Source organism: Dermacentor variabilis, chromosome 3, assembly GCF_050947875.1.
Source record: "Dermacentor variabilis isolate Ectoservices chromosome 3, ASM5094787v1, whole genome shotgun sequence".
NCBI classification, from domain to species: domain Eukaryota; kingdom Metazoa; phylum Arthropoda; class Arachnida; order Ixodida; family Ixodidae; genus Dermacentor; species Dermacentor variabilis.
Window position 1 is genome coordinate 175,635,822 of NC_134570.1, and position 121,993 is coordinate 175,757,814.

The following is a 121,993-nucleotide window of genomic DNA, read 5'->3' on the forward strand; positions in this document are numbered from 1 at the left end:
CATTGATTCGGAAAGACCCAGAAAATGGGCTGTGTTCTGTGATTCAAAACCGGCATTACAGTGCACGCAGTCAGTTCTCCGACACGGATGTCATGACCAATTGACATACGAAGTCGTGAAACTTCACCACGATGTCCAACAAAAAGGCCACGAAGTCGTTTTTCAGTGGGTACCTGGCCACTGTGGAATCAGTGGCAATGAGTCCGCCGATAACGCTGCTCGCACAGCTCATCAAGAAGAGCACAGCATTCCGATTCCGCTTTCGAGGACTGACGCTGCAAGGCAGCTTCGACACCTGGCACGTAGCCTCACAGTGACCGACTGGAACTCGCAAAACTTCCGACTTACACGACTACATCGACTAAACCCCTCCCTGCAGCTCCGACCTCCACCCGGACTTCCTCGACGTGAAGCTACGCTTCTCTGTCGCCTTTGGTTAGGAGTGGCCTTCACAAAGGCATACTCTACATTAATTGGGGTGACTGACAGTGCAGCATGCGAGGTCTGTGGCACCGAAGAAAACATCAACCACCTGCTGTGCCACTGTCCAAGATATGCTCTAGAGCGACAAGAACTTGCCAAAGCTTTCCAAAAACTGGACAATCGGCCGCTTTCTGTGCAGGTGCTGCTGGAACACCGCCCCCATCGCCCATCGGCCCATAAAGCGGTGAAGGCACTTTTGTGTTTCTTAAGGACGACGGGTTTGTGCGACCACCTGTGACTATTAAGGCAATTTCTGTAAAACCGCACGTGTCAGCGAACTTGCCACAATTTCATTCTTTCCTTCCCTCCTCTCTCTCCCTGTGATCTTTGCTTTCCCATTTCCCATTCCCCCGGTGTAGGGTAGCCAACCGGACGTTATTCTGGTTAACCTCCCTGCCTTCTTCTTTTCTCTTTCCTCCTCCTCCTCCTCCTGCCATAGAGGTAAGGGCGGAATTTAGCCGTAGCCCAAATGATGGCGAGGCATTCCTTTTCAGTCGTAGAATAGTTGCTTTCCGCTTTTGACAGCGACCGGCTAGCATACGATATCACCCTTTCAAGTCCTTCTTTCCTCCGGACTAGGACGGCACCGAGGCATAGGCTGCTGGCGTCAGTGTGGATTTCGGTATCGGCGTCCTCGTCGAAGTGTGCAAGTACCGGCGGCGACTGCATGCGTCGTTTGAGTTCTTGAAATGCCTTGGCCTGAGGCGTTTCCCACTTGAACGCGACATCACATTTGGTTAGATGTGTTAGCGGCTCCGCGATGCGTGAAAAGTCCTTGACAAAGCGCCTATAGTAGGCACACATGCCAAGGAATCTGCGCACTGCCTTCTTGTCGGTTGGCTGCGGGAACTTTGCGATGGCAGCTGTCTTCTGTGGGTCGGGGCGTACTCCTGATTTGCTGATCACGTGGCCTAGGAACAAAAGCACATCGTAAGCGAAACGGCACTTTTCCGGCTTCAGAGTGAGCCCTGATGACTTGATGGCTTCTAACACTGTCGCAAGCCGCCTAAGGTGATCGTCGAAATTTCCGGCGAAGACAACGACGTCATCCAGGTAAACAAGGCACGTCTGCCACTTCAGTCCGGCTAACACCGTGTCCATGACGCGCTGAAACGGTGCAGGCGCCGTGCACAGTCCGAATGGCATGACCTTGAACTCGTAGAGGCCGTCTGGCGTGATGAAGGCAGTCTTTTCGCGATCTCTCTCGTCGACTTCTATTTGCCAGTAGCCAGACTTGAGGTCCATCGACGAGAAGTATTTAGCGTTGCAGAGCCGATCCAATGCGTCGTCTATCCGTGGAAGGGGGTACACATCCTTCTTCGTGATCTTGTTCAGTCGACGATAATCGACGCAGAAGCGTAGGGTTCCGTCCTTTTTCTTTACCAGGACTACAGGAGAGGCCCACGGGCTTTTCGACGGCTGGATGATGTCGTCGCGCAGCATTTCGTCGACTTGTTGCCTAATAGCTTCACGTTCTCGCGTCGAAACTCGGTAAGGGCTCTGGCGGAGTGGTCGAGCGCTCTCTTCGGTTGTTATGCGACGCTTTGCAACTGGTGTTTGTCGAATCCTCGATGACGTCGAAAAGCAGTCTTTGTATCGCCTGAGAAGACTTCTGATCTGTTGCTGCTTACTCATAGGAAGACTTGGATCCACGTCGAAGTCTGGTTCGGCGATAATGCTCATCGGGGTAGATGCGGCTGAATCCGAGAGGACAAAGGCATTGCTGGTTTCCACAATTTCCTCGATGTATGCGATTGTCGTGCCCTTGTTGATGTGCTTGAACTCTTGGCTGAAGATGGTTAGCATAACTTCCACTTGCCCTCCGTGGAGTCGAGCGATCCCTCTTGCGACGCAAATTTCACGGTCGAGCAGTAGATGTTGGTCGCCCTCGATGACGCCTTCTACGTCAGCGGGTGTTTCAGTGCCGACGGAAATAAGAATGCTGGAACGCGGCGGGATGCTCACTTGATCTTCAAGCACACTCAAGGCGTGGTGACTACGACAGCTCTCCAGTGGTATCGCTGGATCTTGTGACAGCGTTATCGATTTCGACTTCAGGTCGATGACTGCGCCATGTTGATTCAGGAAGTCGATGCCGAGAATGATGTCTCGTGAACACTGTTGGAGGATAACGAAGGTGGCAGGGTAAGTCCGGTCATGAATGGTAATTCTTGCCGTGCAGATTCCAGTCGGCGTAAGGAGGTGTCCTACAGCGGTCCGAATTTGGGGGCCCTCCCATGCAGTCTTAACCTTCTTCAACTGGGCGGCGATGTGTCCACTCATTACGGAGTAATCGGCCCCTGTGTCGACTAAAGCAGTGACTGCGTGGCCGTCGAGAAGCACGTCGAGGTCGGTGGTTCTTTGTCTGGCGTTGCGGTTAGGTCGTGGCGTCGGATCACGGCTGCGTCGTGTTGAACTGAAGTTGGAACGTCGCGTCGTCAAGTCATCGTTCGTCGGTGTAGTCTTGCCTTCCTGACTTCGCCGGGACGGCGGCGTGTCGTTGTTATGTCGTCGAGATCGTTTCTTCGTCGTCTTCGTCGGCGGCGGAGGATCCTCGTCAGTTCGACGAACAGCAACCGCACCTCCATCGGTTGCTGCTTTTAGTTTTCCGGATATGGGCTCGCTGACCGGCCCCGGGCTGGGCCAGTGTATGGTCGGCGCTGGGGCGACAGGTAGCGGCCTGGTGATGGCGAACGCGATGGTCGTCGAGTGCTCCACTGAGTAGCGGCGAGGTAGTCGGCGATGTCACGAGGTCGTTCACCTTCCCTCGGGCGCTGTGCGTTGACGGCGAAGCCTCGTAATCCCAGATCGCGGTATGGGCATCGGCGGTACACATGGCCGGCTTCGCCGCAGTGGTAGCAGAGCGGGCGGTGGTCGGGGGCGCGCCAAATGTCCGTCTTCCTCGCGTAGGTGCGCTGGGCGGCGGGTGGGTGTGCTGGTGGCGGCGGCGGACGACGGAACTGCGGCGTGACAGGGCCCTGGCGCGGTCGCGGAGGGGGACCTTGACGGCGTGCGACGGCGGCGTAGGTCATCGCTTGCGGCTCAGGCTGGGCCGATTCAGGGGCGATTCAGGGGCTACTCCAAGTTGTTGTTGGAACTCCTCACGCACGGCGTCGGCAATCGAAGCCAATTGAGGCTGTGATGGTGGGAACAGCTTTTGTAGCTCCTCCCGCACGACCGCTCGGATAGTCTCGCGCAGGTCGTCGGTGGCCAGTGATTGAACTCCGGCGTAGTTTGTCGAGTTCGTGCGGTGGTCGAATTGCCGGTTTCGCATCTCGAGTGTCTTCTCGATGCTGGTGGCTTCGCGAAGAAACTCGTCGACGGTCTTTGGTGGGCTTCGTACCATTCCTGCAAAAAGTTCTTCCTTCACACCACGCATCAGCAGGCGGACTTTCTTCTTCTCGGGCATTTCAGGGTCGGCGTGGCGGAAGAGACGGCTCATTTCTTCCGTGTAGATCGCGGTCGTCTCATTAGGTAGCTGCACCCGGGTTTCTAATAGCGCTTGGGCTCGTTCTCGGCGTACGACGCTTGCGAATGTCTGCAGGAAGCCGCTTCGGAAAAGTTCCCAGGTCGTTAAGGTGGCTTCTCGGTTCTCGAACCACGTCCTGGCTGCCTCATCCAAAGCGAAGAAGACATATCGCAGTTTGTCGTCGCTGTTCCAGTTGTCAAATGTAGCGACTCTCTCGTACGTCTCAAGCCAGGTTTCCGGGTCCTCGAATGTTGAACCGCGGAACGTGGGGGGCTCCCTGGGCTGCTGCAGCGCGACGGGGGATGCTGGGGCTGTCATTGGGGTGGACTTGGTGGCAATCTTCCTGCTCGTCTCAGGTAGAAGTCCGTGCTCTGGGGGCAGTCCTTGCAGTCGGCGGCTAGCACGCTGGTCTTGGACGACGTTGGTTTTGTTCTCGGGCTTCGGGCTTGGATCGCGGCTTTGCGGGGGCGTTCGGTACATGAACGTACCCCGAACCTCCACCAGATGTCACGTGGTAGTGACGGTGAAGAAAGAAGCAGTACGGTGGAATACAAAACTAGCTTTTATTGGGCGAACCTGTGCCCACAAAACAGGCTACACTTATAGCACAACGATAGCGGCGAACACGGTCGGCGATCGTCGGAAATCTGATCAGCGGGTCAAGTGCGTCGGCTTTTATAGAGCAGTCGTCGAATGTTCCAGACTAATCGTTCGGACCCGCGTGCCTTCCACAATGTTCTACACCATTCGCGTTACGCGAGGGAATCAGATAACACAAGGTTCGGCGACAACAGACAGCCGGGTAGAAGCATCGATAACTTTCCAGAAACGTCAGATATATGCAGGCGCGTCCCTCGCTGTGCGATTACATTTGTTAAGCGGCGAAACGTGGTCGCCCGATAAAGATAAGTACACGTGTCAATATATATATATATATATATATATATATATATATATATATATATGTGTGTGTGTGTGTGTGTGTGTGTGTGTGTGTGTGTGTGTGTGTCGCACAACAGAACAATGATAATCGTTATAAACTAGAATGTCTAGGATTCTTAACGCGCTTAAGCAAATATCGACCGTCCGACTCGCCAGTGCGTCATCGTCGTTGCCCTGGCGGTTGTCGTGGTGGCCGCTCCGCGAGGCAGTCGGGAGTCTAGCATCACCCGAGGTAGCTTTTGTACCACGCCGTGACGTAGCAGGAGCAGTGGACGTGTACAGCAGGCCGGCAGAATACCAGGTCGTTGCAGTACAAGTCGGTGGCTGGCCAGCCACTGTTGCAGCAGGCTGCGGGCACATCGGATCAGCTGGTCCACAGGCGCGGGTGCCTCCTTCGTCGCAGGCCACGCAACCAGGACCTCAGATCAAATACCGCACCAGGGCGCTATGACAGCAGGACGCCAGTAGCCACCAGGTGAGCAGCGAGCGCAGAGCGGATATGAGCTTCCCCAGGGCCGCGTGGCTGCAAGACGCCCGGTTGTAGAAACTCGCGAGCCAAACCACCGGTCAGCTAGCTGCTGCCCGAGTCGTTGCACGCTCCATTCGGTGGAGCTGCACGCCGCTGTCGATCTATGGCCGCGCGTTTTCTGTTCCTCGCTTCAGGGCCACATCATCTCAATATATATATATATATATATATATATATATATATATATATATATATATATATATATATATATATATATATATATATATATATATATATATATATATACATATATATATATATATATATATACATATATATCTTGCGAGACAACCGTTAGGCAGCAAGTGTCTTCTTTTTTCTCGCGAGTGGGAGCCCCACCACCAGGCCCCAAAACGGTGAGGATGAGTATATGCAGATGGGAATATGAAGCGTATGAATGATGCTTACACTAAATTCCCTGCGCGCAAATGGCCAGCCAGGCCGCGATTGAAGCAGGAGGGAAACGCTGAACTAAGCGTTTGAGGCGCGAAACGTGAACGATCTCTGAACCACGACAACGATGGTCCGAAGAAACGTCTGCGGGAGTAACGCGAGAGTTCACGGAGGACGTTTTTTTCATTAGTAATGTAGGGTCCAAGGAAGCGGGAATCAAACTTGTCACACAAAGCGGGTGTACGAATGGGCGCCGTCAAAAGGAGTACTTCCTCTCTAGGACGAAAGGAGATGACGCGGTCGCAGCGTTGCTTGCGATCTAGCTGACTGACTTCTGTGTTGAGCGAGCACGTTGACGGCATTCCTGAAGTCTCGAGACGAACTTTTAGGGTATATTGACTTAGGTATTAGTTGAGGGAATTTAAGAAAGCGGCGTCGATGGTGATTGTCGGTTAATGGCCGTAAATTAGGTAGAAAGGTGAGTACCTCGCAGTTCGTTGCATAGCGGTGTTGGGAGCAAACGTCACAAAAGGTAAAAGTTTTTTGCAGTTCTCGTGGTTTGGCCAGATATACATTAATATCATCTGTTGGTGTGCGATGATATCGCTCTGTCAAGCCATTTGCTTGAGGCTGATATGCGGATGTCGGAACTGTGCTATAAGCTCTGAGTACTCCTTCGATCATTGTTGACATGGAAGTCTTGCCGCGGTCACTTAACAGCACACGAGGTGCCCTATGACGTAGCAGAATGGCATCCAGAAAGAAGGAGGCAACGTCTGAGGATGAACTAGAGCGTAGAGGGGCGGTCTCTGCGTAACGTGTGAGCTGGTCGACAGCTGTCCCGATCCATCGATGACCTGCCGCCGTTATGAGCAAAGGGCCTACTAGGTCTATCCCAACGATGTCAAAGGGTGTCTCGGGACATGGGATGGGCTGTAAAAGGCCAGCAGGAGGCGAAGTCAGTTGTTTCCGCTGTTGACACTGGACGCAAGAAGCGGCGTACTTGGCCACAAATGTCGACATGCCTGGCCAAAGAAAAACGGCTCATGAGGTGTTGGTTTGTTTTGTAGAAACCCAAATGGCCAGCACATGGGTCGTCATGAAAGGCTTCAAGGACTTGTGTGTGCAGCAAACGTGCAAGAGCAGGTACCCAGCGGTGTCCGTTGGAGTTGTAAATGTAGCGGTGCAGCACATCATTGTCGAGCTTAAATAGTCGCAGTTGTCGACGTAAGCTGGCATTTGGTGCAGAAGTAGTTCCGCACAGGCGTTGGATAATGCTGTTGCAGTAAGGATCAGAACGTTGACACGATGCGAGCTGAGGGACGTGATTGCAAGATAGCGTGCCAGTAACCGCTAGAGGTAATAACGGGAGTGAAGACTTAGTCTCATGATCAAGTGGCGAGAAATGGAGAGATTTACTCGAAAATAGTGGCAGTGGGCAGCGAGAGGACGTATGTGTGCACATCAAGATGCATCGCCATCTTGATGCTTTTTCCGAGACTTGCAGAAAACGTCAAAATCATACTCTTATAAGCGAACCAGCCAAGCGACCAAGGCGTCCAGAAAGATTTTTCATTCACGACAACCAGCAAAGGCGTGGTGGTCTGTTACGACCGTGAAGTGGTGTCCATAAACAAATGGTATAAATTTTTGTATGGCTCAAAATACTGCAAGGAATTTCTGCTCTGTGATCGAGTAGTTCTTTTCAGCAGCCGTTAATGCGCGACGGGCATAGGCAGCAACTCTCTCTCGTGAGGTGGTGTCACGCTGTAGAAGGACAGAACCGATCCCATGGCCACCAGCGCCGGTGTGCAAACAAGTTGGTGCATTTTTATCAAAGTGACAGAGGACAAGGTCGGTAGTTAATGCTTGCTTGAGGGCTTGGAAAGAATGTTCGCAGTCGGCTGTCCAAGGGAAAGCAGTGCCCGACGTCACCAACTTCTGCAGCGCCGACGCCATGGCAGCAAAATGATTGATGAAGCGGCGGAAGTAGGATGCCAGGCCCTGGAACTTATTAATTGTTTTAGATTTTCAGGCGAAGGGAAGGGAAGCACGCCAGCAACCTTGTCGGGATCTGTTCGAACGCAATCTTTACTGATAAGGTTGCCCACCACTTTGATGTTCTTTATGGCACAATGTTATTTCTTTGTGTTGAGTTGGAGTCCAGCGTTGGAAATGCATGTGAAAACTTCGTGCAAATGCTCAAGGTGCTGACGAAAGGTTGTAGAAAAAAGAACTAGGTCATCTAAAAAACACAGGCAGGTCTTCCACTTAAGGCCGCGTAAAGCTCTGTCGATCAGGCGTTGAAATGATTACATAAACCGAAGGGCATCACATTGAATTTGTAAAGTCAGTCTGGTGTTGCAAAGGCTGTCTTGTCCTTGTCCGCTTCTTGCATGCGGATTTGCCAGTACCCGGATCGGTGGTCTAGAGTATAGAAATATTTTGCACCCTGGAGGGAGTCAATGGCATTGTCGATTCTTCGCATCGTGTCGTCGCATCGTCGTTGTGCGTGATCTTAATCAGAGCTCGATAGTCGACGCAAAATCGTACAGAGTTGTCTTTCTTGCGAACCAACACAACAGGAGACGAACAAGAACTGGGCGATGACCAAATGATGTCTCTTTTGAACGTGTCATTATCGTTATCCGCAATGATTTTCCATTCTGCTGAAGACACGCTATACGGGCGGCGGCGACAATCGAACTGCCTTTGGTTTCAATGCGACGTAGTGCGACGGAAGCACGCCCCAGAAGTCTGGAGTAAACTTCAAATAAGGCGCTGTATTTTCGCAGTAGTGCCAAAAGGATTTATTTCTGCGCAGAAGTCATATCGGGATTTATCGCGGCCTTAAAGCAGCGGCAGCAGTATGATCATCAGTTGTGGCAGGCAAAGGTGGTGATTCAGTGTAAAGCGGTACCAGCGAAAGAGAATTTCGGTGTCACTAAAGCAAGTCACAGTGGTGCCCTGGGAGAGCACAACTGGCGAAGACGTAGGGTTACGAACAGCAACGAACGCTCTTCCGTTCTGGAACCGCACGAGGCTAGGAGTAATGCTAAGCCCATATAAGTATGAAGCTGGTGTTCCCAGGAGTACTAAGAAATGATCGTGGCTGAAAAAAAGGGAAAGACAAGAAATACGCTAGAAAAATCAATCTAATAAAAGACGAACTGTAAATATAGTAATATTAATGCGCCGAAATAAGCAGCCGAAGGAAAACAAAAACAAGGTAATGTGGACGGGTCGGACTGCTCCCCCAAGGGAGTAGGAGTTATTCTTTCCGCATAACCCACGTAGTCGGTTTGCTCTCAGTTATGTTACACTAACTTATGGTCTAAGAAACGAGAGGTTTCCCATGCGTTCATTTATGCCGTGCGTGATGGCTCTAAAATAGTGGATAAAATATGACTCTTAGTTCCCATTCTCGACGAGAGCGGAAGCCTGACCGGAGAGTGGTAACATGTATTTGTGGCAAATGAATGCTCTGGCAGACTGAGATGTTTTGAAAATGAGAAATTTCATTACCTTTTTGTACTATGAATGCACAAAAAATGTTAAAATCACCACTCACATTTACCGTTGTAGCGGCTTCTTTCTCGGAGCGTAACCGTCAGTGCAGGTGCGCCTGACCGAGAAAGTATTACCGTCGCGGCGATCACTTTGACGAAGCTGTTGTTCTGTCGTGGCGGTACCCGAATGAAAGGTGCTGAGTGCCCTGACAGTTCTCAATCAACTATGGTCGAAATTTTGACCTCGAGTGTTATGAGCGGTTCTTGTCGGCCCTCTCAACAAAAGAAAGGAACATGATCACACATCATACAGCAACGCCAAGTGCACAAAATTCAAGCACTACACGAGCAAGATTTACTCGCCTCACTCTTGTATCTCACGGCCACCGGAAGAAGCGTCCGAAATACTTCGAAGCTTAAAGTACACCGCTGTGGGTCGGAATTAGTTGCGCTGCGTTACGTAGCAGCGTACACACGGGCATCAGCTGTTCGTGTTCAACAGAGGCCGCCATTTTGCCTGCGCTCAATGGCATGGATTGGATGCAGATTCATCAAGTATGTGGCTACGGCTTCAAAAATAGGAACACCTGCATTTGCTTTTTTTTCACCTGCGCCAGCGTTTGAATTGTAAGGATATAAAACAACTTTTCTCTATGTAGCAAGCAAGTCCGCTTTTAATAAGTGTGATTTTACAATATAAATTTTTATCACAACCCCGCAAATATACAACACGAAAGAAACATCTGGGCAACGAGCGGAGCTTTTGATTGGACTATCCAAAAAAACGTATGCGTACGCATCCACCATTTCCAAAAGCGTTGATATCAGTCGAAAAGGCATTGGCATGAACAAAAACATTTCTACCATATCGCACCCCTTGGCGCAAACAGAAGAAAATGTGCCTTCGCCACTGGCGACTCCTTTTGAATGACCCTCCCTGATGCCGAAATTGCGCGTGCAGAAGACCGGGTACTTTAGCCATGGGTAAAATTCTGCTGACATTTGTAAAATTTCCTTCATTCAAAGTACAAAGTACCATTTTCTTTCACAGAGAAAGATACTAAAGCACAGTAGCATTGCTTTGCAAGAAGACTTTCGCAAGGCAACGGGACTAGCACGAAGCAAACCAGTTGATTTCGACGAACAAATTGGACTGATGTTTGATGACAAGTTCAAAAAGGAGTACTGCAGAAAGACTGAAAAGCGACGGAGTTGGAAACTATGCATTCTTGGGCAGCGCACACAGAAATGAAACGCGAGACTTGTCCTTTCTTCTTTCTTGTGTTTCGTTTGTTTGTGCGCTGCCCAAGAACGAACATACTGTACGTGAACAAAAAGTGCTACGTATACTGCGCTGAATTTGATGAGATCCATGAAATAACGGCAACCATATCTCTCGCTCAGGCTAATGGTGCTGCCGTTTATAAAAAACACGCCCCTTATTAACCACCCTTGCCTTAACAATCCGCGGCCATTCCCATGTCATGCAAACACCATCGTTCTCGTTTTTGCGTGATAATCTGCGCCGCATTGTAAAGGAGCATGATGAATTGTCTTCAATGATTGACAGATACCATGCCAACATTATTGTCCTCACTGAAACTTGGCTTTCAGATAAAGTCAGTAAATCCGAGCTATTCAATGAAATGTTCGCACAGCCCGTATGGATTGCAGGGTAAGGATCGCGGTGTCTGATGATATAGCCTCTTACAACGTTACGGTTTTTTGACCTCTTGAGGTTCTGAGTATGTGTGTGATCTGTGTGTATTTCGTAGCGTGATGAACAGATCAAGCAGTAAAGATATTACCTGCAAATACGAAAGCGGGCTTTTAGTTCCTCTTGGGCAATGCTGTCACGTACTGGATTAAATGTTCTCGTTGCATTTGCCGATTGGTTATCGCCTACGCTTCCCAACATTCCTGCGTCAACCTTTGCTTGTATTGAAGCGGTTTTGTCAGACGAGGAGGGCATTATTAAATTCATAAGGATAGGATAGAATATTTTTCTTCGAGGGCGCGTACCCACTGCGGGAGATTGGCTAAGCAAAACTTATATCATTTTTTTTCTGGGGCATGTTTCTATATAAATTTTTGTGTGCTCTATTTTGATGCATGAACTGGACTAGAATGATTTGAAATATACGGTAAGCTTTGATAATGTGGGAACCTGTTTGGAGGTAAATATGGAATGAACTTGTGAGCTTTGATTTTTTTCGATAGTTTGAATAGACAGTAGTTCATTGCACAGCCGTATTATATAACTACTTGTCTGTCAAATGATATTGTTTTGCAGCCGCCTGATTTTAGTAATCAAGGCTGCTCTGATACTCAAATTTTGCATATCTCTATTTCGGAAATGTATGATTTTTACTTTTTCAGTAGTTAACCTGTTCTAGCCTGTTGTCGCGATTTCGCGAAAAAACGAATCTGAGTTCATAAATCTAAAGCAATACTTAAATGAGAAAAATCTATAATTTGACGTCGTGTGCAGATCATCGAGCATAAAGCACCTCAGTGCGTCCCCGTTTTTGACAAAATAAGAAACAGCCGCATTGACGGTGATTTACAAGCAGACACTAGAATTGCAACCTTCAAAACATAAATTCAAGACCACTTTCTTAAAGGTGATGCAATGACCTATGTCCGCTTGTTATATCGCGCCATCGTGTTCGGCGTGCTCTGTCAGTCACACGTATATTCTTAAGTCCCTCTTCCGACCCCAGGTTGGCGAGAGGTAACTTATCGCGGTTTCATATGGAGAGCATGAAGAGACCTTTCCACGATCCACGATTTATCACCCACCAGGAATAAACATGCCGTTATTTTCCCCTTCCATTGTGATATACACAAGTCTGACGGTTGTGCATCAGCGAAGCACTTTAGTCGCTGTATATGTTTGGAAGGCAAGACCCGCACGATATGCTTGTGACAACGCTATTTTTTCAATCTTTTCTCTGTTGCAATGCAGGTAGGTGCACCGACTGTAGCGCGATTTTCAAGTAACAAAAACTCATAAAATTTAAAAAAATACGCACATCTATGCTCTAGATACTTTCAAAGCAATGCTATTCAAGTTTGGCTCCCAAATTCGAACATTCCTTTGAACATTGTATCGTTTATGCCAGTGGTTTTGCATCTTTCTCTGTTCCAGGTAGAATCTCGCTATGGGAATATGGGGGATTAGTCAGAGCAGTATAATGAAGCCATCTAACGTGTTGTTGCCGCGCTTTTTCATATTACGCTCAGTTTCTTTTGTTGTACTGCATATGTGTTTTAGAGTGTCCTCGTAAAACCTTATAGTTATAATTCGTCTTCAGAATTACTTTAGATCAGAGTAGATCAGCTGGTATTGCCTCCTGTTATGTATAGGCAACTTCCTAAATTTTGTAATAATGTTGAACCAATTAGATTTCGTCAAAAGAAAACAAGCTCTCCTTGTTGTCTATAGAAATCGTTGTTTAATTTGTTCGGAGGATGTATCCCACTTTGCAGAAAGCACGGCGCTTGTAAAATCAAGGACTACTTTCATTTGTAACAGTGAGGCGTCACAGATAAAAGGAAGATTAACAACAGTGTTGACAGTGGTTGAAGAAACGCCAAAGCATGGTCCCTTCAGGCATAATATATTTCGCGTAAAAGTTCGTTCTCCGTGATTAGAGCAGCTATAAGGGCTTTGAGTTCTAACTCATGCAGCCTAAACTATGCCATGCACAATATATATTATACATCTCCGCATACTAGCCTTAAAATCTAGGAGTTATTGCACATGAAATGCTTGAAACACATTTTGCGAAGTCTTCTATTCAAAGAAGTATCATACAAGAGGCAGTAGAATGTATTTCCTTTCTGCTCGTTGTAAGATGCCGTTTTGTTATTCAATCAATCAATTAATCTTTATATTCGGCAAGAGCGTACTAAATATAGGGGGAAAATGTGGCGGTAGAAAAGGTTGCTCTGCCATTGAGTTCCTGCCATCCATACAGCAGCATTCAAACTGAAACTCACACATTGGCTTTTTCAGATACAATCTTCAAGGTAACCCCCGCGTCTGTACATTTTCGGGTAACTATATACCTGTTAGAAAATCATGTCACTAATACAGCATGGGCGGTATAATTACACTTAGAAAGATGTTACCACGGTGAGTAATTTACACATAAGCTGGGAAATTTTAATACAATCCTGCGTAAAACCTATTTAAGATATCATATTACATAGATGAAGCCAAAATGTTCCCCTGAAATTTATACAAACATAGAAATGAAAAAAAAAAGGCGAATAAGCGCATTCATTCTTGATGGTTAACTTGGCACTGTTAAAACACAAAGGTCAAAAAAATATGTGTTTGTGTAAGTATGCCTATGCCTTATTCATCATCATTATTAGGCGCACATAGCATTGTTTGTCGTGCCTTCTTCATTCCGTAATGGCTATGGGAGAAAACGATTTGGTGTGGCGGCTCCCATCTGAAAGGGCTAGACGCAATATTTGCTTTGAGATGCGCGAAATCTAACATTTCGGCATTGTTTAATATGACCTTCATATGCATTTTCAAGGTGTTTTGTAACGGAGTACGCACGGAGCGAGAGGTCCAACTCGGTGCGGCAGTCAAAACGCTCGAGGAGTCAGAACCTGTGCGTAAAACGCTGGTGATGCGCTTGACTGACCGGCACTTCTGCGTTGTATACAATGTGCTCGAGATGCACTTTCCTAAACGACGGTTCCTCTTCATAACATTTGTCCCCCGGAGAAAAGGACTCCATCCTGGAAGATCTAAACATATGGTAACATTGAGGGATCGTAGAAGAGCTTCAGCCGATCTACGTGAACAGTCTAGTGACCACGGCGGCGCTGATGCAAAGACGGTGACACAGGCTCTACCATAGTTCAAGGGAGAAGATTGTGCTCGCACACGGTAAGGGCCATGATATCTGGAGAGCAATTGAGAGGAAAGGCCGGGAGCTAAAGGTGGGACCCACAGCCAAACCAAAAGAATTGGAAGGGAAGCTTGCGCGGTCGGAGCCACTAGGACGATGCTTTTGGTGAGTCTGATCTGCGGTGGCAAGACAACGGCCGAGTTGTGTGATTTTCTTCAGGATGCTGTGTAACTTCAGATATGGGAACACATTTGGATGAATCAGGCTGGTAGGGCAGAATTATATTGATGGTGCGGAAGGTTCGCAGCCGCATAGTAAGAAAAACGAAGAAAAACCAGTGTTAGATTGAGTGGTAGTATTATAAGCGAACGTAACGAACGGAAGCACAGTGTCCCAGTTGGAATGGTCCGACGCGACGTACATGGCGAGGATGTCGCCAAGAGCACGGTTGAAACGCTCCGTCAACTCGTTCGTCTGTGGCTGGTATGCGCTCGTGGTCCGGTGGATGATGTGACATTCATTCAGAAGTGATGTCACGACCTCAAATAGAAAAGCGTGGCCCAGATCACTAAGAGCTTCCCGAGGGGCTCCCTGACGAAGAACAAAATGCCGCAGAATGAATGATGCCACGTCTGGGCAGTTTCAGATGCGAGTGCAGCCGTTTCTGCATAGCATGTGAAATGATCCACTGCACCAATAATCCAGCGGTTGCCAGCAGCGGTGCAAGGGAAGCGTACCGTAAAGTCCGATTGCAAGCCGATCAATAGGACGGGATGGACAACGAAGCGGCTGTAAAGGTGCGGCAGTGGTACTAGGGACCGACATTCGGCATTGGCAATCGAGGCAGCAGCGGACGTAATTGCGAGCAAATTTGTACATGACAGGTCAGTAAGAACGAAACCAAAAGCGGGTGTAGGTCTTTAGCACACCACTGTGTGCACATTTGGGATCAGTGTTAAACGATGCGCATAATTCAGCCCCGGGTGACGGGGCATTACTAGGAGCCGTTGCCGACCCTCAGGGACATAGTTGCGATGGTAGAGGAGTTGGTCTCGAATAACGAAGTGATGCGCCTGCCGCCGTAGAGTCCTAGATTTCGGAACAGTTGGAGGATAAGCGAAGATCTCCAAAAGCGAAAAAATGCACGGGTCATTGCGCTGCTCAGAGCGCATGTCATCGATGACAAGTTCGGACAGGACAAAGTTGAGTGGGCAAAGGTTGTGCACGTCAGATGAACTTATCTCCTTATCCCCCACCCTCTTTCACCTGGCCATGATCGGTCTATGGAGAAAACTCTCCGAAGTGGACGGAATTAATCACGCGATATATGCAGACGACGTCACCATATGGTGCACCAGTGGCAGCGACGAACGCTTAGAGGCTGCGCTTGAAGAAGCCGTCGAACTCACAGAAGACTACCTGAGACCGACCGGCCTCCGATGCTCGCCGTGAAAATGAGAGCTATTGCTATGCAGGCCCAAGTGCAGGGGCCCGAAACCGAAAGGTTAGAGACCTGTAGAGGACATCGGAAACACTCTAAAGACAAGTGAGGGCTGTCTCATCCCCAGAGTGGGCTCTCTCCATGTTCTGGGTATGACGATCTATTTGAAATTTGAACGAAACCAAGAAAACGGACAATGTCATCAGGTTGATAAGAAGGATTACTAACCGACAGTAAGGACGGAGCGAGGACAACCTCGTCCGGTTGGTTCATGCTTTCGTGATGTTCATGCTTTCGCTACGTCGCGCTCATGCACAACTGCCAGAGGTCGGAAAGGGACAAGCTGAACGCGTTGATCGGAAAGGCACTCAAGAGAGCCCTCGAGCTTCCCATGTACACGAGCTTCAAACGATTGCTCCACCTCGGCGTACACAACACGCTAGGAAAGATAGCGGAGTTACAGAAGAGGGCGCAGTTTACCACTCAGTCTACTGCCAGTGGCAGGAGAAGCATCCTGAGAGAGCTTTTAATTCCCCTAACGAAGATCGAGTCCAGTTTCTGCAGCATACCTCGAGAACAGAGAAAGTGCATTACCGTTGCCCCTATTCCTCGTAATGTCCACCCTGAGTACAACGTGGGTAGACGAAGGGGTTAGGGCTAAAGCTTTGCTGGAAGAGGCCGGCGCACACGCCCGGAGTTGCTGTTTCGTCGATCCAGCCTGGTAACCTGACGGAAAGGCATTCCCTACATTCAGCGTCGATCAAGAAGGGGAAATCACACTCTTCGCCGGTCCGGACGACGGCGGCCGAGGTTGCGGAACAGGCTGCAATAGCATTGGCCCTGCTGGACGACGGCGGAACGACGATATACAGCGACTCGAGATCGCCGGTCTGAGCATTTGCCAAGAGCACTGTCTTGAAACCGATCTTGCGGATCCTACGGACAAGGAAACCAAGGAACGCACGATCGTCTGGTTTTCCGCTTACATAGGACAGATCAAGGGCACCCCGTCCAACGTGAATGCGTCGGCCCATAGAGCTGCGCGAGGAGTCGTCGACCGCGTAGCTCTCGGGTGGTGCGACGCTGAGGTTCCGGACAGCCGGACTATAGGGATTCCGCTACCTCGTACAACGAACTCACAAAGTAATTTTATCTGGGGAGGCGGAAGTATGCGCCGCCGCACAGTAAATTGAACAGACCTCAGGCACTCACACTCAGGTCTTGCAAGTCGGAGCCCCGCCTTCTTCCACCGGATGTATCCCGAAATTCAACCGTAAAACACTTGCACGCGTTGCTCAGACTTTCTCAACTTAGATCACATATTCTGGCGGTGCCCCGCGTTACGGCACGACGAAGACGTTACGTCGTCCATGTGGGAGGCTGCCCTATGCAGTCCCTATGGACATTTCGATGGACGTGAATAATGTTTTTCCATCCATCACTACAGTATAGGCCGACAATAATTTAACATACCAGGCAGCTTAACTTCGTCACTAAGTCGTTACTATGGTAGTTTCACGACATACCGTCAGAAAAAAATGACCTCAAATAGTTGTATTGCTTTTTCATTATTCATTTGGCGAGGCACTGTTGCTATATGCTGTTGGCTGTTGCTTCCAATGTTACTGGCGTACGAAACTGAGTGTCTGGTTTATTCAGGATTAGCCTGAATTTTTTGGCACCCGCGCAGCAGGCTCTTACATAAGGCGTAGCTTTTATTTCATCCATCCTCCGTCTATCGATAACAACTGAAACAGTTCTCTGCATACATGGTATACCTGTATTTGTCGTAAGCTTTTATAATGCCATTTATGTAGAAAAAAAAAGAAGTATAGGCCCCAGGACACTTCATTTGGGAGCCCCGCATTCGCTGATATGGAGTCTAGATCTATATTTATTCTGGTAGACATATTAGAAACGAGAATTAGAAAGAACTGAACTGAAGCTGAGGAGTCGTTTCGTGAAAGCCGTAGTGTTCTACTATCTGTAAAAAAATAAACTCTTATTTTGGTTGAAAGCCTGGCTAATGTCTTGCAAATACTTAACGTCACGATTTTATATTCAACAATTTTTACTATTATCTCCTTTTGAATAAGAAGTGAGCTATCCCCGTTTCTTAAACCCAAACTGACAATCAGTTTCTTTTTGTTTTTCTGAACAGGCCTTGAATTTTTTGTACGTCCGAGGGTCTTACAAGAGCGGACAACGGCAACAAACGTGGCTCTTAGGCTTACTGACACGCTATTACTCAACCTTCAGAAGAGCTCTGTACTGGCTGAAGAATTGCTCTTCGTTACAAAGAGCGACTATGGGTACAAATTAGAGATGGTAAGTGTTGACCTACGACTTTTTTTAACCAATAACGAAGGGTCTCCAATGGTACGCGTCAGTGTGGTTATATATATAAATGTGTATGTGCGTGTGTGTTTTTCCCAGAGCCTCTGAACTGGACGTTACCGAAACCTCGCTAAGTTGATAGGACCTATTTCCACATTCTTAACTACCGTAAGCGCGCATCTTCGATGCGTTAGTAAATGAATAGCAATTCAGAAGTAGGGGAATAAAATAGGTCTCTGAAAAGTTGGGGGGGGGGGGTACACATGCATAAATGCAGCGGTATGAGATGGTACCTTATAGGGTGTACTTTTTGTTTACGCCAACCGCACGTTAACAGTTCGCAGCAATGAAAGGTTGGCGTGATGTAACAGCATATATATATTGGATCGCAGGCCGTTTTATGACGACACCTCGCTGACGTATTACATGGCGCTTCATGGTGGCATGGATCTTTGTAGTCCATTGAAACTGAAAGGTATACATCAACCTCACAGGTGTTCTCACAAATGTTGTTACCCACAAAGAGTATCCGTACGCTTTCTTTTATCACAATCGACTACAAGAGGACTCATGGGGCAATTATTCGCTGCTTTCTTGAAGTCTATATTATTTCACAGCATCACGCCTGTTCACGCAGCCCACGCGATTTTCGTATCAATAGTGCTACGCGGTCTTATTCGCCATTTATTTTTTTACATATGTCATTGAATTAAACTGCAATTCATATAATAGGCAAGATTACCGCCCGTCGTATGCATACGCTCGCACGGACCGTAGACTACAGGTTGAGCAAAACCGCAGGCACAGGCACTAATTAGCTTCCACTTAGGGCTAAATTGACACTATGAGCAATATAATAGAAGGCCGAGGGCAACAGCACGAAATACGGCAGCAAATTGCACAACAGCAAGAAGTTTTACAATTGGAAACGTGTCGTCGTTTATTTCGCTGTTTCATATTGCGTGGATAATTATTGCCTCAAGAGAGTCGGAAGAAAAATTATCTGCAGCCCTATGAGCGAGGAAACGCTCGAACCAGAAAAAAATCACAATAGAAGTGCTTAAAACACACCAATGACAAACTTGACTACTGTCAGCGACGGACAACGCACTTGTATTTGCTACCACCCTGAAGATTGCCATGGCGAGTATGAAAAGTCAGTCTATGGCGCGCATGCACAAACACAGCCTTTCAGACATTAAGCAGAAGTTCGCAGCGCAGCCTTAAAATTACTGCCTTCCACCTCAGCGCATGTCCAATACGATCATGCAATGAAAACGCTCAATGAACTTTAAGATGAACAACGACACTGCACCACAAATATATGCACGCGCCATCCTCGGTTATGAGTTGTCGCCTTTGGCCAATCGGCTGCAACAGCGCGTTCCATAGCTTACCCGCCTGAGATCGAGTGGTGCAGGTAGGCATAATTATGTTCTTAAGACTGCTGCCCTCATATCGCAGAAATTCTTTCTGACGTTGGCAGCTGCGACGGCTGTTTAGGCTGTGTTAATCGCCTTACGCTTACTATTAAAGGAAGTGCGTAAGTTCGCACCTGCGCTACCATTACATACATGCCGTTTCTTCGACTAAAGCACTCGCGTTTGCAGCAGTGGGCATCGCAAGTTGGCTGATATTACGAACAGTTTTAGTTTTGTGAATACGTTCTCTTTTCGTAAGATATTTCTTAAGTGAAAAATTGTTGGTAAGATCGCTTAGTGAATTCGCCATTAAATACTCAGCCGCTCTAGTTCCGAGCTCACAGCAGAACGTCCCAGCTGAACACGCTCCAGCGTTCACGAGTGATATCCCGACGCGACAGCGTCGGAAACAAAGGCATGGTCTACTTCCGCACATTGCGTCACTAGGTCTCACCTTTAGTACAAATTGACGTTTCAGAAAAAGATGAAGTTCAACGCATGACCAAAAGGTGCAACGCCATTCAGGCGTTTCCGCTTCGTGGGTTACGTTATCATGATGTCCGAATCGCAATATGCATGCGGCAAAATTAACGCGGTCGCCCACTCTCCCGTACTGCCATTGGGTGTTTAGCTGAAGCGCAGCACTAGATAAATTGTCAATTGAAAAACTTGGATTGCGAAATGTCCCGACCCAAATGCAAGACCAATTATAGATGCTGTGTCACTACCTGACACCTGGTAAGTCCAGACACTTTCGCGGCTTGGTAATATCTTAGCCCTAGTAGCATCTGCGCCGGTAATAAAGAAAGGCTCGCAGCTCACGGACCAATTGGCGCTGCGCTGGCTTATAATAATATGTGGCGAGTGCTAGCAAACTAGCAGGAAGGCAGAGCCAAGGGTGCCGCTTAAGAATATGGCTTAGACTAATAATAGGTGGTGATAGAAAAAAAAAGAAAACTGGGCCAGTGTGGGACGAAAGATAGAATAACGCAGCCAACACAGGTACGACATAAGGTAACATAAGTAAAGTAGGGTGGTTGCTTGGGCTAGTTGGTAATTCATGATCAAAATAACGTACACCACGAAGGACAAGGACTGCGAGGGACGACATGCACAGCGCTGTGTATGTCGTCTCTCGTAGTCCTTGTCCGTCGAGCTGGACGTTATTTTTAACATAAGTAATCTGTAGGCCCGAGTCCCACAGCCAAATCACTACACACATCAGCACCATGTGATGTGCTGCCTGAACGTGCGTTTATGGAAATTAATAACATGTGGTGCTAGTTCTATCCTCACTTCAATGATTGTGACCTCCGGGTGCCTCATTTGAGATGCGAAACCAGCATATATTGTGGGTATAGAAATTACCTGACATTTCATTTGCCACAATGTCAATGCAGGTTCTGACTGTTTCTCTTTCTTCTTTTTGTAGGTTGACACTTCTACGATACGTGGAAGGTTATACCAGGACACGCACCACCAATCTTCTGTAACGTTGCTCCAGGAAAATGGGACGGTGCAAGTCGTAAGCTGATCCTAAAACAAGGCTACCCATTTAGTGTTCAGCAATGATCGTCTAGAGAGCGATGGCGTGAAAACTTCATTGTGCTATGACGCCCGATATAGACTGCTCGCTTTATTGCCCAGTGGCCGAGCGTTCGCTGTCCTCCTTTAAGCCTATTGCACCCTACGAATACTGCTTTCGGCTTGATGTCCAGCCTATGCTCGGTAGTGCGAGTCGATTTCGGTTCGCGAACAAACATCCGTTTGGAAACTAAGGAATATAAAGTGTCGTTGTTAAGGGTTGTCAAACAGCCTTCGGGGATTTCTTTAGCGTTTTCTCAGTGGGAAGTCTCCCACTCGCGAGAAAAAAAGCGGATGTCTAGTAGCGATTTTCCAAGATAAGTACTAATGTCAACCACCTAACATCAGCGGGTCTTTGTTTTTGGAACACTAGAAATTCCAAGCACTTATTTACACAGTACGTGCATTTCCCTTGCAATGATTGCAGTTACACTTGAAGATAACAACTTTTCCACATCACGAAGGGCGTCTGACACACAAAGATTATATTGAAAAACTGATAACGTGTGAAATTTACAAGTGTTTCTGTTCCATATGTCGCGTTTTGATCGGTAGCGTAATTTCAACCATTATGCACGCTGGTGACCCCGCTGCCTCAGTGCAACGTATAACGCAGGCTATACGCAGGCTGCCGTCACGAAGCGGAAGTCGCGAGCGCGTGGCCGGCGCTCGGCTTGGCTTTTGATGGCACGCCGGCGGGTGTCTGGAGGCACATTCCGATGTTATCGGCACGCGGCTGAGTGTACATCTCTAAGAACAGTCTACACCCTTTCGAGTGCCCCTTCTGCCACACAACGATAGTCGTCATCTGCCTTGATGCGTTTCCTTTCTTTAACGCTGCGAGCCCGGTACATTGCAGTAACGAATGGCACGAGCGCTATCAGCATGATAGCATTGCCGACAGGAAATGCTATCATGCTGATAACGCGCATCGAGAAATGTGCGGAATTTAATCAACCCTTATACATATCTTTCATTGATTACGAGAAAGCGTTTCATTCAGTCGAAACCTCAGCAGTCATAGAGGCATTACGGAATCAGGGTGTAGACGAGACGTATGTAAAAATACTGAAAGATATATATATATATATATATCTTTCAGTATTTTTACATACGTCTCGTCTACACCCTGATTCCGTACACCTTGATTCCGTAGCGGCTCCACAGCCATGAAGAAGCAACAAAATCCCAATAAAGAAAGGCGTCAGACAGGGAGATACGATCTCTCCAATGCTATTCACCGCGTGTTTACAGGAGGTATTCAGAGACCTGGGTGGGGAAGAATTGGGGATCAGAGTTAATGGAGAATACCTTAGTAACTTGCGAATCGCTGATGACATGGCCTTGCCTATTAACTAAGGAGACAAACTGCAATGCATGCTCACTAACCTGGAGGGGCAAAGCAGAAGGGTGGGTCTAAACATTAATCTGCAGAAAACTAAAGTAATGTGTAACAGTCTCGGAAGAGAACAGCAGTTTACGATAGGTAGCGAGGCACTGGAAGTGGTAAGGGTATGCATCTACTTAGGACAGGTAGTGAGTGCGGATGCGGATCATGAAACTAAAATAATCAGAAGAATAAGAATGGACTGGGGTGCGTTTGGCAGGCATTCTCAGATCATGAACAGCAGGTTGCCATTATCCCTCAAGAGAAAAGTGTGTAACAGCTGTGTCTTACTAGGACTCACGCACGGGGCAGAAACCTGGAGGCTTACGAAAAGGGTTCTACTTAAACTGAGGACGACGCAACGAGCTATCGAAAGAATAATGATGGGTGTAACGTTAAGGGATATGAAAAGAACAGATTGGGTTAGGGAACAAACGCGAGTTAATGACTTCTTAGTTGAAATCAAGAAAAATAAATGGGGGGGGGGGGGCGTGGGCAGGACATGTAATGAGGAGGTAAGATAACCGATGGTCGTTAAGGGTTACGGACTGGATTTCAAGGGAAGGGAAGCTCAGCAAGGGGCCGCGGAAAGGTACGTGGACGGATGAGATTAAGAAGTTTGCAGGGACGACATGGCCACAATTAGTACATGACTGGGGTAGTTGGAGAAGTATGGGAGAGGACTTTGCCCTGCAATGGGCGTAACCAGGCTGATGATGATGATGAAAAGCAGTAAGGGTAAGAGAAGACAAATTCACGCTGGTACTTGCAAACAATATGCAGCCTTAGAACAGAGAGATGAAGACATTGAGCTAATGAATGAAACCGTTTCAGAAACGGCAATTTAAGTTGGAGGCAAGGCATCAGAGCAACCAGTAGGGAAGATCTCTTATGTAACAAAGGACCTAATAAAGAAAGGCAAAGAATGAAAGTGTCTAACTCAAGAGATAAGATAGAATTCGCGGAACTGTGAAAACTGATCAACATGGTTAAAATAAGTCATATTAGAAACTATAACGTGAGAAAGACTGAAGAAGCCGTAAAATGTGGACGCAGCCTGAAAGCAGTGAGAAAGAAACTTGGCATAGGAGCAAGATGTATGCACTGAGAGATAAGCAGGGTAATATCATCAGAAATCATGAAGATATGGTAAGATAAGCGGAAAAATTCTATACTCACCTGTACAATACCCAGAGGAGTCAGGATGCCTCCATTAGAAAGAGTAATGAACAGGATACACAAAGTGCTACTATAACTAGCGATGAGGTCAAAAGGGCCTTGCAAGACATGAAACGAGGAAGAAGTGGCACGTGAACATGGAATAACAATCGATTTAATCAAAGATGGAGGGGACATAATGCTTGCAAAGCTACCGGATCTTTATACGAAGACTCTGTGCATTGGAAGGGTCCCAGAAATCTGGAAGAATGCAAACCTTATGCTAATTCACAATAGGGGCGAAAATAAAAAATTCAACATATAGGCCCATTAGCTTACTCCCAATATTATATAAAATTACTAAAATAATCTCCAGCCAAGGGAACAGATACCAACAGTCACAGATGCATTACGTAATCAAGGAGAACAGAATGCTTACGTAAATATCTTGAAAAATACCTGCATAGGTTCCACAGCTACCTTAATTCTACACAAGAAAAGGAGAATGATACCTATATAGAAAGTTGTCACGCAGGGAGACACAATCTCTCCAATGTATGCTTGGAAGAAGTATTCAAGCTATCAAACTGGGAAGGCTTAGGAGTAAGGATCCACCGCGAATATCTCAGAAACCTTTGGTTTGTCGATGACATCGTTCTATTCAGCAGCAATGCAGACAAGTTATAACAAATGGTTGAGGACCCTAACAGAGAGACTGTAAGAGTGGGATTGAACATTGATATGCAGAAGACAAAGAAAATGATGAATAGCTGGGCACAGGAACAAGGGTTCAAGATTGCCAGTCAGCATCTAGAGTCTGTGAAGGAGTACGTGTACCTAGGTCAATTAATCACAGGGAACCCTGATCATGTGAAGGAAATTCATAGGAGAACGAAAATTGGTTAGATCGCATACGGTAGACATTGTCAGCTGCTGACTGGGAGCTTACCACGACCATTGAAAAGGAAGGTGTATAATCAGTGCATTTTACCGGTGCTGACATATGGGGCAGAGACTTGGAGACTGACAAAGAAGCTTCAGAACAATTTAAGGACCGCGCAAAGAGCAATAGAACGAACACTGCTAGGCATAACGTTAAGAGAGAGAATGAAAGCTGTTTGGGATCAGAGAGCAAACTGGTATAGACGATATTGTAACTGACATGAAGAGAAAAGAAATGGAGCTGAGCATGTCATGCATAGCGGCGCTTAGATAACCGTTGGACCCTTAGGGTTACAGAATGGTACCAAGAGAAGGGAAACGCCGTCGAGGACGGCAGAAGACTAGGTGGAGCAATCAAATTTGGAAACTCGTGGGCGCTAGTTGGGATCGGTTGGCGCAGGACAAGGGTAATTGGAGATCGCAGGGAGAGGCCTTCGTCCTGTCGTGGACATAAAACAGGCTGATGATGATGATGATGATGATGATGTTGACAATGATGATCATCATCATCATGATGCCGCGCCGTTGTACACGACAAATGACCAAACTAGATAAATTCTTTGAGCATCCTTCCTAAAGCAAAATGCATGCAACGTTCGCGTGGCCGTATCCCAGATTTTTTTTTGATCGCGGCTTCATTGTTTTCTTGTGTTAAATTAGGTTATAGTGTGAGGTTTTGCGTGCCGAAACCACGATCTGATTATGAAGCATGCCGCAGTGGGGGACTCTGGATTAATTTGCGCCACCTGCGGTTGTTTCAACGTGCATTAAATGCACGTTACACGGACGTTTTAGATTTCGGCCCCAACGAAATGCGGCCGCCGGGTTGGGATTTGATCCCGCGACCTCACGCTCAGCAACGCAACACCAAAACCCATAAGGAACCACGGCGGTTGTTTTCTCGTTCTCTAAGTTAACTCGTAACTGTGCACTCGGAGATCAATAAAACATTGTTCTTTCGTTTACTTCAAAATAACTGTTCCAGCAATTAAGATGCAATCTCACTCGTTCTGGTATTCCCCTTTTCTTCAATATCTGGCAAAAAAAGGGTGATATTGGCGCACTTATTTGAATTTACGCATTGACAGTGTAGAGATCTCACAAAGAGTAATACTTTGGTGTACGGTTCAATGAGAGCATGTAAATCATCACACAATAAAAAAACGAACCTATCCTTCGTAGTTAGCGCTCACACTTCATTTTTTTTTAAATAGGAAGGTATTATCAGCAGTAATCTAAGAATCAAGCCTATGCCAGAAAGAGAAAGGTCAATACATGGTCAAATACTACATAAGATATACGAAGTTGAACACACTCGGAAGCACTTCACTGACAATGGTAAGTTACTTTCCTCATCTCTCTCGTACGCACGACTTTGTAATACCACGATGTAATTTCCGCTTACTGATTGCGAAATCTGTAGATCCGACAGTTTGCTGTACTCCACTGTAAACTGCAAGTGCTGTCTGCTCTGATTAACATTACTAATATTGAAGCAAACTAAACATAGAATAGCCATAGGGCGATCCTTTACTTTGAGGGTGGGCGCGAGATTTGCCCTTTTCACTACTACCGCCCCTATTCATGTCTAAAACTTATACTGAAGACAGATGCATGTTATCGCATTTATTTACTTTCTCCATTTTATATCGTGAACTGACATGCACTGGATTTCATCCGCTATTAGTCCGTTGTCCCATTATGGGCATTCAGCTGGTCTGTCTCTAAGTGTTGGCATGCAATGTAACAGCAGAAAAGCAAGCAATTCACAGTGCATAAAGAACTACGTAAGAATGTCGTGGTTGTCAAGCCTTACGTTTATACTCAGTGTGCGACAAAACACACCACTAATATTTTTGACATGCAGCAGCACCTTCCTTTTCAACGGCAATGTATATTTACCGTTTCAACTGTGGCTTTAAGAACGTATTTATGGTCATGTTTACTTTCGCATCGCCATTGAAACACTTTCAAGCGTAAAAAGAGGAAGAAGGATGTCAGAGAAGGACTACATAATTTGCTGTCACTAAATTGTTCTTTTGCGTATGTGTCTGTTTTGTATTTCGACCTAAAAGTGCCACAATACGTGCTGGAAGAAATGGGTGCGGTTTATATTCTGTTCTTGTTTTTCTGCTTCAACTGTGCTTATCTTACAGAACCAAGGCTAAAGGAATCAAGGCTTGGAAGTGATTACAAACGACGTCGAAAAAACGTTCCAGTCCGTAAGCATGCACTGAATATATTTTCCTTGAAAGAGCAATTATTTATCAGAGCCAGTACTGCAGAGACGCAAGATGGCAAACCTATCTATCCTAATAGAACGGAAGGTTTGGAGCGAATAACTGCGGTAAACTATCTCAAATCACTTTAATACCGTCATACGTCTGCGCCGCGAAACGAGCCAAATTTTTTTCAACACCCCTGCATATTACGCATGCGGACATTACAGGGGGCAATGCATCATTCAATGTGAAACGTAGACTTCGTTGCAGAAAAAATAATAAGGTTAAATTAGGTACTTACGCAATAAGAGAATATAATTAACACAATGCGAACAAACAGCTTTCAAATGCAGAGCAGCAGCGCGCTCTGCGATAGCACAAATTACGCAGAATACATGCTTAATTCATTAATCATGTTTAACGTCCCAAAGCAACACGGGACCACCACATACGAAGAAGTTGGAAACTCCGAGATAATTTTGACCACCTGGGGTCCCTTAACCTGCACCTGAATCTACGTACGCTTGTGTTTTTTCATATCTGCTCCAGTTAAAGGCGCTTCCTGTGTCCGGGAATCGCAACCGCGACCTCGTGCTCACGTTGAAAACGCCATACGCACTGCGCTACCACGGCATGTTTGCACACGTGCAATAAACAAAAAAAACACATTACATGAAAATAAAAACAATAGTAAAATGTAATGTCACAGAGTGTGCGCTCTGCACTTTCAGAAGGGAGGTAATTAAAAATGAGAAAACGGGCCATTGTATCGCGTTATAAGTACAAACTTTCTAATAACCAGCCCGGTTACCACATCATATTCTGCCTGCAGGACATCAGTTGGAATGGTATTCCATCCTTCGGTAGATAATTATTGTGCGGGGGAGAAATGACGGCCCGCACTAGGTTGCAAGTGGAAATTGGTGATAGACTTGCTTTGAATCCGAAGTCGGTGGCTGAACCTTGTTATTCGCGTCGAGAAGCATGCGCATAAAAAACGCTCCTTAAAATATCTGATGAAAAAATGGCTTGGTGGAGTCTTGATCCACTTGAGATGGCGTTTTATTTCAGAAATACCACTTGGCAACAAGTATCACATGCGCACTGTGGCAAGGTTTCTAACAGCATCTACACAAGGCCCTGAAATCAGGTTGTGAAATAGTGAAAGCGCAATCCGGAATAAGGCGAACATTTTTCACGAACAGCGTGCTTTCACGGAGAGTGTGGTTATGCTTTCTTTTATAAAATTGTCCTGCAATGCGGGAAAAAAAAGAAATGGTTCATTTCCTATGACATCGTGGTTGGCGCGCAGCACTCTGCCAAGTGAAACGCAACCAAGCTTGGTTGGCTAGGAATGGACCTTTATTAAGAACTGGCGCTGCATACAAAGACGGAATAAAAACAGAGGGAAAGGGCTGCTGCCAATAAGATCACGACAGGGGAATGCACCCGCCAGCTTGACCTAGCCGCGCAAGGATAACAATAGTAACAGTTTTTAAGAGCTGGTTACAACAGTTCGCTTCGTCGTGATTACGGGCGACAACAGAATAACGCGGGAGAATATCGATCTCTAAGAGATGATCTGCGCATAGATGATGCTCTGCACTTTTTGCAAGATGTCATAAAGTGCCATTTGTTGTAAAGGGAATTGCAACTTCACTTTTGTTGCTCATCCAGTTCCAACATCCCGAGATGTTTGTGGGTCTCTGACGGTATTATAGAGCATCAAAGAAAACCTTCCTTCCGATCGCCGTTTTTTAGGGCCCATTTCATTGATGAAATATTTTAGCCTCACAACAGCTATACATATGCGCTCTCTCGCAATATTTAAGCGCCTCTATTTTCCATGGATGCCATTATTCACTTTGCGTTCATTTACCGTGACTATCTAAAATGCTGTGTGACTGTCAATGAGCGTCAAGTGCTTATGTTTGTATACTGCCGATAATAAAGCTCAGAGCAACGGTAAGTGTAGCTGTACATTGCAAACCTCTGCACACAATTTTCGATATACCCGTTTGTTCAATCTGTAGCGTGCGCCATCGATAAGTAAACTGCACCTTTTGTCCTTCCAGATACCTCTATGGAATACATTCATTCATTTTCCCTACGCACGGCCTTTTCCAATTTCTATATGTATTACACTTGGACTTGTATATGCATATATACTTCTGTATGAGCTCCTCCTCTATACATGCACCACTTGTATGTGCAGTATCCTTGGAAGTCCACCCTAGAAGGTTTATTTAGGATTTCTCCCCATCCAGCTTCTTTCAATTATTTCACTCAGCACCTGTTCCGACCTACTGAGTGTCAGCGTGCACAATTGGACCCACTGCCACTATTTCTTCACTCTGATTACTTTCGAAGCAATTACGTAAGCTTCAATGCGGGATACAAAATCATATGGCGGTATTTTACAAAAGTGGTTTGGGTAGAATAATGTCGTCAGATTTTGCGCAATTTTGTGCCAAATTCACCTAGATCACTCTGGTGTTACAAGCGGCGAAAAGCACCTGGGCAGTGCCTCGAGAATAGCCGAACGCGACATAAAAGCTCAAGATACAGCATCAATCTGTGAAGCTGTTATAACACTGTGTGACCAGTTCATCTCTTTCCATATACCATCAAGTAATGTTTTTGGGACAAGAAACATAAGGTGATAATCTGTACTTACATGAATACGCTTCTCCTACCATCCAGCCTTGGTATTTATACAAAAAACGGGATTTCTAAATTAGCACCACACTAGTCGGTATAATAAGCCACCTGAAAAGCAGTTATTAGCCTCAGGTATGCTTGGGTTTTAGGAGAATACGCGATTACGAGTGGGTAGTCGCATCATTAACAAGGTATAGACTGTAAGTGGAATTGATATGGCGTCCCAACCAAGAAAAGTTTCTAACATCTATTGAATTGCTTGGTTGATTTTACAAATACAATCATTTCTCTAAAAAATTTCAGCGGAAATGCGAACGGACTATGAAAAGTTCATCGTGGAGATTCACGTTATCTCTGACGTAGGGCATCAAGGAAGCTACAAAACAAATGAAGATTTAATCACATACGTGGCAGTGATGGCAAATGCGGCAAGTATAAGATTTTGCAGCTACGCGAATGTGCTGTTTTCCATTTTCTCTAAAATTCTACGAGAAGCGGAACATTAGAGGCAGACATTGTCGTCACATAGCTTTCGTATTTTGGTTTCATGGTAGACAGTGCCCATTTACAGTATGCCTCCGTCAAAATGAAGTTGGTTTAGCGTGTCTCCGCGGGCATGACGAATGTCATGACAAAAAGCAGCTTTGGGAAAGGGGAACTATAGGCCACGAGAAATGCGGACGGTAGCTGAGAGAAGCTTTTCTGTGACATTTCGGATGGTGCAATAACGGTTTTAAGTTTCACAAGGTTGGCCACTGTGGTGCCTAGTGCGCGTCGACATACGACCGCCGGGGAACTTTGGCTCATGCAGCCAGGAAGCTTCTGTTCTAATTGTGAAAGCCTATTGACAGCCACTGTAAGGCTTCGTATATGTAGTGACACAGTCGTCTTCTTCCTTAAGCTCCACCTGGGCGTGCCTCTACGCGATCGTCGGGCGCCTCAAGCCGCGCGCACTGGTTAATTAAAGCAGTGGCTTCTCTCTGCTAGCCTGATTGGTCGCCTACTCGACTGTCTAGCTCACGATTGGTCCTAAGCAAAATAATTAGTTTACTATTAAATATTTAAATAACTATTATTCATTTAATTGTTTAATTATTTACTCATACTTGTAATCCTTGGTTGAGGGTCGTTACAGGGAGGGCGCTGTGAATAAAAACGAATACACATACATCGCTTTTCTGCACAATTCATCTCGTAAACTATTCTATAAGGTTACAGTCTAAGAAAGAAAAGAAAACACGAAACGAGTTGGTACGGGCTGGCACTTTTTACGCTGTGACGGTGTGGGTTATTCGGAATCATAAATTTTAAAGCTGCATGCTGCTTTATATATGTGTCACTGTTTATTTTTGACCGTCCCTCCAACAATTCTAAATATCGGATGGACAGCACTACCTTGTTACTTCTAGGGCCTCTAAATCACGTGCCCTTAACATTTTTTTTTTTGCCGAGTCAGTGCGCCTCTATTTCTAGCATATGAAGCGTAGTGGGATTCGTTGAATACGTTCCCATTACGCCTTTAGAACCTTTTGATGCCGGCTCCACACTGCACCGGCATGCTCTACAATCGCACAAATATAATTACAATAAGCCATTCATTCTACTTCTCTCTTCGCGTCCGGTATTTTCTTCCTGCAAAAGCAATCTCTTACAAACACACCTTCTCTACACGGCGGCGTGAATTTTGTTTACTTTTTCTAGTGCTACACCTAAGCACTTGAAGCTAGTCAGATTAACCAGGATTTTGTCTCCAATGCTGTATTCGAACAAAAACGGAGTCTTCCTTTTGTTTAAGGTGAAACTCTATCTTTTATTAATAATTTACTTCCCCGCTTCCTACACTTCGAGCTTAATGAAGAAAAGCAATGCTTAATTTTAACCTCATCCTCGCTGTGTGTAAAAGAGCATTGTACTTATTTTTAATGCTGAATAAGTGCACGGATACTAAAATTATTGCAACCACAAGGCTGTTCACAGATAACTGTATTCTGCATCATGAAATTAAATCACAAGCCGACAATATCATAATAAACGCCGCCTCAGAAGCCATAGGCTAGTGGTATAATTAGTGGCAAACGAAGCTCAACGTTAGTAAAAGCCACTCTTACAAATAAACAGCCAAAAATGACGAGTCGAAGTATGAATACAGAGTAAGCGATTCAGCACTGCATTCAGTTGGACATCATAAGCATGTCGATATCACCGTAACACATCACCTTTGATGGCGCCTCCACAAAGAGCAGGACGCATCGAGTGCTTTCTAGAGGCTGACGTACTCTCATATACGGCACCGGCTGCGCCTTTCAAGACCTAATATTGGACTGCTAAGTTATACTGCTAAACTGAGATCCAAGTTAGGAATCACACAATGCTGTATGGCAACCATACGCTAAACGCGATACTAATGACTAGAGAATATGCAGAGGACGGCGGTTATGATAACTGATGATAAATACAGATAGTCCAGTTCTCTAACACCACCTCGAAATAACTGCCATAATTTCGCCAGTGGAGTGACGAACGAAAATTTCTCGTTATAACTGGCGTATCAAAAAGCCAACCACCATGTAAACATTGACACGTCAAAATATGTCCCCAAATCTAAAGCTTGACAAACTAGATGCAGACACAAACAAATAAAACACTGAATGTTTTATAACTTTTGCATTGCTACTGGAGAATGAAGCAGCTGGGAGCGTTTCATTAAGAACCTGACATCCTTGAACGAATTTTGCACAGAACCCCAGCATGACGTAGTTTGCGAATATGGTGTAGGCTGATTTGAAATGGTGCATTGCTTGCCTTATATAATAATAATAATAATAATAATAATAATAATAATAATAATAATAATAATAATAATAATAATAATAATAATAATAATAATAATAATAATAACAACAACCAGCCTATTGTTATGTCCACTGCAGGACGAAGGCCTCTCCCTGCGACCTCCAATCACCACTATCTTGCGTTGATATCACCCAACCTAGTTTTATGTCGTCCTCGTCTGCGCGTTCCTTCCCTTGGCACCCATTCTGTAACTCTAATGATTCAGCGTTTGTCTGCCCTAGGCATTACATCACCTGCCCAGCTCCACTATTTTCTCCTAATGACAACTAGAATATCTGCTATCCCCGTTTGCTCTCTTATCCACACCGCCCACTTCCTGTCTCATAATGTTACGCCCAACATTTTCGTCCCATGGCTTATTGCGCGCTCCTTAACTCGTTCTCGATCTTCTTTGTTAACTCTTCGTTTGTCTTTACAATTGTTGTCAATTATTGCAGTCAAGGTGCTAGCCTCTAGTTCATCGGGATTTTTCTCGGCGCCGACCCCACGGAAAAGAAATCGTTCAGCGATTAAAACAATGTTGTGGATGGTTAAGCTTCGGCTTTAAGAATGTAATGTGGTAGTATTCAAACATTGCTGACTGCTTTTCAAGATTCAAGGCAACTGCAGCTTATGTAACCATAATATTTACCCTGAGACGCTGGCGGCCATCGCTATGCACGAAGGCGAGCTTTCCAGCAGAGACCCGGCCTCTTGCGTGAGCCCATGCTGGATGTTGGGCATAGCCGCGTCAAAAAAAGAAATCATGATATTCAGGTTTTTGTCATTTTTTGCATTTGTAATATTTAAGTCTGAGATTTAACATAAAAGGCTTGTGCTGTGGGTGATTTTCATGACATTTCTTTGTAGGCTGTCATTCTAAAAATTCTGACCAATAACTTTCTGAAGAATGTAAGCCAAGGCGTGAGCAAGTTTAGCGATTGAATGGTGTAGCAATCTAACCTGCATACACCGCATGTCATATAGCAAGGCGTGGCATATACATATTGTTACAAGCACGGGGAAAAAGGGGTTTATTTAGGCGTGTGAGAGCAGGAACAGCAGGCTATGAACAGCAGGAATGGCCGCTGCACAGTCTTCGTTCTCCTCTTCGCTTCTCATCTTGACCCCCGCGTTCCGTTTACGCGCTTGGACGCAACATATCTCCTCGCACAGAAAGCCCACTGGGCCAGTCAACTAGCTTGTCGTGGCGTGCATGATTTCAACCTTGCGACATGCGTGACTTGTGTGCTAGCAGAACGTCTACCAGTGTTCGTAAGGCGCGCCAGAGTCTACTTCGCTGACTTTGTCGATGACAACATACGGTCCATCGTAGTTTGCCAGCAGCTTTTGGCAGAAACCGCGCTTTCTTGTGGGAGTCCAAAGCCAAACGACATCACCAGGGTGATATGTAACAGGCCGATGTCGTGCGTCGTAGGGGCTTTGGAGTTTTCTTGCGATGCAAAAGTCCGCAGACGCGCAAATCTCCCAGCCTCTTCAGCGAGGCATAGCGTATCGGCGACAGTAGGATTGTCGTGGTGGTAAAAAAGGAGGACTGTGTCGAGCGTATACCGAGGCGGCCGAGCATATAGAAGGAAGAAGGGGCTGTAGCCGGTCGTCTCGTGTTTGACGGTGTTGTAGGCGTAGGTAATAAACGGTAGGACTTCATGCAAATTCTTATGATCGGACGCAACATACATGGAAAGCATATTGGTGATTGTTCGGTTAGTGCGCTCAGTGAGGCCGTTCGTTTGCGGATGATACGGCATTGAGTGCCTGAGGTGCGAGTTACATAAACGCACAAGCTCTTCCACGATATCCGCCATGAATTCACGTCCCCGGTCGCTTATGATAACACCAGGCGGTCCACGTCTTAGAACAATAACGTGAAGTAAGAAGAGCGACACTTCGGTGGCGGTGGCCGATGGTATAGCCGCAGTCTCGGAATAGCGTATGAAATAGTCGGAGCAGAAAATTATCCAGCGGTTCCCCTTAGATGACTGAGGAAAAGGGCCTAACAGATCAATTCCAACTTGCCGAATGGATGAGCTGGAAGGCGGCACAGGTTGATGGAGACCAGATGGGGCAGTGGTTGGGCGTTCCCGACGTTGGCGCTACAACCGGATGTCGCATCCGGGGTCAGTAAAAGCGTTCTTGCATGCAATAAAGGATTGCTGGCCGGAGACGCTCCGGAACCACTCGAAGGAAGCGTGCACTCGTGCTAGAGTAGTTCCTTTTGTACAAGAGCCCGTCACGTACGTAGTAGCTGCATGTTCCACTTGAATGGTCAGAATTGAAGAGTGGCTGCAATTTGGTGTTTGTCCGTTGTTCTGCTTTGAACGCATCTATATTTGGAAAAAGCGGATGTCACAGAAGCGACGAGATGATCAAAATCGTCTGCGTCACAGTTTGTCGTAGTAAGCGGCATACGGGAAAGGCAGTCTGCGTCAGTATGTTTTCGGCCACTTTTGTACGAAACAATGAGGGTATATTCTCTAAGTCCAGCGCGCAAGGCGACCACAAGGGTCGCGAAGGTTCACGAGCCAGCACAGAGAATGCTGGTCTTTGACGACTAATAGTGGGTATCCGTATAAGTACGAGCGAAATCGCTGAACCGCAAAGATTACAGCGAGGCATTCTTGCTCTGGTACCGTGTAATTGCATTCTGGTTTGCTTAATGAGCGGCTTGCTTAAGTAATCACGTGCTGACGGTCGTCATAGCGTTGACCAAGACGGCACCCAGACCAACGCCGCTAGCATTTGTGTGGATTTCTGTCGGCGCAGTAGGATTGAAGTGGAGAAGGATAGGTCGGGAGGTTAGCAGGAACCTCAACTGATGAAATACAGACTCGCACTCGGGTGTTCAGTCAAACCGCGCGTCTTTATGTAGCAGATTTGTCAGAGGATAAGCGACGTCAGCAATACCAGGAATAAATCTGGGAAAGTAAGAGCAAAGGCCCAGAAAACTACGAAGTTGCTTCACTGACTACAGTGCACTGAATGCCTCAACAGCTGCCGTCTTGAGGGGATCAGGCCGGATACCGTCTTTGTGAACAAGATGATCCAGCACAAGGGTTTGACGGTCACCAAAGTTACATTTCTTGGAGTTGAGAACTAGGCCAGCGTTTTTGATGCAGTCGAGGACAATATCCAGGCGCGTATTGTGCTAATTGAATGTGGGCCCCAATATAACAACGTCGTCAAAATAGCGCATACAGATGCTCCACTTTAACCCACGCAGAATGGTGACCATGAATCTTTCAAAGGTTGCTGGAGCATTGCACAACCCAAATGGCATCACATTGAAGTCGAATAATCCATCCGGGTTTATGCAGGCTGTTTTCTCATTGTCTGCCGGGTGTATCGGGATTTGCCAATATCCTGAGCGTAGGTCCACTGAAGAAAAATAAGAGGCCAAATGAAGACAATCAATTGCATGATCAATCCGGGGCAGCGGATAGACATCCTTCTTAGTCACGGCGTTTAATCTTCGATAATCGACGCACAATCTCCAGTTACCGTCATTCTTTCTGACGAGTATGAGAGGAGCTGCCCAAGGACTCGAAGACACTTGTATTATCCCGTTTTTCATCATGTCGCTCACTTGTTCCCCGATTATCTTGCGCTCGTTAGGCAACACGCGATAAGGCTTTTGACTGATTGGGCGCGCAGATCCCGTATCGATAGTTCATGACTCGGGAATAGAGAACGCTTTGTCCGGCTGCGCAAAGTCAAACACTTGCTTTGAAACTGGTGGATATGCTTAGAAAGCGTATCCACCAAGGTATGGCGCTCCCTTGTGCTGAGAGACTTGTTTATCATAGACAGAAGCTTTTTGTCTGAGACGTGGCGAAGGTCAACAGGTTCACACGGCGGGTCTGTTAGTGCGGCTACGGGCGAAGACGTGTATTCTGTAAAGTAGGCGAGTTTCAAGCCGTCTGGAAGCACGACGAGTTTTGCCAAGCAGTTGACCGTCCACAAGCACGCACGCCCTTTGCCGATGGATACCACACAATGAGGGACAAAAACTTCCTTCACACAATTAAGATGCATTGGCTCTACGGAGGCATCGAAACTGTCTGGAACTTCACCGCGGCATACGACTGGCACGCACACAGAGGTGGACCCAGGCAAAACAGTATCTGCAGATACACGACGTTCACCTTGACTGCAAGTCTCCTCTAAGAGCCCGGGCGAAATATTTTCATCGACGCAAACTTCCCCCGTGCGACAATCGACGGTCGCACCACCCTGTCGCAAACAGCCGATGCCCAAAATCACTTCGTGTGTCGATCGGGGAATAATTACAAATTCCGTCGCGAAAACTCCCCCAGCCAAGGATACTTCAGCAGTGCACACACAAACAGGGCGCAACGACTCGCCGCTCACTCCACCAAACGCTGCAAACTGGTCCCACCGAAATACAACTTTGCGCCCCAACCAACCTTTAATACCGACGCTCATTACGGATGCAGTTGCTCCGGTATCCACTAAAGCCATTGTAGAACACCATCAACAAGTACATGCAATTTGTTCTTAATCGTAGCAATTGCAGGGGGCATTTCTGTCGATAGCACGTGTCGAGCGACCTCACCCCCATCGGCCGCGCTAGCTAGTTTTCCAGTTGTGAACGCGAGGCGGAGCGGCGCACTGGCGATGGAGATTAACGTAAACGCGGTGCACGAGAAGACGGCGGTGGCGTCAAACTCCTGTCAGATGCCGGCGAGCGACTCCGAAAGCTTCTCTGCCAGTAATCGTTGATGGGAGGGACGCGAGCTCACCAAAAAGTGGTGTACGGCTGTTGAGTTGTCCTCATAGGAGGAGTGGTCCTTGTTGAAGCCCCGGATCGACCATTCCACTTTGTTGGGCGACGATTGCAAAACCTCGCTATGTGGCCCGCGACACCGCATTGGAAACACACCGGCAGATGCCGCAAATTTCGATCTTCCTCCATGTAGTCACGCATGTTGCTGTCAACTGCATAGCCAGCAGGTGGATCAAATTAATCATGGCTAGGTATCGACCGCCGGGAGGCGTGCGTGCGGCGAGGGCGTTGGTTGTAGTCATGATCCTGATAGCTCATGGTCTCTTTCGCTTGTGGTGTAGACCTATACTCAACCGTCGCTGAGTGAACCGTCGGTTGCCATGTGGTCGAAACGGCCGTGCTTCTCATCTCGTGCGGCGAGTACGCACCAATGAAGCCAGGTGGGAAACGGTACATCTCTTCCCAATGGAGCAGCTCTTCGTGAACAATGTGCCGTATTGTTCATGGAAGGTCAACACACGAGCTCGGGTCTACACTTGCCACCGTTGTGACATTAACCAGACGACCAAACTTCGGCATTATCCGTTGCATCTTTAGCGTCTCAAAGGTCCTGCAGTGGCGGATGGCGTCAGACACGGAATCCAAGCTGTCTTTGCCGATCAAAAAGTTGTAGACGTCTTCGGCTACTACTTTCAACAGATGTCCAACTTGGTCATCTTCAGACATTTGAGAGTTGAATATTTTACACAATTTCAGCACTTCATATAAATCGTACAGGTATCGCCGGGAATCTGAGCTCTTTGCGAAAGCGCTTGTTCAGCGCGTTTCTTTTTTGCACTAGAGTCTCCAAAACACGCTCTGAACTCCTCAACGAAAAGCTCGCATGAAGTGAGCCTGTCTTCGTGATTCTCATCGCCGACGCAGACTGCCACACGGTGCTGAGTGACTCAACACAGGCGGTGCGAAACTTCGCCAAAGGGCAAATCTGCAGGGAGGCTGAGCGCGTACTGCGAGCGGTAAAACTAGAAGAACGAAAAGTATGACTAAAGTGGTTCCCGGCGCACGCGGGCGACGCGTCGGAACGCAATGAGAACCATAATGAGACGGCAGACGCGGCGGCGCGAGCGCTAACCAACCCCGCCCCGGCGACAGACCGTCCGACGTGGTTCGGAACCGAGGACCGCATGACGGATTACAATGGAATCACGAAGGCCTACCGCCTGGCTCGCAGGACTCTCCCACCCCCGCACCCGAGACTCAGCCGAGCGGAGGCGGTAGTACTGAGACAGCTCCAGACCGGATCGCTACCGAGCACGAAACTGATGAATCGCATGTACCCCGAGACATATCCGACAGATATGCGCAGAGTCTGCCGGAGGGAGACCACAGACTACACGCACATCTTGTGGGACTGCATTAAATATCGAGAAGACGCTAAATCAAGAACACTCCCACCACGGCTCAAGGCAGCCGCGAAGAGCTACTACCGAGACGATCAGCTCTGGGCCATCCAGCAGGTCTTCGAGGCGCTCGAAAGGCATGGACTAAGCGAGCCGGCAACGGCGGGCGGAGACCCGCGCCGAGTAACGGCAACATCGAGGATGACGTCGGCCTTCGTCGGGGCGCGCGATCGCCCAACTGCAGGCATAAATAAAGTTTCTCCAATCCAATCGTGATTCTCATACCAGACGAGCGCTTTGTCGGTAAGGGAAAACACAGCATTGCACAACTGTGCGGTCGAGTTCCAACCGTTAGACCGGCTTACCCTTCGGTAGTTCGTGAGCCACTCGTCGACATCTTCTCCAGCTTTTCCTGCGAAAGTGAGTGGCAGCCGGTAGTATTGCCACGGAACACCAGGTGGTGGCTTTGAAGCCGCGCGAGATCCTTCGGGAATCTGGCAGGCGTATTCAGGCATGTCAGGTGAGGTTGGCGGAAGTCCGGCAAGTCGACGGCTTCGGCGAAGTTGTAGCAGCGTAGGCTCCGTGGTTACGATGAGTACCCAGCACCTCCACCAATTTGTTACAAGCACAAGGAAAAGGGGTTTATTTAGGCGTGCGACAGCAGGAACAGCAGGCTACGAACAGAAGTAATGGCCACTGCACAGTCTTTGTTCTCCTCTTTTCTTCTCTTCTAGATCCTCGCGTCCCTTTTACGCGCTTATGCTTAAATATATGTTTATATATACTCAAATATATGCGAAAATTTTCGGTCGCGGACAATTCTGCCGACACCGACACCGACAAGGGATTTTTCTGCGACATGTGGCCCATAACGCTATCGCGTTAAAACCTTCAGCCATTGAACCAAAAAGGTAATACCTTCTTTAGTATCATGCATAAAACATACGGCACAGCATTCGTTTAAAAAACGAACAAGCACAAAACTAGCATCCCCACCCCATCATTGATGATGAGGCGCTCCTGATAACATACGTTTTCCAGTAAAGATTACTGTCGCCCAAGTTGCTGTGGTGACGTCAACTTGTGATGTGGGGAATGAAGGCACTAGCTTGTCATATATAAAGAAAGGCAGCTTGGCAACTGATTTCATTCTTGTCGCCGCACCATTGAGGGTAGGCAACTCATAGTTAGGACTCCCGAGGAGCAGCGTGAATACGAATAGCGTAGCAGCAAGTGGAATAGAAATGGCAATACGACCATCGGAGGCGCGCTAGTGCTGATCGTATTGGCGTGGAATTCCAGCAAAGGGCCCGCGTGCCTAAATTCTCATGTAGCTAAGTACTGCACCGGAGGAGCAATTGAGCAATAAATCATAGCATACTTCCCTCAGCAGTTGTAGCGGTGGTTTTGAACACCTTCACTGGACATCCACTTTCGCAGGAACGGGATGGCTAGTGCATCATTATTTTTAAGCTTCAGCATTTGTCTCTTTATTATGGCATAATGTCATTCTGCTGTTCTCGGACTAATGTACAAATTGTTGTTTACTATTTGAAAAGTGACTTTTGTGCATACCTCTACTAATGTTATCTTGTATAGGATTGACAGTATGTGAAATTTAAAAAAAAGTAGAAAAGCTGTAGAACCCATGTCGCGATGACTGTCGATGGTAATGCATTTAGCATTTAGCATTCGCTTCTGCGGGAATCGGCTTATATTGTGCTGCCTCCCAAGTCTTCCGGACAATTTTTCTGAAAGGTGACTCCGGCTTGTGCGTTTTAGCTGTGAAAAATACTTACAACCACTTGGCTCAATTTCGTAGCATTTCCAAGCACGCTGTCAATTCGCCGATAATCAATTCAAGAACTGTGATAGCAGCTCTCCTGAGTGATTACTGTCTACACAAGTCGTAAATTAGATGAACGAATATTGCCGTAACGCCCAGAATAACCTGAAATGGCTTGCCAAAATGTCTTTCGCTAAGTCCAGTTCTAATTCACTAAGAAGCTTCGGGAATAAAAAAAATTATAAATCGAGGGTGTGCCTGCTGCTCGTGTATCCATTCGCTTTATCCGAGTCCATTCCAGGCTACTGATACGCTTCGTTATTTCATCAATAACTTCTAGATGTCATATAAGTTTTTCGCTTTTGACAGTTGGGTGAGAAATATCCTGCCTCGGAGCATCTATCTTGAAATCTAATGCCACCTAACTTTATAAGGTCTGCTCTAATATATTCTCGAACAGTAGCGTAGTATTGGGCACGGGAGTTCCCTCAATATCAGCTGATGTCAAGCGCATCAATACACCAGAATAACGATCAATCACACACCCACTACAGGTAGTAAGACATGGCAATACTAGAAAATAAAATTCTGATTCCTCTTTCAGAGAAATTGCTTGTGAAACGAAAGGGCAGCATGCATTCTCAGAAACAGTGGCATCTTTGTTGCTCATTCACAAATAAAGCTAATAAATATGCAGTTTCTTTATTAATTTCAGTTTCGTTGGAAAGGTGAAGCACTAAATGCCATAGCAAGCACCTGAAGCTTGTACTGCTGCGCAAGCGTAAGTAGGTCCGCGGAGGTCACTAAGAGTGGCAGGTATATCCAACGATACAGTGGGTGCGTATCCGATGAAACCATGGTCGAACCAAATAGCTCGCGAAGCTAAGGGCGAAAAGCTTTTCAGGACCAATTGTCACCGACGTGAGCAAAGGTTACGGGAGCAGCGATTGCAGCGCGACTATGTGAGGAAGGAACGAACATTGGCAAGAAAAAAAAAACGTTTTTTTTTAAATTAGATCGAGTAACAAACAGTTCGATCCATTCAAAGAAAATAAAATTCCTAGTCAATTTTATGTACGTCTGGCGAGAAAAGAAAAAGGCAATTTTTAAAGCGAGAAATTTAAGGGCCCCGTTGCGCAGAAAATCCGGCGTTGACCGTGAGCGAAAATTTCGTACGAGTCACAGCACGACGAGCGCCGCTAGTTTCCTTGCAGCACCACCAGACGGAGCTCGCGTCCGCGCCTCCGCGGCAACGGAGGCGCATTCAGCGCGGGGGAAAGAAAAAGAAGGAAGCAGAAAGCTTGCCATCGTACGTGGTGTTCACCGTAAGCGTTTGCCGGCAAAGATTACGGTTGCATAAGCTGGCGTTGACGTGAAGCGTCAGAAACAGACAGGGACTCTCGAATGCTATTGTGTTCTTCTCTTGTAGGCGAAGCCTAAGCGTCTCACAAGTTTTTGCTTGATGATGAACAAAAAATACTTCTTTTTCAGCGTCCACTCTAAAAGAGGGAGTTGGAACCGTTATCACTTGTAATGAAGTGCAGCTATGTGTGCAGAAAGGCGCGCTCGTAAAGTTAACCTCCTAATATACACCCCCCCCCCCTCGCACGTTGTGTTGTTTTCCTTGTGGACGTTTGTCTGAATTTCGTGGCGTGGGTGGTTTCATCTTAAACTTTTGAGAAAAATTGGCCCCACGATTACGCTTCTTGGTAACGCTATCTTTGAGCACAGCTGCTGCCTTATTTCAATGACAGGCAACCGCTACAGAACACGCAGCGCCGAACGAAGGCGGTTCTGCGTTTCGGATTGGGCAGCACACAGCGCGATTCGCCGCTATCGAGCCGGCGCTCCGGCAACGCGCCATCGCGCCATATTATAGTGGGTGACCGCGCCGCGGACAGGGGGGCGGGGAGATTAGCAATTATAATTTGATGTTTCTTCTGAGGTGAGCTAGGATGAAGTAACGAGTGGAGAACAGGGCTATAGAATACAGTTCGTACCGCGCAGTTCCCATAGGTGTCTGCGCCTAGCGAGCAGTTCACGGTCGCAATTACATATTCTCAAAACTATGTAAGCCAACTGGGCAAAATAATGCGTGCCCACTGTCAAAGGGCGTTCAAGAAAACGCGACAGCTCTGCGAAGCAATGGAGCTGAGCTGTGCAGTAGTCAGAACTGTAAGCCATATGTGGAGGCGCGAGGGAGAGAGCAAGCGGACACCTTCGTGCAAGAAACACATTTTCTCATTGCCAGTACCCTTGCCACTTGCTGTAGTAGACCTATTGGCAGATGGGGTCAACGCTGTCGATGCTCACCTGTAGCTCTGATAGCTTGTTAAGTATTCTGGGGTTTCACTTGCCAAAACCACGATCAGATTATTAGGCACGCTGTAGTGGGGGAATGACGATAAATTTTGACCACCCGGCCTTCCTTAGACGGCACCCAATGCACAGTAGACGGTCGTTTTTGCATTTTGGCCCCCTAAAAAAGTGGTTGCAATGGCGGAGACTTGATCTCGCGACCTCGTGCTTAGCAGCGTAACGCCCAAGCCACTACGCGACCATGACGGGTGGTACAACTTGTCGCTGATGTAATAAAAAGGCGCTGTTTCGCCCGTACGGCGAACCATTTCAAGCGATAGGGAAATATTAGGCAAGTACACTAAGCAGGGTTCGCAGGTTTCCATCCGACGTATAAATCGCGGTAATCATCCGTTTACTAAAGAGGATAGATAGCCTGCATAGTGTTCTGCGTGCCATGGCAAGATATCAAGAACTCTCAATCGTCGACGGCGAACAGTCGCTGGCACAACGCTGCTGTTACGAAGAGCGACGGAAGCAACGAGCCAGTAGACTTCACCCGGCCTACGTCAGGACGAGTCGGTCACATGAACTTCAAGTGTACGCGGGGGCGTTTTGTGGGACAAGATGACGCGGCAGGTGCGTTGACCGTGCGGACATCTCCGTGTATCGCGGGTGTTTGTCTTTTTTTTTTTTATGCTGGGCGCGTCTGCCGAGCCGGTTCGTCATGCAGGCGAGTTGCTGCGCGGTTTAATGCGTAAATCGCACAAAAGGAAGCTGCGTGTGGGATCGACTTATTTGCGTTTCCCAAGAGGCGTAAGCGGTGGGAAACTTGGGTGTCGGCAATGCGCCTTGACAAATGTCATTCTTCAGTCGCCTATAGAATCTGTCGAGTTCACTTGCGCTTTTCTAGCAAACTCTAACTACGCTGCTTTCATGCTGGAGGATGCTAATTTATAGCACGAACACAGGAGGCTATTTTCGGGATAAACGCGGTTAGTTTAGCTCTTACGTGATGATAACAGCAGATGACCACTTGCAAGCTCTCTACTGGATATAATGTGTTATATCAGTGTCAATTTCTTGAACAGCGGTTTCCTACTGCAGCGAACAAGCGTTTAAACCTGCCGCATCGACTGATGCCAGACAGGCAGTTTTGGTCGCTGCCGAGCCAGATTCGGATAGAGTGCTGTTACACGGGTATTTAGGATGGCGATTTTGCTCGATCCAGATCCATTCAATTACGACGCTGTGTCTTGGTCGTGGCGGCAGATGTCAATCGTGTGCACTCTCTATGCTTACTGAGATCAACCAAATGCCCGCAAACGTGCCTCCATGTCAAGGCCGTACGCCCTAAGCGAGCGGTACAATTTCATTACGCCCGTATAGGATATTGTCTTGGCGTGTTTACGAGGTGAACAAATGTCACCGACAGGCATTCGGATCATTGATCCAGTCGTACATGAGGAAAGAATCAGAGTATTTCACGTCGCAGACGAAGAGATGCTCGTCATACACTAACGGGCAGCTTCGGGCAGCGAACCCGCATACTAGGACAAATACATCGCAGCAGATGCCATGACGCGAGGAAATTGTTTTGCCCACAAACTCCTTGCACACTTGTCGCGCTTCACATTGCACAGAAATCATGAAGTTATGCTGTCGAAAAGAAAGAGGGACATTGCTCTTCGCGCTGCCTCTCACTTCAACGCAAACTGGGCGCGTGTGAACACAGTGCAGACGCCGGCCCTCCGCTCGCATAAGTGAACACCGTAGATTGCCTCCAAGACCGGGCGCGCTCAGCCGTGCCAATCGTAGCCGCGGTCGGACTAGAAGAGACGCGCATTAACATGCTTCCTCCTCCTCCACTTCTCTCCTAGCGCGCGCTAACCTTCCTGCGGCTGAGTCAGCCAGAGAACACTACCTGCTACGATCTTGTCCTGGGGTATCCTCGCTGCGAAATATCGGACTTCGTAGGCTGCACTGCTTAGTAGTCTGTTAGGTGACTGCAGAGAGCGCCAAGGGGAGGCCTGCTGTCCGTAAAGCTAATTACAATAGCTTGCTGTTATATTTGCTTATAGGAGCGAAGCCATAGACGTAATTTAGGAACACAACAGAAAGTCAAACAGAGGATGCAATCTATCTATCTATCTATCTATCTATCTATCTATCTATCTATCTATCTATCTATCTATCTATCTATCTATCTATCTATCTATCTATCTATCTATCTATCTATCTATCTATCTATCTATCTATCTATCTATCTATTCACATTGCCGCTGCCAGCACGGGATGTGAACGGAGCCTCGGTGATCGTGCGAGTTCGCTCAAACTATCTCGACGCGATGCACAGGCTGCTGCAAGTAGATATTCAATCTCTCTTTCAGGTTAACTTAAGATTCCTTGAGATGAAGAGACCCAGTATCACATTCCGGCTCGTCGGAATAACACGGAAAAAGGTAAGCTTACCGGACAGATTGCGTCAGCGTTAGCGAAAGAGCCTGTATAAGCATGATTGCGCCAGCACAAGCTCGTATGACACAGCTAAAGTGAAATTTCTAAAAACACCTTTTATTCCATTCACGTTGAATGACCCGTGCCTTGCTGCGCACTCTACAACCCTAGGACGAACTCCATGAACCTCATAAAGCATGCTTGCTATGCAGATTAGTGCGGTGGAAACGCATTTGGGAACACATTCATATTCAGAGCGCCTCTCTCCACTTAGCAGTCAGCGTCTAGTCTGCAATTTCGATGTTGCAGGAGCTAGACGTAATAGTTCGGCGGTAACTCGCAAGGTGGACAGAAGTAATAAAGGTAGAATCAGACATCCACCCGTTCGCAGCAATTGCTACAAAGGAAACCCATATGAATTCCACGAAAGAAAAGCCCCGCAGTTGAAGAAAAATTCGTCCTGGTCCGGTACTCGAACCCGGGACCGCCACCTTGCTGGGGCAGCAGCTCTATCATTTGAGCTAATCAGGCGGCTAGCAGGTGGCAGGGCGAAGTGGAATTTGTCAAAAACTCGAAGCAAAGGGAAGAGTTTGACGTACTTGTTCCGCGGAAACTCGCAAGGTGGAGAGTAGTAACAAAGGGAAAATCAGAAATCCACCCATTCGTAGTAATTGCTACAAGCGGCTGCCCCGGAAAGGCGGTGATCCTGGGTTCGAGTACCGGACCAGGAAGAATTTTTCTTCAACTGCGAGGGTTTTCTTTTCTGGAATCCGTATGGGTTTCCTTTGTAGCGATTGCTACGAACGGGTGGATGTCTGATTTTACCTTTATTACTTGCAGGAGCTACTGCGTCGTTAATAACTTTGTGCCATGACTTTGTCAAGATAGACCGTGAGGCTACGAGAGCAAGGTCTCAAGTTTGCGTAAAAGTCGAGGGGTACCTTCGCGCCGAGTTGTTAGCATGCATTAGACTGGCTGCTCTCGGGCTCATGACCTCAGAATGATATCTCTTAGTAGAAGCATTGAGTCATAAACATCACTCACACGCACGAATACGTAACGGACAACTCAACACTTTACCATCGAGCGCTTTTTTGGGGTGTTTGTGTGAGTGGGTGCATGTATGTGAGTATATATCTTGCACTTTGAATATCTATGAAGCTGATTTATCAATTATTCTATAAACGAGAACCTTTAGGCTTTAGCTCAGTTTGTCTGGTATTTGGGACGCTGCGTTCAGGGAAGAAAAATACTCAAAGCAAGTCCTGCCGAGCGTCCGAAGTTTTTGCCGCCGTTATATGACGACTTGAATAATGTGTAATAAGTGTCACAAATACACACACATATATACACACACATATACGCGATGCGGATTCTAAATCTATTTGGAATAACTAATCAACGAAAGAAAAAAATTTCGTAACATTTGTAAAGGTGTTCGTTAGTCACAGACGTTTGGGACCAACCGTTAGAGCAGGGAAGGGACTCCCAGCACGTGCGGCGTTCCTCGAGCAAAAGCGCTAGAGAGATACACCCACTAGAAATCACTGTAGAGGATGGCCCACTATAGCGTCCCTCTTTTTCGCTCCAATTATTCCCAGCAACGAAAAGGCAGCTGTCCGGCGACCTCACAGCTCCTTACTATGTATGGATCATAGTATGGCTTGAGGCGCTCGACGGTGGCAATGTCTCGTCCACGACGGCGCGTATCCGGAGACGGTTAAACGGGTTCGATCACGTAGTTGACGTGGGATGTGCGGTCGACGACGCGGTAGTGCCCTTCATAGTTGGGTAGTAGTATTGAAGAGAGACCAGTTGCAGCGGAAGGAAACGAGAGCCACACAAGCGCTCCAAAAAGGAAGGTGTGCGCAGAAGTGGCGTCACCACCAGTGATCTCCTGGCGTTTTTGGTCATTGAATATAAAGGCCCCAGTGAGATCGCCGCATTCTTTAGCATGTCATGCCGTTGAGAAATGGCAGCATATTCAGATGTATCGGGCCAGTATGGAAGAATCGTATCGATGGTGTGCGACGGGTGCCGACAGTCAGTAAGAAAACAGGTGAAAAGCCGCTGGTGCTCTGAGTGGCGGTGTTGTATGCCTAGATCACGAACTGCAAAATGACGTCCCAATACGAGTGTTTGGAGGCGATGCACATGGTAAGCATGCCGCCCGGCGTACCGTTGAAGCGTTCCGTAAGGCCATGATGGTACACTGTAGTTGTACGTTGAACAACGCGGTACTCTTTAAGAATGGCCTCAACTACTTCGGAGAGGAAGACACGTCCGGGATCACTGAGCAATCACTGAGGTAGCCCACGACTCAACACGGCCCTGGCAGAGCAGCTCTGGGCTGGCCAGCGAGCCCACGATGCGGCCAGGGAGTTAAAACTCCCGGTCCCAAAGTGGAAGTAGGCCGATCTATGGGGCCGTACACCCCATAGCTCGCAGGACCTTTCAGTAACGCTATTTCATCCATTCATCCATACATCCATCCGTCCATCCATCCATCCATGACGCGGAATGAATCGACCAAGCAGGAAGGAGGCAACATCGTGCGCTGTAGCTGCCGGGAGGGCGGCAGTTTCGGTGTATCGCGTGAGGTGGCCAGCTGCCACAATGGCCCAGCGGTTTCCAGCCGATTTCAGGGAAGAGGCCTTCAGAAGCCAATACCAATGCGTCCAAACGGCCGGGCAGGGCAAGGTAAAGGTTGAAAAATTGCTAGCGAGAGGCGGAGCGAGGACTTCCGGCGCTGACAATCGGGGTATGAACAAAAGCGCTTCTGAACGTAGCTGTACATCCCTCTCAAGTTGTACTGCTCTAGAATGCGCTGGTACGTTTTGAAAACTCCCGAGTGTGCACACTGTGGATCGCCCTGGAAAGCTGCGTATATCTCGGAACGCAGACTGTGAGGTACTATTAATAAGCACTGGCATCCGTCGGGGTTATATTTGCGTCGATGAAGCAGCTTGTCGCGAATGGTGAAATGATGAGCTTGACGAGGCAACGTGCGAATGGTTGGTTGCGCTGATGATCCAGACAGCAAGTCTGTAAGAAGGCAATCCAATGGTCCTTGAGCTGCTCAGACGCGAGGGTGGTAAGGTGTAGCGAAGAAACCGTAAACTGGTATAGTGAGCAGCAGGCATTCTCGTCAGGTAAGGGAGAGCGTGAGAGGGCATCGGGCGTCAGAATGCTAGCGTCCGCTGCGGTACAGCACGCGGATATCGCAGTTATGCATGTGAAGTGCCCATCGGGCAAGATGGCCTGAGGGATCATTCAAGGTCGACAGCCAAAAATAGTGTATGGTGGTGCATGACTACATCAAATAGACGGCCATACAAATAAGGCCCGAACTTAGTAAGAGCCCAGATGATGGCCAGAAATTCTTTTTCTGTCACAGTGTAATTGTCCTCAGCTTTCGTACTTGCATAAGGCATGACATACTAAGAAACCCATTGTTTGCGCTGGGCAACCAGAGCGCCGAGGCTAACACCGCTGGCATCTGTGTGCGCCTCGGTAGGGACTGTGGGGTCGTAATGCAGCAAAATTTTTGGGGACGTTAAAAAGCGACGTAGCTTTGTGAAGCCTCGTCACACTCGGACTGCCACGAAGTGAGGGGTCCATTGCTCGCTGCTCCTAAGTAGTTTCGTCAAGGGCGATATGACGGCAGCGAAATTGCGAATGCAGCGCCTTAAGTAAGAGCAGTCACCTATGAAACGGCGCAATTCTTTGACGGACGTTGGCTTAGGAAATTTAGCGACGGCCCGAAGTTTGGCTGAATCAGGGAGTATGATCCTCTTGGATACGACGTAATCTAGAATTCTCAGCTACTGAGCTGCGAATCGGCATTTCTTGAGGTTTAGTTTTAGGCCAGCGTTTGTTAAACGCGTTATAACACACCGGAGCCGTTGAAGGTGCGTGATGAAGTCAGGAGCAAAAACTGCAACGTCGTCAAGATAGCACAAACACTGTGCCACTTCAAGCCGCGTAGAACTGTGTCCATCATGAGCTCGAAAGTTGCAGGCTTATTACACAGTAGAAAAAGTGATAAGTCTATTTCGTATAAGCCGTCCGGTGCGACCAAAGCGGTCTTCGGCCGATCGGCGTCTGCCAAGGGTACTTGCCAATACGCTGAGCGCAAATCTAGAGATGAGAAGGATTCTGCGCCTTCAAGACTGTCAGTCGCGTCATCTATGCGCGGGAGATGGTAGACATCCTTGCGGTTGATCTTGCTGAGGTGCCGGTAGTGCACGCACATTGGCACAGAACAAAATTCGTAACACATTCATTACGTTCTTAGCATTCTTGATTGCTGGTGTTTGCGCAATTACGCAGGAACACGCTTCATCTAAAGGCAAACAAGCTACAATTGAAGGGGAAAAGGCATTGGATGGAGTAAAAGCTTCGTTCAGAGAAGGAGCTGTACCAGGAAATCCTGACTTGGTGTTCATGCTGACAACGTAAGAAAATTTCTGTGCTTATTTTTGATTATAACCGATTACGCATAAAAGGTGCGCTGTTCCGCATGAAAGACTACTCAAGCTCTGCTGTATTTTCGTACCAACTAAGCTTCTTATATCACAATAATTCAAAACGTCTAAAAGGAAAACTATATTTTCAGCATCGATTTGTTCGAAATAGAAGCTGGTGGAAAAATCAACAAGGACCAAAACGGTGAGCCGGACATCCTAGTACAAGCATTATTGATAAGTTTCATGTTCTCTGAAACGATATTCTTTTGCAGAATCTTAAACGACCCTTAAAGTGACTCCTAAACGGTTTTCACGATTTTGTACAAGCATACAGAGTCGTTAGGGTAGTTTCTTCTGATCATTAGGCGGCGCATTCTAACGATTCGCGTAAAGCGTTTATTACAAAGTTCTCGAAATGTGCATTGCTAGCAATTACAGCGGCGCTGCTCCCCTCGGTTTTCAACCGCCCCCTCACATTTACCGTAGTTATCCCAATTGACGTCATTTGTGCGAACAATCCGATTTGTTACCCCGGTCCCGTCATAGATCATTTTTCCAACTTTATAGCGAACAAATGTTATTCACAATAGTTCAGGTGTTGGTTAACTGAATTATACAAAAAAAGTAACAGAAAGAGAATCCACATCGGCAATTTATTACTACACTCAAGCGCTTCCGGCACACAGTAAGTGCTTGTGTGACAATGTGTTCTCCGTATTGAGACTATCTGCGCGGTCAGTGCTGGTCTCGAACTTTCTTTTCGCGAGCATGATGGATCGGCTTTGTTAGGTTGCGGGGCGACAAATCTAGCGTTTGATTCAGTCGAAACCTGAGCACTCATGGAGGCATTGCGGAATCGGTGTAGACGAGCCGTATGTAAAAATACTGAAAGATATCTATAGCGGCTCTACAGCCACCGTAGTCCTCCATAAAGAAAGCAACAAAATCCGAATTAAGAAATGCGTCAGACAGGGAGATACGATCTCTCCAAAGCTATTCATAGCGTGTTTACAGAGACTTGGATTAGGAAGAATTTCGGATAAGAGTTAATGGAGAATACCTTAGTAACTTGCGATTCACTGATGATATTGCCTTGCTTAATAACTCAGGGGACCAACTGCAATGCATGCTCACTGACCTGGAGAGGCAAAGCCGAAGGGTGGGTCTCAAAATTAATCTGCAGAAAACTAAAGTAATATTTAACAGTCTCGGAAGAAAACAGCAGTTTACGATATGTAGTGAGGCACTGGAAGTGGTAACGGAATACATCTACTTAGGGCAGGAAGTGACGCCAGATCCGGATCATGAGACGGAAATAACCAGAAGAATTTCAATGGGCTGGGGTGCGTTCTGGCAGGCATTCTCAGATCATGAACAGCAGGTTCCTATTATCCCTCAAGAGAAAAGTTTATAACACCTGTGTCTTGCCAGTACTCATGTACGGGGCAGAAACCTGGAGGCTTACGAAAAGGGTTCTACTTAAATTGAGGATGACGCAACGAGCTATGGAAAGAAGGATGATAGGTCTAACATTGAGGGATAAGAAAAGAGCACATTGGGTGAGAGAACAAACGCGAGTTAGCGATGTCTTGGTTGAAATCAAGAAAAAGAAATGGTGGCATGGGCAGGACACGTAATGAGGAGGGAAGATAACCGATGGTCATTAAGAGTTAGTTAGTTAGTCTCTCATTTTCCCTTTATTCATTACTTCTCTCCACCTTGCGGGTTTCCGCAGAACTACTACGTCAAACTCTTGCATTTGCTTCGCGTTGTCGACAAATTCGACTTCGTTCTGCCATCTGCTAGCCGCCTGGTTAGCTCAGATGGTAGAGCGGCTGCCCCGGAAAGGCGGTGGTCCCGGGTTCGAGTCCCGGACCAGGACGAATTTTTCTGCAACTATGAGGCTTTTCTTTCGAGGAACCCGTATGGGTTTCCTTTGTAGCAATTGCTACGAACGGGTGGATGTCTCATTTTCCCTTTATTCATTACTTCTCTCCACCTTGCGGGTTTCCGCAGAACTACTACGTCAAACTCTTGCATTTGCTTCGTGTTGTCGACAAATTCGACTTCGTTCTGCCATCTGCTAGCCGCCTGGTTAGCTCAGATGGTAGAGGGGCTGCCCCGGAAAGGCGGTGGTCCCGGGTTCGAGTCCGGGACCAGGACGAATTTTTCTGCAACTATGAGGCTTTTCTTTCGAGGAACCCGTATGGGTTTCCTTTGTAGCAATTGCTACGAACGGGTGGATGTCTCATTTTCCCTTTATTCATTACTTCTCTCCACCTTGCGGGTTTCCGCAGAACTACTACGTCAAACTCTTGCATTTGCTTCGTGTTGTCGACAAATTCGACTTCGTTCTGCCATCTGCTAGCCGCCTGGTTAGCTCAGATGGTAGAGCGGCTGCCCCGGAAAGGCGGTGGTCCCGGGTTCGAGTCCCGGACCAGGACGGATTTTTCTTCAACTATGAGGCTTTTCTTTCGAGGAACCCGTATGGGTTTCATTTGTAGCAATTGCTACGAACGGGTGGATGTCTCATTTTCCCTTTATTCATTACTTCTCTCCACCTTGCGGGTTTCCGCAGAACTACTACGTCAAACTCTTGCATTTGCTTCGTGTTGTCGACAAATTCGACTTCGTTCTGCCATCTGCTAGCCGCCTGGTAAGCTCAGATGGTAGAGCGGCTGCCCCGGAAAGGCGGTGGTCCCGGGTTCGAGTGCCGGACCAGGACGAATTTTTCTTCAACTATGAGGCTTTTCTTTCGAGGAACCCGTATGGGTTTCCTTTGTAGCAATTGCTACGAACGGGTGGATGTCTCATTTTCCCTTTATTCAAGAGTTACGGAATGGATTCCAAGGGAAGGGAAGCGTACCAGAGAGCGGCAGAAAGTTAGGTGGGCGGAGGAGATTAAGAAGTTTGCAGGGACAACATAGCTCCAATTACTACATGACCGGGGTAGTTGGAGAAGTATGGGAGAGGCCTTTGCCCTGCAGTGGGCGTAACCAGGCTGATGATGATGATGATGAAATCTAGCGATCGGCAACATGTCAAGCTGCAACATCGTGTCCCTCTGCAAGATAGCATGTGGGCGATGTGGCTGCATGTCACAGGGCTGCCAATATCCGATCTGCGCCAGAATCTACGCGTTTGTAGCCGTGACTTCACGCCGAAAGATTACTACCACGATAGAGCTTTAGCATATCCGGTATTCGGGTAAACGCAAGCGCACACGGACTGGGCATGGGCGTTTTACCGGATGAGCGTTGGCGCAAACGTTAACTTCCTGCAAGGTGCCGCCACCTGGTGGCACGCTACTGACACCGACGAAAGTTAACACGGAGCTAATATAGTAGCAAACAAAGTGTATTCTGCTTTGCTGCAGCAGTCCAATTTCGGCAGGAACGAATCGTGAAGACATTGTCTTTCTAAATGTGCTAAATGTCTCACAGTTGCTCACAGCAATAGTATATGAGTGTTCGGCTGGTTAAGCTCTGCGCCACTAGGTGGCGGCAGTGTGCAGGCCGCTCAGGCCACTCATGCTTGCACTAAGCCCGTTCATCATGAAGGTAGTAGTAGGGAGGGCCTTTAGTTTACACCTCCACCCACTCGGCAAAATGCTGTTGCAATTGTCAGCAGGCCCCAAGTTCCGTGAGGCCAATCTCACCGCTGACTGCCACTGTTGCGAAGTCGGGGGGTTCGTGCGGCCAACAAAGTTTCCATCGGTGGTGTCGTATCAGGTGCCGGGAGAAAGGGTTGCGAGCAAGGTTTTAGGAGAATAAAGAAAAGCGGATATATTCAAAAAGGTACATGATTGAGATTACGAAACGGCTCCGACTATCCGAGCACAATGTGGCAGCGTCTTAGCACATCCGAGTCACACACTGTTTCCGAGCTTTCTCATCTCAGCCCTCCAGATCCGCTTTTCATGCCTGCGTCGTCATTGTTCTTGGTTTCCAGCAATCCGGCGCCAGGAGACAGATAGCGTCAGAAGACGAATCCCGGCGTTGGTGAGCTGGTTACCCCTTTCGGTGCGCTCGGTCGGAAACGCACGCCTCTCCCTGGGCATCAAGAAAGAAAGTAGGAGGAACACACGCTGAATCTGATCCCCGGCGTGGTCATACCAATTTGGGCTGCTGACGGACGTGCAAAGTCGTAGCCTTGCGCCGACCTTCACTCCGGCGTGGATAGGCCAATTTGATATGGTAACAGGTGTGACGAATGCAGGCGTGACAAGTGCATGTCGCAAGTGTAGCATCTTCCCCGATCTGGAGGGCCGCCGGGCTCAACAATGCCCAGCTCGCCAGCGGTTACCTGAGTACTGGACACACGCGGCACAGCGACAGAACGCTCGCAACACGTGAGGAGTGCCTGACAGAAGTCTCTAATCGGGCCCATTACGAGCAGTACAGCGCACGTAAAAAATGCTCCCTTGCTACAAACCATTTTAATAATTAAACAAAAATTGTACGTCGCGTTTAAGTCCACAGCATGAATTTATCTCTAGTCAATAGTATTGTCGAGGTTATTATAGACAACGAAGTGTAATCAACGTAAATCACCAGCAATATTCACAAAAAAAAGCATGTGGGCGACCTTGGAGAATTATAGCCCAATTTTGAGCGACGCTGTCTCGTTCGGAAAGTTGAAATAAAAGTTTCGGTTTCCTGCAATTATATCGCATACCTTAAAAAAATGCGAGGACGCCTGAACCCTTCTTATGAGTTCTGAATGCTAAAGCATTTGTGTCCAGCTGAACGCCGCTGAGCGGTTCTTCGAGTTTTGAGCTGCGATAACCGTTTTCGAATTTTGATGGGGTATGTTATCGAGTCTTGCAGGCCCACTGCCGTTCCATCGCATCAGGTTGATGCGTGTACAATTTTAGTATCTGTGCTAAATATTCCCTACGTTCCACAAGGCTTATCACCGCCATTGGACGCCACTCCGTATCGAGTTTTCGAGCCAACAGACGACGCTCGATTTCTGAGCCACACTTCGCTGCTTATCGAAGGCGTTCTGCGTTGCGTCGCCGCATCTGCTCAGTCGAGGCGCTCGGGTGACGTGGCGTTGCGGCGATGCCCTCTCCGCTCTCGAAACACGTGGAGCGGTAACAACAAACAGCCGTCCCCATTCTCCCGCTCTACTCCGTCAAGGCGCGCTCGTGACGGGGTGTCGCAGTTAATGCGAATTTAGTTGCCCTTTCGCCGCTATACAGGAAACCGGCTTTTTCGCTTAATCGGCCATTTTGTACTTTCGCATCAGACGTTGCCCTTATATGACTGGTCTGCTTGAAAGCTTGTGCGCATGTCAACACGCTTTGCAACACTTCTTGAGGGGGGAAAAGCCACTCATTCATCAACACGCATGTTACTTTGCCATAACGTTTACCATCACGTCCAACCCCATCCCTTCTCCTCCCCCCCTCTTTTTTCGCTAAATTGGATAGACGTTGAGTTCGCAGTTCTCCCAGGCCAGGCCAGGGGGATATATTCTGATTTTTTCCTAAAAGACATTCATTAAAATCCGGATCGCATTCACGCCTAACTTACCGGAAATGTCATAGTTAGTCACCACAATATAAAATTTACGTACGTATTGCCCATAACGCGTCCTTCATTTTCAGCAAATATAAACTAAGTGTCCTCTTTAGTTCACCGGTGACATCGTCGACACCAAGCAGGAACGTCTTATGACGCATGAAAATAGGAGTAAAAAATAACGCCTCAGTAACTATTTTCATAATTTCTAACTGGACAAGGAACGCAAAATTTTGTCGCGAATTGCACTTACCATGGCCCCACTTCCCTTTCCACAAATACAGACCTGTTGTAACCCATAGTTACCTCAGGACACTGGGAAGCATGGCTGGTAGTTGCCATATCGCACGCTCTAACATTTGCCTAAGAAGTTTTTACAAAGACTGTGATTGATCCAACCGCATTTAACTTCGCATAGAGCGTTTGCATAGCGCAGCACTAACTATCACTAAATTTGGTCTTGGTGGCTTCTTTAGTTCTGCCAGGGCAGCGCGGACAATTCTTCGCCGCTCGTTAGACACACTCATAACGCTCTAGAGCGCTTGCATACGTAATTTATTGCGAAAGCCGCAATTACCCTCTATTCCTAACTTTAGCTAGACATCACTCATTACGTTATCCTTACAGTCACCAAACATAAAGAAACTGGCTCATTTAGTTTAGTGACGACACCAGGTGAACCTAGTATACCACGCATGAAAAGTAAAAAAAAGAAGAGCGAGGGTTCAATAATTATTCAAAAGGCTTCTCAATAAGCCAGAAACGTTAAAACTATGTGACACATTGCACTTAAAATGCTGCCTATTCCTTCGAAGTACAAGATATCAGAAACACAGAGTTCTCTTCGGGCATTAGGAAAAGCATCTAATAACAGCAACGTGTTTCTTTCGAATACTCTTACAATATTTTTAAAGCCACTTTTGATCAACACGCATTAACGATCGCACATAAACTTGACGTGTTGTTCCCTCTACGCTCCGAAATCTGACCTCAGTTGATGTATTTTGCCAGAGTAGTGGTCTAAGTATTACAGCGCTCTAAAAAAGACTAATAACGCTATGGACCACTTGCATACATACTCGACAAGAAAAGGTGCCTTTGACCCAACCATTTGCAACATTGCCTACAGATTACCCATACTAAGCCACGAATTCCCCCCAGATATGAACAAGATGCCTTGTTCAGCTCACCGAGGATAACGCAGGGACTACGAATCTCGTTTGGTGCATGAGAACACATGGAAACGCGGCGGTTTAGTAATTACCTGCAACACTTCCACTTAAAACACGAACGTGAAAGTTTCGCTACGTATTGTGCTTAAAAGTCTCCCTGTTTTTGCGGAATATCAAGTACATATCGCATGGAGTTGTTTTAGGAGTCTGGGAAACAGTTCGACCTGCGGCAGTATCACACGCTGGAACGCTTGAATGAGTAATTTTCTACAAGGGCTGTAATGAACCTGCACAGAATAAACAAGTATCCCAAGTCACTCAGAACATTGCTTCGTACTTCTCGTAAATATGAACGTCGTTCCCCCCATAGCTTATCGAGGATATCGGTGGCAATAACTAAATGCCGTGTATGACGCATAATAATTCCGAGAAAGCGAGTATTCAGCAATTGTTTCAGAGCTCAAAAACAACTTACACGTTCAGATTTTCAGTACATGTCACCAACAAGTGGCCCTCGTTTCCTCATTGTTCAAATATCTGCTGTTCTTGCTCCTGGCGGAAAATTATTAGTGTGGCTCTTATTTTAAAGCAGCCTGAAAATGAAATCGACTAAGTCAGAAGTGACACATGGCTTTAGAAAAATCCAAGTCAGTCTTCTATTGTTATTGAAATGGCTCTGCACATTCGACCAAGGTACTTTTCACGAGCACATGAACGTTAAGTTGTGATTACACAATGAAATTCGACAGTTATAGCTGTAAGAGGTCTGGTTAGATTATTGATAGTGATAAGATACTGAGACTGCAATGCTATGTAGGATCTCCGTCCAATGCTATCTCTGGACGGAGATCGAATAGTTCCAGCATTCGATAATCCAATGATTCCATGCCGTAATTAAGGCACACCATGTGCTGGAATGTATTTCCGTGCGGCTGAATGCCCGCTCCCGCATGACGCATGTATGGAACCACGTGTCGCTGACGTCACGCTAGTTTGAAAGCGACTGCTGTGGAAATAAAGGTCGGGGTCTTTTGCCTGCCGGCGGGTTGGACTACAAACGCTTCCCATCTTTCGCTGATCACGCACTAATAGCGGCGGGCGCCGTTACGACACACCAATCATTGGGCGCGGCTGATTATAGTACCTTAAACTGCCCTCCCCCTTAGCCGCAGGTTACATGTAGCAAGCCGATTGTGTTTTCAAATGCGCATATAGCGGTCCTAAAAACCTGCGTATGATTCAGTCAGCGTAAGCTGACATTTTCTAGTGCGGGGACTGCCCAGCATCACGCCTTCTCCGCAAAGCGAGCGTGCGCGTTGTCCACTACAGCGCATCTCGAGGAGGCGCAAAAGACAATGCTCGCTGCCGAAGCAGGGGAAACGTAGTAAAGAAAGGATTAATTACGTCGCCACTCTATTAAGAAAGAAAATTTAGGTGCAGTGTAGCCAAGCTCGCCCGGCAGCAATGGGATTAGACGTGTACCAAAACGGACGGGCGTATGCGAAGAGGTAGCAAATTGAGCTTAATGAAAAGTCTCAACGATAAACAGCCTAAGGGCACCCTTAGCCTTGCGACAGATAGGCTCATAAAGAAGCAAATCGCAATCGCGCTCACCGAGAAGGAAAACAACTTAGCACATACTTATCTCGCACTCGTCAAACACGGGGATAGCCCGTTAGAGCGTGTATGGGACTCTCGGCACCTGATCTAGATGAACCCTTTACCGGGTCAGAGATCACACATGTTTTCTTTAATCTAAATGGCAGATCGGCCCCGGGACGCGATGGAGTCACGAAGAAACTCCTCAGGAACCTAGACGCTAGGGCAATCGAGATAGTCACGACAAAAATCAATGAGGTATGAAAAACTGGACAGGTTACGGTAGACTGGCATACCGCAAACGTAGAACTCAAACTCAAAACAGGAAAACACCCACATATAAACAACATGCGGCCTATTTCCCTTACATCATGCATCGCCAAAAGTTGCGGAGCACGTGATACATAACCGGATCACTGAACATATAGAAAACAAGGAGCTCTTTAGACACAACCTAATCGGCTTTAGACAGGCGTTGTCCACACAGGACGGTGTGCTTTTGCTTAAGAGAGCACTATTTGATAACACTACTGGCCACGTGGGAGGGATCCTCGCACTGGACCTCTCCAAGGCCTCCGACCGGGTCGCGCATAGAGAAATCCTGACGGAGATTTCCCGTCTTAACCTGGGTCAGCGTTTTCATGACTACACCATATATTGCCTCGTGGATCGCAATGCACACCTCCGACTCGGCAGGATCTCGGGAGGACCCTACAAGCTGGGCACCTGCAGCACCCCGCAGGGCTCCGTCCTCACCCCACTCTTATTCAATACAGACATGCTCAAGCTCTCCATTCGCCTCGCTGCAATCCCCAACGGGGGCACGCCACGATCTGGGCGCCGAGCGGCTCGCTAGCCATGCTCGAACACTCATTACAAAGCGGGTTGGAGGCTACAGAAGACTTTCTTTCAAACTTCGGCCTTGAACTCTCCCACGGTAAATCAGATCTACTCTTCTACCGGCAGTCCAGACAAGAGGTCAGAAGCCTTGCGCCTCTGGAAACTGTCCCGATAGAAATTCGAGCTAAGACTGGACATCCAATACCGAGGATGGACTCGGTCAAGATTCTAGGTCACCTGATTGACGCCAAGAGCTGTAACTTGACGGCCCTCAACAGGCTCACTGCACAGGCTAGTAATGTTCTAAGACTTGTAGCCCGTGTCTCAAATCGAACTGGCGGTATCAAAGAGGACAATCTGCTCCGAGCTTATCAGGCATTCTTCCTAAGTCATGTTATCTACATCACGCCGTACCTTAATTGAGGTAAGGCGAAAAAGGCAAAACTCGCCTCCCTAATGGGAACCAGCCTCTAGCGCGTGCTCGGCCTAGCGCAGTCCACGTGCACCGAGAAGCTGCTGAAGCTAGGACTCCACAACACCACCGATGAGCTAATAGAAGATCACACAGTGACTCAAGTAATGAGACTATCCACTAAGCCAGGGGTCAAGATTTTAGAAGAAGTGGGTATCCAACCGAGACATGAACCGACGACTAAACTTAGCTTGACCCGGGAAACCAGAATTCGCTTCAAGGTTGACCCTGTCCCGCGAAACATCCACCCAGTGCATAACGAGGATAAATTCGCTAGAGCCAAGTCGATCCTTAAAAACATCAACCAGCAAAATTAGATGCCCTCTTTGTCGATGTTGCCATATATGACAGTGAGGATAAATTCTCTGTCTCAGTTGTTAACACGTGGGATGCCTCGTTAATGCAGCCTCTGTTTGTACTAAGTTTGCCCATGTGGCGGAGGAACCGTCATCGCTCTGCCTTTTCACAGCTCAAAAGTTCCCCCTATCGTCTTCTCGGATTCACGCACGGAGCCCAGATCCTTCTCGTCCGCCCTCGTGCCTAAACAGACGAACAGTATCTTGAACAAAGCACTTCAAGGAACTCAGGAGAGCAGCGAAGCAGGATACGACGACTCGTGGTTCCTAGCCCGTCTCGATGGCTCAGTCAACCCGCTCGGATGTAATCCTAACGAGCAGGCTCAGCGGAGAGGGCGCTATTTCACGTACCGCGCTGTGGCGGGTAGCCAGGCTCCGAACGAGGTCAAAATCCACAAATATTCATTATGTATTTTCCACGAAATTGTTTCTCATTATCCAGTGGGCAGGAGGACATTTCCACCATCATGCCAAATTGATGAAACCTGAGGCTAGCCTCTTAGACTTCTGCAAACCCGTTCGTATCACACTCCTCCGTCCCTCAACAGGACAAACCCTGACCACTCATAGTCGTGCCCCAAATATGGTCATGACTCATGCTCTTTTGATCACATGCTCTGGCTGTGCCCAGCCCTTAACACCTCTCCACCCATTACGAAATAGCAATGGGAGGAATCCCTCGAGAGCAGCAATCTTCACATTCTACTCCGGATTGTTCACAGGGCCCACGACATTGCGGCGGAACTTCGTCTCCAGGTTCCATCCTGGGCGGAGCCACGGATTTGATCTTGGGGAGCTTTCGGCTCCCCTAGATCTCAGTTTCTCGGGACTTAAATAAAGTTATTGTCATGTCATGTGCGGTGTAGTTTCGTTAGACTTTCCAGTGTACGTCCAACAGTGTGCCCGCTTTAACAATTGGTAGTCGGGGGGGCAAATGGCATACTTTGCACCCCTCCCACTTTTGACAGTAAGAGGTAAAGTCCCCCTCCCACGCCGGTAAATACGCCTGTGGCTAGCAGAGAGGTTGGAGAGGTTTCGCACGCTGGCTGAAAAAGCTGGAAGTAGACGACACTACGTCACATCATGACGCTGATCCAGTGAAGATGGAGGTTAGCCCCCGTCACTCAGCGAACGAGTTGAGGAGAAAAAGCATGGTTGAGGAATACAGTAACTATGTAATCGACTGTAGTTCTCTTACGATGAGATGCTTCAGTTAAATTGTGGCACTAATGGTTTTCTGTAGCTGTACCCTACGCATAAACAGAATTTGTCCAAACCCTTTCAGGGACCCCTTAATAAACTTCTATTTAAGTGTGGCATCCTACAGCTGCAACTATGAACGTATGAACTATATCATCGGCCGGCCTCCAATCACCATAAATGAACAATTCACTAGAATGACATTACCACCGAAGTATTTACAAACTTTGACTATAAATTGCGTTAATAATGTCTCGTGAAAATAGAGAAATAAAAACAACTAGAACAGAACTTTCTTTCTGCTACATGGAAACAAAAACCTGAAAGTATAGCCTGAAAGGTGAAGCATCGATAGCGGTACCAAAATGTTAGACGAGTACACCAAGTGAGGTTCCCAGTCTTATCAGCCGCATAGATTGCAGTAAACATTCGGCTGATAACTTAAGAAGCACGATGTCACACCCGCGCAAACGACATAAACAGATCTTAATCGATGAACGCGAACACTTGTGACAAGGCTTGCGTAATGAAGAACGCCAGCCTTGGGGAGCGTGCGTTTCGGACTGCCTCTCCCTTCAACGCGATTCTGACACTTGGCATTACGCGACCCGCAATATTGGGCACACGGGAAGACAGCGCACATCATGATGCGACCAGCCATCTCAGCGCGCAAAACGTTTGCACCCATCAAAGAATACATTCAACATACGGCGAGTGGTCCGCGTATGTGCCGAGCCGCGCAGAGAACTATGCGCTGCCACGGCCGCGGTCAGGAGCAGACGCCCTCGCCACTATACTCCCCCCCCGCCCCCCCCCCCCCCTGTCGCCGGCGATAACGGAGTGCAGCCGCGAGGTGCCCCTGTTGAGATTGGCGCACGAAGGTGAGCTCGCGGCTGCACTCGGATATCGCCGGCGCTCAAGGAGGAAGCGCGAAAGCATGAACGCTCGCAATCACGAAGGAATACGCGCAAGCGTCGGTCTCGACAACAGGCGCGCGCCATTTTGTTGCCGAGTATACGTTAAGCTATAGCGTGATTTCATTAGTAATAATTCGTAAAGTATTGTTAGCTACGCCTATAGCACAGATGAAACAGATAACTACAAGCGTTGTCCTTGTCAGGAATCGGAGCTGTTGGTGCAGTCTGCACAAAGGAGGCTGCAGGAGTGGGCGAAGATATCCCTACTTCTTACTTCGGAGCCGAGGTTATGGCTCACGAGCTTGCCCATATGTAAGTGCATCTATCACCAGACCCGGTGAGGACAAAAGTTGGTATATACAATAATTGACTGTTCCGTCATTCAGATTAGGGTCACCACATGACGAAACTCCAAGGTGCCCATGGTCTGAAGGATACCTCATGAGCTACAAAGACGGGGGTACAAAAAAATACCAGCTTTCTGTGTGCAGTCAGGAGAAGATTCGTGACAAAGTGCGGTAAGCTTTCTTTCTTTTTTAATAAGGACAACGAAATTAGCTGGATACCATGTGACGAAACATCACCATTCGATGTAAGGTAGAAAACTAAAGGTTGCGCACTTAACATTCACATGATCTTTTGTCTCGGACAACGAACCTGCGAAGCATTCGCGCTTTCATGTGTGCTGTCCATCAACACTTTTGGTGCGTGCAGTATCTCGTTTCAGAGGTTTTCTAGAGGTTCTGCATTATTGACAAAGACATGATACCTGAATGTGCAATGTGTAATGAATACTAGGATACAATACAAGATATTCGTAGTTTATGACGTAGTTGTCGAGAAATAACTCAGTGAACGAAACTGCGGATTAATCGGTAGTTCCACCTTGGGGCAAAGTGTAACGGGTAAAAAGCGAATAAACTCCTACCTTGTCTTGTGCTAGAATATGTCATCATGTTTATGCGAGGACAATTTAATATAGGGCTACAACAATATGGCGCAGTTCACATTGCCTCTGGAGGAAATTAAGAGATTTAAGCACGACGCTTAAAACTGCTGTTACTTAATTCACTTTGAATTATCACGGCTGAGCCTGAAAAAAGGTGTTCGTGCCAAAGCTGTTGGTGTTCTTGCAGCAAACCTGCTTGTGGCTAGCGTTCCATCTTGTTTTCGTGTTTCTGTGTCAACAGTAAAAAAGGGCGAGCGTGGACCGGTCCCATAGATAGTGTAATACCGGGCCGACCCGCGGCGGTCGTGAAGCAGGCTTCAAGCACTCTGTCCCTAATAATAATGAAAAACAAGATTTCACAAAAAATCACAAGACATTTCACTCTGTGGAGGCGGACGACCATCGAAGCTGTGTAGCACGCGACAAAGGGGTTACACGGAACTAGGACAAAGGTACAAAAACATTTCTTTGATCATTGGTCATCGTGATGAAAGAACGCACACTCTAATTTTTACACACTCTCAATTATTCGTGTTATACATTCGTGTTTTGATTTTGCGATATATTATAACGAAGAATTTGAGACCGAAAGCACCGCACCGACTGGCAGTGGGCTAGTGCCTACAGCGCCATTGCAGAGGGAGTGGCAGTATGGGAACGCTAGCATGATGAGCGGCAACGGAGCCAGCTGTGAAAGAAGACCACGACGAACGCGCGAGCAGTGGCAAGAGTCATTGCTGATGATGATAGTTTTTGCTCGCACAGATGAAAATTTCACGGAACCCTAGCCATACACAGCTTTGTGTAAATATTTTGGGAACCTATTTTGCATGCAACCGAGGATAAACAGCCATTTCGTCACGCGGTATAGGGCCCTATAACGTAAAGCTATTCCAACTATTCAACTATTCAGCAAGAAATTCAGTATTGTTCGACATCTTTATGTGTCTTTACCGCGTACACGTCCCTTTGACGCGGTGAGTTTTGGCGGTGTTGTGATGTCGCGTGACAGACAGCCGAAGTGGGCGCAGCCCTAAAACGTTTGACCAACAGCTGAGCGCTAATGTCCATGAAGGAGTTGAATGACAAATACTTATTTTTCTTTCGTTCTGTCTAATCTTGCAGATCAGTTCGCACATATCATACCAGATGGGGCGTTTTCGCGGTTTTCGTGACGTCCCGTGACAGACAGGCGAAGTGGCGGTGGGCCAAAATCATTTTGACAAATTGTGCAAAGCTGATTGCAGAATTGGAATGCAAAAGCTTAGAATAGCTTTATGTTATAGCGCCCCTGACGCGAAATGCTACTTTTGCGTGCCGGCAACACCATTCGATACGCAATGTAGGTCTGTAAGGAAACTGTTATGCATGCGGATTTGAAATTCATTGAATAATCTTGTTCTGCTCAATGCTAAAAACTTGTTAACTTCATTCCAGCGTTGGCACAGCTTCCTAACTTAGCGTCAAGTAGCGCTCAGTACCGTGAGAACCCCGCTGCACGACAGTATTTCGAACAACCTTGTCGTGTGAAACACGTGTGCCTAAATAAAAACTTCGGGAACCTCATAGTGTAGAAATAACAGCATTGGCTTAGTGTACTTATCGTCCCTGTGCCAATGCCTACAACTGACTATTTGCCTGTTCGTATCTCGCCAAGTGCTAGTATTCCTTCTCGACTTACCCTCGTTTCTCAAAAAAGCCACCACAGAGAGTGAACGCCCTGTATAGACACTGGAACAGCATACTTTGGACAACTCACTTGGTGTATAGCTTTCGGACTTGAGGCAGAGGTAAGAGAAGGTGGTAAATGCAGTCTGAGAGAGATTTTATATGCGAGAAATGCTTTGAGGCCGGCCTGAACAATTTTGTCCTAGCGTTATACTCAGCATTGGGTAAGGCGAAAGGCGGAACCTCAGAAGGAGAAGGCGAAGATGACGATAATATAAAAAGAAAAGGCAGATCGCATGCAAAAAGATAGAATTGGTAGCTCCTATTACAATTTTGTGTTCGCTTCAATGTCTCTCAAAAGAGCTACAATGTCGTTCATTACCTCACAGCGAGAATTTTGGACACGGACATAAAAGAAGGATTTCAGAAAATGGTGCTATCCACATGTGCCAGGAATCCCTCCGTTGATTGTTATTCCCAAAGGTGCCGCAGGCACGCACAATGCACATGATATATAAAGGGTTATAATTTTTAAGATTTACGAAATTTTTAAAATCGCATGTTGCAGATAATACAATTCAACTCCTTGAGCTGGATTCTTTAGAGAGGCGGATATTATTTGCATGATAAATCTAGAAAATATTGAAGTAATTAACAAAATACACTCATTATATTATTCATTACTTTACGGCCCATAGGACAATTTACAAATTGTAGCCGGCGGGTTTGCAAAGCTTGTCCACTTGGAATTAATTTCCAGAATGACACCAGTTTGTAGATATGCGCCATCAAACTCGCCGTAAAAATTCAGTGTTCTTGCACTTACTTTTTTAACAAAACGCTCTTTTATGCATTGAAGAACAAAAGTAAATGGGACGGTGATGTTTTTAGTTCCACACTTTGGTAAATAGTATCTGGAAACTTGTGTATTCCTGGAAATTCATTGCAAGTCTATAGGTCTTGCAAGCTCACCGGCTAAAATTTGTAAATTACAACATCTGCTGAAACATAATTCTTTATAATGTAATTAATGAATTTTCCGTAATTAGTTGAATACGTGTTTCGGTGTACTGTGATAGCATTGTCCGTCTCTTCGAATAATAACAGCTCAAGGAGCTGTATTATCCAACGTCCGCCAAAGGCGAACGTTGGAGATTCCGTAAAAAATAAATATTGTCGCGATGCAGAACAGGACGTGCAGACAAGAGACGATCACGATGTGGTGTTGCTGGGGCGCTTCGACCACCATGTTCTAGTGTCAGCTGGCGCCTTCAGCATTCGGCTTGCATAAACATCCGTGCTTGTCTCCGCCTCGAAACATTTTGGTGAAGGTGAGGCGTATCGACCTTTGTACCTCTGGCTGTACGGGGGAACCTTAAACGCATCGTGCTTCAACAACTCCACGACGCGCCCACCGCTGGGCATATCGGTGTTCCTCGTACTTTTGACCGAGTCCGGCGCCGTTTCTTCTGACTCGCCCTCTACTGCTCTGTGCGCCGGCATCTGACTGCTTGGGACCTGTGCCAACGCCGAAAGCCCACTACCATATCTCCAAGCTGAGCTTATTCAACCCATCAATACTGTTACGTGAAGCTGAAGCCGAATACTATTAACAATTTATTTACAGGGAAGTTCACGGAGGCCAAAATGGCGACGCTATATCAAACGGGCACACATGTCGTCTTCGTCCCCCTCAGTGCAGCCACACTGTGGCGGCTGTTCCGTAGCATCACCCCCGGCTGTAGAAGCACCGTCCCGGTGCTTAATCTACACATCCGTGGTGAAAGGTGAATGGCATGGTTTTAGTTTAGCCACGTGAACGATGTCACTTGCAGCTGATGATGACGCTGAGAGATCGGCGGGGATGATTTCATAGGTGACATCGGTTACTTGTCGTGCCACACGGTAAGGGCCAGTGTAGCGCGACAGCAGCTTTTCGGAAAGGCCCACACGTCGAACGGGTGACCACAGAAGCACCAGAGAGCCCGGAAAAAGTGCACGTCTCGATGGTGGCAATCATAGGGGCATCTCTGATGCTTCTGTGAGGCCTCGAGACGGGTGCGGGCGAGCTGGCGCGCGTGGTTGGCGTGTGTGATCGCGTCGCGGGCGTATTCAGTGGCGGAACGTGCGGCCGATGGCAGCAAAGTGTCCAAGGGCAACACGGGTTCTCGGCCATATAGGAGATAGAATGGTGAATAGCCGGCGGTGTCGTGACGCGATGAATTATACGCGAACGTCACATATGGTAAGTGAAGATCCCAGTCGTGGTGGTCGGTCGCAACGTACTTCGAAAGCATGTCGGTGATGGTCCGGTTGAGGCGCTCCGTGAGGCCGTTGGTCTGTGGGTGGTAGGACGTGCTGAACTTGTGCTTTGTCGAGCAGGAGCGGAGGATGTCCTCGACGACTGCCGACAGAAAGCTGCGGCCACGGTCAGTGAGTAATTGGCGCGGAGCACTGTGCACTAAAATGATCTCATAGAGCAGAAAGTCAGCAACGTCAGTAGCGCAACTTGTCGGGAGGGCTCTGGTAATTGCGTACCGCGTAGCATAATCGGTAGTGACGGCGACCCATTTACTTCCGGAGCACGAGAGAGGAAATGGTCCAAGAAGGACTAGACCAACACGGAAAAAGGGTTCGGGTGGGATGTCGATCGGCTGGAAACATCCAGCTGAAGGTGTGGAGGGCTTCTTCCGGCGCTGACAGGGCTCACAAGCGGCAACGTAGCGCCGCACGGAGCGGGCGAGACCCAGCCAAAAGAATCGACGGCGTGCACGGTCGTATGTGCGCGAGACGCCCAAGTGTCCAGCCAAGAGAGCATCGTGAAGTTGCTGGAGGACAGTGGAACGCAGGTGCGATGGAATGACGAGCAGAAGGTCAAGGCCGTGTGGATCAATATTGCGGCGGTATAATGCCCTCTCCTTAAGGAGAAACATCCGGAGAGAGGCATCGCCAGGAGTTGACTCCAGACGGTCGATGACGGATCGTAATGAAGGATCGCGCCGTTGGTCGTTGCCGATTTAAAGCAACTGGGACACAGAGAAAACGCAAGCTATGGCGTCCGCATCAGCCGGTTCGTCGACGGGATAGCGAGACAAACAATCAGCATCCTGGTGCCAGCGTCCCGTCTTATATACAACGAAGAAGGTATATTCTTGCAGGCGTAACGCCCAGTGAGCGAGTCGTCCCGTGGGGTCCTTGAGCGAGGATAGCCAGCAGAGAGCGTGGTGATCAGTGATGACACAGAAGGGGCGTCCATACAAGTATGGACGAAATTTCGCAACAGCCCACACAAGAGCGAGTGCCTAGCGCTCTGTGATTGAATAATTGCGCTCGGCGGGTGATAGAAGTCGGCTGGCATAGGCTATAACGCGATCATGTCCCCGCTAGCGCTGTGCTAACACTGCTCCTATGCCGTGACCACTGGCATCAGTTCGAACTTCCGTTGAGGCAGACGGGTCAAAGTGGGCCAAAATTGGAGGCGTGGTAAGGAGAGTAGTCAGCTGCGAAAAAGATGCGGCATGGTCAGGACCCCAAGAAAAAGGGGCGTCTTTCTTCAAGAGGTCGGTAAGGGGACGTGCGAAGGTCGTAAAATCTTTCACAAAGTGGCGGAAATAAGAGCACAGCCCTACGAAACTACGAACGTCCTTGGTAGACTTCGGAACAGGAAAATTCGTAACGGTGCGAATTTTGTCCGGATCGGGTCGCACGCCTCTGGCGTCTACGAGGTGTCCAATGACGGTGATTTGGCGGCGAGCGAAATGACGTTTTGACGAGTTCAACTAGAGACCGGCGTGGCGGAACACGTCAAGAATCGCTGAAAGACGGTCTAGATGCGTGTCGAATGTGGGCGAATAAACGATGACGTCGTCCAGGTAGCACAAACAGGTGGACCACTTGAACCCCTGAAGCAAAGAGTCTATCATTCGTTCGAAGGTGGCGGGCGCGTTACAGAGACCGACAGGCATCACCTTGAACTGATAAAGGCCGTCAGGGGTAACAAATGCAGTCTTCTTGCGGTCCATGTCATCGACGGATATCTGCCAGTAGCCGGACTGTAAGTCGATAGAAGAAAGATAGGTGGCACCGTACAGGCAGTCTAGAGTGTCATTAATACGTGGCAAAGGGTACACGTCCTTTCTTGTCATTTAGTTCAGGTGGCGATAATCTACACAAAAGCGCAACCTTCCATCCTTCTTTTTGACAAGTACGGCGGGAGATGCCCAGGGACTACAGGAAGGCTCGATAATGTCCTTTGCAAGCATCTTTTTCACTTCCTGTTGGATAACAGCTCGTTCCGACGCAGAAACACGATATAGACGTCGGTGAATAGGGTTCGCATCGCCGGTATTTATGCGATGGGTCACAACGGACGTTTGACCTAAGGGTCTATTGTCAAAGTCAAAAATGTCGCGATAGCCTTCAAGACCGCGGCAAAGAGCGTCAGCTTGAGCAGGTGTGAGGTCAGAGGAAACCATCTTCTTAATGTCGACGTCAGTACCATGCGATGACGTCACGGTATGGGCTGAGCTGTAACGATCTTCCACTGTGAATGGCTCGACCTCGTCATCCTGCAAAGCGCTAATTATAGCCAAGGAGATCCCTTTCGGCAGAACTTGCGCGGTTAGCGCGAAATTGACAAGTGGAAGGCAGGTGTGGTTGCCAGTAATTTTCAGTACAGTGTGCGGCACGGTAACACCATGTGCAAGCATAACGGCCGGAATTGGTGCCGCCAGGTAATTGCCGTAAGGTACAGCTGGTCAGGACAACAAGTCGACGTGTGTCACAGAGCGAGGCGGTAGGCGAATAAAATCCATGCAGCTCAGATGCCTTGGAGGCGGGTCCACAGGGTCGGCAAGAAGAGGCAAGTCAAGGCTAAGTGAGCCGGCCGAACAGTCAATGAGGGCAGAATGATTGGCAAGAAAATCCAGACCGAGAATGAGTTCGTGAGGGCAATGCTCGATGACGGTGAAGAGAACGACGGTGTGTCTCTCAGCAATGGTGAGTCTGGCAGAACACATGCCAACAATAGCGACTGTCCCTCCGTCGGCGACTTGTAGAACTCGGTTCGGGGCAGGCGTCAGAACTTTCTTGAGCCGACGGCGAAGAGCAGCACTCATAATCGACACATGCGCCCCGGTGTCAATCAACGCGTACACAGGAACATTGGCGACGAGAACATCCATTTTTGTTCGTGGGTAAGGTGAAGCGAGGATTTCGTGCCAACGTCGTCAATGCAGCTTCACCTCCAGAAGCTTCACGGTCTAGTTTTCTGGTCGGGGATGCGGCGAGTAGGTCGGAGAAGGAGCACGGCGTGTCGGGGGCGAGCGAGATTGGCGGCGGGAGGGAGAAGGCGAGCGGGAGTGGCGGGGTCGTGTTAAAGGTGTCGCAGGGTCAGATGAGGGAGCGGGCATAGAAGGGGCGAAGGAAAAGGATGTGCTATAGAGGCGAGGGGTGCAATCAGGATAATAGCGCGTCGGAGAAGTCCAGCGGCTGCGGCAGTGGCGAGCGACATGTCCAATGCCTCGGCAGTTAAAACAGATCGGCTTGTCGTCCAAGGTTGGCCATTCGGAGGGGTTGCGCTGTCCATAAGAGGAGTAAGAAAAGCGCGGTGGGGGCGTGCCTGGAGACAAAGGTTCCGAGCGTACGGAACGAATGGATCGCAGGCCGACGTTGGATAACTCTTGACGGACGACGGCCTGGATCAAGGAGATGGTCACCGGAGAATGATCAGGAGACGGGAATGAAGGGGCCGCGGTTGTGCCGCTTCGTGCTCACGACGAATGATGCGGGTGAAGTTGTCACAGCGCGACGGCTGGTAGAAAAAGTCGTCACATGATGACGTAGCAGCTGTGTTGGGAAGTCGGGTGATGTGCTGGGATACCCGGCGGCTTTTAGCATGCTGGAGACGGCGGCACTCCTTCAGGATGGTATCGATGCTGGTGACGTTCGTAAACACCAGTAAATTGAAGGCGTCGTCAGCAATGCCTTTGAGGACGTGATTAACCTTATCGTCGTCAGTCATGTTCGGGTCAGCCTTGGCACAAAGGGCCAAGACGTCGAGAATGTGCGACACGTAGGTCTCGGTCGACGTCTGTACACGTGTGGCAAGGGCTTTCTTGGCATTGACTTGTAGAGCAAACGGATTGCCAAAAAGGTCGCGTAGCTTGTCTTTGAAGAGATCCCAGCTCGAGATCTCCTCTTCGTGAGTCTGGAACCACGCCAATGGAGCTCCATCGAGGTAGAAAAGTACGTTGGCAAGCATAATGGTCGGATCCCACCTGTGACTGGTGCTGACACGTTCGTATAAGCGGAGCCAGTCGTCAACATCACGGCTGTCGACTCCGTTGAAAACACCAGGATCCCGAGGTGGGGAAACGGCGACGTAGGTCGAGGCTGCAGGCAGAGACGCTTGCGTAGAAGTGCCGCCAGCAGAGCCGAAGTTGCATTGTCGCCGTTGCGACCGCTGCGAAGCTCCATGACGGGTACGGGGAATGTCCACCTCCGCCAAATTAATGTTACGTGTAGCTGATGTACAAGTCTATCTACAATATATTTACACGTAGACCAACGGTGGCAAATATGGCGAAGCTATATCAAGCGGGCACGCACGTCGTCTTCGTCCTCCTCAGTGCAGCCGCACTGTGGCGGCTGTTCCGTATTCATATTCCCACTGAGCCTTTCTTTTGCGTGGGACTCGACCTAGTTGGCCCTTTCTCAACTAAGGGCGACAAATGGGTAGCCGTTGCTACCGATTACGTCACGCGCTTCGCCATTACGGAAGCTCTGCCTACAAGTTGTGCCGCTGAAGTCGTGGATTTCCTCCAACACAACGTCATCCTGCACGAAGGTGGTCCAGGTCAGCTCCTCACGGATCTCAGACGTTACTTCTTTTCAAAGGTCGTTGATATCCTCCACCTATCCACTACTGAGCTTCAAATAGCCACTGCTTACCATCCATAAACTAAGGATCCCCAGGAGCGACTGAACAGATCCCTTAAGGACATGCTAGCTATGTGCGTTTCTCCAGACCACCAGGACTGGGACGTCGCTCTGCCATATGTCACCTTCGCTTACAATTCGTCCCGCGATGACATTACAGGTTACTCTCCGTGTTATCTACTGTTTGGCGCTGATCCTGTTTTACCCCTGCACACTGAACTTCCACAAGCCACTCAATCGCCCACCACCTATGCCCGCGATGCGATTTCTATGGCAACACAGGCCCGTCAGATTGCCCACCCTCGCGTCACTGATTCCCAGGCTTCCCAGATGTCCAGTTACGATACGCAGCATAGGGATGCGCAGTATTTACATGGCTTCCTTCTGCTCCTGTGGTCACTATCTCGTCGTGGGGGCCTATCGGAAAAGCTTCTGTCGCGATGTTCAGGCTCCTACCGAATCCTGCGGCAGCTTTCGGATGTGACGTACGAGATGTGACGGATGTGACGTACGAGTAGAGCCAGGCCCGTCATTCGCACAGGCGAGAACCGATGTTGTTCATGTCTCCCGTTTAAAGTCCTACGTGCGTGTCTTCGCCGGGCCATAATCGCTTGCACCGGGTCGGCACTCCAACCCGAGCAGCGCAGTGTCGCGATGCAGAACAGGACGTGCAAATAAGAGGCGATGGCAAACTGTTGTTTTTGCTGGAGCGCTTCAGCCGCCATGTTCTAGTCTCAGCTGGTGCATTCGCCTTGCATAAACAGCAATGTGCTTGTCTCCGCCTCGTAACAATACAATCACCCTGTATTATCCAGCACGGCAATTTCCGGTTCAGCGCTTGAGTGTCTCAATCTGTGTAGCGGGTTTGCGTCATCTAAGGTCCTTCTCTAAGCGGATAGACCACCATCTGTAGCGCTCTTTAGCGTAACTGAAGACAGTCCAAGCTAGATGCCGTTACCGATAGATGTAACATAACGAACTGCTTCACGAATGACAGCAACCTCCGCAGCCGAGGCCGTCGGCTTGTGGTGGAGTCCGAAGTTTAGACAAATCAGCAACACTGGGACAACGAAAACAGCTCCGGATGCCACTGTGAACGTCGATAAATCAGTGTAAACACGTTCTGTAGAGGATGTGCATCAGAGGTATTTTGTGACAGCGCCAGTTGCTTCAGACTACATGATTGTAGTAAAACTGATTTGGGCGAGTTGGTTCATGCCTATTCAAAAGGCGCCGCGCGACTGGGACGGAGACAAAGGTTTGTGTTTCTCTGTCTCCGTCCCAGTCGCGCTGCGCCTTCTGAGACTTGGAACGAAACAGCGCCCTGGTGGTCTTTAGAAACGCCATGCTGATGTGCCTTAAGCGTTAGCCAGCGCGAAACTTGCACCTAGGAATTGGTCTTACCGCACGATAGCTAGTTTAAAAGTGAATACTTCGGCGTGGGTCGTGCGTTGCCGTCGAAGGCTCATGTTCGTGATGGCTGATGAATCTCAGTTATGCACCAATAGGTTCAAATGAGCGGTATACGTCGATAGCGTAGACGCCTGCTTCCGCAAAAGCAACTTTAGTTGGCGTGCGGTGTGGTACACCTAGCAAACACGCAACGCTGTGCCTTGCAGGGATACGCCCTGAGTTATCATACCCTCTATTGTAGTTGGCCTGCACATCAACGAAAAAGGCAATTAGAGCATAAAGACAACCTATGTACTTTCTTCCTGTTCAGGACTCTTCAGCGAAGCTGTATAAACCTTCAGACCCATAAGAACTACATGAAAGGAAGAAACAAAATTCCAGGTAAAACAGTGCGTGAGGGATATTACTGCAAGAAGGTGATGAAGGACATGTCACAGGGGAGGAAAGTATATGTAAATAAGGTAAGTCGTTCAAGAGAAGGCCCTGTAAGTATCAGCCTGAAAGAATCAGCCAGCTGTCAACTAAGCGATATACTACTGGGTGGAAAATTCTGTGGGATATACAGGTACCCCGCTAATTGCAGCCATTTCAATCTTTCCCCGAGTGTCGGTTCTCATTGGTCTGCAGGTTAAATTCACGGGGACTCGAAGGAAGCTAACGACGAATCACGCAAGCTTCGAAAAGCACATGCTAAGGGCAACTTGATGTTTATAGCTCGCCTATTAGCAGAGGGAACTTGGAGTTGCGCCCTGTCGCGGGTGACGTCACGGCAAGGACGCCGCTCGCTCCGGCTCGCTCGGGTGCCACGCGCGCTCGTTCCCTTCTTGTATGCCTGGGGTATGGGTAGCTCTAACCGTTCTTATTGAAGGATATGTCGGCTTATTTCTGCTGCTATTGCTGAATCACAGTTCCTTAAAAAGCTCGTGAGTCGAAAAAATTTGCAGCTTTGATATCGCAATCTATGTAGCGTTGAAAGGGTCTACTGGTTTTGCAATACATATATGCACCATGTCTGTCCATATATCTTGCGTAAAATAACGTCCGCAAATTCAACATCCGAAGTTGTGTATGATGCTTCGCTAAACACTTAACATTCCCTTAGTACTTAGCTATTACTGACATCGCATTTTACATGGAAGAAAAATCTTGGTATTTGGTGTCAACATGTTATCCGTGTTAGAAAGACTTTGCCCATCGAAGCTGTCATCATGATTGTTATTACTCTGGTGAGTTGTTCTGGTCAAATATGGCCCACTTCAATAATTAGTAAAAGAAAAAGCTAGGCGCGTATTTCGTATAAAAAAGTTCGCTGCTACTTTCACCGCTCCCAGAAACAGGTCCCGATAAAACGAATTTCTCATGGCTGCTAACACGATGGCGCTTCATGTAGAGTACTTACAAAGTTAATTCACAAATACCATAGTAGCCATCACTTGAAAGAAAAGTTTCGTGGTTAAGATCGAGAGCAAATCAATTGCAAGCGATGAAATGTTTAGTAGCCTTTATCGCCAATTTGGCACAGCCCTGACGGAACGCTAATAACCTACCGTCGTTATGGCGAGGCACGCATTGTCCGCGAAAGTCATCAGTTCACTACAACTTTGAATTGAAACCATGAAGTAGTTTTTTACAGCGGCAATTCCAATGCCTAAGGTATACTCGAGGTATTACAGGGCAGCTTTGCGTGCCTAGAAAAGGAAAATTCAAGCATGTTCTGCCTTACCATGTCTCGATCCAACGTTGTTTACTTATCCAAACGGAAAATTATTCGCTTCGTCAGTGCATGAGAGAGAGCGAGAGAGAGAGAGTAAGAGTAAAACATCTATATTATTAATATATTTGAACGGAGAGAGGAGCGTGGCAGAGACCCTCAGTCCAGGGTCCCTAGGGTGATTTCGGCGATGATTCGAGCCCGTTGTATCATAGCTCGGAGGACTTCGGAAGGTCCGTCGCAGAGGGGATCGTCCCACAGCTCTTTGTTGCGTAGGAAGTGAAGGAGAGTTGACAAGGGAGGAAAGAGGTTTGCAGTGCACTCAATCGTGATGTGGAAGACTGTGGGCGAGCTGCCACAGCCAGGGCAATGGTCTGCATAACAGTGGGCGTAGAATTTATTGAGAGAGGCAAGCTTTGGAAAAGTCGCGGTTTGTAACTGGCGTAGTGCCACTGCTTCCTCGCGCGAGAAGGACGGGTTTGGTGCGCCGTGGGTGCGATGAATGTGTGTATAATGACGGAGGATGTCTGTGTAACGGAGCAAGGGATCCCCCACCCTGAAGTACTCGCCTCACCATGCCGAGCCGCCCGGAGGGAAATTTCTCGAGCAACCGCATGTGTGCGTTAGTTACCCGGCAGCGCGGTATGACCCGGGGTCCAGCAGAGTAAGTAGATGTGGGGAGGTGTGGTTCGTGCATTTTGCAGGATCTTTTTGAGAATTTGGTGCGCCGCTCTCGGGATGCCATATCCTGCTAGGAACGTCCGGCATGCCTGTTGCGAGTCCGTCAGTATATACACTTCCTCAGGAACACGGATGGCGTATCGAATCGCAAGAGCAACGCCGAGAATTTCACCGTAAGCGGCATTTCTTCCGCACATTGCAGCAGAATCTCTCAGGGATTCGGTGCCATGCAAAACTGCCGAGGTATAGCCCTCTTGAGTACCTGATGTGTCCGTGCATAAAGCATGTGTTTCAGGGTTGTTCCCAAGCATGTGGCCAAGGTATCGTCCACAGGCTTTGTGCCGTCCTTTGTCATGCTCGGGATGCATATTACGTGGCAATGGACGAAAACTTAGTGCTTGGCGTATTGCGGACGACAAGGTCGTTGGACGCGTTTCAGTTTCAAGGGGTGGCACAGAGTATCCTAGCCGTGCGAGGAGATGGCGGCCAGTGGGGGTGAGTAGGAGGCGCTGGCAATGGCTGACCCAATGTGTCTCCAGCAGTTCGCCTAGTGTGTTATGTGTTCCCATGTTAAGAAGCCGGCGTGTGGAAGTATAGTTAGGGAGGCCATGGGCAAGCTTCGCCGCTTTGAGGATCATTGCGTCTATGCGAAGTTGTTGCGCTTGGGTTAACCGCTGAAATGGGAGATCGTGCGTAAGCCGGCTGATCACGCATGCCTCCACCAAACGCAGCAGGTCCTCTCCTCGAAGGCCCGAGCCCCTGTTGGAGACCCTCCTGATCATGGCCAGAATTTGCTCAATCTGTCTGGATAGAAGGGCAACAGTATAGTTAGACCTGCCATCCGCTTGGACGTGTAGGCCGAGAATGGGAGCATGATTAACCTGGGGTATGGGTATGCCATCCACGTTCACAGTGATAGGTGTAGTAGAGGAACGGCTGCGGGGGCGAATGATTATGAGCTCCGACTTATGCGGAGCACATCTTAAACCGCATTTTCTCGCGTACTAGGATACTGTGTTGACTTCATGCTGCAGTCGGTGCTGGATGACCTCGTCGGAACCCCGTCTCGACCATATAGTAATGTTGTACGCATAAATAGCGCGGACGACATCAGGGATCTGGTCGAGTAGCCGGGGAAGTCCCGCGAGCGCGATATTGAATATAGTAGGGGAAAGAACTGTCCCACGTCCTACAAGGCTAATCGTACTGGATCCATGCGGTCCCATTCCTTCGGTGGCTGTGCGATCTCAAAGAAATGCGCGGACATAGTTATGGATATGACTTCCGCAGTGCAAATTTGCAACATTGCGAAGGATGAGGTCATGTTCAACATTATCGAATGCCCATTTTAGGTCTAAGGGGGTAAGTGCTCTCGTTTGGGCGCACGACGTAGGTCCTATAACTTCCTCCCGCAATTCTAAAAGCATATCTTTGGCAGGCAGATGAGCTCTATCTCAGAATTGAGAGTGAGAAAAGTGATTTTTTTCGAGGAAGGGCTGTAGACGCCGCAAGAGTACATGCTCCACGAGCTCGCCAACGCAGGATGCTATGGAGATGGGCCATAGGTGTTCAACCTTTACAGGTTTTCCCGGTTTGTAGATTAGTGCAATGTCGGCCTGTCGCCATGCTTGAAGCGTGCCCTTGAGCCAGCAGTCATTGAAGATGTGGGTAAAGCGGTTAATATCTGTGTCACTGAGGTTACGAAGGGTGGCGAATCTGATGTGATCGGCTCTCGGTGCCGTGTTAAAGCGTATGTCTTGTAAGACCACCCGCACCTCGTCAGATCTGATGTCTGCATCAAGCAATTCGTTGGCCTCGCCTACATAAGGATAGTCAGGCTACTGCGGCGACGAGCCTGTAGGTATGAAATGCTTCTCTAGCTTCGTGACAAGTGTCGAGACATCGTCCCTGTACTCGTGCATTAGGATGTGCAGCTGCTGAAATGTTTTTCCTTTTGTTGTGGTGGGGTCTGTGAGTGAGCGAAGAAGCGACCACATTTTTGCTGTGCTCAATGTGCCTGGCAGGTGGTCGCCAAACCCTCGCCAGATATTCCTCGTAAGGGTCTCTGCGTACTCCTGGGATATCCGTGTAATTTGATCTATAGGTTTCCTAAGTTTGCAGTTGAGACGTTGTCGTTTCCAACGCGGTGTCAACCCTCTGCGGCCGTCCGAAAGGTGACGTAAATGCGGGTCTATGTCTGGTGTCCCAGTTGTGGTACTCAGCGTGCACGTAGTGACCTTTAGATCTTGTGTGAGAGAGTCAAGCCAGCTTTCGTACCCCTGGCCCTCAGGTGGGTCCTGGCGGCGTTCTCTGAATTTCGCCCAATTCGTTATACGCAGTGGCGTAGCCAGAAATTTTGTTCAGGGGGGCGGGGGGGAGGGAGGGGCTCGGGTGCTCCTATGCAAATTCATGTAGAAAATGTATTCTTTTTTTATCGGCACCCACGGCACCAAATTCGATGAGGTTTGTTGCAGTAAAAAAGAAAGCCTTGAATTCTACTGATTTCTAGTTTCGAAGTTCTCATTTATGTTGTCAATTCTTTTTTAAAAATTGCCAAAAATCGCAAATTTTCAGGAAACGAAGCTATCGCGTTTAATACTCTGTAACTCAACAATGAAAGATAATATCACAAGTCTATGAATCGCATCTTATAGTACATCTACAGCGGACGAAGCTGATATGTCACACATGAATCTAAAGAAATTTAGTATTATGGAAATACTGCTATTGCAGAACCTTTGTACACCACGTAACCAAGTTACGTAAGATACAAATTGACATACCAAATTTGTCCGGTTTGACGCTTATAATAGATGTCGTTTACAGAACCGCAATATCTGTTCTTGATGCAGAGCTATTAGTTTGTGAACGTCGTGCTTCTATTTTTTTCGCACTTTCGAATTTTTCAAAATATACGTAACAAAATTCAGGCCCTAAACCAAAATTCCGCTTCCAACAGATACTAAAACTCATCTCTCGCTCTCAAATGCAACAAATTTCATTAAAAGCGATCTAGTGGTTATCTCAGAAAAGCATTTCTGCGTTTTACGTGTATTTGAATAGGCCGTGTCGGAGTTGGGCCCGAGCCAGAGCTTCTTCTTAAACAATTTGTCGAGGGATCTAATACATGAATAATAACTGCATTGCCATTGCCAAAGAAGCTGCAAACGAATTATTGAACGCTACGCACTCTCAAAACAAGTAAAATATGTATTTTTTCATTAGAAGATATGCTCGTATGTGCCAAAACTTGTACCCGAAATAACTATCAATGCTTCCTTGTTTTTGTCTATTTAATAAGTAAAGAAAATATCATACGAACTTTAGAACTATATCAGTTTGAAACCAGCAAAGCAGCGCATGCCACTGATATGAAAAAATGTTAAAGCCATGAAGTGAACATGTTGAGGACAAATATGTTAATGAAACTTTATCAATCAAGAACCTTCTTTACATTTTTGTACATATCTACCAGCCAGGGAAAAACCTCAATGACGCTGTCATTTATTCCAATGTATTATGCAGGAGCAGCTGTCACTGGTCGTGTATCGTGAGTAATTGCCCCAAAATTATTGTCCCACAGAGAGCACGTATATAAAGCCGTTCTGCAAAATATACGAGGGCGGGTTAAATGAAAGTGAGTCAATGCGCATATATGACAAATGAGGCACTTTGTTTAAAAGTAGTCTCCATCAACATTTAGACATTTCTCCCATTGACTAACGAGTCGCGTGATTGCGCTCTCATAAAACTCCTGAGTTGCTGCTTCAAAAAGCCTGCAACTGAATCTTTTCACGTAATCGTCCGACACGAATCTGTTAATACAAAACTTTGCCAGTTTTGTATTAACCGCATCAGCGACGTGGGGACGGGCACTGTCGTGGAACAATTAAAAAATAAATTATGGGGTTTTACGTGCCAAAACCACTTTCCGATTATGAGGCATGCCGTAGTGGAGGACTCCGGAAATTTCGACCACCCGTGGTTCTTTAACGTGCACCTAAATCTAAGTACACGGGTGTTTCCGCATTTCGCCCATCAAAATGCGGCCGCCGTGGCTGGGATTCAATGCCGCGACCTCGTGCTCAGCAGCCCAACACCATAGCCATGTCGTGGAACAAGATGACCCCATTCGTCAATTTTCCACGTCGTTTGTTCTTGATTGCGACACGCAGCTGATCCGGCGTTTCACAATATTGGAAACGATTGATAGTCTCTGTGGGTTTAGCAAATTCTATCACTAATGGCCACTGACGATCGAGAAAAAAAAAGCCAAAAACACCTTTCCGCCGGAACCGGTGGCCTTTGCTTTCTTTGCGGGCGGTGAACTCGAATGTTTCCACTGTAAGCTTTGCTGTCGTGTTTCAGGGTCGTAGTAGTGGCACCATGGTTCGTCCCCGATCACAGTTGCAGACAAAAAGTCGTCACTTTCATTGTGATACCGGATGATATGAGTCAAGACAGCGCAGAACCGCTCCGTCTTCTGGCGGTGGTTAAAAATCTTATCTATCCATTGCACGCACAAGAGCGCAACCGAGATATCATGAATTATGGCGTGAACCGAACCGTGACTGATGTTCATATGCTCTGCCAGTTGCTTATCCTCCGTTCTTGTCTCATCAGCCTTTGCAGTTTTCTTGGGGGTGATTGCACGATGGCTTTGGCCCGGTCTTGGATCCTCTTTGCAACTTGCACGTCCTTCTTTCAACCGTTTACTCCAACGCTTCACAGTGGCCAATGTAATGCAATGTTCAACGTACGCGGCTTCCATACGGCGACTAATTTCTTTTTGGGGAAACACCTCCAGCTGTCAAAAATCTCACGGCACCACGCTGCTCAACTTCTGAAGAGTCCATTACATCACGCAACCATGTTCAACCTAGTACATGAAAACATTGAAGAACATTTACCATCACACCTGCGTGTCACTTTTGTAAATGAGTGATGCCTGTGTGCTACGTGCATGCCTCGAATATAATGAACCGAACCATTATTGCGCGATATGGGTAGGCTCACTTTCATTTGACCCGCCCTCTTTAACTAGAAGTCTGAAGATACAATGGAATATACAAATGTTTGATAAAGGGCAAAAAAATTGCCACTGGAAACTTCACTGCACGTATACAGAAAACCTCGCAACAAGATATTTAAGTATACATGTAAGTCTCCAATAAATCTACCTATCTAAGAATAAGTCACTGTATATAATGCGTCAAACAAGGCAAATAAACATGTTGCGCAATCACTGATTTACAGAATTCTAGATCCCGCCGCCCTTCCATCGACTCCCCCCAATGTATCGCGCGCGACGGAAGACACGCTTGGTCCCCGCTTTTCTCCTATGTGCACACACGACTGAGCCACCATCGTGGGCTCACCCATTCCCCCCTCCCCTATGCTTTCATTCGCATATACAGCATGCGGCGCGCGGTCACGAAGTTATCATACGAAACATGAGAGTGACGGCGACAGCAGGAATCCACCTGAAGTGTTCATATAGTTACTATTATAATAATATAGTAAGAGTATCCGGCAAATAAAGCGTCCCGTGGCCGATTACTTTCCGCAAAAAAGTAACAAAATCGAACTTTCACCATGCGACAATTTGCTGCTCCGCAATAATGTATTTTTTTCCTGTTGGTGGGCGGGGGCACCGAAATGAAAAAAAAAATGCAAAGCAGAGTAAGCTGGCCAATATCCAATGCCTACTTTGGGCATCTAATGTGGCTACCGAATGAATATAGAAGAAAACGGGAGACGCTTGGTCCACTGAGAACCATACGCGTAGTGCTCGGTATCCGACACCGGCGAGACAAGACTTTGCGGAGAGGCTGCACTCAAGCGAACGCGGTGCAATCCATCGAGTCCTCACAGAGATGGCGCTGAGTGACCATTGCTTCTTTTTCTCGTCTGCTAGCCAGAAGGTGTCCAAAACTCTGCCAGGCGAAAATCCACTCAGCCAGAGAAAGCCAAACGCGCACCACAGTGCCCCCCGTGGTGGTCGGGGCAACACGAGAAAAACGCATGCGCTCTTGCTGGCTCTTGCATCCCGCGGGTACAGGGTAGCGCGAATGAAAAAACTCAAGAGGCTCAATGTGGGGTCCTCACGAATAAAAGTCAAACTAGAAAAAAAATCGACAAGACCGTAGTTACCCTGGCTGGCTTCAGTGTCTTGACAATGATGCTTTGGCATAGGTACAAGAAAATGTTGATATTTTTTATGCGACATGACGGCACAAATGAACCACCACAACGCTTCATCTCATCGGACCTCGTTGCGTGCTTTGTCAAGTTGCCTGATAATGTGTTGATTTGACTTGTCTTGTTGTATGTTCCGATCTAAGACTTTAGAAAAGTCAATGCGCAGTTGGTGTCAAATGTTTACAACAACATCAAACCCACAAACCTCCGCAATTGAATATCTAAAGCACAACTTTGGAAATGTCAATGCACTTTTCACTTCAAAAGCTTATGAGAACAATATACCCATAAAGTTTCGGAATTGACATCCACGCGCTCCGTAGATTCCGCGGCCTCCGCGCGATTCCGCGGCGAGCCCGTTCGCCATCCAAAACGCTCTTGAATCTTTTTGCTCGGATGGGGCTGCTTGCGTTATGTGACTCCCGGTGCACGGGTGCTGCCGCGAAATCCAGCCCGAGTTCACAATGTTCGCGGCGAGATGTCATTTCGAGCATGAAAAAGGCATTCTAGACAAAATTAAGAATTATTTCTGGCGCTGGGGGTTACTTTGGTCGACGGTCCATGGACAGCACGAAAAAATTTCGGGGAGGGGCTTATGGGGCTTCACCCCCCCCCCCCCCGGAAATACCGACAATAGCTCATTGCCTCAAACAAAGTACGCGCTCTGCCACTAAGCATTGTAATGTACTAACAAACGACGAGGAATTGGAAAGGTTATGTGCCATTCGAAGGCGTGCCGAAAGGAAGGCTCTACGTACTAAGAATATCGAAGACCTGAGAACTTGTCGACGGGCACAAAGACATATACGACGTTACCTCACCAAACTGGACTGAAAAAGGAGGAGGGACTTTTGTGGGACACTGGGCATACGACAAGCGCTGAGCAAAATCTGGCGAGTCGTCAGAGGCATTCGCAAAGAGCCGCAACAGCTTTATCCTTTTATCGCCCTGTCATTACATGAGCGCGCATCCCTGAAAGAGGTGGCAGAGCAGTACTGCAGGCTCCTTTCCAACGGGACACAACCTTTGCGGCAAATTGCAAGTCGTCAGCCTAGTCCACCTCGAGCTACCCTTCCTGACTTAGAATTACCATTCACCATCGAAGAGCTCACGGAAGCAATCGGTGACGTAAACAAGCGATCATCACCTGGCCATGCCGGCGTGAGTTGTGAAGCGCTCGCAAATCTATGCCACACATCTCGCCTACGCCTTCTGGAGTACTACAACGCCTCATGGATAACTGGGGAGGTTCCTACGCAATGGAAGCTTGCGAAAGTCATTCCTATATTGAAGCCAGCGAAGCAGCCAACAAATTACGCCTCCTTCAGACCCATATCTCTGCTTAGCTGCGTAGGGAAGCTATTCGAAAAAAATGACCTACAAACGAATAAATTGGTTCCTGGAAAGTGCAAAAGTTTACCCGGAGGAAACGAATGGCTTCCGGCAAAATAGGTCCGCAATTGATAATGTCATCGCCTTGGTCTCATCAATTGAAGAGGAAATGGTCTCTGGAAACATACCTACTGCATTATTTTTGGACATTAAGGCAGCATATGATTCGGTCTATTATAAAGCAATACTTGACGCTTTGGAAACCCTTGGTCTTGGAGGACGGCTTTACGTATGGATTGAAGACTATCTCCAAGGACGCCAACTTTTCATGTGTACCCCGGATGGCCCCATGGCGCTTTATGCCGTCGAGAAGGGAGTGCCACAAGGATATGTGTTAAGCCCGGTATTATTTAATTTAGTCCTCATCCATCTGAAAAGAAACCTGCATTCTGGGGTCAAAATCACACTGTATGCGGACGAAATCTGCATTTGGAGTGCGGTGCGTTCCCGCAGTACCACCCAACAACGCCTCCAGAGAGCGCTAGCAAATATATCGGCCTACATAAATCCAAGGGGTCTGAAACTGTCCCCCGACAAATGCGGTGCCATGGCTTTCACGCGGAGGTGTATGGAAAAATACCCATTATTGTCGGGTGGTCGTGCCCTTCCATACGTCAAGACGCAAAGGTTTCTTGGAGTTACGATCGATAGGGACCTCACATGGTCGCCCCAAGTGAAAAAACTGAGTGAGAAGATTTCCTCGGCGTCGCACGTATTCCGATTTTTTGCCGGATCACAGTGGGGCAGCAACTGTCGATCAATGGTGCTCCTCCATAAGGCCTACATTGACGGAACACTACGATATTACCTCCCGATCCTGCACAAGATATCTCCCACAAGCAAGAGAAAACTCGAGGTAGCACGAAGCAACTGCCTTCGCGTATGTCTTGGCCTTCCGAAGGGGTCGTCCCGCTCAGGAACTGTAGCAGAAGCTGGAGGCCTGCCTCTGGAAGTGCTATGTTCGCAGGAGACACTTCGGATGCACCTCCGCCCCGTCATTCATACGAAGGCTCACTTTTTAAAGGATATTTCCAGAACCGTGCTACATCTAGCTTTGGGCACGCCGTCGGCAGCATATCTATTTCCATTCCTGCTCAGGCGTCACAAATTATGCCGCGAAACATTTCACCATGGACACTGTCCCCACTGAAAATCGTGCCATATATACCTGGAATCCGTGCGAAAAAGGAAATGCCTCAAGCAGCGACTTATGAGATAGATTTGGAATATATGCACAAAGAATACGCAGCCGCAACGCACATTTTCACAGATGGCTCTACAACTCCACATCGTTCATCAAGCGGACTTTTTGTTCCCTCTACAGGGCAACGATTCTCGTTTCGTCTTGAGCGAGCGACAGCGGAGCTATATGGCATTAAGGAGGCCCTTGTGTATGTACTTCGACAGCAGCCGCCAAAGACATGGGTGATTTTCACATATTCAAAAGCAGCCCTACAATGTATGTGGAACATGCAGAAGCGTTGCAATAATCAACCAGCAGCATTTGACAGTGCTTATATTCACCACAGAGCTAAGATTGCTGGGCATTGCATAAAGCTCCAGTGGATACCTGGCCATGCCGGCATTTCGGGAAATGAAAGAGCGGACGAAGCTGCAGGAAATGGACTCCAATACCGCAAGTTCAAAAGAACATTTTTTACAAAAGCCGACGCTTCAAACATGGCAAAAAATATGCCTATCAGGAAAAAGACCGAATCTTGAATCTGCCGCTTCACCAAGATAACTTCCTGCGTTACATTGACCCAGAAATGAGACCGAAAATTCCACGACCACTTCCTCGACACTTAGAGACATTGTACCATCGTCTTCGACTGAACGTGGCATACACGAACAATTATCTGTACTGCATAGGAATTACCACTAACCCATGCTGTGATAACTGTCGCAACTTAAAGACAATTGAGCACATATTACAGGAATGCCCCGCGTACCGCTACGAGAGACAATTTTTTGACTACCAAATGGACATGATTTGCCAGGAACCGTTAACGTTACCGAGCATGTTAGGTCCAATGCGCGGCCCTTCAAAACAGCGACGGGTTTTGGATTTATTGTTCAAATACCTGACAGAAATTGGTCTAACAGGAAAGCTTTAAATATTGCACACCTCCTATAAAACAGCCTAAATTTACCCGCCATGTCACCTGTAAATATTAGTATCAGGTCCACTCGGACATTTCATATTTACTTTTATCCTCTTTTTCTCCCAGTCTTTTCTGGAATCTTTTAATCCCATTCCCCATCCCTATACAGAGTAGCATGCCAGCGGTTATATACGCGCCGGCTAAATTCTCTGTTTTTCTAATAAAGAGCTCTCTCTCTCTCTCTCTCTTTCTCCGTTGCTGTTTTCTTCTCCGGGGTTCGCGGCACCTCTCAAGGGGCCAGGGTCACCTTGGCTGGGGCGTTGGTCCGCAGGGCCTTCTTGTAGGGTTGTTGGGTGATGGGGAAGGAGGGCGCTTCTCCGGAAGGCGCACCGATGCTTCGCACGATCGGCACTGAGACTTGGGGCGGGTCCAGAACTTGCGACGGAATCTCGAACGCGTCTCCGGCCGTACTTGTCCGGTCTCCTTCGTTGGAGCGCGTGACGTTCGGGTCTCCGCCATATCTCTGGTTGTGGTAGGGTCGCTGGAGGGCTGGAATTCACGCTGCTCCTTGTCGAGAGCCGTCCTAACCCAAGCCTTGTTCAGTGTCTGCCTAGCAGGCCGCGGGCAGTTTTGATTCGTTGTAGGGTGGGTCCCGTCACAGGATCTGCAGTGAGGGGTTCACGGATGCGACAGGGTGGGGCTGTCAGTCTCACACGTCGCGTAAATGACCACGTGCGGCGTAGGACAGTAATCAGCCCAATGGCCGAGTTTGTGACATATCTTTCAAACCAGTTTGCGGGTGCGATGGGGGTAGCAGCGGAGTTCTGCACCATAGAAACGCACGTAGCGAGGCACTTTAAGTCCTTAAAATGTTACCAACGCAATGTTGGTCTGATTCATCATTCGTGCTTGAAGTATTTGAGTTCCAGGAGCCAAAAGGTCCATCCACTAGCTTGGAAGAAGGCGTAGCGGGCCAAAGAACAGGAACAATTCCTTTGCACGAGTTGTGTGGGGCCGCAAAATATGTTGCGATGGTATAGACCCGCTGACCAAGGTTCAGCTCCCTCATCTTGTACAATGCGTCGACCACATGTGACTAGGGTGTGCTGATGACTGCCAACTTCTGTTGAGGTCGCAGTCAGAATATTATGACCTGACGATCCTCGGTGGTCAAGCCGGCTGCACTCCATAGAGCACTGGCGAGTTCTTGGCGCGTCCACTTATCAAGACAAAGTCCTCCGTGCGGCCGCAGAATTATCTTTTCATCGTGCAAAGGGAGTCGAGGCAGGTTCTGATTCCGTCTGCGCTTCCGTACGGTGAGCTGAGAGCAGTCCGGAATGCCGAAGATGTTCTCGGAGTGTTGCGTCTTGGCGTTCATTTGGCGGACGCGTCGTTTATGTATGACTGTCTTCCAACAGCAACTGCGTCGCCGTCAGTTTTGTCGTCTTAAATGTTCAGGGCAGAATCTTCCTCCATCCTTTCCCGGGTCGGAGTTCCTTGTTGAGAGGGAAAATTGGCGCCGATGGAATTGGCGGCCACTCCGGCGGTATCCCTCGGCCGTCTTCGTTGTTGCCGAGGAAGGCGCGGCTGCGTTCTCCGTCACCGATTGCGTCTCCTGCTCGTTGGAAAATGACGTTGTGGTAGATGAATGCTCCATCGAAACAGAGCGGCGAATTGGTCGAAGGCCCTTTGCACGCCCGTTTGTAACATGGGCCTCGGAAGAGCTGGTTGCTTGGCGTCCTTGGTTCATGGTGTAGAAAACATGCCAAGGAAGCTATCGTCCCGGCAAGGGCAGCCGCGTTCGAACTGCTTCAGAGCTGTAGAGGTGCGGGAGCGGCAAAAAATAAGCTCACGGCATACAAGGTTGGCGTCAGCTTGCGAGGAACGCGGCGATTTGTAGCATCGCAGGCGCGTGGGCGCGGCGGGACGCGCCATAGTCGAAGGAGCAGAGAAACCAGGCGTCCACACTCCACACATAAGAGAGAACCTCGCAAACCTTGATAAGGAAGATACCACAAGCCTTACATATTTCTCTTGATTTTCGACCCTCCACCGGGCAATTATATATTCAGTATGTCCCATACTACTAATGGATGACGTTGCGCCTTTTTTCTGGCCTGAACCATACGGTCCAAGAAGCATATTTCACAAAAACATTGGGGCCGAGCATACTGTGTCAGTTCGCCAAACAGATTCGTCATGTATATTCCTCAAGCAACAAATAACAGTTAATTGCTCAGGTGAGCTGAACGTGTAGTACGGAAGCGGGATTATATATTGGTACATTCCTTTTCGTATCCTGCAAATAGCTGTACGTCTCAATTAACTTTACATCAAATTACCTCCACTTAAAATAAACACGTGAAGAGTCGCCTAATTTTGAGAAGTAAGTAATGAAGCAAGTGGTGCTGGTATATTCTTAACTGAAGTATTAGTCAAGTCCTCGTGTCACTTCTGCGCGCTTCAGTGAAGACATGCAAAATTTTGTTACCAGGAACCACTCGTCGTGAGCAAAACCGTTTTAGCGGATTAACATCAAGGTAACTGTTGTAGATGTCATATATAGGCAGCGTTTGTGACATACTTGTTGCAACAGGGCAGCTATGGTACTATAACTGGATTCTAATATGCTAAATTATTGCGGTTGTCGATCCGCGTATGAAAAGCCCGAAATGCGCTGGTCTGCGCTCCTTCGGCTGGCACGGTACCGTTGCCTTTGAGAACTGTATTGTCGTCTAGAAATTAGCGCTTTGTATAAATTTTCTCGAACGAAGACGTCGCAAAATGCATTTGAGACGACCGCCGTAAGTATAGAAGCAGAGGGAACAATAGCGAACAAATTAAACACTGCACAAGGCGCCCGGACACCGCCCGAACTGCAGCAGGCGACAGGCGCGAGTCCGTGCCCTGACGTCACGCTCGCGGCGCTCGCGGCGTCCGTGTAGTTCGTTCTCTGGGCTAATTGCGACGGTTCCACTCTTCAACACGAAGGACTTTCCACAAGAAAAACTCTCCACAATAGACTAGTTGCTTCCACACTTCTGGGTTAAAATATTTTTCGTCAACTTTATGCATGACTGGCAGACTGCACGCAGGGTGCGACCAGTTTCATACTGGAGTCTAACGACGAGAGTTATGCATAGAAGATTGTGCTGTTCGAGCGTCGCCAGACTACGTCGATAGGAACACTTCGCCTTTTTACTGCTCACTTCACGTCACTCTCGAAGCTACGTTGGCTTTAACTGAAATGGCGCACAGTATGTACATGACCGGGGTAGTTGGAGAAGTATGGGAGAAGCCTTTGCCTTGCAGTGGGCGTAACCAGGCTGATGATGACGAAGACGACGACGATGATGATGATGATGATGATGATGATGATGATGATGATGATGATGTACATCCGTTGCCCAGCTCTTCATGGGGCTTAGCACCTTCGGTGTTGCTTTGGAGCACTTGTGGTTGAGCAAAAATTCAATGGTGATTTAGTGGCAGATGTGAGAGAAATGCGTGAGCATTACTTCGTACCACGGGGATGTCCCGGATCCATAATTTGAATCGCATTCGCCGCATTGCAAAGTGCTGTTCAGGAGCTCAGCGGACACACGTCCTGCCTTTCCGAGGAGGGAAGTGCAACTGACGCTGCTCCTAAGCAGACAACCGTCAGTGGTATTACATTGTCAGGTTGTAGTGACCCTCAAGAACACAGTAGGAAATCTGTGAATGGCAAAACTGGCGTTTTATTGGGCGAACCTGTTCCATCAAAAACAGGCTACACTCAATGCACAACGAAAGCGGCGTAAACAGTTGGCGATCGTCTAAAATCTGATCAGCAGGTAAGGCGCGTCGGCTTATATAAGAGAGTCGCGGAAAGTTTCAGAGAAATCACTGGTGCCGTGTATCTTCCAGAAAGAACTGCACAATTGACGTCGCGGGTACGTGTAATCGGATTACACAAGATTCGGTGGCCACAGACAGTGGCTAGTACCAACAATGACATTTCAGAAACTGCCGATACGTGCAGGCACGTCCTGCGTTGAGCGACAACATTTGTTGGGCGCATAAACGCGGTCACCCGATGGTAATATATATATATGACCATGCGAACAGGTATGAATGCTTAAATATTTACAACCTCTCTTCAGAGAGCTGCAGTACTGTCAAGATGGAGGAAAGATGATCTTTAGAATCATACTTCACTCCCCCCCCTCCCCCCGTGGCCAAAGTCGTCTTTGTAACATTGCTCGCAGTGTCGTGACATTGACCTCCGCAGTACAAGCTCCACCCAGGCGCCTAATATAGAATGGTGGGCGAAAGGTAGGTCTTGAGGCGGCCACGTGCATGACACCTCAGGAAGTAGAAGACATGGTAGGATCGAGCGGGGCTATTTAGTAGGTAACGTCTGTCACTTTTCACAGGACACGATAAGGGCCAAAGTATCTCGAAAGTACTTTTTTTCAGAAAGGCCAACGCGCCAAGGCGGGGACCAGAGGTGGGAAAGCTCACCCGCACGCAAGTGGGAGTCGCCGTGGTGGGTGTCGTACAACGACTTTTGCCGTGTCTGCGACGCAGAGAGGTGAAGACGGGCAATGTGACATGCCTTTCCTGTTGTGGCAATGGCGGCGCGGGTGTATTCGGTAGACAGTTCGGCAGTGGTTGAAAGAAGTGTGTCAAAAGGGAGGGCAGGTCTCGTCCATTCAGAAGACAGAAAGAAGAGTAGCCGGCGGTGTCATGTCGTGGCGGGTTATAAGCAAAAGTGACAACAGGTAGCGCTGTGATTCAGTCGTTACCATCAGAAGAAACATGCATAGAGAGCATACCAGCAATGTAGCGATTCAGACGCTCAGAAAGACCGCGCGTTTGAGGTTGGTACGCAGCCGTAAGCCTGTGTTTGGCGGCACAAGGACGAAGTAAGTCTTCGTTGACTTAGATAACAAGTAGTTACGTCGAGCGGTAAGAAGGATAAGAGGATCGCCATGGTTGCAAAATGACGTCTTTCATCAAGATGTCGGAGATATCCGTAGCGCAACTGGCCGGCAGAGGTCTTCTGCTGCCGTAATCGGTCGCACAATGTTGAGCAACGTCAATCGATTTATTGCCAGCGGTGGAGAGAGGGAATGGGCCAAGAAGGTCGAGACTTACACGGTAAAACAGTTCGGCTGGCATTTCAGTGGGCTGGAGGAGTCCAGCTGAAGGAAGAGCTGGTCTTTTCCGGCATTGTCAGGACAAATGGGCAGCGACATAACGACGAACGGAATGATAGAGACCAGGCCAGAAAAAGAGCCGCCGTACACGGTTGCACGGCCTGGAAATACCAATGTGGTCGGATATAGCGACATCTTGCAGTAGCTCGAGTACGTTCACGCGGACATGAGAGCGAAAGATGAGTAGTAGTTCCTGCCATTCGGGGTGCATGTTCCGGCCCAAGCTGCCATTTTCAATGACAAACAGAGGAAGCAATCGACGAACCAGAATGCAGGCGGTGTACGGGATCGTTTAGAGACGTGTTGCGCCATTGCTCGCCACGAATATGGCTAAAAGCGGAGCGCAAAAAAATGCAAATGTGTGTCTGTCTTCCGCGGAAGTGTCTGAGGAGTTTACGGGATGCCGGAATAAGTAGTTGGGGTCCTGGTGTACTCGGCCGGACTTCTACACAACAGTACACATGAATTACTGGGGACGTAGAGCCCAGTGACACACACAGACGGCCCAGTGGAGTCCTGGAGGCTCGCAATCCAGCACAGATCATGCTTTTCTATGGTAACAATCAAAGGCTGCCTGTATTGCTAGGGGCAAAGTTTGCTGACTTCCGAAACAAGTGCGAGGCACTCGCGCTCGTTAATGGAATAATTGCTCCTGGTAGGGGAAAGAGGCCGGCTGGCATACGCAATAACTCGATCATAACCGCCTTGGCTTTGACCAGAAGGAGTGCAATCCCATAGTCACATGCGCGTACTTCAGTTGGAGCTTGGGCATCAAAGTGTACAAGAATTGGCGGAGTTGTGAGCAGTGTTTTAACGTGTCGAAAGGATGTGGCTTGATCGATACCCCTTGAAAACCGAACGTCTTTCTTGATAAGATGAATCAGTGGACGAGCAATGTGTGCCAAATTTCAGGCAGATCTGCAAAATTATACGAGCACAGTGCCAGAAAGCTTCCTATATCCATGGCACAGTTGGTACAGGAAACTCGATGACAGCCCGAAACATGACGGGATCACAGCGGGCGCCAGATGTGTCGACGAGCTCAACAAAGATGGATGGATGGATGGATGGAAGGTAGGAGCGTCCCCTTTGATATGGGGTGATGATAGTTGTCACTAAGCTCAGCTTTTTATTTTTGTCTAACTGTGTTGTAAGTTATTAAAATTCGCCATTTTCTTTAAATGCGTCTTCCGAAACTTTTAACTTTCTGTCACCTCTCTGCTTTTGAGCCACCAATGTTCCAATTACTTTTCCCACCGCATATTTCCACCGCATATTTATTTACATGACTATTGTTATCTCTAAACCCTAGGGCCTCAGGAAGCGTGACTGTGTCCGCATCGACATCGAGATGGATGCCATCACATTTCAGTATGACGTGTTCTATTGTTTCTACAGATTTACCACACACAGTACATGTGTCTTCTTCTTCGCTAAATTTCTTTTTATAGCTTCGCGTTCTAAAACATCCTGACCTAGCTTCAAAGAGTAAGGCACTGCCTCTCGAGTTATCACAAAACGTTTCCTTCCTGATCTGCTGTTTCCAGTATCGATATAGTTCAACACCATGCTTCTTTTCCATTGAATTTATCCAATTTTTACCTTCCGCGTTCGTAACCTGTCGTTTAATGCTCTGTCTTTCTCCGTCCTCGTGTCTGGCATACTTACTGGTTAGCTTCCTAGTTCTTTTCCGCCATTGTGAGTCAATGCTCTCTCTGTATAGGTATTCAAATACCTTAGCTGTCCACTTGTTATTCTGCAATTCCGTCAAGTGTTTTTCGTATAGGATTTTACTGTGAGGTTCTCGTGCTTCGAACGACGCCCAGCCAATATCCCCCTGCACTGCCTCGTTTGTGGTTTTCCCGTGGGCACCTAGTGCTAATCTTCCCACAGCTCTCCGATTTACTTCTTTTCTTGACTGAACCTCTGCCCTTAAACACAGGACCGCATTCCCAAAAGTAAGCCCTGGCATCATTACTACCTTCCAAATACTTCTCAGTACCTCATACCTGTTGTACCCCCACAATGCCCTATGTTTCATTATCCCGGCATCTCTTCGCCCTTTTGCTAGGAGAGACTGTTCGTGCTTTTCCGTGTACATTTGCCCTTTGTTTATCCATACAATGAGTACATACCCTCGGTTAACATACCGAGTATGTTAACTGGCAGCGACAGAAGCGGCGTTTCAAACAATTAAGTTGTATCCCAGCCGCGCGAAAGAGTGATAGATTGGATGAAAGACATGTGAGGTGTGTTGCAAATGTCCCAGAGAACACGATTACGTCGCCAGGTAGCACAGGCAGACAAATTAAAACTAAGCATAATCATGTTCGTCATTTGTTTGAACGCGGCTGGAACATTGCACAAGCCAAGCGGTATGACTTTAAATTGATGGAGGCCATCAGGTGTAACAAGTGCTACATTTCACGGTCCCTGTCGTCGACGGCGATCTGCCAGTAACCAGAGCACAACTCGATTGACGAAACAAAAAATAGGTCCTGCCGTGAATGCAATTCAGAGCGTAATCCATGCGTTGAAGAGGATAGATATCTTCCTTGGTGGTCTGATTGAGATACTGATAATCTACGCAGAATTTCCTATTGCTTATAACTTTGTCATGCGTGGCACCCAGCACCTCTATCAAAATTGCACGGAATAAGACACAAATGGAAATATATTTACAAACTCTCTACAGCGATATATATATATATATATATATATATATATATATATATATATATATATATATATATATATATATATACAGTCACTACATGCATACATACTCATAGAAGCTCTTCTAAGCTCCCCCATCCCTACTACCATGTTAATTTTGCGGCCTCCCATGCAAGAAGTATTTTCAAATGGCACGCAAGTCCACTAAACTGGCGTTGTAAACTGTCAAGCGTCAAGAGTGTTGCAGCGTCATTCTGACTGGGTGGCTTTGGTTTCGCACAGAACATCATTGCTTTCCGTGCCTTTGAAAGCATCGATCGTTTAGTAATGGTTGCGTCGCCCATAGGGACGCGTAGCTTATCGCCCACCCTAGGAAGGTGGCTAAACTGAACAAATATATTGTTGTCTCAGCTCACTATTTTGGGCTCGACACATTTCCTCACAACGAAACACGCCTAAGGCGTCCCTCATAGCCCCAGTGTTGCCTTGGGACAGAAAATCTGTTTGTAATCGGCGCTCCCTCTCCGTAATCTTAAGATATGTGCGTTCTTCTGGCATGTATGAATTACGCATGCGATATCGTGTTTACGTCTTTAGGCGTTTAGAAACTTGCTATGAAAGAAATGGGAAACCGGCTTCCATCCACAGCGTCACTTGCCAACCATATATGATGCTTATATTCAACGCACAAGGCTAGCTAAGGGGCTGTTTAAGGAGGAGACAGCTATTCCGTCTGTTTCTTTTTTTATATTTCGAAGAAGTTGTACAGCAAAAGCTTGGGAAATATCGCGAAGTACTTACAACGCATATGCTCATGCAAAAATCATTCTATCACTCCGAATCCGTATAATTTTGTTTAGTGAATTCTTGTAAAAAGCAGTTCCGCCATGTAGATGTGTTGAACGTGCCACGTCATATATCCTACTATACATCTCACGAAGAACGTTCTTGCTTTGTTTCCAACCTCACTTTGAGCACCTCGCACTCAGGTTCTTTGCGTACATGTAATCGCGTGAGGTCTTTCGCGAATAATGTTGTTGAGATGGGACTGACCCAACGCATTTACAAATGCGCCTGAATTTGAAACCAATGCTTGAATTGGTGAAGTCCGGCTCAGGATAACGTCTAATTTGAATGAGCCCAAATAAACGCGATTAGAATCTTGGGCACGTTAATATCAGGCGTTACCTTGAGCCGGACTTGACCAAGTCAAGGAGTGGCTTCACGCTAAGACGCATTTGTGAATACAGAAGTGACACCCGCAATATGCGATAACGAAGGCTTGATCGCGATAGCAGCAAAAGGATATCTCCTGGATTCAGTAGTGTGTCCGCCTAACCGCCGTTGCAACCAATACTATGGACGGGTGTCGTGCTTAGCCTCTGACAGTAATGACAGCCGGAGAAAGACCATAATAAGCATAATGACGGGGTCTGCATGATGACCGTATTGTTTCATTCAAGCAAAGAAACGTGACCACATTTTTACTTAATATCTGGGTCGATAACGAAGGTTATAAATGTCATCCAGTGACTTTACAGCCTCATCTGGTACAAGGAGTGAACTGGAGAATGTTGGCCGCTCATGAAGTGGGGGAGGGAGGCGCAGTCCGCACGCTCCTGTTCGGCATGCTCGGAAGGGATGGAAACTGACACGGGTGCACGTGCTCTAGCTCGTGCCATGCGGCATGACGTCCACGCAAGTCATTTCAAACAGCTAGTTGGCTTCGGCACTAGAAATCTGCCTGAAACCTTGGTCTTGCGTTTCGAGCACCAGGCTGCTCTGCTACAAATCAGAGCATCCCATTCCACCACGCAAGACGAATTTTAGTTTCATTCTTAGGTCTGAGAGGAGGCGAGACAGGTACCTACCTGATATCAGCTAAATAACCACTTGCATTCAAGTGCGTTAGTCTAGAAGGGAATCGAATCCAGGGAACTTACTAGATGAGCTCGACGCTGTATTGCTAGAGAAATCGCAGCTCTGTCGGAATGGAACAGTTTAAGGTTTCTTTCCCCTCTCGCTGTTCGTGTCATTATCTTTAGAACCTTCCTTTTCTTTATTATTTTCATATTTTCATCCATGTGTCAGTACAAGCAAAGTGCACTGAATATTTTTCTTTTCTTCGACAAGCTGCCCTATATGGCGAGGGAGTGCCCGCTGTACGCATGTGAACATTGTGCATTTGTGTAGCAGTTTTCCCATCCAGGTTGCCTCTGTGTACTTAGAAAATGATAGAAACGTTTCACAGGTCCAAGAGACTCATTAAAAATCGCGAATCCTTGTTCTCTCGTTGGATCAGAGGCCGATATTTTTCGCCATAAGAAGCGTCACACGTACCCAGCTCATGTGCTGAGTAAGTTTTATGTATGGCACGGACACAGCGATCGCTGTTGAGATATTTTACATTCACTCTTATATCTATGCCCTGCGAATTTTGATTACTAAACCTAGAATGTGAAATGGTAATTATCTGAAAGCACGGAATGATTTTTAATGGAGTGACAATGTCTTTGTGCATTCCAAAGCATCCATACCTCACCACTGCACCTGAAATCGTAGGGTAATATTTTGAAGCTGAACACGTATTATTCTGTAAATAAGCCGCTCAGTAAGCAATCAGACCTCTCCATGCAGGCCTACGTTGTCTCTGTCGCTTGTTTTGTCCTTGTTTTTGAAACATAGCACGCAATAGGCATGAAGTTATTTATCAAACCAGGGGCCCTATAACGTAAAACTATTCGGATATGTTTTTATTCCAATCTCCTCACGTCAAATTTGCGTAACCGCCGACGCAAGCATCGGGCGGAAACCCGCAGGGTTGTCTGGACAGACGAATCAAACTCGCTCCTCGATCATAGGAAGTAACTGTTGTTGGCTCGAAAAACGAATAACATTGCCTACACTGAGCAGCTTGTCTTATCTAATTGGCTGACAGAAGGTGAGGAGGACGCTCAAGTGGAGAGGGATTCGAAGGGCAGAGCTACCCCGCTGAAAATCGATAACCGGATGTAGAGGGTGGTGCCGGCGGCTGCGATTGGTCCGCTTTTCCTTACTTAGCTTGCGGTGGCCGGTCGGAAATCGCGGCGGCGTGCAACGGAAGCTTAAGAATGGCGCTAAAACTGATCCACAGCACAGAATAGTTCGCAGAACGAGGTCGCAATCGTGCCGAGACTGCCCGAAACCTTACACGGCCACACAAAAAGTTTTATTATACGCAAATAAACCCATGCTATCCGGCAGGTGCCAGCAGCCAGTGCCTGCGCGACCGGCGGCAGCCATCTTTTATTCCTTTCGGAATGGGGCAACATTGGGCTATTCAGAAGAACGTTCAGTTTTGTTCAGCATATTAATGCATCTTTAACGAATGCGCGTCACTTTGACGCGGTGAGTTTTTGCGGTATTTTGACGTCGCGTGATAGGCAGGTGAAATGGGTGCAACCCGGAAACTTTTGACCAATAGCCGAGGGCTAATGGCGAAAAGGCGTCGAATCAGAAATAACAGTCTTTCATTTGTTCAGTCAAATCATGCATAATCTGTGTGAACATCATCATCATCAGCCTGCTTACGCCCGCTGCAGGACAAAAGCCTCTCCCATACTTCTCCAACAACCCCGGTCATGTACTAATTGTGGCCATGCCGTGCCTGCAAACTTCCTAATCTCATCCGCCCACCTAACTTTCTGCCGCCCCCTGCTACGCTTCCCTTCCCTTGGGATCCAGTCCGTAACCCTTAATGACCATCGGTTATCTTCCCTCCTCATTGCATGTCCTGCCCATGCCCATTTCTTTTTCTTTATTTCAACTAAGATGTCATTAACTCGCGTTTGTTCCCTCACCCAATCTCCTCTTTTCTTATCCCTTAACGTTACACCTATCATTCTTCTTTCCATAGCTCGTTGCGTCGTCCTCAATTTGAGTAGAACCCTTTTCGTAAGCCTCCAGGTTTCTGCCCCGTATGTAAGTACTGGTGAGACACAGCTATTATATACTTTTCTCTTGAGGGATAATGGCAACCTGCTGTTCATGATCTGAGAATGCCTGCCAAACGCACCCAAGCCCATTCTTATTCTTCTGATTATTTCCGTCTCATGATCCGGATCCGCCGTCACTACCTGCCCTAAGTAGATGTATTCCCTTACGACTTCTAGTGCCTCGCTGCCTATTGTAAATTGCTGTTCTCTTCCGAGACTGTTAAGCATTACTTTAGTTTTCTGCATATAAATTTTTAGACCCACTCTTCTGCTTTGCCTCTCCAGGTCAGTGAGCATGTATTGCAATTGGTCCCCTGAGTTACTAAGCAAGGCAATATCATCAGCGAATCGCAAGTTACTAAAGTATTCTGCGTTAACTATCTCATCCATATTAGTGATGATATTGGCGGCTTTGTCTCTTAACGCATACATCTGATTCTTGCCAATTCCTAGTTTCTTCTTCACTGTTTTTAGGCTTTCTCCGTTCCTGAGAGCATGTTCAATTCTATGCATATTATACTTCCTTATGTCAGCTGTCTTACGCTTGTTGATTAACTTCGAAAGTTCTGCCAGTTCTATTCTAGCTGTAGGGTTAGATGCTTTCATACATTGGCGTTTCTTCATCAGATCTTTCGTCTCCTGCGATAGTTTGCTGGTATCCTGCCTAACGGAGTTACCACTGAATTCCATTGCACACTCCTTAATGATGCCCACAAGATTTGCGTTCATTGCTTCAACATTAAGGTCCTCTTCCTGAGTTAAAGCCGAATACCTGTTCTGTAGCTTGAACTGGAATTCCTCTATTTTGCCTCTTACCGCTAACTCATTAATCGGCTTCTTATGTACCAGTTTCTTCCGTTCCCTCCTCAGGTCTGGGCTAATTCGAGTTCTTGCCATCCTGTGGTCACTGCAGCGCACCTTGCCGAGCACGTCCACATCTTGTATGATGCCAGGGTTAGTGCAGAGTATGAAGTCTATTTCATTTCTAGTCTCGTCGTTCGGGCTCCTCCACGTCCACTTTCGGCTGTCCCGCTTGCGGAAGAAGGTATTCATTATTCTCATATTATACTGTTCCGCAAACTCAACTAATAACTCTCCCCTGTTATTCCTAGTGCCTATGCCATATTCCCCTACTGCCTTGTCTCCATCCTGCTTCTTCCCTACCTTGGCATTAAAGTCGCCCATTAGTATAGTGTATTTAGTTTTCACTCTACCCATGGCCGATTCTACGTCTTCATAGAAGCTTTCGACTTCCTGGTCATCATGACTGGATTTAGGGGCGTAGACCTGTACAATCTTCATTTTGTACCTCTTATTAAGTTTCACAACAAGACCTGCCACCCTTTCGTTAATGCTATAGTATTCCTGTATGTTACTAGCTATATTATTATTCAGGAATCCGACTCCTAGTTCTCTCCGCTAAGCCCCGGTAGCACAGGACGTGCCCGCTTTTTAGCACTGTATATGCTTCTTTTGGCCTCCTAACTTCACTGAGCCCCATTATATCACATTTACTGCCCTCTAATTCCTCCAATAGCACTGCTAGACTCGCCTCACTAGATAACGTTCTAGCGTTAAACGTTACCTGGTTCATATTCCAATGGCGGCATGTCCGGAGCCAGTGATTCTTAGCACCCTCTGCTGCTTCGCAGGTCTGACCACCGCCGTGGTCAGTTGCTTCGCAGCTGCTGGGGACTGAGGGCCGGGGTTTTATTGTTGTGTTCATATAGGAGTTTGTGACCAAGTACTGAACCAGGGTGGCCAATCCTGCTCTGGTGAGCAGTGCGTTACCGGTTCTGGTCACCGGGATCAGGCCACACTCCAGGCCTGTTTGTGCAGTTTTATCAACACGCGGGTTTTTTTTTTTAATCCGGTGCGAAATTGCCGGCACCGGGATTCGAACCACGGACCTCTTGCACGCGAGGCGGGTGTTCCACCTCTACGCCACCGCTGCACCTGTACCTGATCCCCGCAGGGGCGTCTGCGTCAGCAGGCGTTTGGTGTGTTGCGACACCACGGACCCGAGCACACGAGGGTTGGACCCTCCCGCGTGTAGCCGTGCGCGGCTTAGCCGTGTCTGGGGAAAAGGGGATCCTGGGGGTTGAGCCGATGCTGGGTGTTTGGACCTTTAAGGCCCCCCGGCGGAGGCAACACACCTCTTCGGCCTCGGCTTCACATAGACGGCACCCCCGGACTGACCCACCCGGGGGAAACCGGCAGTCGCCTTTTCCTGTCCTCCTCTCCAATCTTCGTCTTTCTCTCTCGCCTTTTTCATCTTTCCTGTCTTCTCTTCACTTCTGCTAACTTCCTAGTCTCCCGGCGGCAAGGGTTAACCTTGTGTAGCTAGCCAGCCTTGGTTATGCTGTATTTGGTTATAGCAGCGATGTACGGCTGGCGTTGGCAGGGTTTCTCTACCAGGAACTTCTGTCACGTCCCCCTGTTGGGCTCCATGGTGGGTGGTCGGCATCGCGGCCGAAAACGCAACATTACTTATGGAACATGCTTTTCCTAAACTCCCTGATCGCCCTCACAAACGAGGGCGCACCGAAGATCTCTTTCAGTTTTTCGGACGACAAGTCCAGAACTTTCCTAAATATCATGTGATACACTCAGAAAACCCAGACAAACTAGTGCGTAACATTTCACCGTTCCTTGTTTCGAAGTCTTTAACTGAAGTTTTTGGAACAGGATATAAGGCGTCGAGAATGACAAGTGGTGATCTTCTCTTGGAGCTCCACGATAAGAAACAGTATGAGAAACTGCCGAAACTTGTCTCATTTGGGGAGACCCAAATAACAGTAACTCCGCACCGTACGATGAACACCACCCGCGGCGTTGTCTCGGACGATGACATGCTAGAGCTCACTGAAGCTGAACTCTTGGAGGGTTTCAGTGAACAGAATGTCATAAATGTAAAGCGAATTAAGATCAGGCGAGACGGTAAAGAGATCAATACGAAACACCTGATACTCACTTTCGGTTCAAGTGTCCTCCCCGAGTCCGTCGAGGCCGGTTATATCAAACTTCGTGTTAGGCCATACGTGCCCAATCCTCTTAGATGCTTTAAGTGCCAAAGGTTCGGCCACAGTTCACAGAACTGTCGAGGCCGGCTGACATGTGCTAAGTGCAGTGACAATGAACATTCCTCCGATACATGCCAGAACACTCCACATTGTGTAAACTGTGATGGCGAGCATGCCGCATACTCGCGGTCCTGCCCGTCCTGGAAAAGAGAAAAGGAAATTGTGACAATCAAAGTCAAAGAAAACATATCTTTCAAGGAGGCACGTAGGCGGGTGTCATACCTGTCAAAGAGCAGCTTTGCCGATGTGGCGCGTAAGGGGGCAGCGTCACAACGGCCTCCGGCGGCTGTCCGACCCACACACAGTGAGTCGGCAGTCACGCCATCTGCCCCCGCGGCGGTTGCAGCTAGCGCTGCTCCGTCAACCGAGGAGAAGGGACCATCCACCCCGAAGGTGGGTGCAGCCGAGGCTGCCCCAACCTCCGAGGCCCCTTCCAGCGCTGGCAACGGCCAGCGCAGCCAAATCCCTCAGGGAGCCCCATCGACCTCCGGGCTGGTGGGCGCAGGGGTCTTGCCCTCCAAGGCGGGACTCCCTCTGAAAACCTCTCGCTCGCAAGAGCGCTTGTCCGGCGCCTCACACGAGGCAATGGACACTACACCTGTCCCCAAGGCGCATCAAACGCCTAAGGAGCGTCGAGAATCGCTCGAACGCTTCAGAAAGAACAAAACACCTATTACAGGGCCTCGAAAGGGCTCTGTAATATAAGGCATCCGCTCCGTTTCCGTAAACACAGCACCAATTTACCTTAAACATGGATACACATATAATTCAATGGAACATCAGAGGTCTCCTTAGAAACCTTGATGATTTGCAAGAACTCATCCACAAACATAATCCAAAAGTGCTGTGTTTACAGGAAACACACTTAAAATCTAAACACACAAACTTTCTCCGTACTTATGTTACGTTTCGCAAAGATCGCGATGATGCCGTCGCATCATCGGGTGGTGCTGCGATTCTTACTCATAGAAGTATTGCGTGTCAACCTTTACAGCTACAAACGCCCCTTGAAGCAGTGGCGGTTCGAGTTGTCCTACTAAACAAACTCGTCACCATTTGCTCCCTTTACATACCCCCGCATTACCAACTGAACAAACATGAATTTCACTCCTTGATCGATCAATTGCCAGAACCTTATGCTGTTCTTGGCGATTTCAATGCGCACAGCTCCCTGTGGGGCGACTCTCGTATAGATGCGCGAGGTCGCCTTATTGAACAGTTCCTTTTTTCTTCCGGAGCGTGCCTTCTCAACAAGAAAGAACCCACGTATTACTCTCTTGCAAACCGATCCTTTTCGTCAATAGATCTTAGTATAGTCTCCCCGTCTGTACTGCCTGAACTTGAATGGGAAGTTACCGACAACCCTTACGGTAGCGACCACTTCCCTATACTGCTAAGATCATATAAAGAAAACGAATATCCACCATACGCTCCTAGGTGGAAGATTGAGACAGCTGATTGGGAGACATTTCGATCTCTAACTAGTATCTCATGGGCTGACCTGTCTTCGTTAGGAATTGACGCTGCAGTCGAGTTTTTTACAGCATTCATAATAGATGTCGCATTTAAATGCATATCAGAAGTAAAAGGCTTGGCCTGCAAACGGCGTGTCCCATGGTGGAACGACGATTGTAGGATCGCTCGTAAAAAACAGAACAGGGCGTGGGGGTTGCTACGCGCTTCTCCCACTGCAGAGAATCTAGTTAACCTTAAAAAAGTCAAATCCGAAGGCAGGCGAACCCGCCGACAGGCCAGACGAGAAAGTTGGCAGAAGTTTCTATCGAGTATTAACTCGTTCAGAGATGAGGCGAAAGCCTGGAACAGGGTCAATAGGATAAGAGGGCGACAAGCATATGCACTCCCTTTGGTAAACACACAAGGCGATACCCTACAAGATCAGGCGGACTCACTTGGGGAGCACTTTGAGAGTGTATCAAGCTCAAATCATTATTCGCAATCCTTCCTAAAATATAAACAAATAGAAGAATGCAAGCCACTCATCAATAAATGCCGACAGAATGAACCGTAAAATTTCCCTTTTAGTGCTGCCGAGTTGAAAGCTGCCTTGAGCGCATGCAACAGCTCCGCACCAGGATCTGATAGAATCATGTATGAAATGCTCAAAAACTTACACAATGACACGCAGGATACACTACTCACACTTTTCAACACCATTTGGGATGCAGGGTACCTTCCAACCGCCTGGAAGGAAGCCATTGTAGTCCCTGTTTTGAAACAAGGCAAAGACCCTTCCTCAGTGGCAAGTTACCGCCCGATAGCCCTCACAAGTTGCATTTGTAAGGTGTTCGAAAAAATGATAAATCGGCGACTCATTCATTTCCTTGAACAGAGCAAAATGCTTGATCCTTATCAGTGCGGCTTCCGAGAAGGGCGCTCCACAACCGATCATCTCGTGCGTGTTGAAGGGAATATCCGGGATGCATTTATACATAAACAGTTCTTCCTATCGATATTTCTCGATATGGAAAAGGCGTATGACACAACGTGGCGTTACGGAATCTTAAGAGACCTGTCAGAAATGGGCATCCACGGTAATATGTTTAATATAATAAAGAGCTATCTGTCAAATCGTACCTTCCGGGTAAAAGTCGGCAATGCATTCTCACGCCCTTTTACGCAAGAAACGGGTGTACCCCAAGGAGGCGTGCTCAGCTGCACGCTATTTATCGTGAAGATGAACACGCTTCGTGCTTCACTACCACCCGCCATCTTTTACTCTGTCTACGTGGACGACATTCAAATAGCTTTCAAATCCTGTAACCTCGCAGTCTGCGAGAGACAGGTACAGCATGGCCTGAACAAAGTGTCAATGTGGGCAGACAAGAATGGGTTTAAGATCAATCCTAACAAAAGCTCTTGTGTTCTTTTTACAAGAAAGAGAGGACTTATCCCAGATCCTTGCATAGAACTGCGTGGACAACAGATACCTGTAAACAAAGAACACAAATTTCTAGGTGTCATACTTGACTACAGACTCACTTTCGTCCCCCACATTAAACATCTTAAAGAAAAATGTCTGAAAACAATGAACATAATGAAACTTCTGTCCCAGACTACGTGGGGTAGTGACAGAAAGTGTTTAATGAATCTATATAAAAGCCTCATTCGATCGCGACTAGACTATGGTGCCGTGATTTATCACTCTGCCGCCCCGAGCGCACTAAAGATGCTAGACCCAGTGCACCATCTAGGAATCCGACTGGCCACTGGCGCTTTCAGAACGAGTCCCATACAAAGTTTATATGTAGAATCAAATGAGTGGTCACTTCATCTGCAGAGAACATACATCAGCCATACATATTTTCTGAAAGTCCACTCAAATCCTCAGCATCCCTGTTTTAATACCATTAATGACATGACATATGCTACACTCTTTCGCAATCGTCCCTCCGTAAGCCAGCCTTTCTCGCTGCGTGTGAGGGAGCTTAGTGAAGAAATGCACGTTCCACTCCTCGAGCTTCGCCTAATGCATCCAGCCAAGCTGCTACCTCCTTGGGAGTGGCAGCTCATACAATGTGATATATCTTTCGTGGAAGTCACAAAGCATGCTCCAGAGATTGAAATCGTAATGCATTTCCGGGAACTCCAGCACAAATACTCCTGCACGGAGTTCTACACAGACGCATCAAAGTCACACGACGGGGTGTCCTATGCAGCCGTCGGTCCATCCTTCTCGGAATCCGACGTACTGCATCCGGAAACTAGCATCTTTACGGCTGAGGCCTACGCACTCCTGTCGGCCGTAAAACATATAAATAAATCACAACTCCCGAAATCAGTTATATATACGGACTCCCTCAGTGTTGTGAAGGCCTTGATGTCTTTCCGTAATCACAAAAATCCAGTATTTAATGAACTCTACTCCGCACTGTGCAAATCATATATATCTAACCAACATGTGATCATATGCTGGGTGCCTGGACATAGGGGCATCGAGGGAAACGTTCTAGCCGACCAGATGGCCACATCAATCTCATTGCATGCAGTTAATCCTACTGCTTCGGTCCCTGTCACAGACCTGAAGCCTTTCTTAAGAAGGAAACTACGAAACCACTGGCAACGCGTGTGGGACGAAGAAGTAGATAATAAACTGCATGTAATAAAGCCACAATTAGGTTTCTGGCCTCCTGTAACAAAATCCCGCCGGACAGATGTCCTATTCTGCCGTCTAAGAATAGGACACACTTTTGGCACATAACTTTTTACTCACGGGAAACGAGCCTCCAACCTGTGGTAGATGCGGGGAAAGGCTGACCGTCCTCCACGTCCTACTGGAGTGTCGGGAAGCCGAATCCGAAAGAAAAAAACATTTTCTCTTAGCATACCGCCACCACATCCCCCTTCATCCTGTTATGTTACTAGGTCCAGAACCACTCTTTGACACCAGCGCCGTCCTAGGTTTTTTGAAAGATGTTGTGTTGCATGTTATTAGCCCCACACGTTCGTAGCGCTTCCTCTCTCCAGAGGATGCCGCTGCGATAGTTATTTTGAATAGCACATGCCTCTAGGCCCTTGTGGTTCAAGGGCTCGGGTGAGGCAGTAGTGCTGTAACCAATTTAACATCTCGCATATTTTAAACAATGCATAATTCTTTTACGATGGATTTTAATGTTCATAGTCATCGCCATAATTTTATAGAACGTAGATTTTACGCACTTTATAGCGACTATTTTTAGGCCACTTTACAGCCAAGTCACATCTTTCATAATACATCGTTAACGCTACCACTTGTCATGGCGCTCTTTGGCCAAACCTGGCCCTTGCGCCACAAAATAACACACATCATCATCATCATCCTGTACCTGATATGACGTGTGTACACGTCATATCAGATGGGGAGCTATCGCGGTTTTCGTGACGTCACGTGTCAGACAGGTAAAGTTGGCGTGGTTCAAAAAAGTTTTTGACCAATTGCGGAGGGCTGATTTCAGAATTGAAATAGAAAAGTTTGTAATAGTTTTACGTTATAGCGCCCCAGATTACTGAAAGGCAAACTAAAACTGACTGCACGGCTTTAAGCTGCCGGCACCCTCTTCGTGTGTTCGATATGTTCTTCCTTTCCAACCACTGTGCGCAAGATTTCTAATCGAACATCAACATCGAAGTCATATTTGCTTGCATATAACCTCAGTTCTGTGAATTCAAGATCGCCTACAATGTTCCAATATATAGCACCCCTCTTTACTAATCTATACTTCTTGAGAGGCGAAACATCAGTTCTTAGGTGTACTGTACCAGGATGAGAAAAGAATGTCAACTATTTAATGACGTCCGTACTTTCAGACTGAAGCACTAAGCAAAAAGTGTAAAATGGAGTGTTGCTACGATGTACCTAAGGGCTCCTGGTGCAAGGTTGTACGTATACTCGAAGGCATGGAATGTCAAGAGGGAAATGTGAGTGCTTACTTTAGCACATTTCTTTTAATGCTTAGTTCTATTTAAGCACACAAACTTATGGGAAGTTAGAAAAGATTATCTCGTGTTTTTTGTGCTTATTGACCTTTGTTTAAGTATCAGCGCAGTACGGCAGCACTATTAGATAATAAGTTTCCTCGGAAATTAGGAAGCTTATAAAGGAAGTCTATATGCCTGTTGAGTTCAACGCAAGGCCTTTGTATGTTCCATTAAAAGAGAAAGATTTGTTTCTGTATCAAAAAGCAGACTCAGCATAAACAATAGCGTGTCCTGAGTTGTCTCGGTCTTGGTATTTGACTCGCACATTTTCTTAGAATATTTCGTAACAGGGAAGCTAAATCTTTATCATTGCCGAAAGGCCTTTTATTCTTAAGGATATGTATACTCTCGTTATATCAGGTATTATGTGTATAACTTATAATAATGTCGATTATATCAAATATAGGTAAAAAGAGCAGTATAGTCTTCATTATTTCATCAGCTTCTCAAATATTATAATTAGATGAGAACTGTCAATGAGAGAAATGTAGAGCATTATGAAAAACTCCCGATGCAGCTTTCTGTAGCTCCATACGTGCTACGTAAAAGTGTTGCCCGAGCGTGCAATAAGCTCACCCGTACACGCAAAATCGCCGCGCTATTGGCCTCCCGAAGCACTTTGCGTGTATTCGCGGGCTTCTTTCACGCTGGGAAAAACTTTTATGTAGCTCGTACTAAGCAACAGAAAGCTGTATCGGGAGTTTTTCATGTTGCTCTACAATTTTCTGATTGATGCTTTTCATGTAACTATATAATTGTGAATTTAATTAATTAAGACTACTTATGTAATTAGGCGGAATGCAAAAAATAATGTGTCTCCAAACAACGGCACACAACACTACCTCGGTTCTGTCCTGCTACGTGGCATTTACATATTTCTAAACCTTGGTGCGCGATAGCTTAGACACCCTGTATATTCAGGGTACACATAACAAAGTTAGATTAATAGCGCAATATAACCAACGCTGAAAGAGGTTTTCACAATGTCAGTCACTTCCAGGAATTAGGGGACGTATACACAACAAAAGAAGCTGGTAAACAGATTTATAATGCAGTTTTGAGTTAGCAGCTACATCTCTTCTAATAGTAACCATAGGTTCTTACATCAAATAATTATGCTTTTATATCTAATAAACCCACGTATCCTTCCTACCGGAACCGAACCTCTCATGCCAGCGTCAGTCATGGCCATGGCGGCGGGTGTGCAACATCCTGTTTGCGGATGGCGCCACGTAGAGGGCCCCTCGTTGCCTCTTTCTCGATTACTGAATAGCGAGGGTCTCAACTGCGGCAGGTTTGATGTCTCCAAGTATCATACGAAGGTTTATTGGCTAGCTGCTTGCTCATAATGCTCCCATTCTACGAGGCGCGATCAGTGAAGACGATGTCCCACATGCGCCGTGATGATCGTTAATGGCGCGGACTAACATTCCCAGAATGACGCAAACATAAATACCTTAGAATGTTGGAGTGGGAAAAGCTGCCAGCCTGGCGCAATTGATAGTGCAGCGCATGCGTATTGCGGATGTGGTTGGTTAGGTTATCACCCGCGGCAAACTGTTTGCTCTTTGTGCGCTTTTGTTTTCATTTATCCATCACTACTACGCTTGAAATAAACATACAAATAACTTCTTACGCTCTCCTTCGCTTCATTATAATTTGGACTAATTGGTTGTGTTGGGTGCGAAGTATCACAATGCTTGCTTTGGAGAATACACCCAAACACTGGTAAACTGTTCGCAATGTGTTTCAGATGAATAACTCTGCTTCCTAACCTCATATCTGTGCTTCTTTATCTCACTCAGGCAGCTAAAGCACTTACTAGGCTTATATTGTGAAATGATCAGTAGCGTAGTTTTAAAGTAAAAATGCATTTGATTCTCGCCAAGCGCATGTAAACTTAACTCGTAGCTATTTATAACACTTAATCCTGCATTATTTTTCCTGTTCGTTTTATTTCACGTTCTGTATGGCTGATCCGACGCACTATTCGACGACCGCGTTTGGAAAATTGTGCTGCTTCTTAACGCGAAAGTGTTTAAAAGGTGACAGCAAATTTTAGTAAATTGATCGCATAGTAGAAGAACATCTAATTCACTACGAATAAAGTAAGCAAAACTGCATTCCGCGTACGAAACCACGAAGGCATCATGATGTCTTGAGTTAATCACAGAATAAAAAGTGTGCTGCCACGGTAGGATTTCTTTGTTGCTATGACTACACGCATGCGGACCGTCCTAAACAGCTGACACTGCAGTTTAAACCTGTTTCCAAGAGAAGCTCTACTGCAAGTTTAATGTTTACGATAAGTAATTTTAAACATAATTACATGCATTGCTATAGTCATATATCCAGAGCCCATGACTTCTTTCACTAATATTTCATTGAAATAGATGTCTATTCTTCAAGTTGTCCGTGCAAGGATACCTTCAGGTCTTCAATTTTTCGTTTTGCAGACTTGCAGAAGAGGAGTTTGTGGAAAGCACAACTGGCAATAGGCTATGATTCAGAAGCAGCGTTGTATTGCTCTTTCCTGTTCTGAGAGCAGCAAAATAAAAAAAATAAAAATCACGAGGTTTTACGTGACAAAACTACTTTCTGATTATGTGGCACGCCGTAGTGGAGGACTCCGGAGATTTCGGCCACCTGGGGTTCTTTAACGTGTACCTAAATCTAAGTACACGGGTGTTTTCGCTTTTCGCCCCCATCAAAATGCAGCCGCCGTGGCTGGGATTCGTTCCCGCGACCTCGTACTGAGCTGCCCAACACCATAGCCACTGAGCAACCACGATGGGCGGCAGTAAAATAAATAATGCCTACGCTCGGGTTCTTAGTATGGTATTGCAAGTCCTTTTTCTAGTATGTGAAATAGCTCTATGCATTTAGGAGAGGCCACATCATTTATTTCAGGCGTTATTCGGTTACTTTTGGTCCACACTTGTGTCCATCTGCTTTCCTAACAGAACGTAGCCAGACGTGCCATTTACAGCCATAGAAACTCAAAGGTATTCGGGGAAGCCCATAAAAGATTGAACCACTGACTTTCTATGAGCCACAAGTGTTATGCGCAACAAACTTTCCACGGTTAGATTTTGGTCCCTCAAGACAAAAATTATAGCTTACCTTACAAAACATGAGGATTACAAAGAGATTTGCTGCATGACCTGTAATTCGCTATATAAATCTGTCTTACCAATACTAGTTACCCAGGCTATCGCGCACCGAGGTATTGAAAATCATGGATGATTGTACGTGAATAACAGCAAATGTTCCGATTGTTTGAGATGTCAATCAGGTGGTTATAGAAAACTGCAATACGCGTCAAAAATAAATGTTTCCACAAGGTGCAAATTGCGTATGTAAAGGCGAAAGCCTTTTCGGAGGAAAGAGCAGGTTTCGTCGTCGGGATTGGACACACCCCGAGGCAGTGACACAAGGGTACAGCTCGTCTTAAGATTTTCTTTTTTCTTTCTTTCGTGCCCACGCACCGCGCTCCCATGCGCGCTCGTGCGAACCTCGTTGGCGTCCCTGCCAAATAAGCACAGTGCGCAAACAGTACGATTTTTGCGATTGATAGTCACCGCGCCTTCCACAGCTATAACCACACGGACTTTTGACGTATTAGTGCATCCTCGGCGACCAAACAGAAACGTTTTGCGACATTTAAACCGTCCATACAGTACATGGATACAACAACTCTGTTCTAATTTCGTTTCGAGATGCAGCGGCGACAGGCAAGCAAAACCACGGCGATTCGATGAAAATACAAAACATGGCCGCGGCAAAAACATGCCCAGCTGTGCACTGTCCAGGAGCAGACGTGATTTCAAGCAACACAAGGAGAAGTGATTTGCAAGAAGTGTCAAACTGCCTAGTTTTTCGAAGCACTCGCGCGCGACGAATTCCAGATTTCCAAAACGGAGCGATCACTGCCTCGCGGCGACGGCCTGTTTCGTCGCTCGTAGAAGCCGTGCACAAAATGGCGCTTATGGCACTTGAGCCTGGTTGTTATCGCAAATAATTGTACAACTACGACAATACATCAGGAAAGTCGAAAGGGGCAATGTATATAATAGATGTTCACTAGACAGAAACCAAAGCATTCATAGTGATTAAATCCAGTTTCTTTTTCACATGGGATCGTAGCGAGCAGCTTCAGCTTCGAGCTCTCCGCATTTTCTATCTCACTTTCTGTGATTTGTGCAATCATTACAAGAACACTGGGGGACGTCGTCCTCTGCAATGAGGTACCCAAGCCCCTCCCACCAATTGGATCCTCAAGGACTAATTCGTTATGCCGTCGATGTGAGTGACCGCTTCGACCCCTGAATGGTTCCAATAGAGTCGTCTGATGGCTTCTCCCTGAAGCAATGGGGTCGGACAGAGATGTTACCTTGGTGTCAAGCTGACGTCCGAAGAGTAAGATAAGAAGGAAATCACCTACCAGTCATCAGGCGATGAAGCAGACAAGTGGCAATCAGTCATACACTATTGCATACTTACCAACAACGACAACAGACAACCTCAACTCACTGAATAGGCAGAGCCTGTCAGAATATTTCGAACGAAATGCCCATGATCAAGTTGAAGAAACACGTATTAACGCTCGAAAGAACATCTTTTCGGTGGAAGTAAATACACAGATGATACTGGACGATACTGGAAACACTGAAAAACGTCACTCAGTTGGGAAGCATCCCTGTTCGGGCATTCCCTACATACGGCAAGAAAGCGACGACAGGCGTCATCTACGATGTGGACCTTAATATTACAGACACAGACCTCGCGCAACTACTGTCGTCGTCCGCTCCTGCGCTCAACTTTCACCGTTTTGGACAGTCTCGATGTGGGATACTAGTTCCAATCGGACACTTTGCCTACAGCACACGTCAGTGTTGGATTGTGAGACATTCGGTACGTCCTTACGTGCCGGGGCTTTTACAGTGTCACAAGCCACCACATCAACGCAGTCATGTGTTTAATAAGTGGCAATTCATTGTGGGCCTTCTTTTCCTACAAGTGTATGAAACTTGGGCATGTCAGTGTAGTTTGCAACGGTGCAGTAACATGCAAACGATGTGATGTACCTATTAGAGACAGCAATTGCAACGTTGCTGCAGTGTCCAAATAGTTCTGGTGCCCACGACGCAACGTGCAGATTGGCCAAAGATCAGGAATGAAGTGGGTATTCTCAAGATCATGGTTGGAGACCATCCCACGCAGAGGGAAGTGGCAAGGGCCTTCCGCCATCGCAGACGCCGTTCACGACACCGGCGTCAACGGGACCGCGCACTCCTCGCATAGAAGGATCGACGGCTCAAGTGCAGCTTCCGCCACCTCCTCGTGTGAGGAAAAAAGAAACACGTGCCTCAAAGCCTTTGTACTCTACGAAAGTGCAAGGCGACTCGTCATCAGCCCCAAACACATCCGAGACTCAGTAACACTTGTTACCATCAAGGCCTGTGGAAACTTCCTTACGTACCGCTCCTACACTTACTGAAGGTATGAAAAGACGGATGATATTGACGTGAAGAGTTTGTTGAAAAATTTGGTGCGCCCCATGCGCAGGATTCTTTCCGGCCTAAATACCCGGCTGCCAAAGCCGCCGTGCCCCGGTGCCGTGTGTGTGTTCCCTCTTCGTCCACCGTCGTTGTCGCGCTTTGACTTCAGATCACATCTTTAGTGGTTCTTCACTAAGCAACTATGGCGATGATGCTAGAAGTGCGTAAATCCCTTGTTATGCTAAGGAATTCTCGAGGTCTAAGTGGTCGTTTGCCGGATTTCCGACAGCGGGTGTTTGAGTACCAATTTCCAGTTATTGCTATCTTTTAACCTAATATGGATTCTTCTTTCCGTATTTTTGGATATGTACAGATATGGCCTCGTATTGACCAAACCTCAAGCAAAGTATTAGTTTTTACATGTCACGATCTAGTGCACTCCAGACATGACGTTCAATCGCATACTACTAAAGATTACGTATGGCTTACCATTAAACACAGATTGCACACCTTCACAGTGATTGGAGGATACATCCACCCAGGAGCGAGGATCGATTGCTTGCACCTGATGTCTGTGCTGCAAGCATCACAAAGTCCTCATATTGTGACTCACGGCTTTAACCCACACCATCCATCACCTGTGAGGCAGGACTGTGATGAATTCTCCTGGCATACATTTGGCGCGCTTCATGTGTAGTCAAGGACTAAATGTGCTCAATGGTGCTGGCTCTAACGTCCCCAAATACCATTATGTGCCTAAAATCAGATATCTTGTCGGAGTTCGGAGTTACCGGAAAATCAGTAGGCCGGTTGGCTTTGGGAGACCACAGTAAAACCTCAAATGAACCAGTGCAGGTTGACATGGGTTGGACCTATGTTGAAGTCAGAGAAGCGCAGAAAAAAATAACTTTTGAGGAGAAACTCAGGAACATGGTTCAAAATAAATGGGTGTCTAAAGTTCACAAGTATTGTACCTGAAAAGCTTGGACCCAGAATGGATGAAGAGGTCAAGAGAGTTGGCCACCAAATACAGGGTAATTGCAAGTGTACATTGACAATTATTTGAGGCTCGAGCTGGTTGCGTAACGAGAAAAACATACCGGAGCAAACATTTCCAACAAGATGAGGTATGTCCATGCTGCAGCAAGAATCCGGAGGCCATTCACCAGATGATAATGGAATGTAAAGGGATTCACCCAATGAAACCCGTTGCTAACGTGCACCTCCCAGAAGCGCTTGATATTAAAGGGGACGGAAGCATGAGCTGGTCAGTAGTTGAAATAATCAAGAGAGGTTTATAGTATAGGCGCAAAAAAAAAGAAGAGAGAACAGATCAATGCGACCATGTCCGCTACAGACATAGGTAGTGGTACAAGGTACGTAGAAAAGCTTAGGGGGAAATAAGGAAGGTTAAAACGATAGATACAAAAATGCTAAAATGAAAAGGATGTATGGCTTTTTTATTAGCCCAAGCTGGCTAGGTGACTATTTGTTACCACTCAGTTTAAAACGGGATGTATATCATCATCACCATCATTGCGCCTGCATTAGGAGTTTTCGAACTAGCGAGTAGGGTGTTTTCCTTTGTTTCTTCACCATGCCCAAAACTCCGCTATATCTTTCGTAAGTGAGTATATCACCGGGTCCGCAGCACCATGGTAGATCTGTCATAGCTGTATATGATCTATGGATCAGGCTTAAAAATTGGCGTGGTAGAAGAATTCAAGCGTATTTTTGAGTAGCTCATGTGTGTGAATGCAGGAGTGGTGTGCGCGTTGCCGCGGTGCCTAAGGTGAACAAGTGTTAAGCCGTCAGCGGTGATGCGCGTGGTTGCAAAAGAAGGAGCGTTATGGCCTGTTACGTCGAGGCCGCGGACGATGTGCAGCCTGGCCAGTTTCACATCGTGTGCTGGGCTCGCACCCTTGCTAAAACACCACGCGAGGGCCGGCCTCTTCAGTCGCCAATATGCCACGCTAGCATTGCGATGTGCACCTGGGCGGTAACTTTCACCTAGATTCGGTCGTGCGGTCGCCGCCTCAATGCAGGCAGCAACGCAGATGTGATGCCAGGCCTTTGCGTTGGCCACTAACAGCATCTCACGGCGCGGCCTGTGTCAGGGCCATCCTCAGGCAACACGTCACATGACGTGAATATTAGTATGAGTCGAACAGTGAGCGGGTCTGTGAAACTCTGCCGTCGCCTAGTAATACCAGTGTTGGCAACGCTGTTGTAGGATATATCCAAGACTCCGTTCTTCCAGCCACTCAAAGGGCGTAGAGTCCGCACTTAAATATTTAATCGGCTAGCCTTTACCTGCTTTGCAATTCTTCTGCCAGCACATGCTGTATTTTATTGCGGAATAGCCAAAAACTTATCAGTTTCAACGATATTGCCGCGCTGTATGTTTCCGTTTGCTTACACAGGCCGCGACTCGCCTCTCAGATAATCTGGCAAGACAGTGCTGGTTCTTACATATTACACGATGGCAACTGGTGACAGCGAGCAGGAGTATTCAATTTGTAATAATAGTTTTCGACGGCATCGACTTCAACCAAATCGCTTCGCCCGTATTTTGCGCATCTCTGTTATTATGGTACGAAATGCATATTGAGTTTTGTCGTTAGGCCTCTTAGAAACAGCTACATTGTTTTTGAGGAAGGGGGCTATATTTCGCTAGGAGCCGCAACAAATGCTGTGGGCGAGCGAGCATGTAGAGATATGCACCATGCTCGGCAGGTGTGCCCCTTCCCCTCCTCCTCAGCGCACACACGCACAGTACTGTTTTTACTGTGCCCTTTTCATCATATATAAGTCTCGCACACGGCGATTTCGTTTAGTTTCGCCTTTTTGCAGTAACAATAACTATCTTTAAACCTCAGCTCCTAGTGGCCCGTTTCGCGGAGCTCTTTGTTCTAGAAAAACGAGACAGTGCTTTCGGCGGTGCGGCGCGGGTGGGCTCAGCGAGAGCGCACGAATACGAAACAACTACTGCTTCTACCTTACTTCTGTGCGACCAGCTGTCGGATATGCAAGCGAGTTTTCGCCAACGCACTGTGCTCCAATTGTGGTGCAAATTGTGGAGAGGTGGATTGAAGACGTGTGCAGTATGGTTGGCTGCGAAAATAGTGACTGGCACATTAAGGAATGGCATTAATCTGTGTGATCAAACTCATGGAGCACTGCTATATAAGGAGTGCCTGTGTTTGTGGCCCTTCTCGTTGCATTGCACAAATTTCCCCCAGTATTTCCCCCATGCTGCAGCGTTGTATCGCTAACGTCTAAAAAAGGGAGTAGCGCCGCTTGATCTGATGGTAAGTTTAGTGCACGCTGTCTGCACAAATCTACCCAAAATTTCACGCGAACTTACAGACGGCCACTCTATCGCCAATGTATCAAGAATAAGTGAATAGGCACGCACTTGAGTATATGCGCAGTTCATACCCACAATAAATCACGGACTATACCGACAGCAGACGAATTGCTGAAGCTGAATCTTTCGTGAAGGTACACGAGAGAAAGCGGGTTACCAACAGCTAGGTTCAAGCCTTATGCGCAGTAAGAAGATGTATATCGAATCTGAGCACATCTGCGAGCTATTAGACAGAAAACAATCAGATGGTGAGCGCACTGAGGAATTTGACTGAGTTAGAAACGTGACAAGCCACTGCTTCAAAGTATTTATCTAATGAAGTACGAAGGAGCAAAACAGGCTGATCTTGAGTCAATACATAAGCGGAAATTTTGGATAGCTTGGAGCAGAAATTTAGCTCCTTTTTTAGAACAAGCACCTTATAAGCTGCTCGCGCCGTTCGGACATAGCTTAATCAGCTCCCAAAGCGCTTTTGTATGTTCTATGAAGCTCTGGCCAAAGCTTCGTGTCCTTCGCCCAGACACTGTCTACGATATCTCTCAAAACAGGGGTTTCTTAAGCTGCACATCCATTGTAAACCAGGAGGCAATGGTGGCCGCTGAGGCAACCAATGGAGGCGTCACCACGTGATCAAACGTGGCAGCACCCACTGGATCGCCGCCAAAAGGATCAATATTTTGCAGAATCATAAACATCGTTGCTGTTGGTACAGTCACAGCAGCTTCGACGAAGGCAAAATCATGTGCCTGCCGTTCCTGACTGCTGCCAGTAGGTGTTTTTGCCCTTTATATACTTTCTTTTTCTTTTTCATTAGCGCCGCCTAATTGCGTAGCCAGGAAGGCCATGTAAAATTACAACGAAGACGCCAAATAAAACAACGCACAAAGGAAGGCGACGGGGGACAACCACGTAGGCGCACTAACAACTGAGCGTTTTATTTCTTGACACATGAATAAATGCCTGCTGCCAAGGATCAAGAGAACAAGAAGAAACAGTGCCGTCATCTGCATTGCACGACAAAAAGGCGACACAGAACAGCTTCTAAGTGCCGCTCCCAAGATACGCCAGTTTCTTTGTCGATAGAGAAACTGAGGCTTCAGTGATACAACTATCACCACAATTCTTGATCTCAAGCGCTTCCAATATCTCCCTTGTCAGTCCATCATCAGCTCTGTTCAAAACACAGGTTCTATAAAAATCTGGAATGCGCGTGTGAGCCTTATAGTGAGCATTAATATGACAGGAGAGCTGGTTTTCCACCTTATATCAATGCTCATACAATCTGTCATTCAGACATCTGCCCGTTTGGCCTACATATTATTAATCACACGACAAGGAAACCGAATAAACTACTTTCTTTACACATCCGACATGCTTCTGCCCATGTTTTTTGTCCGCATCTGTTTTTTTTTTCCGATGTCCTGCATTCAACTTGGCACACATCAAACCAAGACGTTTCAGAGCGGGAAATAAAGCATGAACATCCGCTCGTTTGCGTAATTTTTCAGATTGTCAGATATGCCGTGAACATATGGGATGATAGCACACCTAGTTCCAGAAGGCCCTGCTCGACCCTAGTCTACAATGTTAGGTTCCTTGAGCTGCCTGAGCATTTTTTCTGCAACTTCTTTCTCCATAATTCAAGTAGTCACTTAGCGCAATAAAAACACGGAAACAAGAAAGGTGAACAAAGACAAGCGCTACTCACAACTGTTTAATGGAAGGAAGAATAGTACATACATATCCTCTTGTCACGCATGCGCATACCAAGCAGAAGAGAACAGGCACATGCACATCAAGGGGGTTGCGCAAGAAGTCAAATTCGGCTCTAGTAATGAGATAGAAGGCTCACTTATACACCTATCTGTATTAATAATTAATATTTGGGGTTTTACGTGCCAAAACCACTTTCTGATTATGAGGCACGCCGTAGTGGAGGACTCCGGAAATTTTGACCACCTGGGGTTCTTTAACGTGCACCTAAATCTAAGCACACGGGTGTTTTCGCATTTCGCCCCCATCGAAATGCGGCCGCCGTGGCCGGGATTCGATCCCGCGACCTCGTGCTCAGCAGCCGAACACCATAGCCACTGAGCAACCACGGCGGGTACACCTATCTCTATTCTTCTTGATAAAGGAAGCCTCAAGAGCGAACCTGCATGAGGCGTTGCCGCTCCTGCCCAGAATATTAGTCGCAGAAAATCGAGCGTCACAACCACACGCGCTAACATGAGCAGCCAAATGGGCGCCTTTATCCTCCTTTTTCTTTAGTTTTTGCGCATGTTCCCTTAAAGGGAAGCTGAAAGGTATTGCAGAAAAAATGAGTGAACATGTGTACATAATGGTTTTCAACCCTCCGAATTCGAATATCGTATCGAAATTGAGCGAAAGAAAGCGCAAATATATTTTATTTCGACGAAAAGTGCAGCAGCGGACACGCCGAGCTCGCGCGTCTCGTTTCCGCTTGTGATTGGTCGGGCGCCTCGTGACGTCAACTGTAGTGACCGACCGCTGCCGCTACACCTGAAGCGCGGTGCCAGGTAGTTTGGTGCTGTAATGGAAAATTAAGAGGTAATGGAAAATTTAGAGAGACTGCGTTTTTCTGAGGAGTTCGGCGTTACTCCCTACATGTACGAGCCGATTGCGAAGAGCCGGCCTCTCGAAGAAACAAACGATGCTGGTGCGAGCAGTGCTTTCGACGCGAACGAAAGCGAAGTCTTGGGATCTCCTCGTGTTGGAAATGCTCTTTGGTGAGTATGTTTCTTGCAAAGCGATCTAGTGATCTCGCCGATCTTTCGCCGATCTAGTGAGCTCGTTTCCGGTCAAACAACTGTAGTGTTGTGTTCCTGCATGCCTCCTCGTGGAACGTAAGCGGGGATGCGATCGTCAGTATTTGTGCGCTGTCCAAAGCTGTCGGCAATCTACAAAGACGGTTTAAACGCGTGAAAAGCTTCCTGGTTCATGCAGTACGTGTAGACCTTCATCTGTGCGCCATCCGCACACTACTCGTAACCGAAGTCGTAAAGGCGGCGAATTCCGTCGGCTACGTGAGACGGTCGGTTTCTCGCTATGCGCGAGAGAAAGGGGGAGCGTAGCGTCCTGGCGTGCGCCGGCTTTCCAGCACATGCAAACTGGCCTTGACAAAAGCTGAAAGCTGGCCTTGACAGAGGTGACGAGCTCCTTGTGTACGCGAACACTGACGGCACTGCGCGGGGCCTTAGAGGAGCCGATTTGACTGGCAAACCCAACGCACGTTTTAATGATAAATTCTCGTGATAATTGTCGTCACGGAAGTGGTTGGAGAGCAGCACTGTTGTTTTGAGGGGTTGAAATTTTTTCGCTTCACAACAGCCTCCCACTTCCTTAAAAGCTTCTTGTCTTGTGGGAAGCAATGGAAGACAACATCGTCGCGGCCGCTGGTGCTCGTGCAACCGTAGGCTGCACAGAAAGCCGGCATGATCGGCCCACCACTTCAGTTGATGCTGCGCACGTTGACTACCACTCTACATACACGCAGACGCACCAACAAAGGAATGCAGGGTCGGTCGAAGCAGATTACGATGGCACGCACGCAGAAACAAACACGGTCAAGCACGGTCGCGCAGGCTGCGAAGGAACAAAACACTAGAGTTGACGTCACAACACCGTTGTTTCCGGTCTCAGCTCGCATCGTCAGCGTCAGCAGCAGCGCGTGGCATTCGACGGGGGGCGGAGCTACAGCGCGATTTTAACCGACGATTACGTCGCTCCTAATTGAAAAAAAAAACCCAAATTTTACCTACATGGTTTATAAGGTTCCCGCATCCGTATATGAGCGTCTTATCGAATTCGACAGACTCTTCAGCTTCCCTTTAAACGGTGATTCACGCAACGCTCGGTTTGTCCAATGAAGAGCTGCCCACAAGGGTGCAAGCTAATTGCATATACAACCCCTCTGCAGCACTCAACAAAGGGCTTCTCATGCCTCGTGCGGCAGCCCCGCCTGCTCTCACAGCAAACACGAGGGCAGAGCTTCGAAAGCTTGTTGACCGCAGGAAAAACCAGACGAATACCATGACGGTTAGCAACCTTTTTAAGGTTGTGTGACATATTGTGCACATAGGGTATAACATCTGGTTTTACCTTCGGTCGTTTGAACTCTGCTTTCTTCCTTCGTGCTCCAAGCTTTACTTTTTGCAGAAGAGACTACCATAGAGTAGACGACAGTCAAAGGGAAGCCAGCTCCATAAAGGCGTCCAACTTTTTTTTGCCCAAGAAAAGTTTAGATTTTTTAGTGCTTTTAAACAATAAGGGTGACTATACATCCGCTGCTTTTATTTTAGAAGCGTTTCACAACCAAGGCCAAGGGCTCGTTTTTACCCATGTACTTCCTTACACCACACGCCTGCAGTTCCTATATATAAAACTGTCTTTTGAAGCTGGCCACGTCTGCTGGGCTTATCACCCGCGAGCCATGAAGCAATTGCTGCCGTACGATTCCGCACATTATAAGGTGGTGAAGCGAGCAGTAGGTAGTCTTTGCTTGGAATCGGCTTTGCGGAAGTCATGGGTACACCAAATTCGGTCTAGTTTTGCGTACCAAGTTGGACCCCTTTTGGGAGCTTGTATCGCTTTGACGGTCGCCTTCCGCAAAAAGTTAAGCTTGGAGCACGAAGGGAGAAAGCAGAGGTGAAACGACCGAAGGTAAGACGACATGTTATACCTTACGCGCACAAGGTGTCACACAACATTAAAAAAGTTGCTAACTGTCATACCATTCCTCTGGTTTTTTTCTGTGGCCAACAAGCTTTCGAAGCTGTGCCCCTGTGTTTGCTGTGAGAGCAGGCGGGGTGGCCGCAGGAGGCATGAGAAGCCCTTTGGTGAGTGCTCCAGAGGGGTTGTACATGCAATTACCTTGCACCCTTGTGAGCAGCTCTACATTGGACAAACCGAGCGTTGAATCAATGACCGTTTAAGGGAACATGCGCAAATACTAAAGAAAAAGGAGGATAAGGGTGCAAATTTCGTGGCTCATGTTAGCGCGTGTGGTCGTTACGCTCAAATTTTCTGCGACTACCATTCTGGGCAGGAGCAGCAACGCCTCTTCCAGGCTCGCTCTTGAGCCTTCCTTTATCAAGAAGAATAGAGATAGGTGTATAAGTGAGCTTTCTATCTCTATTACTAGATGTCGATTCGACTTCTTGTGCAATCGCCTTTGATGTACACGTGCCTGTTCTCTTCTGCTTGGAATGCACATGCGTGACAAGAGGATATATAGGTGGTATTCTTCCTTCCATTAAACAGTTGTGAATCGCGCTTTTCCTTCTCCACCTTTCTAGTTTCCGTGTTTTTATCGCGCAAAGTTACTGCTTCAATTATGGACGACCAACTAGCCCAACCATCAACTCTTCTAGACTCACGGTGGTTAATTGTTAGATCACTGGGGTTATCATCACTGTAGTTAGCAGCGTGACTGTCCCTGAGCCAGCGCTCTACGCACTGCGCGGAAATAACGCAAGAGGTGCAGTCTGCTCTCGTTAATGAAGCCGCATGAACGACCTTAAAACATCAAGAATGATCGTGGGTTAAATCTTTGGTCGAACCGGTTAAAAATGGTCCCGCCAAAAAGTTCCGGTTTGGGATTGGTTCGCAAGTTGGCCAAAAAAGAGATCGATTCAGTTCCGCTCAGGTTAGGCTGAAACAAAAAAAAAATGACAGTCGCTTCAGTATCCTTACGTAATTTGAATGCGAAAGCATTCAAAACCTCTTTAATCTACATAAGTGCGCATTAATTCACCTTCATTCACTACAACTTCCTTTACTGCACCTTAATTTACCGTACTCTAACATGTTCTAGCATTCCTTGCCTTTACTTCAGTGTAATTCACCTTATTTCACTTTCGTTGTCCAGAATTACTACTAATTAAAGTTATTATCTCATTTATAATCTTCTGTACTACTGCTGAGGTCATACAAGACGCTGATCATGTTACTTCCACTCCATTGGCTGCGCGGTCACGTGCCGAATGACGCACGCACTAGGCCACACGTTTAGTCACCCAGATGAATGCCACATGCACTTGCAAGGACGCATGCACTCGGCGCACCTTTAGTGAACCAGAAGCGTGGAGCCGCCGTGGCGTCGGGGGAGGGCCCCCCAGATGGCCGGTCGGTTCGATTCTTACCCAGTCCGAAATTCATCAAATTTTTGTTTCAAAGGCACTCATTTACATTGTTTACAGGAATCTCCTTGAAAATTGTAAAATCAATCCGAGCATTTTTGACGTGTTATTACTCTTTCTATTGTCGGCCACTGTTAGTAGCGTCGCTTGATCGTGCCAGATTTTGTGTGTGACAGGACATATAATGCGTTCGCCTTAATAACGGTTCAGCTCCTGTTCTTGGTTTGGTTTAGTTCGGCACGCTGATGCCAATTGTTCCTCTGAAACAATCAGCTGAATTTGGTGATCCGGCGTGTAGGCCTTGCCAGGAAAAAAAAGTCACAGTTTCGCCCGAAAGGCAAACGTCGATTGCAAAAGACAGCTATACGAAGCACGTATACTAGTTTTATCGTCCGTACGAACTCGTGAACGTTCGCTCACTCAATAAAACAACCAGCATGGTATCACGCACGCATAGGCAAACGTGAAAATATCTTCCTTAATGACAGCGGACGCTCGCATTCAAAACGCTGGCGTGCGGCAGAGCGGCAGCAGCAGCGAGTGCCTCTCGCTTCAACGCGAACTAAACGGCGAGAACACGGCGCTCGCAAAGCTATCAGCCCGTGGCGTGCCTGGAATCTGTAGATCGCTTTCAAAGCAGGGCCTGTGCGGGCGTACACAGTCCTGCCATACGCAGCCGCTGCCGTAGTGTAACGCCTTCCTTTCCCGCCCACCGGAGCCTTGCGCGCGATGTAAGACGGGGCTTCGGTGATGTCATGTCATTCAGTATATGAAAGATATATTGACGGCTAAAAATATCCACATGGAAATGGAGATATGAACATCGATGATATATCATGTTATTCTTTATCATTTTGCTTAGTTTTATACCGGCCATGGTTGCCATTATTAACACATACTGGCATGGGTATGGCCTCTTTTGAAGGAAGAGTGGCGCAGATCAAAATCAGCGTTGAAGAAAGACTCACGTACATGGATAAAAATAAATAGACGGCTAAAGTGCACAAGTATCTGTACTTGAAAAGCGTGGTCAGAGAATGAAAGAAGACGTCAAGAAAGTTGGCAACCAAGTGCAGGGTAATTGAATGTGCAAATAAACAGCCAGGAATCGTCAAAATCAGAGTGAGAGAAATAGAGTGTGAATTGAATGCAAAAAATAGAAACAAAAAAAAACAGCGGAGATTTACAAGAATGGGTAGAAAGAAATCAGAACAGAAAATATGCGCGATAAAACAAAGGACAGTGCCTTTTGCTATATGAGGCTCAAACTGGTTGCCTATGGACAGAGACATAGCGGAGACAATAATCGCAACAAGGTGAGGGACATCTATGCTGCAGCAAAAGTGCGGAGCACTAATGGAATGCATAGCGATTTAACCTGTGGAATCAGTGGGTAACGTACACCTTCCGGAAGCGCCGGAATCAAGCGGTCGGTCAGCTGTCGAGATAACCTTAGAACATTTAGAGTATTGGCGGGAAAAAAGCAGGGAAGAGATAGAACCCGATTCGCGACAGCCCTAGAAAGCGGCACAAATTAGAGAAGTTTCGAGGAAGAGAAGAAAGGGTAACGAGATGTACACAAAAATGGTAGAGAGAAAATCATGTATAACATATCAGATTAACTAAAAAAAAAACTAGGTGACTATTTGTCACCGTGCCATTTAAAAGGGGACGGCAACAAAACATAATGATCATCGTCATGAAACTGCCGCACTTGTTCCCGATACCTTCGTTGTTACGCCACCGCTGTCATACATTCGTCGGCGTTTTATTGTATTTATATCTTCGTCCTCACGTGGTCGTCCACGTGGTCGTCCTCACGTGGTCGTCCGTCACCATTTCGGAATCGTCCTGCCGTGGTTGTGATGCGTCATAGTCATACGCGGCCCTGGCGCGCTAGTGTTATAGCAAACTGGGCCGTTGCCGGAGGTAGTGTGTTTTGTATATAGCCGAAAGGAGCAAGGAAAAATCTCAGAATGATTCCGACAGATTTTAAATAAATGCGTCATTATTAATTAGGTATGTCGCTACATTGTTTGAGTGCCGA

General features: G+C 47.4%; 1 protein-coding gene across 1 annotated transcript; it reads left to right on the forward strand.

The window, feature by feature from the left end:
- The first annotated feature begins 61,469 nt into the window (after positions 1-61,469).
- Positions 61,470-118,886, forward strand: LOC142574919 (uncharacterized). The gene is made up of 5 exons (XM_075683912.1): positions 61,470-61,758; positions 61,833-61,964; positions 72,726-72,876; positions 104,744-104,854; positions 118,854-118,886. Exons 1-5 carry the CDS (start codon positions 61,736-61,738, stop codon positions 118,884-118,886), a joined length of 450 nt encoding a protein of 149 aa, XP_075540027.1. The 5' UTR covers positions 61,470-61,735.
- The last annotated feature ends 3,107 nt before the right edge of the window (positions 118,887-121,993 follow it).

Excerpts from the sequence above, each read along its gene's own strand:
- LOC142574919 (XM_075683912.1), top strand. The coding sequence starts at position 61,736 with ATGGCTCACGAGCTTGCCCATAT. Across the intron at positions 61,759-61,832 it reads GCTCACGAGCTTGCCCATAT|ATTAGGGTCACCACATGACG; the intron begins GTAAGTGCATCT and ends TCCGTCATTCAG. Across the intron at positions 104,855-118,853 it reads TGGAATGTCAAGAGGGAAAT|GAGCAGCAACGCCTCTTCCA; the intron begins GTGAGTGCTTAC and ends CATTCTGGGCAG.